This window comes from Perognathus longimembris, chromosome 17 (genome assembly GCF_023159225.1).
Source record: "Perognathus longimembris pacificus isolate PPM17 chromosome 17, ASM2315922v1, whole genome shotgun sequence".
Classification (NCBI taxonomy): Eukaryota; Metazoa; Chordata; class Mammalia; order Rodentia; family Heteromyidae; genus Perognathus; species Perognathus longimembris.
This window is the reverse complement of record NC_063177.1, coordinates 3998033-4142211: the sequence shown is the minus strand read 5'-3', so window position 1 is coordinate 4142211 and position 144179 is coordinate 3998033. Positions and strand designations below refer to the sequence as shown.

Sequence of the window (144179 nt, the reverse complement as noted above, 5' to 3'; positions counted from 1 at the left end):
ACAATCCAACCTAACAACAAGCTAACCTATAATAGAAAATAGCCTATTTGCAAAAAAAAAAAAAAAAAAAAAACAACTATCCAACCACGATGAAGACTGGCCTCATCCTCTTATTCTGATTTAAACAAAAGAAAAAATGTATAGGATTTTGCTGAAAAGGTTCTGGAATCCCATTATGTTAAAAACAAACAAATGCATCCTTCTTTTACAGGACAACTATGGTAACCTGATGTTTCTATTCATTCTCACCTGGGAGTGGGGAGTCTATATTATATGGTTGGTTTTTTTTTTCTTTCTGGAGAACTCTTTGCAGGGCTGAGATGAACCAGGCTCCATTTTTCAGCCTGTTTCACGAAGTGTCATTATCCTTCTGCCACAGCAAACTAATGGATGGCTGGGAGGAGAGAGACAATTTGGAAGCAATTAATTCTGTTTCAAGTCCCAATTCACCAGTGCTAAAGAGCTCTTGAATCCTGATTCATGTTTAGAGTCAGAACAGCCTGTGGAGGCCAGCCTGGGCATTCTCTCATGGAGCCGTTCCGTAAAGGGCCTGCATTTTGTCCTTTTCCTCTGAACCCCATGCTTGAGGCCAATTGAATAGATGATGAGACTGCCCTTATTTAGCTTTGGGGGCCTCTAGGATGTTTTGTGTCCTGCAAGAAGGAAGCCTCTGTAAGTTGAGGCCTGATACTTGTTTAATTTGTCCCAACTACAGCATGGCTCATGCTCTGCCATCTGTTTGCCAGGCTGAAATAGAAACCCACAAGGAAAGAGCTTGTGTTTGTTTCCCTCCCTGAGGCTGTTGTGTGTATCTTCTTGGCCTGGAAATCAAATGATCAAGCCAAAGAGGTTTCAGGCTTGTTAGATGCAACCCAACCAGGAGGCACAGCACCTAACACCCATGGCGGTTCCTAACTAGGATTACAGAAATACCCTCTTTCATTTAGGATTTACAGATACGAGAGAAAATCATTGTTTGGTGACTGCTAAGAAATCAGTAATGTGTAGCTCTCAGGTTTTACTTTTCTTACTGGATAACATGGCTGTAGGCAGCCCACTGGGCACAGCAGAGCTTTGCTGACTAAGAAACCAAGACAATGGGCTTCGTTCACTTCTCTCAATTACCTTCCATAGAGTCCTTTGCCCCTGTGGTCTCACATCAGTCTTGGCCACTGGTGTGGGCATCTATCTCTGTTTCTTATCAATACACTAGGGTTGTTGAGTGTGAAGTAATGACTTCGGACTGTACCTGGAACAGAATAAATTTTAGTGAATGTGGCCTTGCTATATTTCACTCACCCCACACCGTATGAGAGGGAGAACTCAAGTACACATAGAAACAGAGCCCTGAGCAGGACTTTGTTTCCCAGAGTATGAGATGCATCCATTGCTAGAGACAAGGATGATAGCTCACACCTAGTAGCCCTAAGTTCTAGAAACCACTGCATGTCACTTCTATGTGGAAACTCCTTGCAAATGTCACAACACCTTCTAGGAGCTGTTACTGTTTTTCATTATCACTATTTCCAGAATGAAATATCTGAGACATAGAAATAGGAAGTTACCTCCCTACAGGCATGCTGCTAAGCACCAATGGTGTAATGCTTACATGATAGTTCTGTATGTGCATGGCATAGTTTGGACCTGAAATCCACCCCTGAAGCCATACCTAAAGGCTTGGATTTCAGCTTTGCACTGTCAGGAGATAGTGGTGTTGAAGGAGGTATGAGGACCCAGCCCCTTCCTTCTTCTCTTTTTGTTTCTTAGCTGCCACAACATAGCCAAACTTGTTCCAACTCACACTCCACATAATAACGTGCTGTCTCAACCCCATGCTAAACTGACTGAAACCTCAGAAACAATGACAACCACCCTCCCCCTCCCCCCCGTCAGCCGCAAAATCTTTTTTCATAAGTTGGTTGTCCCAGACACTGTCACAGAGCTGGAAAGCTGATTAGCACAATGTGTTCTCAACCTTGCCAGCATCTGTCCCTTAGAACTATAGAAAGAACTAGTCTGAGGGCCATGCATGGCCTAATTCTCAGCAAGGAACTGAACTCTTCCACACTGCAGAAGAGGAGGCTGAGGGTGAAGTGGCTGAGGGTGCATAAGACGCTATGGAGTTTCTGGACTCAGGAAAATGGCTCCAAGTTTTAATTGAGCCACACCTCCTAACTCACTTAGTTTTTCTGAGAGATACCAAATCCAGTGTGTCACTTGTCAAGAACTGACTTGCCTGTCTATGGTGAGAACCACTTGGACTGAGGCTTGGGCATAGCCAGTGCTTCTAGAGTGGTAGCAATGGTCAGTTTTCTTATTCTTGGATAACTCATGTAGCTGAGGCAGGAGAACCTGAAGGTCTGATGCCCAAATCTAAGTCCAATTCTGTAACTCTTCACACTGCCTGCTGCCTGAAGACTGCATGAACACAGACACAGACACATAGGCACACACACACACACACACACACACACACACACACACACACAGAGGGAGGTCTGGCTGACAATGTCCAATCAGATCCTATTCTGAATGTAGAGTTCTGTTCTCCAACCCAAAGCCTCACAGACATAAAATGGGTAACCCCAGGAGCAAATGAAGAGCCCAGAATACTGTTCACCAGAAGGCAGAGGCCAGCATCCTGCCCCATCCACTGAGATCAGACAGATAGGCAAATAGCTCAGGTGTTTGTGGACCTTCCTTTTCCAGATCCTGGACTAGAAAGCTGAATTAATCTGTTTTTTTTTTCTTATTTTTTAAAAAATTTTATTATCAAACTGATGTACAGAGAGGTTACAGTTTCATACGTCAGGCATTGGATACATTTCTTGTACTGTTTGTTACCTTGTCCCTCATTCCCTCCTCCCCCTTCCCCCCTTCCCTTCTCCCACCATGAGCTGTTCAGTTCATTTACACCAAAACAGTTTTACAAGTATTGCTTTTATAGTTGTCTATCTTTTTTTACCCTGTGTCTCTCGATTTTGTTATTCCCTTTCAATATACTAGTTCTAATACCAGTATACACGGTTTCCAATATACTCAGATAAGATACAGAGATAATGTAGGTACAACCTGTACAGAGAGGTTACAGTTTCATATGTTAGGCCTTAGGTACATTTCTTGTACTGTTTGTTACCTCCTCCCTCATTCCCCCCTCCCCTTTTCCCTCTTCCCCCATGAGTTGTTCAGTTGGTTTACACCAAAAGGTTTTGCAAAAATTGCTTTTGGAGTTGTTTGCCTTTTTATCCTTTGTCTCTCGATTTTGATATTCCCTTTCACTTCCCTAGTTCTAATACCAGTATATACAGTATCCAGGGTACTCTGATGAGATACAGTGATAATGAGAGTACAACCACAGGAAGGGGATACAAGAGGATCATCAACAATAGGAGCTACGGTTTCACATAGCACATTGAAAGTAATTACAACAGTGATATAACAGCCGTTTCCATAACATGGAGTTCATTTCACTTAGCATCATCTATGTGTTCATAAGGTCATAGCTATTAGGCTTTTGTGATCCTCTGCTGTGACTACCCTAAACCTGTGCTAGTTATTCCCTATGATGGAGACCATAGAGTCTATGTTTCTTTGGGTCTGGCTCACTTCAGTTAGTATAAATTTTTCCAAGTACTTCCATTTCCTTACGAATGGAGCAATGTCATTCTTTCTGATAGAGGCATAAAATTCCATTGTGTATGTGTATCACATTTTCCTGATCCATTTGTCTACTGAGGGGCATCTGGGTTGGTTGCATGTTCTAGCTATGACAAATTGTGCTGCAATGAACATTGTTGTGCTGGTGGCTTTAGTGTGATTTTGTTTGTGGTCTTTTGGGTAGAGGCCCAAAAGTGGGGCTGTTGGGTCATAGGGGAGCTCTATGTCTAGCCTTCTGAGAAATCTCCATACTGCTTTACAGAGTGGCTGAACCAGTTTACATTCCCACCAACAATGAAGTAGGGTTCCCTTTTGGCCACATCCCCTCCAACATTATTGTTAGTTTTCTTGATAAAGGACATTCTTACTGGGGTGAGATGGAATCTCAATGCTGTTTTGATTTGCATTTCTTTTATGGCCAGTGATGTATAGCATTTTTTCATATGTCTCTTGGCCATTCTCATTTCCTCATCAGAGAAGTCTCTTTTTAAGTATCTTTTTAAATCTCTTTTTAAGCCCACTTGTTGAGGGGGCTGTTGGTTCTTTGCAGTTTTGTTTTGGAGGAATTTTAGTTCTGCATATATTTTAGATAAGCAATCCAGAAATTCATATGGAACAATAAAAGACCACGAATAGCAAAACCAATCCTAAGCAGAAAGAACAGTGCTGGAGGAATTACAATACCAAACTTCAGGCTGTATTATAAAGCTATAGTAATAAAAACAGCTTAGTATTGGCACCGGAACAGGCCTGAAGACCAATAGAACAGAATTGAAGACCCAGAAATGAACCCATAGAACTATGCCTACTTAATCTTTGATAAAGGAGCTAAAAAAATTAGGATGGAAGAAGGATAGCCTCTTTAACAAATGGTGCTGGCAAAACTGATTCAACACCTGCAACAAACTAAAACTGGATCCTTATATATCACCCTGCACCAAAATCAATTCCAAATGGATCAACGACCTCGAAATAAAAACAGATACCCTGAAAACACTAAAAGAAGGAGTAGGAGAAAAACTTGGGCTCCTTGGCACAGGATGAAACTTCCTTAACAAAGACCCAGAAATGCTACAAATCAAGGAAAGGTTGGACAAATGGGACTGCATCAAACTGCAGAGCTTCTGCAGGGCAAAGGACATAATAGCTCACAAGATAAACAGAAACCTCACAGATTGGGAAAGATTTTTACCAGCCATACACCAGACCAAAGCTGAATTAATCTTGTTCCTCACAAGTTCCAGATGTTTGTGAAACCTCAGTCTGTTTTGAGGTAGATGTCCTCTGCTATACCACATTGCTTCTCAGCCTTTATGGAACACTGACTGTCTACCAGGTACTCTTCAGTGGACACTTCATACCTTATCTTATTGAACCTTCAGAGAATTCTCTGGAAGTAGATATTATTTGTCCCTTCTTTAAGAAAAAGGAGTAGCTTAAGAAGGTTGGCTAACATCATGGAATAAGTGGAAGAGGGGGATGTGAGGCTGACTTTGCCTAGCTTCATGATCTATGTTCTTTTTTTTTTTTTTTTTTGCTGTAGCCTATCACTTTAAGCAGTACCAAATGCAGTCTGGAATTTAGTAATGCATATTTAATACTATTTAAATGTTAAGATATTCCTTATTGTTAATACCGAAGCTTCCCTTTTTTTAAAAAAAAAATCTTAGGAGCAGAAATCCTTCCTATCTAGTTCTGCAGTGGTGCTTAATGGCATTACCTTATGTGACATCGAAGACACTTATGATGGTGATCTTGTAAACTCTTCCCATAAGCACTCCTCTAACCCAGACTGAAATGGACTAAGTTTTCTCTCAAGTTGATCCTAGATCCCATGAGCTCATAGATCCCACATATTTTCCTTCACTAGACAGTCTCAACTTCTGGACACTCTCCAAACAATTTTGACCTTAGGACCTATTTGTATGTAAAGAGCTGTCCCTCAGTATCATGGCGGATGGGTTCTCAGACACCTCCATCCCAAACATACACCAGAATCTACTAGACCTTTTCTGTAAAATAGAAACCACTTATTTATTGAAAAATCCACAGACCTCTTTGTAACTTTTTCCCCCATCTTATTTTGAATCCTCTTATATGTGCATGATTAAGATACCTTCATTCTCTGTAATTTGTCTTGCAACTCTGTCTCTTGGTCTTGCCTGGCCTGACAGAGGTGCAAGAGGAGGGCAAGCATAGTTGGTGGGTGGGTCTGCAGGTGAATTTAGGTATGCACAAATGAATGAGCCTTGATCCTCCATAGAGTGATCCACATGTTTCTCCTTCCCTTCAAGCTTCCTCATTCTTTAACTCCAAGTTCTGCATCCCTGGGTGCCACTCTTACTCCCCATTTTGGATAGTTCAGGACAGTTAGTTACCCCATCCTAATAGGATGGGAATAAAAAAGGGTGTGGACAAGATCTAGATATAAAATCAGCATAAAATACCAACAGGTAGCTGTCCAGAGTTGTTGTGCTTTGGAATGAAGGAGCCTTCTAGATCAGAGTTCCCTGGATGGGGCCTAGGAAACAAAGACTCCACCCAGAGCTCCTAATTCAGTAGGTCAGTACAGCATGGAGACTCTGCATGCTGGTACTGATGCTGATGGCTCGCCAGGGCCTACACTTTAAGGAGGTCTGCTCCACCGCTGATGGACCTCTTTCAGCTGCCCTAAGTGCAAGATTGCTTCCCCTGCGGCAAGCCAGATCCATCTTGCCACTAAGCCTGACCTTGTACATGCCCACTGAGCCATTTTATCCTCGCTAAAGTCTTTATTGTTTGGAGAGAGAGGGTGAGTGATAGACCAGCAACACGATCGCCATTGATTAATGAGCCCCCCTGCTGCCCTTGCGCCTTGGGGACACTCTGGCATGCAGCTTTTGCCCTCCGAGCCCTGAATTTCGAGAAAAGAAATAAGAGGTCTCTTTAGAAAGCCTTGAAGGGCGAAGGCTAGAGGGATTGCGCAAGGATACAGATCACTGGAGAAATACCAACCTGACCCTCTCCAGCCCATAACAAAACCTTTTCTTGAGTGATTAGCCCCAGAGAAAGGTGATTTGTTAAAACCCTGAGTTCATGCTTTTGTGTCCTGGATCTTGGACATCTGGCAGGAGACGGGGGGCTCTCTGATACCGGGCTTGAGCCCTCATTCTGGTCCACTGGACTGTGCATCATTGAAACACTGGCCACTCATTCTCATGCTAATCCGTGAACTCGGAGAGCAGATGTGAAACATTTGGTTCTGTTCTTGCTCAGTTGTAAAGAACTAATGCAACTTCTTTTAAAGGGAAGGGCAGAGTTGGGCTGAGAGAGGGGCGAAGGTGAAGGAGGAGGGAGGCAAGGAAGGGGCATGCGGTGAATTTCAGAAAGAAATAAAAGTTTACTTGAATGACTTTCTCTCTTCATGGGCCCCAGTGGTAAAGTTTATGTGAACTTCAGCCATACCAATAGAAGGCAGGAAATGCAAATTAATATTGTATTAGTGAGTTATGTCCAATTTGTAATACAGCCATTTGTATAATGTGAAGGCAGAAAGATATAGAAAGTTCACTCCAGCAAGGCCTTATGAATTTCTTTTCTGCCCTGTGCAAAAGCTTTATCACTTGCACAAAGATTTACTCGACCAACTTATGAGCTTAGTTATTGTATATTTAGAATGACATTCAAAATTTAGAATATCGGGGCTGGGGAGATAGCCTAGTGGCAAGAGTGCCTGCCTCGGATACACGATGCCCTAGGTTCGATTCCCCAGCACCACATATACAGAAAAACGGCCAGAAGCGGCGCTGTGGCTCAAGTGGCGGAGTGCTAGCCTTGAGCGGGAAGAAGCCAGGGACAGTGCTCAGGCCCTGAGTCCAAGGCCCAGGACTGGCCAAAAAAAAAAAAAAAAAAAAAAAAAAAAATTTAGAATATCTCCACAAGAAGCTGGTAATTATTCAAATGATGTTTCTATATATCTATTTATAATTTCCTTTATTCTTACAGTAGAGAAAGAGATAGATAGATATACAGACAGATGATAGATGAGCAGATAAATTTCTAAAGCTGTCAAATGTTTAAGACTGTTATTCCTATTTGGTTCATTTGACTAAAGTGCCCATGCTATTGATGAAATCTTAAATTTGTTAATGACAACATTGATTCAGAAGAATACTTAGAGTTGTTTCCTACTCTGTCATCAGGAAAATTCTTGGGAGAAAGACTTATGATACATTTGCTGATGGCAGACTGTCCCTCTTGTCCAGGATTTGTGACTGATTTAATACGCACTACAGATACAGGTTGTCATGTGCAGAGCCTGCTAGCTCAGGATTGTTTATAGCTCTCACCCAAATGTCCTCTACATTCTAACACCAGCTAGCATCCCTCACTTTAACAGTCCTGCTCTGTCAATAGTCTGAGTATCCTAAGTGGCCAGACTTCTACCTTCCACCTTCTTCAACTAATGCTGCCTACATGTCCCTAGTGGTAAGAATGATCTGGAAAGCTTATTGAATATACATCTTCCTGGCCAGGCCCCTGGAGAGTCTCTTTTAGTAGTCAGGGCAGGTGGGAGGTCCTAGAATGTCTATTGGCTATCCCAGGAAAGCTGGATCAACAAAGCAATCTGGTTCACATTGTCCAAAAGTGTGTTTTCCTATGGATGATATGATTCTGATACATAAACAAGACCTGTGTCCCCTGCTCTGTTTCTCCTCTTCTCAACAATGCTGTCTGTTTTTGCAGCTCATATGTTTGGGGGCAGGGGGCAGGTGGTGTATTTTTGACCTTTGATACCTTAGGATGCTTGATCTCCTCTGACTTCCATGTCCTGGTATTCCTGGCTATTTCTTTGCAGATTTATCTCGGGCTCTTCTCTCCAGGAAGAGATTGTTTCTTGTCATCAGTCCATGGTTAGGAGAAAGGCAGGAGGACACTGAGAAGATATTCTTTAGATTTGACTAATTATGAGGGGGAGGAAATGCTCCCTAAAATAATGACTTGAGATCCTGGTTAAAATTACTCTTTTTAATGTTGACATAGAGAGACTCAAAGAAGGGTGAGGTAGTTCAATCATGGTCCTGGACCACACCACCCCATGATTGTCACATAAAGATTCTTTCTTTCTTTCTTTCTTTCTTTCTTTCTTTCTTTCTTTCTTTCTTTCTTTCTTTCTTTCTTTCTTTCTTTCTTTTTGTTACACTTTCTCAGTAGTCTCCTTTTTTTCCACATCTGCGAGTGACATTTAACACATCTATCTACAAAACATACACACAGATGACCAAGTGCCTATGCATTTGTGCACACAGACATAGTTTTAAATGTCTAGCTTTGCCTATGGGTAAGGTTCACATTTCTTCTCAGGGAGTGACTAGGCTCATCTGAATATGAGTTTGCAGTGAGCCACCTGTACAGGTGACCCTAAGCTTCCATGTATAAATAAGGAAGCATTTCTATCACCCAAACCCAAAACAACGTCAGCCAACTCCACAGGTTGATTTAGGCAAGTCAGCCATGATGCTTGGCTTATACCATGGGTGTGTGTGTGTGTGTGTGTGTGTGTGTGTGTGTGTGTGTGTGTGTTGGTCCTAGGGCTTGAAGTCAGGGCCTGTGCATTGTCCTTGAGGTTTTTTTGATGTTCAAGGCTAGTCCTCTACCATTTGAACCACAGCTCTATTTATAGCTTTTTTTTTTTAAGGTAGTTAATTGAGGATAGTGTCTCATGGACTTTCTGCCCTGGATAGTTTTAAACCATGATCCTTAGATCTCAGTCTCCTGAGCAGCTAGGATTGTAGGCGTGAGCTACCAGTGTCTAACTTGACTTGAACCTTTTAAAAGTACTATCACTTTTCCCTTGTCCCATTCAAGCTACTTACGCTTTATCCTTTGCCTGGAAGTTCTCTCTCTTTCTTTCTACTTACCACTAACTACTAAAAACAGAACCTCCTTTGCAGCCTCTGACTCTTCTATTTTCAGCTAGATTTTTATTTTATGAATTTCTAGAGTTGTTTACTACCTGCCATCTGACTTTGTACTTTGTTACATATTGTTTGTGTTATTAATCAACATCTGTTTACAAAGTTTCTGTTCCATCTGTGAACCCCATTTTGGAATTCCTTTGGCCAAATTCTGTATCTATGACAGAATAGGTCCTTTCCTCCTTTTATACTTCTTTCTTTAAAAACTTCTTTTCTATATCCCAAAGTAGATTGTAAATTAGTGGATTAGGCACTAAAGTCAAGGTACTGACTGTGTCCCAGGGACTCACAGTTATTCTCACGGTTCTGATAGGCTGCCAGCTTCCTCCAGCTAGAATCCGTGTTTATTTACTCAAAAATGATTGCATATGCTAAAACTTCTCTTACTATTGCTAGGAGACTCTCAAAACAAAATATAAAATACACTGTCTGAAGTTTGGCTATGCACTTTTTCCATAGTCATGTCTGAAGAGTGATAGTTAATGTATTGAAACAAAGACAATGACACAATTTACCTTTGTTGAGCATGTTTTAAGAGCCAGACACTTTATTAAACCCCTCATATAATTTTAACTCATGCATTGATCACAGCTCAGTTGCCATCATCTCATGGAATTCTGACACTGTTACTGTCCCCATGTTACAGATGAGGACACTGGATAGAAGATGGAGAGATAATGTGTAGAGATAAAGCAGAAACAAGAGGGTAGAGCCAGGCTCAAGCTCTTCACCCCTAGGCCCCTGGCTCACCACCTTATGCTGACGTTCCCTGAGGAGCACCTGACGTCTGGAGGAGACTTGTCTGCCATGGGAAGTATAAAACAAACCAATAGTAGCCATCAGTTGTTAATTTTTAGTTTTTTAGTTTTCATTGTCTTATTGCATTGTAGCCAGAAAATATGATTTATCAAATGTATGCTTTTTTCAGAAAAAAGTAAGATTTTTTTATAGCTTAATTTGCTCATTTCTCTAAATGTGTTTTGATTAATAGGGTATAGGACAGAAAGATGATAGATAGTTCGATGATCGGATAGATTCCCTTTGACCACATTTTATGAAGTTATGAGTTTAATAGATGATGTTTCTTTCATCTTAAGATATAACTGGTATATTTGACTTAACTTTTAATTTATGTTCTCTGGTGCTTCTTTTCTTTCTTTCTTTTTTGTTTTTCCTGTGTGACACTGGAGTTTGAACTTAGGTCTTCGCACTAACTTTTCTCAGGCTGATTTCCTACTGCCATTTTCCTGTCTCACCTCCCAAATAGCTAAGAATACAGGATCAGGCATAATTCCTGGCAAAAGTTAATTCAGTCTTTTGTGGCTAGGCATGGCAGTTGTAATCCCAGCTACCCAAAGAATTCTGGTTTGTAGTCAGCCTGGACACAAGTTAGCAAGCCTATCTCACAAACAAGTTGGGTGTGCTAGCACATGTCTGTAATCCTTGCTACTTGAAATGTAGATGCAGGGGGATAGAGGTCCAAAACCAGCCTGCGAAAACAGTGCAATACCGAATCTGAAAAATAACTAAACTGACTTTTCATCATATTTAAACAGACTTTTCTTTCTACCTAATGTTTCCAAGTACTTTCTGCTTACTAATATTGTCTGCTGTCTGTCTACTTCTTGAAATGTGAATATTATTGTGTTAATTTTGTTCTGTTCAACTCCAGAAAATTTTCCTGGATTTTAAATTGCTTCTTGTTTTTCTCAGGAAAACCAAACATTAATTTGCACACTCAATATTTCTTTGTTCTCCATTTCTATCATCATTTTTTTTTACTAATCTTTCTCTTTCCTGTCATCTTAGAATAATGAATAACTTCAGTATGCTACTCTTCATTTCTGAACTTTATCTTTTGGATGATAAATGTTGTTCATACCTCTAATTAATTGGAAATACTACTTTTTCACTTGTTTTATCTTCATTCCTTTCATCTCCATTTCCATCCCATTCTTGTATCATTTCAAAGAGCCAATGTGTATTTTGTTATTTTTTTTTTATTGAGAGTTAAGCAAATGCACTCTAAAATAAATGTCGATGGACAATGGCAAAAACAGCCAGGAGCCGTTTCATTTTATTTTTTCATATTGAAAGAGCCTGAACAACCTAACTGCCAATTACTCCTTGAAACAACTCCCCAAGTCCCTGTAAACCCTACGCTTCTAGTTGATTCTCAAAGGGGATAATGTGCTGATTCAACCAAAGTTATGTGGGTACAACCAGTGTAAGTAGAAATGATAGGTTCATCTCTGCATTTGTCTTGCCAAGCTAATTTCACTAGTCATTTTATCTAGAATAGATCACAGTAGTTTTCCTTTTCCTGTGGTTTCCTTTTTCAAGATTTCTAGAAATGAACAATTTGCAAGGGTGTGTGTGTGTGTGTGTGTGTGTGTGTGTGTGTGTGTGTGTGTGTGTGTAGCTGTTCTGACTAAATCTTGTACCATGATGATCCATCACCCCCAGGACACTACACATTCTGTTTTTCAGTGTTTCCATGCAATAAATGATACTCACCCATTAGTCATTTAGTAGCCATCATGGTTATCCAATTGGCCAGTACTTACCTGAATAATAGTCCTGATGCCCTTTCACTGAGAGTGGTAATGTGAGCAAGTATGTATGCCAAAGAGAATCTCCATCTTCTATGGTTACAAGAAAGGCAGATAGTTATGGTACAATGACAAGTTGTTTAAATTCAGCTCCCCAAGCTAAGAATCTCCAACATTAATGACTCTTTCCACTTTGCAGGTTTGTTCACAGCTGCACAGGAAATTCTGTAGTGCTCAGGGCATGAACCTTCCTGTAGTATTAAAATCCTGGTCACTTCCACAGTACTCAATCTCCCTGCACCTCAATTTCTTCATCTTAATATGGGAATCATTACCTTGTAGGGTTGTTCATGAAGTTTCAAAGAGTTGCTATGTATAAAAATACTACATCTGTCTGTAAGTACTAGCTGCTCTTAGTCCTTTAGTTCCTTATTTGTCAAATGATATTAGGTTAGATATAGACAACCTCTCATTTATGATGACTTATATTTTTTTCACTTTGCTATGATAAGAAAGCAATACCGTTCAGTAGTAACCGTACTTCTGTCTTATTTTCAGGTGGTCCAAAATTCTTTAGCAATAATAGGTCTCTTCATGTGTAAGCCTCTCTTTCACATCTGCACTTAGCTGAAAAAATGACATTTTGACAGATTTTTAAAAAATTATTGTCTTTAAATTTATGAATACAATGCATCCTGAACGTCACCCTTTTCAACATTCTTAGCCATCCTTTCCCTACCCACTTCTTTCACCACTCTTCTTGAATTTTATAGGATAAGCATTGAATTCTTGACTGCATTCTCCTCTCGATGGTGACATTTTAAAGTGTACTATGTGGCTGATTTCCATGGTCCAGTCTAGCTTGTGGTATCTGTTTTCACTTGGGATGTTTTTCAGTTTATGATGATTTATTGGAATGTCACCCCATTTTCATAAACTCAGGAGTGTCTGGAACACCCACATTTAGTTCTATAGGGAGTAAATGATCATTTTATTGGATTGGGTGTCTTCTGTTAGTGATTGTTCCATTATGACTCAACCATGGTTCAAGTGTTCAATCAAGAGACAAAGGATAAAAAGACAAACCATTCCAAAAGCAATATTTGCAAAACCATTTGGTGTAAACCAACTGCACAACTCATGGGGGAAGGGGATGAGGGAAAAGGGGGAGGGGGAAATGAGGGAAGAGGTAACAAGTTGAACAAGAAATGTACTCACTGCCTTACATATGAAACTGTAACCCCTCTGTACTTCACTTTGACAATAAAGGGAAAAAATGGGGGGGAAATTGTAATATATTCCCATTGTCCTTCTGTTGGTAATCCTTCATTACGTCAATTTGGTGATGTAAATTAAATGGAGTTAAACCTCAGTGTCTCAGAAGTGTATAAATGATGATATTGTACTTCAATTCTAATTGCTACTTGATCCAAGCATTCTGACCCAACACCTGGCAAGCAATGCCCTGGAAGGTGTGGGTGCCTGGCAAGTGCTTTCTGCCCTGAGAAATCTTGCCTATAGCCCAAATTGAGGAATGTAACTTGCCAAAAATCTTTTTTTATTTGTCTTGTGAGGTAAGGTTTCACTATGAAGCCTAGGTTGGCCTCAAACTTGAGATCCTCCTGCTTCTGCCTCCTAAGAAATGAGATAACAGGAGTGAATCCATAGAGCTGGCTCTGAAGAGTCTTTTTTCTTTATTTTTTTTGACAGTCCTGGAGCTTGAACTGGCACCCTACCACTTGAGTCACAAAGCCACTTCTGGCTTTTTCTGTTTATGTGGTATTGAGGAATCGAAACCAGGGCTTCATGCATGCTTGGCAAGCACTGTACCACTAAGCTACATCCCCAGCCCCAGTATACAAAAAAGAGGTAATATATGTAGTATGATTGGCTCAGTGTATGACATAGTACACACCCAATAGAACATTCTTCGTTGATCACTCTATCATACATGGTTTTCTTCTTTTTCATTTATTGCTTGTTCATATTATTTGTCCATTCTGGTTTATTTTCTTTATTCAAGCACTTATTTAATGTTTGGAAGTATTTATTTCTTGTCTGATTTCATATTTTTCCTATAGATCCTTCTTTAGTAGTGAGAGACAGAATTGTTCCCCATGTCCTTAACCCTATCCTCAATACTTTGCATGTGTAAGACACTGGATTAATATTTGTTAGGATGGACCTAGGTTACATAGCCATCTCAAGTATTTAAAAAATGTTTGTTAAATGAACAAAAAGAATACTAATAATGGTGATTGTTGATATGATATACTACCTTGAATTAAAGGAAACTCTCCAGTTTTTCAAGTATTTTAATCTTCTGTATTAAAGGGATTTTCAAACCTTTTCACAAGGATTGCTGTCCTAAATGTTTCTCATAGGAACCAAGCATTCCCCTGCCCTTTTAGTGTTCAACTATTGCCAGTTATGAAGAGGGCTATAAATAGGTCTTAGTATCACATACTAGCCTTTGGTTTTTCTGGACCTTCTCACTACTTTAATTTCTGAGCATTGATGAGAGCCGGGCCTGAGCAAGTGTAGTTAGTGACAGTCACAGAGAGACTCCAGACCAAACATAAACATCCAGCATTGCTTTCAGGGGATTACTGACCGCACTATCATAGATACCAAAAGAATTAAGCAGAAAGATTCCTAAAAGTCTCTTCACTTCCTCTATCTCCACTGTGCTCACCAAGAGGCAATGAGGGATGGGGAAAGGAAACAGTGAAGCTGGAAAACACACAGAAGAGATTCTTTTTTTTTTTAACTCAATCTGTACTTTATTATTTTTCAAATTTTTATTATCAAACTGTTGTACAGAGAGGTTACAGTTTCATACGTTAGGCATTGGATACATTTCTTGTACTGTTTGTTACCTCCTCCCTCATACCCCCTCCCCCCTCCCTCTTACCCTTTCCCCCCTTGAGGTGTTCAGTTCACTTACACCAAACAGTTTAGTAAGTATTGTTTTTGTAGTTGTTTGTCTTTTTTTACCCTGTGTCTCTCAATTTTGGTATTCCCTTTCAATTTCCTAGTTCCAGTACCAGTATACACGGTTTCCAATATACTCAGCTAAGATTACAGAGATAGTGTAGGTACAACCACAGGAAGGTGATACAAGAACATCATCAATAATAGAAGCTACAGATCATGGGACGTTGAAAGTATTTACAACTGTGATATAACAATTGTCTCCATAACATGGAGTTCATTTCACTTAGCATCATCTTAGGTGTTCATAAGGGTATAGCTATTGGGTCTTGTGATGCTCTGCTATGACTTGCCTAAACCTGTACTAATTATTTCCAATAAGGGAATGTTAATTATTTTCTCTGTTTAAAGTGTTCAATGTAAACTATTTATATGGGCTGCAACCCTCCGAGGTATTAGTGTGGCTGTGTCTGTGTTGGGATGTGGAGGCTGAGAGTCATATTGGTGCTACATAACTGGACTGGTATTCGAACACAGGCGGGCGCACAAGTTCTTGCTGTCACAGAGGGTTCTCAAACAGTGCCCCTTCGGTCAGGGACCCTAATTATCTACTAATAATTTGATTTTTTCTATCTTTTCAAATCAGAGTTCACATGTGGATCAAACTCAGCCCGGCACAAATAAATCACAGAAATTACCATACTAAGAAATGAAGCACTAAAGTATTCATTACAAATGTGCAGAAAGAAAAGTACTAACTCTCTTCCTTACAGGCAGTTATGCTTTTAAAATAGAATTCCTAAGAAAGATACTCAATTTGAAATTGTGTGGATTTAAATTGTAGATTCTGGGCAAATATTTATTTATGGCATTGGAACGTGGCACATTAAGCTAAGCTACCATTTATAGATCCAAATAATCACAGATTCAATTATGAAGACTCTAACAAAGGAACACATAATCTTGGAAGAAAATTTGCTTATGTGTGGACTGCTTCTTCTTTGAATGTTTATTTCTTTTTGAAATAGATAATACTAGCTAAACAAAAACCATCACAAGAAATTGTCAGTAGTTACCAGGAGATATGTAAGCACATATCCATTAAACGTTTTATGACACTGGTGGCTCACACATGTAATCTTAGTTACTCAGGAGGCTGAGATCTGAGGATTGTGGCTCAAAGCCAGGCCAGGCAGGAAACTCCATGAGATTCTTATCTCCAATAAACTACGCAACAAAGCAGGAAGTAGTGCTGTGGCTCAAGCGATGGAGCACTCACCTTGAGCAAAAGAAGCTCAGCAACAGCTCCTAGGTCCACAGTTCAAGCCCTAGGACCAGCAAAAAAAAAAAAGAAAAAAAAGTCTTAAGTGTAAATGCTCATTTATTTCTGTATGCATCTTTGCTAGTACTAGGGCTTGAACTCTGAGCCACACTTCCACTTCCAGCTTTTTGCTAGTCACTCAGAGGTAAGGTTCTTGGATATTTGTCTGCCTTGGCTGGTAACCTTGATCTTCATTCCTCAGCCTCCTAAGTAGATAGAATTACTAAGTCATTGGTGCCCAGACAGTATCTTATTTTTAACAAGTAGAAATAAATAACATATGTCCGTAACATGTGAGTAGATAAAAAACAACAAACTTCAGTATATCTATATAATAAAATATTAGTTAACAGTAAAAGCATTAAACTATTGACACAACAACATAGATGAAAGTCACTCTCAAAGTTATTACATTGAAAGAAGTCAAGACTACAGATAGAAGTCACATAATAGATCACCCTACTGGCAGAAAATTCAGGAAGGTGTGAGATGTTAATATCTTGATTTTAAGTATGACGAGATCTACATTTAAAATCATTTTAGACAATTTTGTAATTTAAATATATGCATGAACTTTGTCTCAATAATGCTCTAAAAGATTTTTCCATTTAAATAATAAAGTGAGAGTATGACTTGGGCTACAGCCTAAATTTAAAAATGATGATCTGCCAGGCACCAGCAGCTCACACCTGTAACTCCACCTACTCAGGAGGTGAGATCTGAGAGTCAAGATCTGAAGCTAGTCCCAGTAGAAAGTCTATGATACTCTTAACTACAACTAACTACCAAAGAACAGGAAGAGCTGTGCCTCTCAAGTGGCAGAGTCACTAGCTTTGAGTAAAAAAAAGCTCAAGGACAGCACTTATACGCTGAGTTCAAGCCCTAGTCCTGGCACAAATAAAAAGACAGTCCACTGTCAGTCCACTGACAGTCAGGTGTTAGCCTCCACATCCATATTGATGATTCATTCCAAACTCTAGTGACCTATTGCTCAAGGTTCTCATTCCCACCATCCTTTCCTTCACCCCATCTCCACTACTTTTACAGTCACAGCCAGCTCCAGTGCTTCCCAAACTATATACCCTGCCATGAATGTGCCATAATTGAATGTGGGCGACACAACCATAACTTTTAATAAAACCAAAGGCACTGGAAAAGACCAGAGTACTTCCAGTATCAACTTGGTACATTTCAATACTAAGTATGGCTCGCAAAAATTTACCAATGATAGATATATATACGAGAAATACATGCATGCATTTGTGTACTGAGCTGCAATATTTTAAACTTTAGGCCAAAGTCAGATACCTATAAACTATTGTCTTAGATCTTCTCATTACCCAGAATCATACCAATTCCAACAGCCTAGAACCTTCTCTTCCTATTTTTTTGTCACTTACATATATTCATAAATATTTCTATTTCTCATTTTCGTTGATATGGATTATATTCCTACCCCATTTAGATTCCATGGGCTTTCATACAATTTCTGTTTTGTATCCATCCTCCTTAAATTCTCTTTTCTTTTTAGTATTTATTGTAAATTCCCCTTTGATGGATCCCACATCTTGATGTATTTCATCATGCACTCAGGCATCTCAGTAGGGCTCAAGAAAATGCAACTGATCTGACTTGTGTTTTGAGTTCATGACCACAGATGCCAAGTGGGCTGTCCGCGCTGCATTTTCCAGAAAATTCACCTTCCTGCCTGTAGGAAATATGATTGCACACCAACTCTCCCCCTCCTCCCCCACCAACTCTCTACTTCTGTCCTGAGAGAACAGAAATGAACAACAACAAAATGGGTAAGTGAAAAGTGCATTGGAAGCTCCACTGGGAGACTAAAATGAGATTACCTGAGTAAACCAGCTGTCAAAACAGGAAAGGGTGGGTGGTCCAATCTGGAAATTTGCTGGGTTTCATCCTCCTACCACTGAAGTGCAGTTCTCCCAGGGAACAGCTAGATCTAGATATTCTGCCTGAACTTCTGCACCTGACTGTTTTCCCCAGCTTGGAGCCAGACTCCCTTATGTCTTACCTACCTAATAATATCTCTTGCTTTTATGTGTTGTTGTTTTTTTGTGGGTTGTGGGGTTGAACTTAGGGCCTGGGTGCTGTCCCTGAGCCTCTTTGTGCTCAAGGCTAGCGCTCTACCCCTTGAGCCACAACACCACTTCCAGTTTTTGAGTGGGTAATTGTGCATAAGAGTCTAACAAGGACTTTTCTGTCCGAAATGGGTTTGAACCACAATCCTCAGATCTCAGCCTCCTGAGTAGCTAGGATTACGGGTGTGAATCATCAGTACCTGGCTTAATTGCTCTTCCTTATACACTCATTCTCATCAATGTAGAATATAACAAATCTCTCCTTTAAAAAATCTTCCCATCTTCCTCTCCAGTTCTGAGTCTATTGCTCTGATCTCCTTTTTGCTAAGCCTCAAAGGTTACCTGTACTTACCTTCTATTCTATCATTTCCTGCAGGAAAGAAATGCACTACATATGAGCAATATATCCCATAAATGTGTGTGTAATATATATATATATGTGCATCTATCTATCTATCTATCCTATATATTTCCATATCTCACTAACTTAACAAGGCAGTTCTTGCTCTGATCTTCCATCTCAAAGCCTGATCCTATTCACTCTTCTATTATACTACATAATACTCTCTCCTCAAGGTAAGGCTAAATGTATTACCAAGGTGTTAAATACATTCCATAACAATGGCTGCTCTATATTTACATCTAAGTCCAATTTCTTCACCCATCTCCAGACTTACATCTATCTAACATCTCCATAACGTCTGCTAAGTATCTCAGACTTAGTATGATCAAACTTCTGGTTTTCATTCCTGTGCTGGGGCTACTCTTCCCCAGGTCATTCATTCATTAGTCACTGCCAGCGTCTTTGTTTCCCTGTGTATTCATGTAAATCGTGCCAGCATTCTCTGAGTTGCTTAGATCAACCATTTAGGAGCCCTCCTTGACAACTCCCTTTGCATTTATTCCTCACGTTACTCATGTTCGATCCAATCCGTCAGCAGATGTGTTGGCTCTTCTTTCAGAATCCATTTTGAGAATCCCTGCCTATCAGAACCCCCATGGTAGCACCCTGTGCAAGAGAGCAAGGGATACTGCTGCAGTCTCTGTATTGCTGTTCAGGCTCTTCCCGCTGCCCCATTGACTTTATTCACCATGCAACCTAGAGAAGCCTTTTGTAAAAGTAAGTCATGTCACATTGCTCTCATTTCATATTCCATTGTAGCTAAGATACCTTTATGTTCCTTTCCCTAACTTTAAGAGAGTCTAAACAATCTAGACTTTCATCTATTTCATGTCTTATGTGTTCAATGAATTTGTGAGAAAATTAATAATTAATAAAGGCCATAGAGCTGAATCTTTGTGAGTAGAAGCTCTGGTAATAAATTGCCTGTGGATATATTTTCAGTACTAATAGTTATGGGATACAGAGGGTTAATGATCTAACAACTGTTTAGATTCTGACAGATGAAAATCACCTCAAATAGCCAAATCCAGAAAGAGAATATTAAACAACCAGGAAATCCAGATGAGCACATGGGGCATTGGTGTTCGGATGGCCTCATTAATTTTTTTCTCATTTCTCCTACAAATTATACCTGTACCCCTGCGTTTGTCTTCAATCTCAGAATAACCCTATCCAAAATGAAGCAAAGAACTTCCTTCTTTTCTTTCACTTTAGAGATAGAGGGAAAGAGGGTTTGTGTGTTTGTTTTCTTCCTGCAGCTTCCAACACATTTTCCTGGAGGACTCTGGTTGACTGCTTTTGGGTCAATTGCCTGGTTGAATTGTGACTGAGGTACATCTACTTTTGGACTATGTGTTTACTTGCCCCTCTAGGTAGGCTGGACCTCATGGGAGTGTTCTGGCTCCTCAAAGAGGAACCTGGGTCCCATCATTTGTAAAACAAGACAAGTGTTCCTACCTCTTAGGCTTGTTGCAATGCCAGAACGGGTTGGTAGACAGTAGATGTTAGATTGCTCACAAGTCACTCATTAGTGTTAGATGGATACAAGCCGCACAAAGAACATTTTTGGAGGTGGACAAAGTTCTACTTTGATTATAAAACAAAACACTTGGCACCCTAAACTCTTCCATCACTGAACAAAAAGAAGAAAGTAAATACATTCTCTCTTCTTGCTCAAGATCTTAGGGCTGCACAACAAAATGCATCTGAAGAAAGATGAATAAAGGAACCAGTACAGTTACAAGCAAAAAAGAATTGGAAAATAGGAAATGGTAACTACACCTCTCAGTTTCTCTTTTGAACAAAATAAATTGGGCATGACATGGGCAAGCTTTAAAATAAGAAGGTTACACTGTGTGAATGCTTAGAATCAGATATAATTTATCATGCCCAAGTATAATTTTTCTTTGTCTTTTACCATCCGGTGTGTTTACTTGTAGATTTATAGGCACATTCTAGTTACCACAAATGAGGGAAAACATGCAACCTATGTTTCTTTAGGCCTGCCTTACTTGGTTTAATATAATTTTTTCCAAGGCTTTCATTTCCTTTCAAATGGTATAATATTCTTTCTGATGAAAGCATAGAAATCCATTGTGTATATATACCACAATTTTTTTTAATCTGTTGGTCCACTGAGGGCCATCGGGGTTGATTCCATATCTTGGTTATGGAAAATACCACAATGAACAGGGTTGTGCTAGTGGCTTTAGTGTGGCCTTATTTGTGGTCTATTGGATAAATGTCCAGAAGTGGAATTGTTGGGTGATAGTCACAATTCAACCAGGCAATTGACCCAAAAGCAGTCAACCAGAGTCCTCCAGGAAAATGTGTTGGAAGCTGCAGGAAGAAAACAAACACACAAACCCTCTTTCCCTCTATCTCTAAAGTGAAAGGAAAGAAGGAAATTCTTTGCTTCATTTTGGATAGGGTTATTCTGAGATTGAAGACAAACGCAGGGGTACAGGTGTGATTTGTAGGAGAAATGAGAAAAAAAATGTTTAGTTGTTTGTTTTTTTTTTAATTCCAAAGCCATTTAATACTAATAAATTAGTCTTAATTCCAGAAAGATTCACTTAAATAGAAAACAAGTGAATGAAAAGTAATTAGAAATGAAATTAAGAGTGTAATGGGTAACCAAAAAATTTAGGAAATGAACACCCCCCCCCAACTTTCTTTCTTCTTTTCTTTTCTCTTCTTTTCCTTTTCCTTTTTCTTTCTTTCTTTCTTTTTTTTTTTTTTTTTTTTGCCAGTCCTGGGGCTTGGACTCAGGGCCTGAGCACTGTCTTTGGTTTCTTTTTGCTCAAGGCTAGCACTCTACCACTTAAGCTACAGCTCCACTTCTGGCTTTTTCTCTTTATGTGGTGCTGAGGAATGTAACCCAGGGTTTCATGCATGCCTGGCAAGAACTCTACCACTAAGCCTATGTTTAGTTTTTTGAGGAACCTCCATACTGTTTTCCAGAGGGGTTGAGCAAGTTTACATCCCCACCAACAGTGTAGTAGTCTTCCATTTTGCCACATTACTGCCAGCATCTGTTATCATTACTTTTCTTGGTTATGGCCATTTTAACTGGGGTGAGTTGGAATCTCAGTGTTGCTTTTATTTGCATTTCTTTTACAGCAAGAGATGTACATTTCTTTATGTGCCTATTGGCCATTCTAACTTCTTCTTCTGAGAAGTCTAAGTCTTTAACACATTTATTAATTGGGTAGTTGTTTTTTTGAGGGTTTATGTTAGGGTGGTTAATTTTTTGAATTTTAAGTATAGTTTAGATATGAGGCCCTTGTCTGATGCATAGTTGGTAAAAATCTTTTCCCATTCTGTAGACTTTCTATTTATCTTGCTAGCTATGTCCTTTGCCATGCAGAAACTCTTCAACTTGATGCCATCCCATTTATCCAGTCCTTCCTTTGTTATAATTCTGGATCTTTACTTAAGAAGTTTCAGCCCGTGCTTAGGAGCCCTTGTGTTTTCCCTATGACTTTCTATACTGTTTTCATGGTATCTCCCTTACATTGAGGTGTTTGATTCATTCAGAATCGATTCTGGTGCAGGGGATTGATGTAAGGCTCTGGCTTTGGTTTTCTGCATGTATATAGCCAATCCTGTCAGCACCATTTGTTGAAGAGTCTCTCTTTCTTCCAATTTATCAAATATTAGGTGGCTTTATGTCTGTGGGTTCACTTCTGGGTCTTCTATTTTGTTCCATTGGTTCTCAGGCCTACTCTCATAGCAGTACAAAGCTGTGTTTATTACTATGGGGTTGTAATAGAGTTTGAAGTTTAGTATTGATATTCCTCCAACACTGTTCTAAGAATTGTTTTGGCTGTTTGATTTTTTTTTTTTTTTTTTTTTTTTGCCATTCCTGGGCTTGGACTCAGGGCCTGAGCACTGTCCCTGGCTTCTTTTTGCTCAAGGCTAGTACTCTGCCACTTGAGCTACAGCGCCACTTCTGGCCGTTTTCTATATATGTGGTGGTGGGGAATCGAACTTAGGGCTTCATGTATGTGAGGCAAGCACTCTTGCCACTAGGCCATATTCCCAGCTCTGTTTAATTTTTTTATTATTACATAAGAATTTTTAAATTGCTATCTCTGTATCATTGAAGAACATTGTTGGGATTTGGATGGGTACTGCATTGAATTTGTAAGTAGCTTTGGGCAGTATTGCCATTTCACAATGTTAATGCTTCCAATCCAGGAGCAGAAGGTTTTTCCATTTTCTTTAATCTGCTTTAATTTCTTTTTTCAGAGTTTTAAAGTTTTCAAATAGAGGTCCTTCGTATCTTTGGTTAAGTTAAGGAGGATACTCTTAGGAGATGATCACAAAGGCTCGACAGCTATGTGCATATGATCATATAAAATGATATTTATTGAAATGAGCTCCAAGAAGTGGAAGCAAGAGGATTGTTATTTTACTTTTTATTTTTTATTTGTTTCTCCTTTATTACCATTTTTGTTTTCTATACCTTCTGTCTTGTTTGTTCATTTATCTGTCTTTGGAAGCCTAAGGAGGGACACAGAAATGGAAGGACAAAGGGTGAACAAATGCAGTAGTGACACTCACTAGACACTATATTGAAAATGAATAATATAGCTTGTGGGCAGGAGGGAAAACCGAGAGAGAGCAAATGAAGGGGTGACATTGTTAAAAGAAATGTACTCTTCATCTGACTTATTCGCCTGTAACCCCTTCATACATCACCTTTGCAATAACAATAAAAATGCACAAACAGAATTGAGATTATTACATAGAGGTCATCTTTTTAGAATTATAGTTAAAGTAGATACACTATTGGATGAGTATAATTATTTTAGCTTGCTTTTAATGTTCATTTAATAATTATCAGACATGTGAAACATAAGAATATTATCATAGAAGAAAAAACCCAATTATGACAAAACAAGTTATGTTCTCTTTTCTATCTTTCTTCCTTTGTACTTGTCAAGAGCTGGGGAATATGCATCAGTGGTAGAATTTTTGCCTACCATACATGAAGGCTGATCATCACCATTGACAAAAAAAAACTTAGGTGTTCATTATGTCCCTTCAATGATGCCTTTACCTGTGCATGTAATTCCATCTCCTCTGTTACACAGGAAAATCTGCATGTAATGTCATTTTTGCCCACCCTGCTTGGGTATGTGCTTTTTCAACTAAACAATTAAGGAGATGATAAACCTAGGAAGTGATATATGGAGTCTTCCATCTAATTTTATGGCCTCAGAATACACCCCAGGGAGGTTAGCTTCCTAACTATTTAATTACTGTATTGATGGACATTTAGGTTGTCACTGATTTCGCTACTGCAAGCAACATGGAAATCAAACACTTCTGCATACACTGTTTGAGGCACGAGCACAAGCATTTTCTTGGCATCAGTTCCTGGAAGGATTTCCATTTCTGTTTTGATGGAAAGTGGCAACTTGCCTCCCTAAAAGTCAATACAATTCTTTGCCCTGATAAGTCTATGACTTTATTTGTTCTGTTTGCTCTTTAATGTTTATGTTCTGCAGTTTGGAAACCCATTGAGAAATTCATTTCTAATATTCACAGCTCCTCGGCCATAAATTCTACAACTCAGTGATCTAAAGACTCAAAACAAACACACTCACTCACTCAATGCATTTTCTTCTCTCTAGACTCAATTAATACAATTTCTCAAAAATTATTCTAGAAGGCTTTTGGTGGCTGAAAGGAGGTGTTTCAGCCTGATCAAGCCTATTCCTCTACTCTGCTCTGGTCAAAGTTGCTTTCTAGACTTTTACCTTTTTATTAAAAGTAGATGGATTTTAGAATAGAGTTGGGTAGATCATTTGATAATTTTTGCTTTTTTTCATTATACTGGCAAAGATGTTTTCTACGAAGAGATTGTAATCATGTGGCTGATGTCTAGTCTTTTTGAAGAATGCTTTATTCCCTTGATTTTCAGTGCTGCTGTCTTCTCTGTTAGCTATTTTATCTTCCAGAGTTCTTCTCTTAATCCAACTATTTCTATTTTCTAATGTTTCTAATTAGGTGGAACCAATTGTCATGGCTGACATTTTGTAACTAACAAAACCCCAGCCATTCCAATATGCTCATCTAATGTTTGGCAAGTCTGGTATGAGTCTCCATTTCCCTGCCACTATTTTTCCATGGAGTTTAGTCACTGTGAAGGGCTGTCATCAGGCTAGCCTCTGTTGACCACGAGTCTGACATGTATGACCATACCATACAAGCAAGCAGTGTGGGCAAAAGAGGCTGGAAGAGAGTTGAGCATCATTTCCTATTTTACCACCCAAAAGAGCTGTCCCTCCTTTTTTTCAACAATTCCTCCTGGTGCTTATGGCCTCAGAAATATTTGCATGTACATAACTCTGCAATGGTTTCCTCTTCCAAACTCAAATCAGAGGTCTCCATTTATTCTTTTTTTTTTTTTTTTTTTTTAGTCAGTTGTGGGTCTTGAACTCGGCCTGAGTGCTGTCCCAGAGCTCTTCAGCTCAAGGCTAGCACTCTACCACTTGAGCCACCACACCACTTGGGGATTTCTGGTGGTTAATTGGAGATAAGATTCTCACAGACTTTCATACCTGGTCTGGCTTTGAACCATGATCCTCAAATCTCAGTCTTCTGAGTAGCTAAGATTACAGGCGGGAGCCACCGGTGCCTGGCTATTCTTCTTTCTTGATGACATTCATCTTGCATCACTTTTGGTTTACCTACTCCTATTGTTTACTTTTCACTGCCTTAAATGGTAGTTCATTTTGAATAGGAAAGAATAGGGATGAGTGTGTTCGCTTTACCATCTTGTTCTGACTCCTCATGAGCAGTTTTAAGAAACAATTACTACTAGCTGGGCATAGGTGTCTCTGGCCTAGAATCCTACTTACTCAGGAGATTGAGACATGGAGAACTGCAGTTTGAATCCAGTCAGGGAAAAAAAGTACACGAGACTCTTTCTCAATTAAATAGCAAAAATCCTGACTAGGGACATGGTTTAAGCAGTAGAGAGCCAGACAAAGAAGCAAGCTTTGTGAGATCTCAGGGACCTGAGTTGAAGTCATTGTAGTGATAAGCATAAAAAAATTAAATTAAATTAAAAATAAATTATTACAAGTCTAACAAATGATAATCAGAATTTAACAATCAAGAAAAGAAATTTTTCATTACCAGAATGTACCCTTTCTCAATATAGCTACAGTATATTTTAGTTACTTTTGGATAATTCTTTAAATATTTTCTCAAGAAATGTATAATCTGTGACTTGCACTCTTTTAGAGGAGAGAAAAACATAAACAACAACCATAAAAAGTAAACAAAATTTTAAAATAAAGCCATTTTTATAATCCTGGCTTACATGTAATAACAAAGTTTATAAAAATAGACTACAACAACAAACTCATGTTTGAATTATGAATTTATACAGATATAAGCCAACCCCCAATCTTATTAAGACTCATACAATAATAACAGAAAATAATAATTTCCAAGTAGATGAATTAAGGGCATATCAACACTAAAACAAATGGATGTAACATAAAATGTTACTATATCACAGTAAACAAAAAAACAGAAGTATCTTAGTATTTGTACAAGGTGGTAAATATAATCTGAAAAAGCCACTAACAACATATTTTTATTATCAGAAGTAAAGTTAGATAATTCATTAATAATTAGAAATAATCCATTAGTAGATGAAAGAGTGGATGTCATACTCAAACACCAACCTATGGCAGGATCTTCAATAGTAATGCTGCTGGAAGAATATCTACTATCTTAGTATTACCATGTTTTGCCATACTCTGGCTATCCTAACCAGTATAAATGTAATAAGAAAAATAATGATTTTGACTTTTATGAGAAATAATTTTAAATTTTAATTGTCTTAGGCTGGTATTCTACCACTGTGCCACCTCAATTTTAACCATTTATAGATTAGGCTATTGTTTACTGAAAAACAATAAAACTAACTGAAGTACATGAAAACCATGACAGATATATACGTATATATACATATATATGGGTATATGTATGTATATATGTTAGCAACTTGCTTCTGTATCAGAAAAAAAGAACATAAAAAATAACATGTTGCCAGGTGCCAGTGGCTCATGCCTGTAATCCCAGCTATTCAGGAGGCTGAGATCTGAGGACTGTGGTTCAAAGCCAGCCTGAGTAGGAAAATCCGTGAAACACTTATCTCTAATTAACCACCAGAAAACTGGAAGTGGTACTATAGCTCAAGTGGTAGGGCACTAGCCTTGAGCTGAAGAGTTTAAAACCCCATGACCAATCAAAAAAATTGTTTTGTGAATACACAAATCTACTATCTAAATCATTCAGAATAGCCATAGTACATGACACCGAAATCTCTCTCCCTCTCTCTCTCTCTCTCTCTCTCTCTCTCTCTCTCTGTCTGTCTTTCTCTCGCTCTCGCTCTCACTCTCTTCCAAGGCTAGCACTCCACCACTTGAGCCACAGGATCACTTTCTACTTTTTCGGAGTCGTTTATTGGTGATAAGAGTCTCATAGCCTTTCCTGCCTGAAGTGATCCTCCTATCTCAACCTCCTGGGTATCTAGGATAACAGGTGTGAACCTCTGGTGCCTAGGCACTTGAATTAAAAACATAAGAATCTCATTTGATGCAGCACGGAGCCTATATTACCACTTTTGGAGGGATGAAAGAAAGTGCAGGTTCATGATTCTGCTGTGTAAAGTAGACAGTTAATACTCATGATCATTTTGTCAACCAATTAAAGGATTATATATTTACAGTATAAAAAAAAAAGAATCTCATTTGAGCAACATGAGGTTGACTGGACCATGCCAAAGAAACCTTCATAAGTTTCCTGGCCTCCAACCTTCTGTTATAGTAACTGAAAACAGACTAAGACATAGGAAATTTCACTCAGAATTTCTTTCTCAGAAATTCTCCCCGGTCTCCCTTTCTTCTTGGGATATAAATTGCTGAAGTTTATGTTTCCCTGCCTGTGAACACAGACCTAATTACACCATACTTAAGGACAGTAGGGTGTTTTCCTTCTAAAGCCACAATATGGCAGAAATTGGAGCTATGCATGGACACACCAAGGGTTGGTCACAGGATATCAGCAGCCATTAGGAGCTCGGAGGAGGCAAGGAAATGTGTTTCTCTTGAGCCTTCAGGGGGACCTTGGCCCTGTCAACTCTGTGCCTGGAACTTTATGCCTCCAGAACTATTAGAAAATAATTTTGTTTTCTTTTTAAGTCACTTTGCATATGATAATTTCTTATTACAGTTCTGGGGGAAAAAGCAATATACGATGCTAAAACTTGCACTTTTAATTATTTATAATATGCTTGAAAATAGCTATGTTATTACATAAGAAGTAGTGATGATAGTTTAGAGGGTACATGTCTTTTACTGGTGTATCATATGTTTTTTCTATTTTTAAAAAAGAATCGAGGGCTGAGAATATGGCCTAGTGGCAAGAGTGCTTGCCTCATAAACAGGAAGCCCTAGGTTCGATTCCTCAGCACCACGTATATAGAAAAGGCCAGAAGTGGTGCTGTGGCTCAAGTTGGCAGAGTGCTAGCCTTGAACAAAAAGAAGCCAGGGACAGTGCTCAGGCCTCGAGTTCAAGCCCCAGGACTGGCAGAAACAAACAAACAAACAAAAAACAAAAAAACAAAAAAAGAATCGAGAAGTTGATGGGATTGCTTTATCTTAAAAGGTCCAGTAATAGATGCAAGGAACTGGCACCTAAGGAAGGAGAATGCATGGGTGCTTGTTATGTAATGTAGAAATCATTTGGGTCTTCATTTCTGATGCATAAAAAACAGTGCCTTGGGGGCTGGGAATACGGCCTAGTGGTAGAGTGCTTGCCACATAAACATGAAGCCCTAGGTTCAATTCCTCAACACCACATATATAGAAAAAGCCAGAAGTGGCACTGTGGCTCAAGTTGGCAGAGTGCTAGCCTAGAGAAAAAAGAAGCCAGGGACAGTGCTCAGGCCCTGAGTTCAAGGCCCAGGACTGGCAAAAACAAAAACAAAAACAAAAAAAACCCCAACAGTGCCTTGGAGGCGCTAGAAAGGTAAGAGGGAGTGTGGGAAATAGGGGAATAACACCATAAGGTCTGAGGCCATATCTAAGCTGGAGTAGAAAGCCAACAGAGGAAAGAAATTACTGCTCTCCTCTTGATAGTTGCTGCCTATTTCACTTGCAGTCACCCAATAGTGCTCCAAATGTGTGTGTGTGTGTGTGTGTGTGTGTGTGTGTGTGTGTGTGATTTTTTTTTTCAGGTAACATGATAGTTTCCATCATCTCCACTTACTATGAATGCTTTATGCCCTAACCCACTGAAGATACACTATAGGTTTTACTAGGAATGTCTCTCAAAGGCCCATGCACTGTAAGGTCCTTCAAAGATGGTTCTAATTCCAGTTAATATTTAAGCTCAGAAACATTATTATTGGAAAGAGGGGTTCTGGGATTTGAACTCAAGGCATTGTGCTTGCTAGGCAGGTGCTTAACCACTTAAGCTATGGCTCTAGCTCTTTTTGTTTTTTGTTTTCTGGTCATTTGTTTGTCTGTTATAGGGCTTGTACTCAAGGCCTGGGTGCTGTTCATGAGCTGTTCTGCTCAAAGCTAGTGCTCTACCAATTTGAGCCACAGCTCCACTTCTAGTTTTCTGGCAGTTAATTGGGAATGAGTCTCACAGACTTTCCTGCCTGGGCTGGTTTTGAACTGTGATTCTCAGATCTCAGCCTCCTGAGTAGCTAGGATTACAGGCATGAGCCACCAGCACTTATGTGCTGTTATTTTTTTAAATAGTTGTTATTTTTAAAAATAGATTTTCTTTTAGTTTTCTAAAACAGTTTCTCTTCTTTCCTGGGTTGATCTGAACGACAACCCTCCTATATTTATGCTCTGGATGTAGCTGAGACAATTGGCATATACTGCAATACCCAGCTTTGAGTAGGGATGCAATCTCACAAACATTTTGACTAGGCTGTCTTCAAAGTTCAATTCTTCCAGTCTCAGCCTCCTGAGTAGCTGGGATTACAGGCATGAGCCATTGGGGCTAGCTCACAGAGTTTTATTCATTTATTTTTTTAAAGTTAATCATTAAAAGGACATACAAAATGCATTCCAACATGATAGTATGTTTAATCTCTTGCAGTAAATATGAAGATTTGTGTTTCTGTATGTTTGTATTCTTGGGATACTAGGTTTGTTTTTCCCATTTTATAAGTAGTCCAGAGAACTATGGAAATTAAATTATTTTGGCCAAAGAAGTAGAAAGACTCTCTTGTATTGGAAGTACCTCAATTATTAAAAGCCTCCAGAACAATTTAATCAAATAAGAACTGTTTAGATCTTTAAGGGATTAAACCATGCAAACTTCAAAACCGTAATTTTTAACCAAGGCAATGTGTATGAAAAAATAAATATTAACTCATCAAGTGTTTAATAATATGACTAAAAATTCTATTCTGTTGAACAAAGAAAAAGAGCACTGCAATTTTAAACCATTTGTGGAAAGAGGAAGGATGACAGATGTTTTCACACATGTGTTAGACATATGTTATCATGAATAAACACATTCAGTAACTGATTTTTAGAGTCTTGCAAACACAAAATCTCAGGCCAGACAGTTAGTTGTGCAAAAAGATAGCTGCCTAACACTCTTTTGGAAACTGAACTAAATTCCCTTTTTGAATGCTATGTTGCTAATAATGCAATCCTTCAAATCTGGGTGAGTTACGAAGCAAACAGGTTATGGCTCATGGTGATGGATCAAGATAAAGGGGATGCATTTGGTGATGGCCTCCTTATTGGTAGGGCCCAAAGATAACAGAGCATTGCATATTGTAATGTAGATGTGAGTGTCTGTGTTCATTTGGATGCATAGGAGAGACAGAGACAGAGACAGAGAGAGCCGTCACATGATGGAAAGGAAACACGGAGAAAGACAAATTTACTTTAGAACAACTAGCTTTCAGAATGACTAATTTGGCTTTCAGAATGGCACTGTACTAATCTCTTTACAATGTACTCACCTCTCTTAAAGATTCCACTATCTCCATACCATGAAGCAGAGGAAATAAGCTTCACTACGCATCTTCAAGCCACATTAAGGGTTTTCTCAGTTTATTTTGGATCATCTTGGCATCCACGCCTCCTTCCACTCTCCTATTATGCCCTTGATCTGGGTGGCCTCAGAGAATTCCATGACATATGAAGAAATAGAGACTTTGGCACTTGTCATCTGGCTATAGGGATGTGAGGCACTCTCCCTGGAAACTGAGGCCCAGCGCCTCCTTTGTTGTCAGATTCTTTCAGCACTAAATAGGATTTCTGTCATTCCAACAACCTCTGCTGTATCTGTGGCTTAGGAGTGGCTCCTACTCATCATCGAGCAACATTTCTCCTACTTCTTCCCCTAGACTCACTTTTCCTCCTAAGTCTCCTGAAGAGGGGAAGGGGGCTGTGCAGGAAACTCACGTGAACCCCCTTGCTTCTCAGATCTGTTAAATATCCCATATATTTCTGAAGACCACGAATATAATTAATTCAATTTGTTAAAAATATTGACTATGTAAAGCCTAGGATGTTTTTGAAAGAAAGTACCAATATTCCAGAAATACAAAGCTGTGAACTGATCATCCCCAACTTTCAGAAAACAGAGAAAAGGCACATAAAACCAAATCATTCTCATTGGACCAACTTTAGCACCATGTGACTTATTTGAATATATCTCTTTTTCCAATCAAGACTTCTTATGTCTTTGATGCTTAATTTTTATGGCATTCAATTTCAAAAACCTATTTGAAAGATCTTTCCAACCTACTGCAATGCTAATTCATTCCTTGATACGGAATCTTTTCAAAGCCTGGATCCATGTCTCGCCTAAAATCACAGAAACCAAAAGAATTGACTTGGAAAAAAAGCAAGACGTAGGAGATCACTATGTAATTATCAATCTTTCAATTATTTTTGGCCAAATGAATAATCCATGAAAAATTACCACTTATCAAGATTTTAGTTAAAGCCCTGTCCCCTGAGGGGAATATGTGTGTGTGGCGGGGGGGGGGGGGGGGTACCCAGGAGAAATAATAGAACAAAGAAAATCTCATATACCTGGTGCAATATTCTCCACCTGGTCTCAAACCAAGCTAAGCCTCACTGTATGCAGCTGAGTCTCCACTATGTTCAGAAAACATTTATTCTTTGAGATTTCTGACTTAGCAATCCCTATAGAGTATAGGGTTGTGTTTCTTCTGGTGCATACATCAAAAGAATACAAGTTACAGGATAAGGGAAATATGAAAGGAAATCTGTGGTCCAAAGGCTCAGAAACATTGGCTAGTACACAAAATTTAAGTGATTCTTCTTCTGAAAGATCATCTAAGAGCTTATGAGCTGCTCATGTCTACCAGGAATATTCAGGAGCGAGGACATCATAGAATAAAAATGCTTTAGTTAGAATGCTTTAATAAAATGCTTTCCATGATCGTGGTTCTATTTGGAGACACTCTGGCCTCTTCCAACTTTGGAAAGAAGGAGCCCTCAGTGATACTCAGCTCAGGCTCATCCCTCAGTGAACACCATCCCTTGTCGTCTTTTCCAGTCCAAACCCAAAAAAATTTTCTCACTAATGATGGTAAGAACACTTTTCACAATTGTCATGTGATATATTCTCTGTTGGTTTCTCAATGTGGTGCAAGCACCTACGCTTCTCCCTCTGCCAAAATCTTACTCCTACCAGGTCTTTCTGATATGGCACTGATCTTCGGGATTTCCTGGTGATCAGGATCTGCTATTTGAGCTCACTCTCTATAATGCATAGTTTAACAACAAATGCATTTTTAATCCTTGTCTGTCAACACTCACACAACAATTTTGACCCCACATCTGAAATAAGTAAGAATTATTGGTGATTTAGTCAGTGGTTGAAATAGTCACGGGGACTTCAGTTCAAGTCTGCTTTGTTCTTTGGGAAGAAAGAACTTGTAGCCATGGGTGCTGGCTCACGTCTGAGAGTGACTTGGCTCAGACATTATTCTTACAAGGCCACTTGTCTCCTGCCCACTCAGTCCACCTGTCCAGTCCTGTTGGCACACTCCCAAATCAATTTAGAGCAGGGAAGCAGCAGGTGAGATCATCAAGACCGATGCCAAAACTAACCAGCCCACATAGGAGACCGACTGTCAAAGGACCAACTTGATGTTTGCTCTCATGTTCCTGCTAAATCTATCCTATTCCAAGATTTTACATGTCTTTCCTTGTAAGGTAGTTTTGAATTTTCTCTATGTGTACTCTCTCTTACTGTTGTTGTGGTGTTGAATTATATGCTTTCATGGCTGTCTTCTGACTGTAGCTTCAACACTGGGTGGTCTATTGGAAGCTTTTCCAAATTATATCTAGCATATGGTTCCCAAGTAAATTTTCTTTAAATGCCCCTTTGTTCTCTAACTCTAGGTCTGAGAACTAAAGAAATCAGACACTTGGAGTTTGAGATCTGCAGATACCTTGGACCCCATTTTCTCTTTGTTTTTGTTTGATTTAACTCTAAATACATCTGAAAGGTGTGTGCGTCTGTTGGCTTTTTTGTTGTTGTTGTTACTGGTGCTGAGGTTTGACTGTCCTTGAGCTTTTGTGCTCCAGACTAGTCCTCTACCACTTGGGCCAAAGTTTCAGCATATTGGTGGCTAGTTGGGAGATAAGAGTCTCAGTGGCTGGGTGCTGGTGCCTCATGCCTGTAATCCTAGCTGCTCAGGAAGTTGAAATCTGAGGATTGTGGTTCAAAGCCAAGGCAGCAAAATCTATGAGACTCCAAAAAAAAAAAAATAGAGGCTCAGGGATTTTTCTTCCTGAGCTGGCAGATCTCAGCCTCCTGAGTAGCTAGGATTACAGATGTTAGCCACTAATACCTGGTACTTCTGAGATTTTAAACCAAGTAGGCTTCTGAATGAAAAATGGCTGAACTTGACTTCTAATACTGCAACACTCTGGTGTCTGTAATGAATTCAAAGAAGCAACTGGTTGGTTTCCATTGGCCAGGGATAAAGCATTTTGCAAACTACTGAAACATATTAACTGAATTCACAGGCTAAGGCTCTCACTGTTTAGCATATAGTATAGTTATGTGTTAAACCCCTCAGAAGGTAAATAAAAGATAGCTTAAAATGTCAGAAGTAGCTACTTTTACTTGTGTTAGGCTTGCTGGAATTAGGCTGAGTGGCTATATAGTTCAATTCAAGTTAGGCTGTGAGCAGAGGAGTGAATTCAGACATCAGGTACGGGAGATCAAACAGTGGGTGAGATCCGGTGCCTGGTGAGATCAGGGTCTCAAGTGGGAGCATGAACCTTATGGTGGGAGTCATTAATAAGATTACTGTCAGGCTGAAAATGAATACAACTGATATGTAAGATAGGAGGGAAAAACTGGGAGATTGGGGGAAAGGGTGACATTGTCCAAAAAGAAACGTACTCTTTACCTGACTCATAAAACTGTAATCCCTCTGTATATCATCTTTGCAATAACAATAAAATATTTGAAAAAATAAAGTCACTGCTGGGAACACCTGTCCAGGGAATTTAGGAAACCTATAAGGTAGAGAGAAAACCAGACTGGATACAATTGTCAGAGACATGATGCTGGAATATTCCAACAAATGCTGAAAACAACAACAGACAGGGACAACAACAACAAAAACAGGGTTTTTGTAAGTTCAATCTGTTGGGTAGAGATTGGCATGCAGAGTCCCAATGTTTGCTGGGATCTCCTCCTGGCCCACCTTTTCTCCTTCCTGCTGCTCATCTCCCCCATCCATCCCTGTGTGGGTTCCATCATAGAGGAAAACAGGGCCCCTAACAACTTAGAGACATATGTCAGTTAGCCTGGCAAGTGGAGGGAAATGAACACACCTTTATCAGTAATTTCAGCCAAGTCCTGGAATTGAACATTGAGCCTTCCTTGATATACTTGCAATTTTCTAAACTAAACCTTTTGGATGCAAAAATGAACTATTTTAACACTTAAAGCTAAGGGGTGAGATTAGCTTTATTAGGAATTTGAGGGCTTGTGGCATAACTATGGTGAGGAGTGTTTGCCTTAAAGAAAGTCCAGGTGCTAGTATCAGAAGAAAGGAAGACAAAATAGAGATATTTGTTGGGATAGGTTCCTATGTCTAATCTGCCTCACAATACACGCAGAGGAGAAAGTACCCCTCTCGGATGGAGAGATCTCACACATGTCAAGAGCAAACCCACCTCAGAGAGTACTGGAATTCAGGTGACTGGATCTGACAGCCTGGGCAAGTTAGATAGAGGTGATATCCTTCAGAACATCCGATGTCAGCTGACTGTCATCCTAGATCACAATATGTAATGCGATGGTTTGAAAATGTTCCTCCTGGAACCCAGCCTCCAATATCTGGTTATTCAAAGTAGAACACTTGGCAGAAGTCTTGAAGACTACTGGGACGAGTTCCTGAGGGGCTGGGTAAGTTATCAAGAGTGGGCCGCTATAAAAGCCACTTTGGTCATCTCTCTTGAGTTCCTGCTCTGTTGGCCTGTCAGGAGCAGCCTCAGGATGCAGCAGAGATTCTTCACTACAAAGAAAGTTCTCACCTGATGGTCATTGTGCATTAGGTCTTCTAGTTTACAGAACTGTAAGAATTAAATTTCTTGTCTTTATCAATTACCCAGGCTCAGATGTACTAATAGCAACAGAAAATGGGCTACACCTAGTAGGATTCTCCTTGAAACAAATGAATTCTAACCTAACTGAACAAGGCTAATCTAAATATAGCCTCATGTTGGCTATTTTCTTGTTTCTTACATCTCAGGTGAACTGGAGAAGAGGTTGACTTGGCTTGTCTCTCCACTAAATTGTCTGACATGTCCCAAAGGCCTTGTCCAGCCCATTGTTGCTTCTCCCTCCTTGTCCTCACTCCTTTGGATATACAGATGGCACTTGCTCCAATGCCACTCATCCAGAACTATTGCATTGTATCCAGACTTTCTGTTTGCTACTCTTTTGAAAAGCACAGCTTTTGGTAAATAAGCTCTATAAATTATCTTAATTGGAATGTGCTGTCTCCTAGTGAGAACTGCCCCCCCCAACATACATCTCTCGCTTGAAAATAATATCACCATCTAGCTGTCCACTGGGGTGGCTGCAGGTCACTTGTTGATATTCAGCATTTGAAATGTGGCTAGACCAAACCCAGTTGCCCTGGAAGCCTGAAGACCTGGAATGAAAAGAATGAAGGCATCTTAGTCTATTTCAGCTGTGATAAAGGGAGAAGCTGTTATCAGAGGCTAGGTAAATTATAAATAACAGAGAGTCATGTGGCATGTGGTATAGGATGCTGACTTGAGAAGCCAGAGGGCAGGCATCTGGATGGCACTTTATCCCATTTAAGAAGGCCAAAGGGCAATTGAGGACTCAGGACAGAGAGGAAGAGAAGCTAAACCTCCGCCTTCGGTGACGAAAACATTTCATTAATGGCCTTAATTCGTTCAAGAAAGCAGAGGCCACATGAGCTAATCACCCCTTAAAGGTACCATTGGGTCTTCATAGCATCACTAGAACATCTAAGGAGTGTGTGTGTGAGTGCGTGTGTGTCTGCAAGTGTGCCTGGGGCTTGAACTCAAGGCCTGGCCACGGTCCCTTAACTTTTTTTCCTTATCACCTGAGTGACACCTCCACTTCAGGGATCTTAGTGTTTAACTGGAAAGAAGAATCTTCCTAACTTTTCTGTTCAGGGTGGCTTCAAACCTCCATCTTCAAATCTCACTCTCCTGAGTAGTTAGAATTACAGGCGTAGCTATGGGGGCTCAGCCCTGAGCAACTTTTAAACTATCCTCATTTTGTTGCCTTCCTTCTGGGACTCACATCAAAATACAACGGAGACAAGTTTTGAGACATAGTCAACTTTAAGTCAGCAATAAACTTCCATGGGTTTGTCAATGTCCCATTTTAACAGTGGGGGAGGGAGCTTGTACGTGCTTGGTGGTCACTCAGCTTTAAAAAGCAACAACAACAAAAAAAAAATCAGAAATTTCCAGCATCAGAACCAAAACAACCCATCACAGGTCGTAAACTGAGTTAGTTGAGTGGGACTGACAGTTTGTAAACATAAACCAACATCAGTAGCTGAAAAGCATCCAGCAGGTTAACACAGACTCTGTCCAACCCAGGGCTGGAACCATCCCCTTTGGAAACTGAAAAGAAAAAGAAAAGATCTCCCTGGCTTCCTTGGCAAGATAGACACAAGGTGAAGACTGCTCAGGGCTTTCTGTGAGCCCCACAGTGAGCCCAGAAAACAGACTCAATGGCAATGGTATGGAGTTGGCCACCACCCACATCGCCCTGCGCCCAGGGGAAGCAAGGAAGTCTAGCAATAAGGAACAAATAGGACTGGAACAAAAACCACCTCCTGCGGGCTCCACGGGCCGCCTCCCTCCATTAACCTGCAAGGCCATTTATATCCCTTCCTGACCTGCTCTCTGGGGAGCACAGGAAGAGGATATAGGGTCAGGGAAGGCCAGAGAAAAAGGAAACCGCTGGCTATGGAAAAGGCATTTAACCCCTGATTGGAGGCATGCATGGGGGCACACACGCGTGCCCTGCACACACGCATACACACACATACCAACACAAACAAGTACACTTCACACATACACACAAACCAACTAAAACAACTGAGCCTGTGCTGATTTAAGAGGGAAAAAACACTATTAATTTTGCCTTTGATTTATTTATTGACTTATTTCCTAAGAAGTTGTTCCTTTCGAGGTCCCGAGGGACCTTCGATCAGTTTCAATAAATCCAAGGAAAAAATCAAAAGAAGCAGGGAAAAAAAAAAACCACCCACAAGCACACACAAAATCAAACCCCCAAAAGAGTTATGCTCCAGAGCGCGCAGTAGGGTTGAGTAGGTAGAAGCAAAGTTGGTGCTGGTAAAAATTCAGTCCTCCCCCCCCCACCCCGCCCAATCCCGATGGGGCCGAGGGGTGAGGGGCAAGGCTGAAAACTATTGGGAAGGAAACTTGCGAAGGTGTGGGACCCCATGGGGGCGTTTCTAGGTCCTGCGGGAGCGGGGGCTGGAAGGAGGGGATGTGGGGGAGATGTGAGGGGGAGGCAGAGCCCTGGGGTGCTGGAAAGGGGGTCACTGCTTGCAAAGGTGCTGGGCCAAGTTGGAGACGTTTGGTAACCTCTAATCTAGCGAGGGGCTCCTGGGGTGAAAATCAGGCTCCCGGGACCGAGCAGGTTTTAAATGTCAGCCAGACAAGCTGGCAGCCACCGCAAACCAACGCTTTGCTCCAAACGCGCACAGCGATCCGGAGGGAGGAGTTGGGGAACAGAGGGGAAGGGGCGTCGCTCCAGCCGCCCCCGCCCTCCCGGTGCCATTGGGCGGCCGCTGTCGGCGCTCGCGCCACCTTCTTTCCATCCCACCCCGCTCGGCCCCCAGCGCCCTGGGTCCGCGCCCGGCGGCGGGCATCCTGAGACTGGTCCGACCCGGGCCGCTGACGTCACCGCCAACTTTGCAGCCCTCTGCGCCCCACGTGCGGGGGCGGCGGCGGGGAGCGCCGACCCGCTGCGTCCAGACAGCCGGGCTCCGCCGCGCCACTCACAGGTGGGGGCCCGAGTGCAGTCTGGGGCCTCCGGGTGTGCACGGAGAGGGGAGGGCGAGTGGAGGTGCAGGCCTTCTGCGTCCCCCTGGGACACAGAGAGGGAGAGAGAGACGAACGGGGAGCTTGTTTTGGGTGAGAAGACCTGAGCCGGGACGGACAGGGCGCGTCCCGGCGAGCAAGGAGACAAGAGCAAGCAGGAGCTGGGAAACACGGTCGCCCGCTCGCCCTTGTCAGGAGCGCACGCAGCGTGGGTGCCCCAGAGCCGCATGTCCCCTCCACTGGGACGGAGCCGGGGATGCGCGATCGCTGAGCAGAGATCCGCACCGTGAGGCTGCGCGAGGTCGGTCCGAGCCGCGCGCCTCCGCCACCGCCGCCGAGATCCCAACTGCAGCGACTCCCAGGGACCCGGGCGCCGAGCCCTGCCCGTAGGCGCAGGATCCGAACCTAAGACGATGGTTTCTTAAGCACTGAGACTCCCGTCCCCCATTCCCGTGCCCCCTTCTCCGGACTCGGTTCCCTGGAGGCGCCCGGCTGCTGCCTCCCGGGGCAGCTGGCACCGCCACAGGAACACACGGGCTGGGCTATGTGGCCTGGGTCCGGCGATCGGGCCCGTCGTGGGGATGCGATGGCACCTGGCAGAGTCCCGGCCTAGTAGCATGGCCCGTGCGCTGTCCGCCGTCGCCTCCGGCTAGGATGGCCCCTCCGGGCCCCGCCGGCGCGCACCCCAACTCGGCCGAACCGCTGTCCCGCCGCATCTTCCGCAAGTTCTTGCTCATGCTCTGCTCCCTGCTTACGTCCCTCTACGTCTTCTACTGTTTGGCCGACCGCGGCCAGACCCTGTCTGGCCCCATCGTGGGCTTGTCGGGTGGCGGTGAGGAGGCGGGGGAACCCGATCGCGGGGTCCTGGCCGGAGGCCCGCGGGACCTGGTGGTGTGGCCCGCGGCGACGCACCTAAAACGCCTCCTGCAACTGCAGCGCCAGCGGAGGCGCCGGCCGCCGGCCCCGCGCGACGACACGGACCAGACGGTCTGGGAAGAGGAGACCCCTGGGCTGGCGCTGAGCCCCGGAGGGTCCGGGGCTGGAAGCAGCGTGGCCGAGGCCCCGCCAGGAACTCTGGCCCTACTTTTGGACGAAGGCAGCAAGCAGCTGCCGCAAGCTATCATCATTGGCGTGAAGAAGGGCGGCACGCGGGCATTGCTGGAGTTCCTGCGCGTGCACCCCGACGTGCGCGCCGTGGGCGCCGAACCCCACTTCTTCGATCGCAGCTACCACAAGGGCCTCGCCTGGTACCGGTGAGAGGGCGCGCGCCGGCCTGAGGCAGAGGGCTGAGGGGAGGCAATGGGGGGGACACTTGGGAGAGGCCTCCAGTATGCCTTCCACCTCACTTCATGCAGAAGACCCAGGATCACTGCAACTATGCCCAAGTTGAGACTGCCCTACTCCTTCGACATGAGAGGAGGGAGGGAGGGAGAGAGGAAGAGAGGGGGTGGGGGAAATTTTTGTCTTTGTGATTTTAATTCTTGAAAGTCCCTTTTCTTCATTCAGTCCTAACCCTTGCTCCTGCTCCGTGAGAAAGTATCCATGTATTTAGCTAAAGAGGGAAATATTACTTTTCAAGTCTTTTGTAATAAAAAAAAAATTCATTTCTTCTTACCAAGTTACCCCTCCTCAGAAACCCTGCTGGGATTTTTTCCCCCCTCTCTTTATCTCTAGGGCAATTCCCTGTGGTTCACATGGGTTTTGCATCACGAATTTATTTGCCTTTACCCTTCTGCAGTTAGTTGTCCTAGGTACAGTGTAATATAGGGACTTAGTAAAAGTGTCAAGCGCCTGAGGACCCAGGTAGTTTGGATAATCTATGTCTCCGCGAGTACCGGCTCCCCTTGGTTCTTCGTGTTTTAAAACAAGGGCTTCTTTAGTAACAGCCTTTATGGGGGGTAAGGAATGAATTTGGTAAATGCGATCTTGCTCGGCATAGGGAGAAATGACTGTCTCTGGGTAGAGAGACTTTTCTAAAGATCTTCATAACTTTACAAATAAAGTGGTACTCTTTTTTTTTTCTTTTTAAGGAAGAAAAGTAGAGAAGAATACACTGTCTAAACTCTTTGGATAAAGTTGAGGCAATGAATCTTATTTAGCTCTTAAATCGTAAAGTTGCCATTTTCCTCAAAATCAGGCCATCTTCAGTTACAGACCAGGCTGGGCTGAACTTACCAGTTCTATTATTGTTTAGATTTTTTTGCCACAACATAGTAAGTTTTATTTTAAATTTCCTCCAAGTTCAAGGAAAAGTCATATGGGTAGAATTTTCCGTGGTAAAAAGGTTAGCTTGTTAATAAAATATTCATTCTCCTTATTTTAACTGAAACAGTATAAGAATGGTTACTCACGATTTAGATACACACTTCAAGAGCCCACTAAATTAACCATTCATCCCCCAAACAGAAAAGGACACGATTTGACAAGTTTATTGACTCCAGAGGTCAAGCACACCCCTCAGATTGATTTCAGGAGCTGAAATTATAGTAATTCAACTCACAAGAAAAGGTTTAGTCCCTTAAAAAAATCCAATTCTAACATTAAACACTTCTAAAACAGTTAACTTTCCATTTGCTGGAAAGAAAAGCAAACAACCTGCCCTTAATACAGATTATATATCATTTAAAATCATCAGCCACTTAAAATATCCCCTTGTGTTTCTGTCATTTATGTTATATCCTCTGGGAAGGTCTTATAAAAATGACCTGTTGAATCTGGAAACAACAGGTCCTTCTTTTTAGCACAAAGACAGCTCTGTTGTTTTTTTTTTTTTTCATCAGCGATACAAGAAAGAAGTGTTTAAACACCCCTAAAACTCTTATCTACAGCAGTCTCTCTCAAATTTGCCTTATACAGGACTAGAAGTGAACAAATATTAAGTGAACTGGACTGACTGAACCAGCCCAGCCCGAACAGGGTCTTGAGGTGCCATGAAATAGGGTGAAATATTTAGTACTAAAACCCTTTGTTTTCGCTTTGTCATATAAACTTTTATTTCCACAAGGGAGAATTGTTTCTTCTTCTCCCAGCAGTGAATATCTGAGACTATAGGGTATCTGCAGACCTGGGTTATGTTTTCTGTAGAACTTTCTAAACTCCTCTAAGGGCAGAAAGGTTTAAAGGTAACTGGAAACACAAGTGGTTTGGGTGGGGGCGGGGGGAGAGGAAAGAAAAGGAGCCATAAACCTTGAGGCCCCTCTGTCCTTTGGAAACTGAATGCATGCTATAAAGTAAATCTCTGCTTAGATTGTTTACTCGGGCAGAGGAGTTCTATAAAGCAATTTATGATGGTTACAAAAATAACTGCACAGTAGACTTCATGGTTTGCTGAATCTAATTTTCCAAGTGTTAGAGAAAATGTCTTTGTTTTACCATTCCCAATGTTTTGGTTTTTTTTTTAATTGAATGCATAAATTTAAGCTGAACTCAATTACAAAGAGAACTCTTATTTTAAAATTCCAACCTAGGGGGTCTGGATTATATGATTATTTAATGAAATTTTCCCACATTTTTCTTTTATCTTGGCTCCGAACTCAGAGTTTGATGTTTGTAAAACAGACAAGATTTAACGATGTGTGTGTATAAATCTCACACAGAATGCTTCTTAACTACTAAGTACATTTGCGCTACTTTTATTTAGTTAATATTCTAGAAGAGAGGATCTATTTAGATCCTCCTGAGTTACCCCAAATTTACAAGGTAAGGTTTCTAACACACACACACACACACACACACACACACACACACACTATTCACACCCCAAATGTGGATTACAAGAGGTAAAAATGTGTATATTTGTAGAAGTGTTGACATGGGAGGAGCCCCAAATGTCTAGTCTGTTTTCTTTCTTTTTCCTTTTTTCTTTTATTCTTGTTCCTACTCTCCCTGGAATCTGTTTCCCACCATGCATAATAGTTTGCTGTGGCAGTGCCCCCTACTGTCCACACCAAGGGAGAAAAGTTGCTGTGAAGTTTGAAGGAAATCTCAGTTACAGAGAAAAGCTTGTGGCTAAGATTAAGATATTTCTATCCCTTTCCTTCACTTAAAAGAGACTGAAATGCCTTATAAACGATGTCTCGAGTTGAGTAATAAGTTCCTGATTGGAGAAAATGTACAATAAAAGATAAAAATGAATTTCTTCTTCAGAAACTCTTTTGGAGAAAGGACGTTGCTCCTCCGGATTTAAAATGTTTTAATATCATCAACAAATTCCCCTTGCAAATTTCTCTAGGTGTGCAGATTTGTTCTAATCATTGAGGCCAGGTCTGTGGCGTTTCCTGGGTATGAATCTTCACCCTGATGGGTTTCAAAAACATTCCTCCTTACTTAATTTAGCAGACAATGATATCAGCACAACAAATGTCTGTGGCTTGCGTGTCCTGGGAAAGCAATCTGCTGTGATGCATAGTCTGTCTTCATTGTGCGTGTGGTGAGTTCATAAAGGAAACGGGGAAGCGACTGTGGTCGCTTCGGAATACTGAGATCTTTACTGGAAGTCAGGACCAAATTGTCTGGCTGGGGTTCGAAAGCAGGTGAGCCCAGAATTTAATGAGACTTCCCTATTTATCATACCTTCATTAGCTATAAAGTAGGCCATGTTTTCACTTCTAAGACAGAATAACGCCAGCTTGTAAAGTATTTAATGTCTTTAAACAGATTACAAATAGCTGTCTAAGAAAGAATATATAACATATAATACATATATATGTACTCAAATCTCACATGTAAAATGGGTGTCATATTTATAATACACTATATATAATCTACATAAATCCTTCTATGCACTTTATATCATATTCAGAATACATTAAATATCTACTACTATGTGCATATTTGTTATACAGAGTCATTTAGGGAATAATAATCAGAGAAGGAAGTCTGTATGTGTTTAATACAGATAGAGATTTTCTAGATCTTTTTGTCCTATAGTTGGCTGATTCCATGAATGCAAATGTTGTGACACAGAGATTCTACTATGATTCTGTCTGTCTGTCTGTCTATCCACATGTACATTCAAGCCTGAAAAGGATTTGGTAGCACTTCCATCTTATTTGGCATAGGGTAGGAAGCCCACATTACTCCCCTGTCTTTCTCTCAGCTTAGCATGCCTTCCTTCCTTTGTTTTACTTCCTTTGCTGTGAGTGAAGTCCAGGAAGTTTCAGTAAAGAGAGCCATCCCAAGCGTGGATTTGTAGCACAAAGTGACATCAAAGGTCATTCAGCTTGGAGTTAGCGTTCTCTTCTTCCATCAGGATTTGAAATGTTAAGTTCTCTAATGATCCAGGCCTTGTCTGTTGGAGGCCATTGGAGAGGCGAATTGAGCAGAGGTACTTTCGGTTCCTGAGAGGAGAGTTTTGTAGCAGCTGGGAGCAGCTGCACAGAACCTTCATGTACAGTTTCCCACCCTCCTGCTCCAAGATCCTCTTCTGCATGAAGCGTTTGACATGAAATTTGAGCCAAGAGAGATGCAAAGTCTAGCCACCCATGTAAGATCTTCAGACTGAAGTTCCATACTCAGTACAGATACAGGCCAAGGTCATGTGGGCTCAAATCCAAGGCTCTGCCCTCAAAGTGCAGGGAGGACATTAGTAGGGGATGAAGGAGGGGCTGGGACAGAGGGAAGAAGTTTCTTTAGACCTGGAGTCTACCGTGGGTGTCTTTGGAGGGAAAGAGTAATTGTCTCTGTGTATCTAGTTCCCAGGAGATCTGAGTGACTGAACTCTCCCCACTGAGTAAAGGTTAAGGAGAGGAGCCAACATGGTGTCGTTTTGTTTGCTCAATGTCTGAACTCTGGGTTTGCCTTTAGTAGAACACATCAACAATGCAAATAAATCAATCCAGTTCTCGTGTGTGTGTGTGTGTGTGTGTGTGTGTGTGTGTTCTCATACAAGTGTATGGGGGAAATGATGGAGTTTATAAGAGTTTATAAGTGGTGGAGGAACATCTGAGCAATTTTGTACATACTAGGCATGAAGCAGGCAGCCATTAAAGAGCAGCATGTTTGGTGAATTCTGGACCTGGAACACCTTGTGTAAGTGAGCAGAACTCCTTCACAGTAGTGGAAGATTGCAATGTGCAGATACACCTTGAGTAAAAATGTATACACATCTATGAGAGGGAGGATTTCACCCAGCATTGTGACTTCCTGTCTACTCCTTAAAAATCAACCCTTCAGACCCAAGCCAGGCAGAAAATTCCATGAGACTCATTTCCAAAATAGCCAGTACAAAGCTGGGATGGAGGCATGGCTCAAGTGGTACAGCAGCAGTCTAGCAAAGGCAAAGGCCTTGAGTTTAAATTCCAGTCACAAGGAAAGAAAGAGAAGAGGGAGGAAGGAAGAATAAAGGAAGAAAAATGAATGAGGGTAGGAAAGGAAAGGAAGGGGGGGGAGAGACAGAGAGACAGAGAGAGAGAGAGAGAGAGAGAGAGAGAGAGAGAGAGAGAGAGAAAGAGACAGAATGAAAAGACGAACACCCTGGCCAAAATATATGTGTTTCATATAAATAAATAATCTGTTGATTGTCCAGGGAAGAGCAGGTGCCAGCTCTGTATTTTGCAGGAGTCATGGGAATAAAATAATGTCTGTGCAATTAATGACAACAGGGGTTAACTTTACATAGGCCAGCTGCTCACATCACCAAGAGAAGTGTGGTTGGTCTTAGAACAAACAAACTTCCTTGATAAGAACAAACAACAAAAAAAATGAGCTTTGTATTCCTATGGGAACAACCATTTGAAAAATGGGAAATTACAGTTAGGATCAGCCAAGTTGTTGGATCCAGTCAGGAACTTGATAATATCGAATGTGTTTCCTTAGAAGAGATCTTTCTCCACTAACTTAGCAGTGACTTTCCTTGCAAGAGACACCCCGCCTTAGTTTATGTTTCAGAGTAATTTTAAGAGTCTAAAGCTTTTAGAAAATTTATTTCTACTTACTCATGACTTACAATAATGAGACTAAGGTTTATTATTAAATATGCCTTTTATAGGTAACCAGAGGAATTTAGCCTAAAAGAATATCTTAACACCTCAGTATTGACTTTGATAATATTATTCTTAAAACACTTGTGAGTACTTTAAAATCTCTACTAGTTGATACAATTTGAAAGTATCTGTGGGGAATATTAATACAGCTAATAAACAAGCCTATGTAAAGCCAGAATTTAGCAGTTAATGCAATGTTGAGTTCAGTAAGTTAAAAAAAATCTCTTCTCATTCTCACTTCCCATGATGCAGCCCTTGCTATTTTTTTTTGAATTTTTCATGACTATTCATGAACCTGAGCATTTACAATTATCTTAAGGTCACTTGGGTACTGCAATCCAGAGTTCACATTTGACTTGTTTTAGAAGTTGTCTGATAGCAATAAATGGGTTGTTTTTGAAAGCTGCAGCTGGTGGGGAGGATATTTATTAAGAATGCAGTTGAAGAACTTGCTGTGAGGAATGCAAGGGAGATGTCTTGCAATGAGCAAAAATCCTGTGCCCTAACGGGTAGTGCAGCTCACTCTGACTGTGATGTGCAGCGCCACCTAGTGGCAGGCACCACAGCAAGGAAACTGCCTCCCTACTTCTGATGGAAGCTTCAAAATCCTGGTCATGATCAATGTATATCTGCAGTCTCCTTTAAAATAAAAACAGAAAGAAAGAAGCAGGGAGAGGAAGAAGGGAGAATGTGGGAATGACAGACTATTTAGGCAGCACTGAAAGCCAATGCTGTCTGACTACCACAGCTGAGTTTCCCTTAGCTTCTCAGAGGTAAGAATACTTTACTTCCTTGGTGCAGGAATCGGTTTTTGTGAAGAGAAACGAGAGAGACTTGACAATAAACCTGAAGAGCTGGCTATAAATGATCAGAGGATTTATATTAGAAATGTGTATGACTGAAAGGAATGCCATATGCCCTGGATTACTTTTGTTAGGGTGTTTTGCCTCTGTGTCTGAAAGCTGGCTTCAGATGAAAATACTTCCAGATGATTTTATTCCAGCACGAGCAATGCAGCCTTGCTCCTATCCCCATGTGGCATGGGCTCTGGAGGAAGGCCCGTGTCCTTAACAAGCACCCCACAGAAGCCTGTTTAACCCTTTGCACACAGGAGCTGTCCTGTGGATTGGCATTCCAGCGTGCAGGATGACACCAGCAAGGTACTCAAAACTTAGCTGGAGGAGCCCTTCTGTGTCTTCATCCCAGGGTCTAGGGGCTCCTGTGTCTTACAGCTCAGGGTCTGGGGTCTCCTGTATCTGTAGCCCAGGGCCTGGGGGCTCCAGTGTCTGCAGCATAGAGCCTGAGGGCTCTTGTGTCCTCCTCCTAGGAAATTGGGGTTCCTGTATCCGCAGCCCAGGGTTCTGGGGGCTCCTATTGCAGCCCAGAGGTGGCAGTCTAGGGAACTGGGTGGTTAAAACAGGTTAAAACCAATGCAAGTGGAAAGAGAGGGACATTCCCCTGGGAAGACCCTGCCCAAAGCGCCTTTACCAAGTGACCAGCACTTAGGTCCCCTGGTTTTTCTGAGCTTTTGTTCCTCTCACTTGTGGCAGTGAAAATGGTCATTTGTGGGGCATTCTGCTTGTTGGACAGTCCAGCAGAGGGAAACATTAGGAGACTGTCTATGGCTGAGAGACATTGTGCAGCACCAGGAGTGGGAAGCTTCAGTCAAGATAACCTGGAGCCCAGCAAGATTGATCAACTCTGCGATGGAGGACAATGGCGACTCATTGGTAACGAGGGAATAAACGCAGGGAATAAATCCAGCCTCCACTGGATCAGAAGAAAAGTCATTGGTGAGAAAACTGGGGAAATGAGAACACTACTGGTCACCTAGTTACCAACACTTTAGGGCCATCTCTTCTTAGCTGAGGCTTGATTTTTCCGAGGTTCCTGTTACTGAGGACAACCACAGTCTGAAAATATTAGAGGGAGAGATTCAGAGGTAAGCACTTTTTAAGTTTTAAATCTCACATCTTTCTGAAGGAGTGTGGTGCTGGTGAAGCCATCACCTTGTGCAGAGCACCCCCTGTCTGCTCCACACACCAGGCACTTAGCAATCACGGTGCTTCTTGGATCCATCACCTCAGTATCTCAGTGAGAATTCTGTTCTTCCATTTTTCTCCTCCATAGCTGGGAAGTGTATACGAGGCAAGCTCTCTTGCCACTAGGCCACATCCCCAGCCCCTGGGAAGTGTAAAATAAACCAGGTGTGAACAACTTCCATCCTGGACTGGGCCCCTCTTTTGATGTCTCCCACATACTTTATTTCAGATACTAGAATCCAGGACACTTAAGGACTGAAAGGACAGAAGTGATGGATCAGAGGACAAAGAGCTTTAAATATCTCCATCTGATGGGTTAACCACCAGCAGGAGGAGTAGGGGTCAGAGGTTGGGAAAGCTAGTCATAGGGTGAAGAAAAGGGTCACAACTATGAATTCTTTCTATGGCTAAGCTGATGTGGTCTGGATTTTTCCAGGCCAGCTTCAATGTTCTATGCCCTTATTGGAGACAGTTCCTAACCTATGGTATAGATGCTGGCTGGTGGGAGTGAAGAAGCTGTGGAGAAGGAAGAGAGAATGCCCGACTCCCAGAGCCTGGGAGAGCCAGGATGGTGCACGCTCTAACACCAAGGGGTTAGGCCTATAATATCTGTTGAGTCCTCACTACCAGTATTAGCAGAGTCAAAGTTCCTGTGTAGACAACGTGTTGGCATTCTTCTATCTGTTTTTAAACACATAGTTGTGTATCTGGACTGCTGGCTTAACAAAGCAATGAAAAACTTCAAAATTTATTTTTCCTTTGAGGGCCGGGAATGTGGCTTAGTGGTAGAGTTCTTGCCTAGCATGCATGAGGCCCTGGATTCGATTCCTTGGTTCCACATAAACAAAAAAATAAAAGAATTTTAAAAAGTAGATTCAAAATTAAAAAACATTCTCCTTTGAGAGGGATAGAGGGGGATAATGCAACCAAGAATTCAACAAATATCCAAGAAAATGAGAAAAAATGAAGGAAAGGGGGTATTGGGAGGGACAGGTGAGAATGTTAAAGTGGGTGACATTGATCAAGACACGTTATATTCATAAACTGCTTTGTAGAATGGCAATTCCTTTGTTACAACTACTTAGAGATAATTAAAAAACTTTGATATTTATAGCAACTATAAAACTAGATTTATCCCTGTTTCACTTTTACTTAAACAAAACAACACTACACCCACGCCATCCTAAGATTCCCTGGAGTGAACTGTATTTCCTTTTATTTGTCAATTTATTTATATTTGTGGGATCTGTGAAAACCCTTCTTCCTGCAAGGCATAGCCTGTGAATGCTTACATAGACAAAACCCAATTTCTGTGATTAAGCGTTCGCCACCTGTTGCTGTCATGTCCATTTTCGTGGCTAAGCACTTTACTCTGTGTCTTTTGAGTCACATTAACATGGCAGACTATTTGAACTATTGAGATGATGGAAGCCATCTTTTTAGATATGAAGGGATAATAACTAACATGTGGAGCCTTTGCTGAAAACTATGATGTTCAATGACCTGGGGCACATGGTGACCTGAATAGTGTCATGCATAGCATAGGCCCTGTTATTTCCTGCATTGTACATATTGGAAAATAGAGGCTTGGGAAGGTGAGAGAACTTGCATAGAACGTGTCATAGAATTAAGCAAATAGTAGCTGAGGTGCATTGTTGGCCCCAGAATCACCAGGTCTAGCACAAGAGTGCTTCCCTTAAAAGTGTCAATGATAACTTCTGAATCGATCGCCCACTCATAGTTCCTAAGATGGTGCCTAGGGAGGTGACTTAGACCTCTTTGGTTCAGGTGTTGGATCTTGAGTGAGAAAAAAGGGACACATTAAAATCCAGTTGAAAAAAATAATTAAAAACATTTAAATAATCATGTTAGTCTATTTTTCTTGGTCTGTGATGGGATAACTAGAGCTAGCTCTCTTTTTTATTTCCCCCACCCTCTCTCACCTCTCCCTCTCCCTCCTCACTCCTCCCTCCTCACTCCCTTCCCCTTTCTTTCTTTCTCCTGCTCATTTTCTCTCTAGAATATGACCAGAGATTTCATCCTCCTGAGCATATCAGAAATCTGAGCCATTCAACTGATTTTTCTCCCCTATTTGTTAAAAAAAAATGACCATTTACAAAAAATTCTTAAGTGGACCAAGTCAATGACTTTTAAATCCCTTTATGGAAAAGCCTAAATCTCATCAGGAATACAAAGGAAAGGAAGTTCTGGTTCAAGCAGTAAGGGCAGGTGCGTTGGTGGCCTGTGGCCGTTGGCTGGGTCCAGTGGTCCTGCAGGCCCCAAGTCATGGACTCTTCAGCCAAGCACTTTGCAGGCACATTCTCAATGAGTGTTCATGATATCTTCTTGTTCTTCTGTACCTCCACCTTTGGATTGGCATTTTAATCTTGTATTCTTCAGTTATGTTAGGACCACCAGTCAAAGCATAGCCTAATTGTAAAGCTAGGCACAGTTTATCTCCCTTACTTTTGCTAATAAGACTCATCAAAAGAACTGACATACAAGACTATATAGAATTTAAGAAAAAGTTTCCTAACAGGAAAAGAAACTATCACCAGCACCAAGAGACTTCTTATGAAATGGGAAAACCACCTTCTCCAGCTGTTCAACAGATAAAAAGAGTAACATCCAGAATATACCAAGAACACGGAAAATTAAACAGCAAGAGATTCAGTAACTCAATTAATTAATGGGCCACTTAACAGACAATTCTCACAAGAAGAAGAAATACAAATGGTTAAGAAACACAAATGGTTAATGGTTAAAGACAGATGAAGAACTCTTCCATGTCTTCAACCACAAAGGAAGTGTAAGGAGGCTCCTCAAAAAACTAGAAGTAGAGTTTTGTTGTGACCCTTTCAGGACCATTATTGGCCATATAGCCAAAGGAGAGAAAATACAGCAGACAGACACCATAGATCCATGTTTATTGTAAGGCCATTCACAAGAGCTAAGTGATGGGTCACTAAGAAGCCCAACAATAGATGAATGAATAAATACAATGTGATGAAAATGTGATACACACACACAATGGAATATTATAAACTTTCTTTTTTTTCACGATGTAATATTACAGAGCCTTAAAGAAAAATGAAGTATCATTGGCAGAAGAATGGATGTAACTGGAGGATATACTAAGCAAGAAAAACCAAGCACAAAAAAACAAAACTTGTGGAATTTAGATGTAAAAGACATACATAAACATGCGTGCCTACATAACCATGTGTACCTATCTATGTGTATCCATAATGTATATGTGAATAAACATATATGTTATGTTATAAACACATCTAAGAAAGGGACTAACTACTTAGAGACAGGGCAGGGGGAAGAGAAAAAGAAAAATAGGTGACAAAAGACATTTCAAAAGACATTTTGGAAGAGAATAGACACAAAGTAGATTGCACTATAAAGATAGAACGGGGAACCTGCTGGGAGTGTTTCGGGAAAGGGAAATGGAGAGTGATGGAAAGGGTGAGACTGATTGGAAGATGCAGCAAATGTGTTGAAATGTAGCAGTGAAATCCCCCTGTGTATGACTAAAATAAGCTAATAAAAAGAAGTAGGAGATGAAGAAAAAAAATAAGGCTTATCTAAGTGATTTTCTGCCAGCTGGTCATTATCAGCATTACACCTTTAGCAGGAGTGCTTAGGCCCTTAAACACATAGCTGTTGATTTGAGCTTTGTTTAAATCCAGTGAGGCAGAAATATGAACAGATGATATTGGAAGGCGTATCTTCCAGATGAATATTGACTTTTGTGTACATCGAAGCAGAGATGCCTTGCCCAAGACTCAAAGCCCAACTTTAAAGACTTCAGCGACTCATCCCTATGATCCTGGCTACTCAGGAGGATGAGATCTGAGGAGCTCAGTTTGAAGCCAGGAAAGTCTATGAGACTCTTCAATTAACCACCCCCAAACCAGAGCTGTGGTTCAAGTGGTAGAGTGCCAGCCTTGAGCAAAGGAGTTAAAGGACAGCACCAAAGCCTTGAGTTCAAGTTCTAATATTGGTGCATGTGTGCATGCATACACTCTCTCTCTCTCTCTCTACTAAGAGACCAACTCCAAAGAATGCAGTGCCCTGAGAGACATGCACTTGATTTTGGAGGATTTACAACACTGACACCAGACTTCCATATATTGGAGTAGTCAGAATGTTATCTTTTTTTCTTCTGAAGCTGGTTCATTGAAACATTAGATCAGTTCAGTTGAATCTGGGGGTCTCTGTTCTCTTTGGCATCTTTGTGCTTCCTCCCAGATGTTTTGGTCAATATTTTGGTGCATGCAGGTTTTGGAATACAGCTAGAACGACTGGCCTTTGGATCTTTGCTAAGTAATTTGTGTTTTATGGTTGTTGCCTGATTGTAAAAGATGAGTGGGGAAAATTCTAGCCCAGCCAGGACAGGAAAAAAAGTTTGCTTTTTCTCTCATGAGTGTACGGAGTAGGAAGTAATCAATCACATGAGTGGAATAAAATTTCCTTCCCTCTCCTTTTAAGAGTTCTTACTTGGATTTAGATCTCTCCTTTCACCAGGAAATATCAAAGTTGCCAGGCTGGATTGAATGGCAAAGTCAAAATGATATGTTTGTTACGGTCATAAATCTCTGCAGATTCTCATTAGGTTCATGTATTTAACAAAGGGACCCAGATTAAACTGAAACCAGTTACATTTCCACAACTCACCACACCCCTCATCACCTTTCTTCACTGAAGTCTGGTTTGCTGGAACTTCACCTTTAGAAGACTTGTGAAAGAGGGAGGGAAATGGAGCTGCAGGGCAGTGATCTTATGCCACAAACAAAGCTTTTAAGGAACAAAAGCTTGCATGTTCTTTCTCTCTATTTTCCTTCCCTTCTCCTTCCCCTTTCCCCTTTCCCCTTTCCCCTTTCCCCTTCCCCTTTCCCCTTCCCCTTTCCCCTTTCCCCTTTCCCCTTCCCCTTTCCCCTTTCCCCTTTCCCCTTCCCCTTTCCCCTTTCCCCTTTCCCCTTCCCCTTTCCCCTTCCCCTTTCCCCTTTCCCCTTTCCCCTTCCCCCTTCCCCCTTCCCCCTTCCCTTCCCTTCCTTTCCTTTCTTCTTTCCCTTCCCCTTCACGATCTCCCTCCCTTCCTTCCCTCCCCTCTCTCTCAATTTCCTGGTTGAAGGTAGATTAATTATTCTTGTAGTTTCTTTCATCATATGTTGTGGGTTTCTCTTTTTTCAAAAGAGAAATAAAAGCAATTTATTTTTCTTCCTAATGAGCCTTAAGCATTCTTCTTGGTGTAGGAGACCTTGAAATTCCAACAGTATCAGTTGAAAGGCTTTCTGTGAAGTCAGAGGGTCTGCTAGAATGGCCTGCAGTGGTTTAATGATGGAAAGAAAACAAATTGGATCTGTTTTCTGTTTGTGTGTGAGAAGTCCAAGGGGAGCCAACACTTGTTATCAACTGATGCTTTTGGGATTTTCAGGTACCTTTGCCCTATAGTGAAGGGTAGCTATAGCAAATGTGCAGAAGATACTTCTAAGCTCCAACTGACTGTTGGTTTGTAGAAAAGTAGATTCACTTCTGTATCCTGTGAGTGTCCACGAGAATTTCAGAATAGTGCTCTCTGGTGAAGACCAGAGCTAAGTAATAAGAACCTCCCTCCCTCCCTCCCTCCCTCCCGCTCCCTTCCCTCTTTCCCTCCCTCCCTTCTGTCTTCTCATATGGCTAACATCTAATTCAACATGTAATCAAGGTAAAACACAGTTATTGGGAGAGCTTGTATGCATTGAATACTTGTAGCACATTTCACTTCTTCTTAGCTGCAATTCCAGAGTTGAGTAGTGCCAGAAAGCTGGTGGCTGCCATGTTGGTTACCTGCCACTGTAGAGCCAGGGTTGGGGGAGGGGGAACTGAAGGCTGTCTTTACAAGGAGGAGGGGGACTGACCGAAGAAGGGGACTGTAGTCTAGGAGGACTGAATTGGAGGAGGTTCAACTTTGCAGCCATAGCTCTTCTGTGGAAGCCTGATTCTCACAGGGAGACAAAAGGATGTAGGTCAGGTAGGTAGCTGTTGGGAAATCTAGAACCCTAGAGATGGATATATGTCTAGAACCATTCCATAGGCACAGGGAGAAGAGAATGATCTAAGTGTTTCATTAGCAGAAATTGCAAAACTTTGCAAGGAGAACAGAAGAGAAATAGTATTGGAAGCTGTTTACCCTGGGCATAGTGGAGGAATATCAGGTTCCAACTGGAATGAGCAGTTTTATTTAGACATGGGGAATGGAAAGTGCTCCAGGTACCTTGATGCTCATGAGTAAGATCAAATTTGGAAACCATCCATTGCACATGGCATTAATTAAGATCATGCTAGTCAGGTAAGATGCAGAGATGTGTGGCAGAACCCAGAGACAGAGTCATTCCAATGCTTACCTCAAAAGAAGAAGGCTTCTTTAGTTCAAGGCAGTTACACACATGTTTACTGCTCTGATGTCTATGATTTACTTTGAAACCTGTTTTTAAAAGTGGGTTTATAGGTGGATGGATTTTTAAAAAATTTTGTTATGAAGGATGATAGCTATATTTCAATATAGGTAAAAAGGTGTGTTTAGAATTGATTTGGTGGATAGATGATTGTTTATAGTGCAGTTGTCTCTAAGTTTTTGCTACATTGACATTTTGCATAAAATGTTTGTGGCTGGAGGAGGGAGAGTTTCGAGTTCCTTAGCTCTAGATGCTTGGGAAAAGTTGAGTAGAAGTTTGTGAGTGTTCTTGTCTTGGGGTAGAGAGCCACTAGTGATCAGGAGACCAGGTAAACTTTGCTGGTGTACAAAAGCTGGACAAGTAAGTTGAGTAGGTAGGAGTTCATCAGAAGAAACAAGGAATGGGATGAACGTCACCTGCCTATGTATCTCACCTCTGAGACATCTCCCCCCTCCTCTGTCCTGTACTTGGGTTTACTGTTAACTTCTGTGGCTAATGCTTCATATAAATGAATCTCCCATGATGCAAGAGGGTATGTAATGTGTAAGTTTATTCAACTTTTTCCAGGTTGCCTACTTAGAGAATGGCAGGTTCAGATTCAGGAAAAGGCCTGATCATATTCAACTAAGTGTAAACACAGGGTTCAAGTCCTGTTTCCACATACCATTTTGATATACATAGACACTCAGAACCCTGCTTTCCAAACCAAAAGGTACCACATATTACTGAATCAAATGTAATACAAGTTTTGCATTATTCTTTAAAAACTAAGTAAGATGTGCTTATTGTTTTTGTGCTGCTTCGTGCTGTTATAGTTCACTTATAAATGATGACATCATCGATGTTTTCTTTATCAGAGGGTTGTAAGTGGGTGCTGTGATCTTTGGATCGATGCATATGGTTTTCAGCATCACTGAACATGCATAGCATCTGAAAGGCCTGCTTAATTTTCTTGAATATTTTGGTAGAAGAATGGAGTCCTTTCCAGAGCAGCAAAGTGCCAGCCCGAGCTAATATCCCATTTTGCATGTGGAAAGAAAACTCAGTGTTCTATAAGAATCTCCCATATACCCTCACTGATTGCCTTTCCAAGTTGGACTGTCATTTTGGTCCCTTAGCACTTGCTCTCACTTCTGAAGAGTAAGCAACACATGGCAGCATCTCAACAGACACTTAAGTGATTGTCTCTATCCAAGAAGCAAGCAGCCAAGTCTCACACACAGGGTGGGCTCCTTACGTGTCACCAAAGTGCAAGTATGAATCTGTGGTACAGTGCTGAGCACTAAGGACATGACCCTGTGTACTTCAAATACAATTTCCAATAAGTTGCTTTGTTAAGGGAAGGAAGAAGGAACAACATGACTTGAATATTATATGGAAGGAGCAAGAATTGCTCTGCCAATGCAAAATGGTGGAATATAATAAAAGGGTTAGAACCCTATTGCATTTTAAATGTACTTCTTTCTCTTTAGCTATTTATCAAATGATATCAATAGATTGATTGTACTTTGACTTTCTGGCAAACATGCTTCTTCTTTATTTTAATAAAGTAAATATTGGACTCTGCCTGTAATCCTAACTACTCCAGAGGCTGGGACCTAGAGGATCAAGAGTCAAAGGCAGCCTGGGCAAAAAGACTGATTTACAATTAACCAGCAAAAAGCCAGTCTGGAGGCATGGCTCAATTTGGTAGAGTGCTGGCTGAGAGAGCAAGTAAGCTAAGCAAGTGGGAAGCCCTAAGTTCAAACCCTTGTACCAAGGGAAAAAAGAGCAAATAAACAATAGTTAATCCAGAGAGCATTATTTATACATTCAGTTAGATATCTTATATAAAATATAGAAAATAAAATATGAAGATACAAAACATACTTATTGCAACAGAATTTTATTGAAGGTTCAGGCAAAATTCATTGCCCTTTGAGGCAGGCAGGAAGTTGTAAAAAACAAATTAACAGTTGGCTATTTAAGCAACTTCAATATATTGATTCAGACATCTGACTTTTATATATGCCTATTATCAGGATTTTATATAACAGGCCAGCTCAGTTTTGAAAGCTCAAGCAAAATCATTTTCCTTGAAAACAGAAAGTTCTTTTTCTTCCTCCCCAAGGGCTCAAAGATATGTGAACTATTGAACTCAGATTTGAGCGATGATGTATGATACTTTGCCAAGCGAGTTGTTTCCCCTTTATAACATCCATCAGGAAAAAAAGGAAGTGTTTAGTTGGACAAACTGTTTCCCAGAGAAGGGCCTTTGAGTATTTGTTTATTTTAAGGCAAGATAATTATTTAAATGGGAAGAAATTTTCACACTGTTCTCAGGTAACATTGAGACCACAGTGAAGCACGGGACTTTGTGCTGTCTGTGTTTCCTGGCACAGTCATGCCGAGATAGAAGTTCAAGGAAATAGGTGTCATAAAGGAGAATGTTGATTTGAAATCCTTTTTCTGATTATTTGAAGATAACAAAATATAATTTTTAAAAAAGAAGTAGGTATCTTCCATACTCCAAAGAGAGTAATTGCACTATTAATTTAGTCTCATTAGAATAGTAGAAATGATTTTTTGAAAACAACCACAATGAATTGTAAAGTATATTTTGAACTTTTTCATGTGACTTAGAACTCAGTAGGCTCAGAAGAATGTGATTGGATTTCCAGTCAATTCCTACTTGAAAATCATACAGTTGATACTAAACCTTGACCCTTTGGGAACTAAGCTCATTTATTCTTATCTAAAAATAAAATTCCTTATTATTAAGAAAAAAGTACACTATCATTAAATCTTACTAATTGCATAGGGAATGACCTTGAGGTCCTTTTGTCCCCTATTTATCTGATGGATCTGAGTTTATTAAAACAGTTCTGCAGCTATACCAGCCATTGATAAAGTTTTTGAGATAAGTTGTCAAAATACTAATATAATTTTTTGGAAAGTAAAATATTTATTTAGTCCTTTGCTATCTTACCTGATTCTTGTCAAGCAGATTTTTTTACTCATGTGACTAGAGATTTTGATAATATAGCACATGTAGGCAACTTTAGAAGTGTTATTTTATTAGCTCATATTAGACTTTATTTATTTATTAGGAGGGGATAGTAAGGCAAGTCTCCTATAATGCTTACTGAGAAATTGTTAATTTTTTCCATTATGATTAGTATGTTAAGGAGCCATTGGAATGTAAAGTGAAGTTTGTGTGTGAATATGTATATATAATGCATGTATGTATATATACATATGCAGTGTGTGTGTATTGTGTGTGCTAGTACTAGGGTTTGAACTCAGGGTCTGGGCACTGTCCCTTCACATCTTTGCTCAGGGTTGGTGCTCTTCCACTTGGGCCATTGGTCCAGTCTGGGTAATTAGAGGTGAGTCTCATAGACTTTCTTAACACATCTGATTATGAATCTGTCTTCGGTCAGATCTCCTAAGCCAATGGCACTGGCTTTAGTTTGCATTTATCTTATGAACATGATTGTTCTCAAGAAAACATGGATGAAAGAATGGCACCCAGATGAACACAGCAATACAAGTCCATAGCCATGGGCCCCAGCCATCTAGCTGCCTACTTTACTGTGTGGAGACCAGACTCACCCTTCCACAATGGGTGAGTGGCTTTTCATGCTTGTCCATCTACCAGTTCATGGTAAACTGACACCCTTTGTCTAATGTCCATTTCCACAAGGAAATCTTAGGGGTCTTTCAAAAGTAATGTGTTATTTGTATTAGAATATTTATAGATTTATTCAACTCTGCTACTACTCTTAGGTTATGTTTTGTTGTGCACTTTTATATGCATTGGTACCATACATAGTACTTTGGGTGTGTGTGTGTGTGTGTGTGTGTGTGTGTGTGTGTGTGTGTGTGTACGTATACCAGGCTTTAAATCAGGGCCTTGAGCTCTTCTAGCTCAGTTCTAGCTCATGACTTTACTCTTAAGCCATGCTTCCAGCTGGGCTTTTTGCTGGTTATTTTGGAGAATGGAATGTCCGCTCCAAGTGGCTGAGACCTAGATTCAAGGACAGCCCATGGTAAAAACTCTGTGAGATTCTTTCATCTCCAACTAACCAGTTAAATGCTGGCCTGGAGGTACTGTTCAAGTGACTGAGCACCAGCTATGAGAAAAAAAAAAAAAGGAGAATGTGTGAAGTCCTGAGTTTAAGCCCCAGGGCATCTTGCCCTCCTCAGGCAGGTCATCAGACATAAAAGATGAGACATATCTGAAACATGACACAAATGGCAGTTGCACTGAGATAAAGATGATAAGGTACTTTCTAGAAAGATCTAGCCTGGCTTTCCCTAACTTGCTGAGATGACTTGATTTTTCTGGGAGGAAGGTTTTTCATCTTCTTATGATTCCTGTTGGTCTTCTCCAAGCATGAAACTGTCGTGTTCTGTGTCACAGGAACACTGTGGCATCGTGGGAGGGGTTCTGAGTTCATCTCTCATTCTTCCTCTTCCCAGGAGCGACAATTAGCTTTGCTGGCTTTCTTTCCAGACCGGAGGCAGTGAGGGAGGCAGCCATCTCTAATGAGGAGAGGAAGGCAGCTTAGGAGGGCTGGGAACTGATCACGCCTTACCCCCATCCTGGCCAGGCAGAATCAGAATTTATGAATGAGGAATATGCTGATCAGTCATCCTACAAAACACCTTCTTCACTGGTAATGCTATATAGGAAGACTCCAATTAATTGCAGCAATTTACTAGGGGTTAAAATCATTTAGATATCTTTGGATTTCTCATGGAGGAGATGTTAATTTACATGGAATGATTTCCATGCAAAGTGTGTGAGATGCTTGGAAACTCATGGCTCTGCTGTGGAGTTTTGATGATGTGCCTATAAATTCTCTGATATTCTTTCTTTCAAGAGGTGGACCTTAAGGGTCCTCCTTTTACATGTGGGCTGGAACTAGTGATACACTTGGAACAAACAGAATGTAGCCGAACTGATGGGGAGTTTACTTTAGCCTGGACTGTGCTTTGAGATTTGGGTATGTTTCCGATGATTGATTTGGCATGATTCTGATGCTTCCAAGATTGAAGTTGGAGGGGGGGAGAGACGAGGAAGTAGTTGCTCTATTTTATGAACAGGTCTGTGGTGGAGAGGGCCACATGTCCCTCAAAGCCATGTGTATGAGCTGGGGTGGAGATCTAGCTTAGCTGGGCTCCGTACGACTCTGTCCCTGCTAACAGCTGGAATCTCAAGAGCTATCCAGAGCCAGAACTACCCACAGCAGCACCTGCAGGATCCCTGACCTTCTAGGTGAGGTGAGAAAATAAATGCTTATTGTTTTCAGTTATGAAGACCTAGAATTCCTTATTGGGCATCAATTGTTAGGACATCATTGCCAGTGCTGGGTACCACTTTTACTGAAGGACTCATTAGAATGGAAGTTTCTGGGTTTTGTGCTGGGAGTTACTCATACAGTAGACTCAAAGGGAGAGCTACATCCCTAACAAAGTCTCAAGTAGGGCTGGGAATGTGGCCTAGTGGTAGAGTGCTCGCCTTGTATACAAAGTCTCAAGTGATGCTGAAGCTGCTAGTTTGGGGACCATCCTGTGAGCAGCAGGAAATTACAAAAGCAAAATATCAGGAATGATGCTGGGTGGCTCATACCTATAATCCTAACTACTAAGGAGGCTGAGATTTGAGAATTCCATCCCATAGGAAAGTCTGTGAGACTCTTACCTCCATTGAGCTGTGGCTCAAAGTGGTAGCCTATTAGCCTTGAGCCAAAGAGGTCAGGGACAGCACCCAGGCCTTGTGTTCACGACTGACAAAAATAACACATATGTTACATATGGTGAATGGTTGTTGTTTTTTTCATAGTACACGAACATGAAATTTATGAAAGAATCAGGAAAGACTCTCAGTATTGGGTAGTGTGTACAGTGCCAGGGAGAATGTAATTATCATGGAATTTTCAAACTGATGGGGAAAATGCTGTAGTATTTGAGGGAATTCCTCCCACAAGAGATAGGGTTGTAAAAAGTTTTATCTTGATCTTGTTCTAATCCATCATCTATGACTATCTATCTCTCTCTATCCATCTACCTGTCTGTCTCTGTCTCTTTGATTTTTGTCTCAGAACTAAAGGAATTTTATGTGAATGCTACACTGCCTAGATCCTATTCATAACATTTTGCCTGCTATACCACATACTTTCCAATCTCCTTATTTTCTGTCTGCTGTGGATCCTCGTGTTGTCTTTGTCCCTTTGGGTATGTGATCTGTAAGAAAGTCAGGGGATGTTGTCAGCCAGCCATTCATCTAAACTGGAGGTAGCAAATTAGTAACCCATACTGTCTTGGATGTTTCCTTCCTGGAATCTTGCAAGGCCAACACTCACTAAAAGAATGTATGGAGCTGGAAGTGGAGCTGTGGATCAAGTGGTAGAGCACCAGCCTTGAGAAAAAGAAAAGCTCAGGGACTTTGCCCAAACCCTAAATTCAAGCCCCAGAACCAGTGTCAAAAAGAAGAAAAAGATTAACTGATCAGTATGGAATACTACGTAAAAAATATGGAGTTGTTTCATTAAAAAGACAACCAAATCAAACTCCTAAAATTTGGAAATGCAAATAAACAGTGTTCATCTGGATATGCAACCTCTAGCAAGGGTTGTAAATTCTCTTCACTATTGCCATTATGAAGTGTTTTAAGGGTGGCATTTTTTTCTGGAATTCTCCCTTGGAACCATATGTAGTGAGAAAATGGACTTACTGTTTCTAGATAAGCTGCACACAGCTGGGCCTCATAATCACTACTTCTCTGAGCCACCCCAGACTCCCTCTTCTGTCTTTAGCTCCATCTGTGGTCTAATTTCAACACCTTGGAGCTTGTGTGGGCTGGAGTAGCAGGTGTGGATTCCCTGGCTTCAGACACATCTAAGAAGGCAGTGTGAGCAACAAGAAGCCTTTTCTATCTCTCTGTGGTGCTGGTGTTGGTGAGTGACTCAGTTTCCTCTTCTGTAAAATATGGCCAAGCATTTTACCTTGCTCCAATTCAAGGGTTTTTTGTTTGTTTGCTTGTTTTTTAAGTGATGCTCTGCCAGGTGCCAGTGTCTCCACTCCCAGGAGAGCCTCTGATCATACTGAGATCCGGTGGAATAAAATTTGAAGCCACCCTGGGGAGAAAAGTCTGGGTGACTCTTATCTCTAAAATAACCAGCTAAGAGCTGTGCTATAGGCATGGCTCAGGTGGTAGAATGTCAATCCAGCAAGGAGAACAGTTCAAACTCCAGTGTCACTGTAAGAGAGAAAAGAAAGAGGCTGGGCACTGTTAGCTCACTTCTGTAATCTCAGGCGCTCAGGAAGCTGAGATCTGAGGATGGCAGTGAGAAGCCAGCCCAAGGAAGAAAGTCCATGGGACTTTTATGTCCAGTGAACTTCTCAGAAAAAGCCAGAAGTGACATTGTGGCTCAAGTGGTAGAGTGCTAGCCTTGAGCCAAAGAGACTCAAGGACAGCATCCAGGTCCTAAGTTCAAGCCCCAGGACTGGCACACACACACACACACACACACACACACACACACACACAGAGATTTATGAAATTAGAACCCCTATAAAATATGGAATATACACGCGCCTTATAATTATAAATTGTGTTTAAAGTTATAAGACAAGAATGGAAATTGAAATAAATATATAAAATTACAGCATAATAGCAGTATAGATGAATGATTCTTTTTGTTTCCAAAGTAATTGGAACAAGGTAATCTTGGTAATGAAAAAATAAATTATCTGGAATCAGAACCAAGCATCTTAGGACACCTTAGCATTCGTACCATCTTGGGACAAAAAGCCCGGGCATAGCCAGCTACTTGGAAGAGAAACTGAACTATCACAAAGAGAAGACGTTGTGTCTTAACGGTAGCCCTGGTGGCTGATTTATTACCTCCACATCCCCACATCCTTCCTTTACTTGGCAATCCAGGCTAACAGCTGGAGTTTCTCAGATGGGGTGAGAACATCTGAACATCAGTGGTTCTTGAAGATCTTATCACGTTTGAGCTGTGAGAGGATTTTGGTTTTGAGGGGAGGGAGGGAGGAAGGATTGAAGATAACAGTTAACCTGTGACTCCAGTCTTCCGCATGGTGACACACTCTTCAAGTGGGATTAATGGTGACTCCCAGAATAGAACTTTACCATTTATACATTTAGGCCACAGCTTCTGGGAGCAGGAAGGTGGGCGGCATGTGGAATGACTGAAGACCCATTTTAGATGGAGATGAATGGGAATGTGGCAGAGGTTACAGCCAGCACTGATGATGACAAGCCAGCTCCAAAGAGGACATAACTTGGGGATTATTCGGCTGTTATTTGTTCCTAAGGCACATATACTACCTTTTACTCCCTCCTTGTCCCCACATGTGTGTGCGCTTGTGCACACACACACAAATACACCAACCTTTCCCAAATGGATTAAATTCACATCAGAATCTGACTTCTGGGCTCTGTCTCTTACATTAAAGTTTCAGAGGTTGATTGTTATGGAAACGGAACATCCTAAGAAGCCTCACTGGTTGTATGGAGAGATGGATATGGATGGGGCTGGCAGGTAGTGAAATCCCCTTATTTGTGCAGAGTTTGTGTCCTACCTGAAAGTTCCACAGCCCTCCCAGATAGCATGCTCTCATGGTGTCTGCCATGTCTTACAACGTTGCCCGAGGGTATTGGGTAGTTACTTTCTCTTCACATGGCACTGTGGCACAAATGGAGCTTCCTAATTAAAAATTATTAGTGTTCTTGGGAACACCTACAGCAAGGAGACAGACCAAGCTCAGGGAAGATGAGATCTGCTTCCACTTTCTCCACCCACGATAAACACATGAGAATGCTGTGTAAAATAAAGCGACTGGCACAACCAGAGCAAACACACCTAGAAAAAATTAAAAGGAGAGGGCCAAGGCCCTAGGTGGAGGCTGCAGGAGCTGAGCTGCTGAATGGTAGAGAGAACCTAGGGGAAGAGGCAGTGTTTGGCAATAGATTGGACTTACCTAAAGAGACAAAATTGGGCCCCTTTTGTGAAGCCAAATGCGTTGATAAACCCCATGTTCCTGGATTTTTGTAGATTAGAGAAGTCCTTTTTCTTGTTTTGGAATACAATGTCAAGAGTGGATGCAATGGATCATACCTGACTTCCCAGCTATGCATGTAACTGAGATTGGATCTTAGATCTGAGTTAGTCTAGGGGAAAAGGTTCATATCTTAACTAAAACAATAACAACTGGGCATGGTGGTATGTGCCTCTCACTTCAGCTATGTGGGAAGCATAAATAGGAGATGATGGTCTAGGCCAGACTGGGCAAGAAAGCAAGATCATATGTGAGAAATAACCAGAGCACTAAAGTTTGCAGGCTTCTCATGTGGTACTGTCTCTTAGCAGTGAGCACAAAGCTCAGAGTTCAAATGCCAGTCCTACCAAAGAAAGAAAGAAAATGACTGCAAGGAAGCTCACCTTTTCTGTGGGCTTTAAAACAGAACAAAATATAAATCCCTGACAAGAAATTCAAACCACAGGGCTGAGCTTTGGGTCTGTATGTGGGGTGCATTCGTGCTTCCTCGCTAGTGTGAAAACCAGGAATGAGCAAGAGATGTAAGAACTGGTCACTGCACCACTGAAGTTCTTGCTGGCTAGCAGAAGGATGACAGGAACTGCAGTAGATGATCATCTCAACTTGGACCTCAGGAGAATTCCTCAGAACCATGCTCCATTTGAGCATGAGTTGCCCAATTAGAAACCATAGTCATGTGAAGAAAGAAGGCAGCTATGGGGGCGGATCAGGACACCTAGCTAAGTCCCAAGACAAGCCCCAGAAACAACTCTTCAAAACGTACTTGGTGCTTGTTTCAGATCATTACAGGAATAAACTACAAACTCATAAGTCGCAGGACAGCATAAGAAGTTTAAGAAAGCACAGGACAGAATGTCAACATAAAAATGGCTATAATAAGAGGCAGGTAAAAATAGAAGAACCTATGGAGAACTGAAAGATAAATGCTGAACTTCTCAAGCAGTAGGAGACATCCATAATGGATAAAACAGAAAAACTTAAAAGAGGTGGTGCTGGGGGCTGGGATTATGACTTAGTGGTAGAGTGCTTGCCTAGCACGCATGAGGCCCTGGGTTCGATTCCTCAGTACCACATAAACAAAAAGTAAACAATAAAAAAAATTTAAAAGAAGAGGTGGGCACTGAAAGCGTGGTTTGGAAACACAGAGTCAGCTGACAGGGGGTGGCAGATGCATTTAATAAGACTTCTAGAGGACAGAATGAGAAGTTGTTTCAGAAAAACAAAGAATTAAATGTGAACAGACCTTTGTCAAAGCAGCCATAAAATTCCCTTTTGGAGTAGGAGAGGGTAATCCAGAAGAAAAGCACCATGAAAAAAATATATATGTTGAGCCAAGCAAGGAGTAAACATACTCAGACATTTCAATGATCAATGACTGACTGTCAAATTAATAAAAGTAGTACATTAGCTGGATTAACACCAGTTTTACTGGTGGTGAAAATCAGGAGAGAAAGGTGAAACAGAGGGCAAGGTTGAAATATTTTAACCTTTACATTAATAGAAGGCTTGCAATGTTAACATTTGACTTGTTCAAATTAATTACTTTGCAAAAGAAATGTCAATGTTAGCACAAATTGAGTGATTTCTAAACTGGAGGAGTCGATAGCTTGAAATGAAAAAAAGAAGTTAACAACCCCAAGAGAAGACAAAAAACAAAAACAGGAAGCAATGATTGAGATGATAGAAAGAATTTCTAAAATTGTAAGTAATCAAAAAATGGATTAAAATAACATATTAAGGTATTCTCTGATATGTTCCTCTGAAAGTAAATAAATCTCTACCCCAAAGATCTTGAACAGTCTGAGAACCTGCTTTCAACTCTCTTCAAGACACTCAAGTTCTGGTATCTTCTATATTAGGGTTATCATTAGGCAGAAGAAAATTTGGTATATTAGCATTAGTTGGCCTTGTGAATTTCATAAGACTCTGTACTACTCATATTCTACTCCGTTCTCTTCCTAGTTTACTGGGTCGTACTGGAGGGAGTAAGCTAAATAGTAACTTCTGATGAAAACGGGAAAGGCCGTTGCTGTTTAAATAACAATGGAATGGGTATAGTTGAGAATGAAGGTGAAAATTGGAGGCAAGGTGGAAAAGATGTAGTGTATATAGAAGGCCTGTTAAACAATGTAAAATTTGGTTGCTTTACTTGTGGAGGCTTAAGCTTGTGAAGGTTAAATGCCATCATTTTTCCATTTGTTTTGCAATTTTGATTCTGGAAGAAAGCTGACTTAGCCAATTTCTTAAGAAAAAACACCCCCCAAAAAACAAACATACAAACAAAAAAAACAACAACCCTGCTGTAAATCCAGTTGTCTAATGGAATCTAGTTGAAGTTAGCTATGTCTATATGCCCTTCTCCCATTAAACATTGTGTAATTAGTTTGCTCGGAGTAGTTAACTCTACCATCTTTGTAGTCTAATGAAATTGTGAGTCACCCATTTATATTTTAATTTCTAATCATGTTCGTTATTGAAGGGATATCACCTTAGCCTGATGATTTCTTCTTCTTTCTAAAGAAAGTAGGTGGAGAAATCAATTTCAACATTGTTTGCAATAAAAGAATTCATTTAAAAAATAAATTAAGAAATACCATTAGCATGCTAGCTGCGGGAGGCTCATACCTGCAATCCTAATTACTCAGGAGGCTGAGATCTAGAGGCTCATGGCACAAAGCCAGCCCTGGCAAAAAAGTCCTCAAGATTCCATCTCTAGTTAATCAGCAAAAAGCCAGGCTGGTGGTATGACTCAACTGGAAGAATGCTAGAAAGCAAGGTCATGGCCCTGAGTTCATGCCCCCCATAAAAGAAAAAAAAGATGTTTTTAATCATTATTAGTAGTCCTACTGATAGAAGTAGCATTGCTGTCTTTGGATTTGGAGTAAAAGTTCCCTAAAAGTGATGTAAAATCTTTAGACTCCTCAAGAGCAATCCATGGGACAAATCTAGATACCTTACTGTGAAATAAAGATTGATCTAATTATTCAACAATAGTTAGTGAAAGAAAACTAAGATGAACAATTTGTCATTGCTAAAATATGGAACCAACTCAGATGCCCCTCAAGTAAACCAGTAGATCAGGAAAATGTGGCACATATACACAATGGAATTCTATGCCTCTATCAGAAAGAATGACATTGCCCCCATTCGTAAGGAAATGGAAGGACTTGGAAAAAATTACACTAAGTGAAGTGAGCCAGACCCAAAGAAACATGGACTCTATGGTTTCCCTCATAGGAAATAATTAGTACATGTTTAGGCTAATCATGGAAGAAGATCGTAATAGCCCAATAGCTATGTATGAACACATAAGATGATGCTAAGTGAAATGAACTCCATGTTATAGAAACAAGTGTTGTATCATTGTTGTAATTATTTTCAACATGCATGTGAAACCATACCTTTTTTTCCCTCTCATACTCCCTTCCTGTGGTTTTACCCCCATGATCACTGTATCTTGTCTTAGTACCCTGGATACTATATATACGTGTATTAGAACTAGGGAAAGGAAAGGGAATACCAAAATCTAGAAACAAAGGATAAAAAGACAAATGATTCCAAAAGCAATACTTACAAAACCACTTGGTGTAAACCAGCTGTAAAACTCATGAAGGGGAGAAGGAAATGGGAAGTGGGGAGGTGGAGGAAAAATGAGGGAGGAGGTAACAAGTTGAACAAGAAATGTACTTACATATGAAACTGTAACCCTTTTGTACTTCACTTTGACAATAAAGGAAAAAAAAAAGAAAGAAAACCAAGCTGAGTGCCAATGGCTCGTGCCTATAATCCTAGTTACTCAGGAGATTGAGGTTTGAGGATTACCCTCCGAAGCCAGCATAGTCAGAGAAGCCCATTAGACTCTTAATCTCCAATTACAGGCAGAAGTAGAGGTGTGGCTCAAGTGATAGATTGATAGCCTCTCGCAAAAATGCAAAGTAACAGTGCTCTATACCTGATTTCATGCCCTAGGACTGGTATACCAGGAAGGCAGGAAGAAAGCTCTACATCTGGTATCAGTGCTCCCAGTGGCAATCTTGTGATTTTTCTTAAAACACCCTCTCACAGTTATGTAACCGTACTGAAAAAGAGCAGAGTGCTGGGTTCAGTGCTTGTGGTTCCACCTACTCAGAGACAGGAGGATTGCTTTAGAGTAGAAGTTTAGTACTAGCCTGGGAAATTTAGTACATAGCAAGACCCTATCTCAAGAAAAAAAAAGGATGTTTCATAAACATATTCAAGAAAGGGAAGAGCTGTAGCCATGTTCTCCTTCAGGGACAAATTCCCAGAGCCGGAAAGGAAAGGAACAACAGCCTTGGGGCCAGCGATGGAGCTCCATGTGCCAGGGGCACACTGTAATGTTCTGTTGCACTTTTCTCTATTTTCAGTGCCCCATCGACTTAGTGATTCCTGGAGTCAAAGAACATTAGAATCCAAAGAATCTGTTGGATTTCCAGCCCATCAAATTGCCATAGAGATGAGACCACTTAAATGTTCCAGACATATCTGGCCAGTGGGGTGGTGTGTGTGTGTGTGTGTGTGTGTGTGTGTGTGTGTGTGTGTGTGTGTGTGTGTGTGTGTGTGTGTGTGTGTGTGTATTTCACAGTAGCTGGATATGGCCCACATTTTAAAAAAACTTTCCTATAGTTCTACTCCTAGATTAACTAAAAAACGTCCTAGTCTTGCCTCTTATCCCAGCCAACCAAAGGTCTGCGTGCATGATGATTTGAATGAACAGAAACTTGGATACCAACCCACTCAGGACCTCTCCTAGTACTTGAAAGACAGAGGCCGTGTCCTTCCCCCCTGACTTTGTGATTGGTAGGCATCTGGCACTCCAACTTTAGTTTTCTTCAAGCTATGAAGGAGATGTGACTCTGCCTTTCCCCAGGGTTCTTCTGGAATGTTTCTGAGACCCAACACTTTCCCTCCTTTATGATGATATTCACAGCCAGGCACTGGTGGCGCTCACACCTGTAATCCTAGCCACTCTAGAGGCGGAGATCAGAGGACAGTGGTGCTAAGCAAGTTTGTGAAGCAAAGTCTGTGAGGTGCTTATCTCCAATTCTCTAGCACAAAGCTGGTTGTGAAGTGGTGGAACAACAACAACCTTGAGCAAAAAAGCTAAGAGACAGCATCCAGGCCTGAGTGTGCATGTGCATGCGTGCGCGCGTGCACACACACACACACACACACACACCGCAAAATAAATCATGGGATCCATTTATCCCACAAGGTACCATGATGGGATGATAAAATACAGGGTTTTCCTCTTTCCTTCTTCCATCTGTGACACAGGACCCAACAGGGACATATTTTCTCACCTTTTCATGAGAGCTTATGGAATCTTGCTTAGCGCCCCTATAGGTCTTACTTAATTTCTTTACTCCCAAATAGTGATCTAACAACAGCTGGCTGACTTAGCATTTCAGGCTCAGTGTCTTCTGCACCTGATACACAATCCTCTTGTTTTTTTTTTTTTTTAAAGAACTAGGAAGGACTTTGCAGGCAAGGGAAGTTAAGCAAAAATGATCTTTTTTTATGAACTCAAACACAGTTCTGTCATAGTAAATACAGGATGGTTTGCAGTCACAGTGCACTTCCACTGGCTTCATAAATGCAGGCTGCTAGAGCTCTGCTGGGTGCCTGGATATCTGACTCTTGGCCTGGTGGAAATGTTTGCCAGTGGTTTCCATCAGTATAGAAAAACAGGACTTACAGCCCATAAATTCACTGCCTAGCCAGGGGTTGGGGGTAGGCTGAGCTGAGGGTGGGGTGGGGAGGGGGGGGAGGGTAGTATCAGAAGACAGAGGGTAAAAGATGTTAAGGGGCTTCCATCAGGATAATGTTTCTTCAGTTTTTGAATCTGTCTTTCTTTCACGCTGGACAGTTTTATAGGGCCATTCAATCCCAGGATGTAGTGGAGATCAGAGCTGGGTGGGAGGGGGCTGCCATGTCAGGAATTGGATAGGGTTACAGCCCCCCTCCACCCACCGGCCTGTCCCTCCTGTGTGCCCTGGCAGCCACAGTGGTGACAGGATGTGAAATGTTGGCCCCTTGGTCTGGGATGTGTGTCCATGCTGATACGTTTGTCACAACCTCTCTTGTCTTCCCCATCTCCTGGCATATGGTATGCATTTCATAAATGCTTGCCGTCTGCCCCAGCAACTTTTGACTAGAGACAGAGCCAAACTGAACATCTAGCATATTCCCCCCAAAAAGATAGAGTAGGAAGAATGGCAGATGGAAAAGAAAGAAGGAGCATAAAGAAATCTATCATCTGTAAGGGTTCAGATGCTGGGTTCTGGTCAGGGAGTTTGCAAGGGACATTTGCAGAGCAACTTCGTTTGCTGGTGTCTGTCCTGCAGCTGAGCTTCCTGGCACAGAACAAGCCTGTCCTGAGTACTTTTCAGGAAGCTGCTGTGTAGTGCCTTTGTGCTGGGACAGTGGTACTGGCAAAACCCCCACACAGCTCTGTCTCTTTGATGCCTCAAATTGTCTGCTGTGGGGGTGGTGGTGGTGGTGGTGACTTTTATTTGTTGTTGGAATTGCCCAAATGTCTCCAGCCTACAGGGAGACCCACTACAATCTAGCAGTGCATTTATGAATGATTCTGTCCTGGCAGCATCTTGCTAGGTGATAAGATGCATGCTTGAGTGACTTCCCAAGACTAAAGCACACAGGGTGGCGCAGGACAAACTACACAGCTGCAATCAAGGTTGGAGTGTCCTTGGCATAAGGGCCAAGGGTCCCAGTTGCTGGCTGCTTACCAGAATCCCCTGAGGAGCTTGTAAATACCACTGTCCCCAATTGGTCCTGAGAGTCTTTGGATTTTATTGGCCTAAGGTGGGCTTCGAGGCATCTGTGCATTATGTAAAAGCTCCTAAGATGATTGTGTGGTGCCTAGAGGACCGGAGACCTCTGCCCACGATGTGTTATAAACAGAACCAGGGGAGAGAGGCTATTGGCTTCTAGTCTTTCTCACTGGATTTTTTTTAATACTCACATTCCCCAGACATTAAGCATTTTAAGGTTTTGTGATTTAGCTGGGCTCTGTGGCTGGAACTGAACTTCCAGGTTCTCCAACCTTTCTTTCCTCAGTGTAGGTGCTTGACAATGGCCACTTTGATTTCATTTCTCACATGCTTTTTTTCCTGGTCCTGGTCCAGGCCTGGGCACTGTCCCTGCGCTTCTTTTGCTCAAGGCTAGCACTTGAACCATCATGCTTTTTCCCGAGTTTTCCTGTGATTAATTGGAGATAAGAATCTCATGGACTTTCCTGCCTAGGCTGGGTTTGAACAGAAATCCTCAGATCTCATCCTCCTAAGTAGCTAGGATTGCAGGCTGACAAACGTTTTTTTTAAGGTTTTTTTTGAAATATTTTTTCAGTTACAAAACTGGATTCTATATTAAGGCCCTCTTACTACATTTGTATTCTGAGTAAAACAGCGTTCTAATGCTGGATGCTGTGGTGATCTGTAGGCAGTATGGTTAGTGATTGAGTGCCATGGCTTTGCCTAGGGAGATGTGAACTCATTTATCATAACCATGAACTAGGAGAGCAGTCAGACAAAGGGAAGTCCTGGACTCCAAACCAAGAATCCAGATACAGGTCGTAAAAAGAATTAAATGATTTTTTCTCATTGTGAAATACCTTGAGTGTGAGAATGGCAGAATGACTACTTAGGAGAGCGTGTTTGTTCTATGGAAATATATATGGAAGTGTCTAGTGTGAAAAATCATGATGCTCTTTCTCCCATTATTATATTCAGCCAGAGGAGGGAGATGTTCATTAAACGCTTCTGGGTGAAGACTTTACTATTACCACTGGGACTCCCCTGCAATTGAAATCTCTCAAGATGAAAATGGGTGAACTCAGAATTGTTCAGAAAAAATCTTCTGGCCTACCTGTAAAAAATAAAAACAACAAGAACAAAACCAGAAAGTTGTAATCTAAATTAACTATTAAAAACAATATTCTTGATTATGCAACATAAAAGTGAAATTAAAAAGAAGAATGTGTACTTGCATGTTGATGTTCAGTGTCTTTAGTTACTTTAAGAAAAATTTGCAAGATTGGGGAAGAAAATGCTAGCAACTGTGAGCTCAGCACTGAAGTGCCTACATCTCTACATTTTTATTTTTTAATTCAGGGCCTGGCACTGTCCCTGAGCTCTTTTGCGCAAGGCTGGCACTCTACCACCTTGTGTCATAGCATCACTTCCATTGTTTCTGGTGGTTAATTGGTGATGAGTCTCATGGGAACTTTTCTGCCTGGGTTGGCTTCATATGATGATCCTCAGATCTTAGCCTCCCGAGTAGCTAGGGTTACAGGTGTGAGTCACAGATACCAAGCTCATTTTTGAATTTTATGAGAGAATACCTTGAAGATATCCAGATAGCCTCTGCTTACAACCTTAATAAAGAATAAATTACATAATACAACTTAAAAGTAGGTATAATATGAAGTTATTTATGTATCTACATATATTCTATATAATACCAACATATTCAATTAAATATATAATACAAACTCTTTATGTATGATTTTTAAAATCTGATCTTGAGTTTTGTGGCCAAGAACAAGTTGGATACTAGATGACCTGAGGAGGCGATATTCTTTAATGGAAAGAATGACATGCTGGGATTTGTCCTGCTGGCCAGGCCCACCCAAGGACTCAGGGACAAAGGATACCGAGGGTCCTGAAAGAAGTATTTCCCTCCCTTCCTTTCTCTCCCTCCATTTCTTTCCTTCCCTCCCTCATTCTCCCCTCCCTCCCTCCCTTTCTCCCTCACTCCCTCCCTCACTCCCTCCCTTCCATCCTTCCTCCCCTCCCTGCCCTTTCTTAAGAGCTTTCTCCAGAACACAGTCTTGATTTTCTGCCTACTTTCTTCTTGCCCTTGTTTCTTGCTAGCTTTTCTCTGTGGGCTGAGAAGAACGTCTTTCAAGTACAGGTACTACCAAAATAATGAATCTTTGTGCTTTTGTATTTCTAGTTGCTTTTCCAGATGTCCTGTTCCCTTCTCATTTCCTAGTCTTACTCTTAGTATTTCCAATTCTGCTCATATATATGTGCTACACATGTTGATTTTGTAAGAGTAGTAGACAAGCATAACTTAAAACTTACTTAGGGCTTTGTTTGTCCTATTTATTCTCCTTGACCCTCTCTTCCTACTTAAGAGGTGATTCCTTTCCTCTAATTTTGTGGCTTCTGATTCTCAACCTGATGTTGTTTGTTACCTGTTGACTCATGCTTGAATAGTCAAGGTTTTAGTCCAGCTTTTAATTTGCTCCAAAAATAGAGTGCATGATTCACTTTGGACAAACAGGAGAACCATCTAATGAAAAATCCATTGTAATTAAGTGTTTAAACAACTTCAGCCAGGATGGGGGTGAGAGGTCCTGTCAGGCCGCCTCCCTCCCTGGCTCCTGCTGGCCAGTCTCCTGGACTGGGTGGGGGCTTTCTGCCAGGTGGGTCTGTTTGTTGGGAGTTTATTACTTTTGTTTCTTTTTATTGGGGGCAAGCTGTGCCCTGTCTTGGTGTATGATCTGATAGAAGGTTCATGCTCTGGCCTGAAATTTCTCTAAGAATGTTTTCTATCCAACCCAAGGGTTTCCTTCCGGCTTCAAGCATTGCTGCCATTTTGTATCCAAGTTTCTAAGTGTTCTATAATTTCTCCTTGCTTTACAACCCTCCCTGGATCTGGGGAGATTTATGTTTTCCTGGGTTAGCTCTCGCTCATGTTTCATCTGATTATGTTCATTGTACTGTTTTTAGCATTGTACTGTTTTAGCCCTGGGCCCGGGGCCATAGGTGTTATCCCTTATCTCCACCTGTACCTGGCAGGTACCTGTGAGGGCTTCCTTTCAACTTGGGTTCAATCTTGAGCAATTATTCGCCGGTTTGCATTCTCCTTCAATTGTTTTGTCTGAGAGAGCGGAAAGGATCTGAGAAAAAGGAAGTTTAACAAAAGCCAAAGGAATCTTCTACTTCAAAATTTGACTCTTGGCCCTTATGTTTGGAAAATGTCTCTCTAGGAATGATTGTGTATTTGTCTCCAATTTGAATGGACACTTAGAGCACCTGAAATTGACTTTTATAGGTTGATATTCCAGCATTTTTTTGCCAAAGGTAAATATCTTTACAGTTTTCATTCTTTCATGGAAAAGCACCACGTTTATTCTGTAGGAAATCATTTCTTCTTTAGTTGTTCAGTGTTAAATTCTATGACTTAGTCCATCTTCTGTAGCAATAAGTACGTGTCTGAGGTTAGATCATTTATAGCAAATAGAAGCTGGGCTGGGCACAGTGGGGTGTACTTGCAATACTAACTAGGTGGGAGGTAGAAGTATAAGGGGATGACAGCCCAAAGTCAGCCCCAAGCAAAAAGCACAAACTCTCACCTGAAAAGTAAACTAAGGAAAAATGGGCTGGAGGCTTGGTTCAAACAGTAGAGTACTTCCCTAGCAAACACAGGCCCTGAATTAAGACACCAGTACTACGTAAAGAAAGAAAGGAAGTTCTAAGATAACAAGGTATAGAAATGACCATTGAAGGGATGGATGGCGGGAAGATAAGTGACTTTTTAAAAAAAAGAAGTTCAGAGGGGCATTTTATCTCATTCCAGCAGGTTGTGAACATCTGGATGAGTTTTTCCTGAATATAAAGCAAAAACAAAGCAAAAAACCCCAAACCTTATCTCTATTTCAGAGGAAGTCTTGGGTTGCTTCTAAGTAGACTGCTCTGGAAGCTTCAGGGACAGTCCTAAGGTACCTCTCCCACACAGGGAAGGCTGAATTGTCTGGACCCCATTCTGTCCTCGGCACTTAACCAAGTCCCTGTGAGCCCGCTGCCCACAGTAGCATCCCAGAGGTCGCAGCACCACACAGGGGCAAGTAGCTGTCAGATGGCAGCTTTGGTAACGACTGGCTCTTGCAAAACTTCACAAAATTTTCCAATTCCCCTTGTGAGTGCTCTTATTTTTTTCTTCAATTTTTTAAATAAGCTTGATATATTATGCATTGCTCATTTGCTAATAAAATTGGGACCAGTAGAGCAATAACCCACAATTACCTCTGCTACTTTTCTGGAACAGGTGGAAATCTCAGAGCTGCCTAAAGTAACCAGACTGGCTATTTAGGCTTTGCCATGGGACTGGTTGAGTTGAGCAGCCTCTGTCATTCTGGGAGCAGTGGTTGACCACTCAGAAGAAAAGAAAAACTGCCAGAAAAAAGAAGAAAAGAAAGAAACAGTCTTGGGCTGGGGATATGGCCTAGTGGCAAAGAGTGCCTGCCTCATATACATGAGGCCCTAGGTTCAATTCCCCAGCACCACATATACAGAAAATGGCCAGAAGTGGCGCTGTGGCTCAAGTGGCAGAGTGCTAGCCTTGAGCAAAAAGAAGCCAGGGACAGTGCTCAGGCCCAGAGTCCAAGCCCCAGGACTGGCCAAAAAAAAAAAAAAGAAAGAAACAGTCTTGCAGTCTAGTGGTCATGCACAATGTGTTGTTTATGAGACAGAAAGTCACCAGGAATGTCCTTTTACCTTTTATATCCGTGACATTGGTTTGAACTTCCTTGAATTCTGGCAAGAGTGATGATCCTGTTTCCTTATCTTATGGTCTGAATTTACTAGAATTTACATAGTAATATTATTACATCATCCATTTTCCTAAAGCTCCTCTCTGTAAGGATTATCAAAAAGCATGGAATTCTTTCTGGATACTATTTGGGGGAAAGTTTGATTAAAAATATATTAAGAGCTCAGCCCTGATCCTACTTACTGTGTGTGTGTGTGTGTGTGTGTGTGTGTGTGTGTGTGTGTGTGTGTGTGTGTGATTGACGGTTGAACTCAGAGCCTCATGCTTGCTAGGCAAACACTGGACCACTTGAAATAGGAGTCCAATCCATTGCTTATTTTTGAGGAAGGGTCTTGCTTCATACTTGATCCAGCCTGGACTGTAATCCTCCTATTTCTGCTTCCCTGTGTGGCTGAGCTATATGGTGTTTATCACCATAGGCCTCAATCGTTGCATGTGATAGAATCTTGTGCCCTTTTTAGCAGAGGCGGCCCTAGAGCCATGATGCCCTGATCTCTGCCTCCCAAGTAGCTAGTATTACAGGGTTATGCCACTGCTCTTATTGTAAGCTACTTACAATTTCTAAAGGAAGTTTCTGAGTGGGAAAAAGAGTGAGGAAATGGGAGTTAAGAACAATTTTTTTAGAAGCAGATATTCTGAGAGATTAGTATTATTTCATGTGTCCAGGAAAAAACTCTTGAGTAGTCAGAAAGGAGTCAGTTCGCTAGCTGAAGGCATATCAGAAGAAAAGCCTTCACATAAAACATAGGATATAAGTATTTGACAGGTAAGAAATCACATTTAAGAAATCACGGGGGACTTGCAGTAACACTTAGAGTTTTAGTGTGTGAGCTTTTATAGTCTAATCTGATAGACACTTTTGTTGAGGTCCCCAGGAGTAGAGAAAATTCTTCGTATTTTTTATTTCTTGGCAGGTGGGTATGAACTCAGTGTGTCCTAGGCAAGTGTTCTACCACCTGAGTCATACCCCCCAGCCCCTTTCTTCTACTTTTGTTTATGTGTTGTTTTGTGTGTGTGTGTGTGTGTGTTTTTTGTTTTTAGTTTAGTTTACAGTCTTGCTCTATTGTCCAGGCCAGCTTTGGCCATACATTCTGGGTTCACCCACATTACCTCTGGCCCCTCACAGCAACCAATTTTCCTACATTTTGGACACCCCCAGTGTCCTACCACTTAATTCTGCTTTGATATTTCCCACCTGAGGTTAGTGTCAGATGCCAGGAGTGAAGGTTCCATCCAAGAGCACCACCCACAACTCCCAGTCTCCCGTACTCGTTACTCACTGGTTACTCCTGCAGAGCAGTGTGCTCACATGTGATGGAGCACCTGTGATGACATCCCCAGGCCCAGCAACATTCCAGAATAGCTCCTGGAACTCAGGAAAGCCTTTTGTTGATGGATATGGCTTTATTTGAAAGGATGTAACTCAAGAACAGCAGATAAATGGAAAAATGGAAGAGATGCTTCCCACAAGATACGGAGGGCGGGGGGATGCTATGCCTTCTTGGGGTACAACTACTCATCTCTGAGACCCTGGCCTAGGGTTTTTCTTTTTCTTATCAGTTGTGGGGCTTGAACTCAGGGCCTGGGCATTGAGGTGCTGTTCCTGAGCTACTGAGGAGGCTGAGATCTGAGGATCATAATTTACAGTCAGCCCTGAGTCTGTAATTCTTTTTTTCTCCAATTAACCACCAGAAAACTGAAAGTAGAGTTGTGACCCAAAGTGGCAGAGCACTGGCCTTGAGCAAAATAGCTCAGAGACAGCACCCCAATGCCCAGGCCCTGAGATTTCATTGTCCAGGCATTGGTGCCTAGCTCAATTGATGTCTAGCTCTCCAGCATTCCTGTTCTTCCACCCAGAGGTGGAAAGGTGGGACTGACTGCTTCAGTCCCCTAATCCTGATTTAGTCTGTCAGTCAAGCCCCGCCCCCCCCCACCCTCTCTGGCCTCTCTATCATTCTGAAGTCATCCAGGAGGTCACAGCCCCCATCATCTCCTGAGTGCAGAAAATATTCTCCTGTTCCTTCAGAAATCTCAAGGGCTTTAGTAGCCATATGCCAGGAGCAAGGGCACAAAGACATATTCCCTCCTTCCCTCCTTCCTCCTTCCTTCCTCCTTCTTTCCTTCTTCCTTTCTTCCTTCTTTGCTTTCTTTCATGGTGATTATACTTAAAAGGGAAGACAATGTTAGATACTAGGGGCCGATATAAAACTGAAGATTCCTTTTCTTTGCCTGAGATGAATAGGAGTGAGGCAGGGTGGATCTCTGTGTAAACAATGTGAATATCGAATTTAATAACTGGGAGGAAATTTGGAAATCATTATGTCTAACGTATGTCCTGTGGACATTCCTAGGCAACCTGCAAAACATACATTCCGTGGTTTAATGAGTCTGGTCACTGTCTCATACCTTATCATCTCGGAGCTTCATAGGGCTTATTATTATTAGCACATGAGAAGATCAGAGTTCCAGAGAAAAGACTAAGCACACTTGTCTCAATGCTCCTTAAAGTTATTTGTCTACACAATCTATTTTATATTTTATATATTTTATTAATTCAACAAATATCTTTGCATGTATGCATGTCTGTGGGTGTGTGCCTGTACATATGTCGGTTTATGTTCCTGTTGGGGTTTGATCTCTGGGACATATGCTTACCTTCCTTGCTTTACCATTTGAGCCATGCCTCCTGACTGATATTTTCTTGGTTCATTGGAGATGGAGTCTCACAGACTTTCTGCCTGGGTTGGCTTTGAACCACAGTTCTCCAAGTCTCAGCCTTCTGAGTAGCAAGGATTCCAGATGTAAGTGTCTGGCTCATTCAACACATATGCATTGAATATTCAATCTTGAGCACACATTCGAAGAAATGTTGGTATTCTAGAGAACACCCTTTAAGAAATGCTGGCCTTTTTCAACTTCTATTCTTCGCAAGTGAGGAGATGAAGCTTACGAATCAATAAGGTTTTAGTAAAAAGCAAAAGTCCAAGAAAGAATTTAGAAAGGAGGAAATGAAGAGCCAGATAGAGCTGGCTGTAATGATATATGGGTTACTTCTTTTAGGGGAGTCATGTAAATATCAAAGTCCAGACAAGATGCATATGCATACACCTCATGGGTGATGAAGAGTCTAACCTTAGTCTATTCTTAATGTGGTGAAGTTGGAGAGATAACATGGGTGGAGATGATGCAGAGAAATGCACATGCATCTCCTGTACTCAAGCAACCCCTGAAGCTAGTGAGATGTTGGAAAGGTCTCTTCACCTGCTAGTCTTGAATTTTAGGTCGGTTACTTTAGCAGATGTAGGCACAAGTAATAGAAGGTCTTCAAGACCTCATTGGAAGAGTTGATGCCATCTAAGCTGCAGCAGCTGCAGTCATTCATTTCCCTAAGCTCAAGGGAGTTACTTCAAGAGGTCACAGGGCCATAAACTAAGGTGGAGTCCAATGGAGACTGGCAAAAGAAAAGATAACTAAACCAAAACCAAACCCTCTTATACTCAGAGTGTAGTGCCAGGGAGAAAGAAGAATCTCGTCTTCCCGAATAGCAAGGGCCACTCAACAGAAGAGGAAACAGAAATCAAAGCTCTACCATGATGAGAAGCAAATCCTGCAGGAGCTGTTTGGGAAGAGGCTCCCTCTGGAGCACACGCTGATGGCCGTGCATTGTGCATATCCTCTCACAAGGCTCATTACTTGCACACTATCTGGTGTCATTAAGATATCAATTTCACTTAAGGATATCTGCATTGCAGTTTAATTATGTCTGGGTAGGGCTTGGTGTTTATTCATGGCAATCTTTGGTAGTTATCAGACACCAGCCTGGAGATGCAAGCACAGCACCCGAGGAATGCTAATGTTCTTCAGCCTGCCACTCCACCCAGCACACATGCCCATTATTCCCAACCTGATTATTTCAATCATTAAGAACACATACATCAGCCTCCTTCACTTGAGACTGCCACATGCATTCGTCTCTCCATAAACAATCATGTGACAAGGACCCTGAGAATTGATGTCCTGGGGGGAATTGCCCAACTCGAGTGGGTCACAGGATGCAGCAAGCGGAACACTTGTGTAAGCATCAGTGTTTCATTAATCAGTCCAGGACAATGACCCATAGAGCGGGCACCATGTTCATAAACAATAACCTATCAGGTGCCTTTGTGTTGTCGGAGGCAATGGCTGCCTGTCTTTCTATAGGATACCGCTTTGCAGCTCCTCTTAGAAAACCTGGGTCTCTGCTTATTCTATCACCCGATCCATTTATAATAATTACTCCTGTGCCAACAAGCAGAGAGTGGCAGAGGCTCAGCATTGGTAGAAGTACCATCTGGTCCTCATTGCTCACCTGAGGCTCAGCCTCCTCTCTGACGTTACTTCTTTGTGAGCCAAATGGAGAACACAGAGATGCTGGGCTGTACCACACACAGGGCCTGGAAAGTGATGCACGAGAGAAATGAGAAACACTGAAAAACAAGCAAACAAACAAACAAAAACCTGTTCTCGGGAAGACAGCCCTCTCTCCAAATAGAGACTCATGGACAAGAAGTTTTACCTAAGCTGTCAAGGGTATCCCGTGACCTTCCAGGTGTAGGACTGGTTTGTGTCCTTTTATACTCAAAGTTTTTCTAACAGCATTTCCCCATCTCAACCCACTTTGGAAAAGAGACTCTTGTGTTCAGCTTCACCTTGGCTTTTTTGTCATCGTGTTTCTGTTGTAATGCAAACTCCACGAGTGCATTTTTTTTTTTTTTACTATTTCTGTATGATGGCCTTTTCAGTGGACACAGATTTTACCTTGGTATTTTTTTTCAAAAATCAAGCATGAGTAAGAAAAGTATTGCTTATATATTCTAATTGTATGAATGGAAAGGATTATACTTTTGAAAATATATTATTCTTTTCCTGAAAGTATTTTCATCTTACAGCACATACAGTGTAATGGTAATGGTAATGGTGATGGTGATGAGGGCAATCATGATGGTGTTGGCAATAACACTACTACTGTTGGTCATGGTAATAATTATACTTTCTATTCATACGCATCACTACTATATTCATTTCTGATGTTCACAAAATGTAAATGAGTTTTTGTAAAATGATTTGAGGTAGTAAAAGACCCTGTGGGAGTTATTCAAGATCAGGAGCTAGTTTGTGGCACCCTTTGAAGAGATGTCTCCCTGTTCTTACTTTTCCCACCTTAAAGCAGCATTAAGCCACAGTAGCCTAACATTCTTTGCGATAACTGAAAGCCTGGAAAAATGGTTGATTCCTTTGGGTATTATAGTTCATTGTTATTCTCCTAGTGAGTGACTTTAACAGTTACAAATTATGATTTTTATCATTGACCTCAAATTGTGACTATTTCCAAGCACCCTCCAAGCTCACTTCAGATAGTTAAAGATAGCCATTGTGTCTCTCCTGAAAGCTAATTTCAGGTGTCTAAGTTAGTTGGCAACAATGGAGGGGAAATCAAACTGATTTTTCTGTCTATTCACACATATACTACTCAACGCAACAGTTTCCATAGTAGGTTCTCTAGCAGACCCCAGTGGAGTGTTTTCTTACCCAACTCAATTCTGGCACTGCCCACTGAAGATGCCTTCAGAGGACACCGGTCAAGGGCTCGCTCCTCCAAACTGCCACCCACTTCAAGTGCCAGTTTCTATAGCAGGTTGTGGCATGTACATAGAGGTTCCCACAGCCCTACCCTCGACTCATTATTACAAACCATATCACAGAGGACAAAGCAAACAGTCAGATGGAAGAGGTGCATAGGCCATGGCCTGTGGGGAGGGGCTTGAAGCTTCTGTCCCTTCTCCATTCACCTCCATGTGCTCAGTTATCTCAAAGTTCCTCAAACCCTGTCTTTCTAGGATTTGATAGAGGCCTCATCATGAATGCGTGATTGGTTACAACACTGGCAAGTGGAGATGAATTCAACACTTCTCCCTTTCTTGGTGGTGGGAGAGTGGTGGTAAGAGGGTGGAAATTCCAGCCCTGGGATCTCATGATTGTCTCCCTTGACTGTCAGTCAGACTCATCGCAGGTTATCTGGAAGCTCCAGCCATCAGTCCTTAAAAAAAGACACATTACTTAATAAATGCCCAGTGTTTTAAGAACTGTGTTTCATGTGCTTCATAGCCATTCTCATTTCCTTTTCAGAGAAGTCTGTCTTTAAGTCTTTAGCCCACTTATTAATGGGGCAGTTGTTTCTTTGAGAATTTGTTTTTGGTGAACTTAATTTTTTGAGCCCTAAGTATATTTTAGATATGAGGCCCTTGTCTGTTGTATAGACAGTGAAGATTTTCTCCCAATCTGTGGGATTTCTACTTATCATGCAAGCTATGTTTTTTTGCATGCAGAAGCTCTGCAGTTTGATGCAATCCCATTTGTCCAACCTTACTTTGATTTGCTGTGTTTCTGGGCCTTTATTAAGAAAGCTTCGACCCATGCTAAGGAGCCCTAGTGTTTCTCCTAATCCTTCCTGCAATATTTTCAAGGTATATAATTTTACCTTGAGGTCTTTTTTTTTTTTGGCCAGTCCTGGGCCTTGGACTCAGGGCCTGAGCACTGTCCCTGGCTTCTTCCCGCTCAAGGCTAGCACTCTGCCACTTGAGCCACAGCGCCGCTTCTGGCCGTTTTCTGTATATGTGGTGCTGGGGAATCGAACCTAGGGCCTCCTGTATCCGAGGCAGGCACTCTTGCCACTAGGCTATATCCCCAGCCCTTGAGGTCTTTTTGATCCATTTGGAATTTATTCTGGTGCAGGGTGATATATGTGTGTGTGTGTGTGTGTGTGTGTGTGTGTGTGTGTGTGTGTGTGTGTATTATTGGTGAAATGGGTGATATATATATATATGTATATACATACACAAACACACATGGATCTAGCTTTAGACTTTTACAGGTATTTAACCAATTTTTGCCAGCACCATTTGTTGATAAGGCAGTCTTTCTTCAATCCTAATTTTTTTAGCTTCCTTATCAAAGATTAGGTGGCCATAGGTCTGCTGGTTCATTTCTGAGTCTTCATTTCTATTCCATTGATCCTCAGGCCTGTACTTTTGCCAATAACAAGCTGTTTTTATTACTTTCATTTTGTAATAGAGTTTGAAGTTTGGTATTGGTATTCCTCCAGCACTGTTCTTCATGCTAAGGATTGTTTTTGATATTCAAGGTCTTTTATTGTTCCCTATGAATTTTTTTATTGCTTCTTCTATTTCATTGAAGAATGGTGTTGGGATATTGGTGGATATTGCACTGAATTTGTATATAGCCTTTTTCAGTATTGCCATTTTCACAATGCTCAACATCCCTGGCCATAAAAGAAGTACAAATCAAAACAACATTGAAATTCCTTCTCACTCCAGTAAGAATGTCCATTATCAAGAAAACTAATAACAATAGATGCTGGCAGGGATGTGGCCAAAAGGGAACCCTACTGCACTGTTGGTGGAAGTGTAAATTTGTTCAACCACTCTGGAAAGCAGTATGGAGGTTCCTCAAAAAGCTAAACATAGAGCTCCCCTATGATTCAGCAACTTCACTTCTGGGAATTTACCCAAAGGATCACAAACAAGACTATACTAAATCTACCAGCACAACCATGTTCAATGAAGCATTATTTACTGTAGCTAAAATATAGAACCAACCCTTGATGCCCCTCAGTAGATGAATGGGTCAAGAAATTGTTGTATATGTATACAATGGAATTCTATGCTTCTATCAGAAAGAATGACATTACCCCATTCATAAGGAAATGGGAAGACTTGGGGGAAAAAATCATACTAAGTGAAGTGAGCCAGACCCAAAGAAACATAGCCTCTATGTTTTCCATCATTGGTAATAACTAGTAGATGTCTAGGATAATCTTAGCAGATGATCACAATAGTTCAATAGCTATGTACAAATGAGCACATAAGATGATGGTAAGTGAAATGAACAAGTTATGGAAGCAGTCGGTTTATCATTGTTGCTATTATTTTTAATGCACTATGTGAAATTATTTTCTTTCTTTTGTTTATCTTCCCTGTGGTCTAGCCCCTGTTGTTACTGTATTTGATTTTGGTACCCTGGGTATTGTATATATGTTTGTCTGGATCAGGGAAGGGAAGAGGAACATCAAAATGGTGAGACAAAGGGTAAAAAGTGAACCAATGCAATTGCAATACTTACAAGAAAGTATACCATAAACTAACTGTACAACTTAGGGAGAGGGGATTGAGGAGGAGGAAAGGTGGTAGAAAAATGAGGGAGGAGGTAACAAGTTTGACAAGAAATATACTCACTACCTTATGTATGTAACTGTAACCCCTCTCTAAGTCACCTTGATAATAAAAGAAAGAAGGAAAAAAAAGAAAGAAGAAAAAAAAGTAAAGAAAAAAGAAAGAACTATATTCTAGGAAGAAGACCCCATAGGTGTTCCGATAATACAGTAACACAGGCTGGATGGCTTAAATAGCAGGAAGTTATGTTGTTACCAGTCTGTATATGGGAGGTTCAAGATGGAGGCCTGGTGTCTCCTGAGTCCCCCTTTGTACATGGTATACAGATGGCCTTCCCCCTATATAGGCATGCTCCTGATATCTCTTCCTCTTCTGTCAGGTTATCAGATTTATTGGATTGAGATCTCACTCTTAGGCTTTCATTTACACACTCAATTCCTTTGAAGCTATTGGGAGTTGGTGCTTAAATGTGTCACATTGTCAGGGATATGATGGAGACCCTGGATTATCTCTATTTCTTTGATATACCTGACAGAATTTCCATACTTACATTTATACAGAAACCAGAGAAAGCCAGGTGCATTCACAGGCAGGGACGATTGGGGAGGGGAAGAAGGGGACTGCATGAGATCCCTGACCTCCATTTTCTTTCTCCAAGTGGCCAATCAGGGATTGTGTGCACAGAATGAATGTTGTATAACAAAATGGCCAGCAGATGATCGATCTTCTGACCAAGAAGTCCAAAGTCTCAAAACCTTGAAAAACATTGAAAGTTGTCAAGATAGACACCAGGGCTAAGATTATATAGAAGAAAGAGTTCTCCAGGGGCAGTGGGCCTCGTGGAACAGACTATGTGGCTGCCTGAGATGTAAGATCTGAGTAACTCCCCTTTCATGTTTCAGAGCAACTGGGCTGGGAGCTTGTTTTCATAGAATATATTGGGAAGATAAAGTGGGTGATTACATAAACTGGCCCTTCTTTTTCCAACATGTGTACTAAGAGTGAGTGAGACAGTGATGAATTAGTGGGGATGAGGTTAGAATAATTTAATCAAAAAGAGGTGGAAATGGGGTCTTTAATTCCTAACCTTTGGAGCTAAGGCTAAAATCCATTAATAGAACACAGATTAAGAAATCCAAAGTAAAATTACTCAGCATTACCTCTAGTGAATCATTCTGGCAATTGGGTCAGAATTAACATCTGAGAAGTCTTTGAACCTTTATGGCTGGGATTTTCCACTCCCCTGGCTTGGCTTTGTAGCATCTTTTAGTGGAGGAGATAGTAAATCTTTGGCAGCCATTCAAAACTCATTGAAGCCACAGGGTAGGTCCTTGCAGCCAGCCTTTGAGGATCTAAGGGGTCAGACGTGAATAGCTTTTACTATAGTTTTCAGTTTAAAAAAGTCTTTAGGGGGACAATTGTATCACAACATACAAATTGATTTAGCAGGATTTCCAAATCCACATGCATTTCCATCAGCAGTTGATTTCAAACATTTGAGGCCTTTCGTTAGAACTATTGTTTTGTCAAGTGCAGTTTTACACCAAGAGAAAATAAGCAAAACTGATTCAGAAAATTTTTTTTCTGTTTAAATATGAATGTGGGGTCCCTTCAATACTTTGAGTAGCTACTGAGGGTGTGAATGCTAGAACCTTCCAAGACCATGCACTGCATACTTTTTCTAGACAATATAATGTCCATCCAGAGTGAGTAACCTGTCTATAAGCCCTAGAAAATATATGAAGGAAAAATGATCACAAAGTAGGAAGACACACTTTCCTTAAGTTTTGAAAATGCTGGGTTGTTTTCAAATGTAAATGCAGAGGTTTCTCTTTTCTTTCTTTCTTTTTTTTTGTTTACGATTTCACATGGCATGTTGAAAGTAATTACAACAGTGATATAACAGTTGTTTCCATAACATGGAGTTCATTTCACGTAGCATCATCTTATGTGTTCATAAGGGTGCTATCGGGCTCTTGTGATCCTCTGCTGTGACTAGCCTAAACCTGAGCTAATTATTCCCTATGAGGGAGACCATAGAATCCATGTTTCTTTGGGTCTGACTCACTTCACTTAGTATAATTTTTTTCCAAGTTCTTCCATTTCCTTATGAATGGGGCAATGTTATTCTTTCTGATAGAGGCATAAAATTCCATTTTGTATATGTACCACATTTTCCTGATCCATTCATCTACTGAGGGGCATCTGGGTCGGTTTCATGTTTTAGCTATGACAAATTGTGCTGCGATGAACATTGTTGTGCTGGTGGCTTTAGTGTGTTCTTGTTTGTAGTCTTTTGGGTAGGTGCCCAAAAGTGGGGCTTCTGGGTCATAGGGGAGCTCTATGTTAGCCTTTGAAGAATCTCCATACCGCTTTCCAGCAGAGTAGTTGAACCAGTTGACTTTCCCACCAACAATGAAGTAGGGTTCCCTTTTGGCCACATCCCCTCCAACATTTGTTATTGTTAGTTTTCTTGATAATGGACATTCTTACATGGGTGAGATGGAATCTCAATGTTGTTTTGATTTGCATTTCTTTTATGCCCAGTGATGTAGAGCACTTCTCCATGTGTCTCTTGGCCATTCTTATTTCCTCATCAGAGAAGTCTCTTTTTAAGTCTTTAGCCCACTTGTTGAGGGGGCTGTTGGTTCTTTTAGGACGGAAGAAAGATAGCCTCTTTAACAAATGGTGTTGGAAGAACTGGTTCAACACCTGCAACAAACTAAAACTAGATCTTTATATATCACCCTGCACCAAAATCAATTCCAAATGGATCAAAGACCTTGAAATAAAAACAGATACCCTGAAAACACTTCAAGAAGGAGTAGAAGGAACACTTGGGCTCCTTGGCACAGGATGAAACTTCCTTAATAAAGGCCCAGAATTGCAACAAATCAAAGAAAGGTTGGACAAATGGGACTGCATCAAACTGCAGAGCTTCTGCATGGCAAAGGACATAGCTTGCAAGATAAACAGAAAGCCCCCAGATTGGGAAGAGATCTTTACTGGCCGTACAACGGACAAAGGCCTCATGTCTAAAATATATGCAGAACTAAAAAAATTAAATTCCTGCAACGCAGAGGTTTTTCTATCAGCAAGAACATTGAAAACTGACTGTGTAAAGGAAGTTGCCCCAAAAGGCATATTTTCTTTTTAAAAAATCAATTAATCCATCAAGCCAGAAAATGTGATAAATAGAAGGAAACTTCTGTCATTAAGGGCAATAATTGCCTCAAAGCACCTCCCAAATTATGAAACATTTTCTTAATTTGCTTCTACTCATCGATCTGGGACCCATCAATAGGACATGAAAAAGGGAAAGCTATCCTGGTCAGTATCCAGCTGTTAGTGACACATATCACATTAGAACATTATAGCATTGTTGCTTGAGGAGATTATGGTCAATCCTAGAAGCTTTGGTAATCACCTGTCAATTAGAAACCAAGGATAAATATATACTTTCCCTTGTTTAACAGCATATTTCAAATATACCTAAGCTTCATCCCATAGAACTACTTCTGATCAGAAAACAAAGAGCGAGTTTTTCAGTCTTGGTCTGCAATTTGAAAACATTTCACACAGAGATAATTTTGGTTTGATTACTAAGGCCATACTGGGAAGCAGAGTATTCTCTATTATTCTACATTGGAAAATTTGGAATATTCTGGAATAGAATCATATCCGACATGGTTGGTAGTGTTTTGTTTGTTGTTGCCTATTCTAGGCCTGAGGCTTGAACTCAGTCCTGGATGCTGTTCTCTAAGCTCTTTTGTTCAAGACTGGTGCCCGACCACTTGAGCCATAGCTGTACTTCTTGCTTTTTTGGGTGGTTAATTGGAGAGAAGAGTCTCATTGGCTTTCCTGCTTGGGCTGGATTTGAACCATGATACTCAGATCTCAGCCTCTTGAGTAGCTAGGATAACAAGTGTGAGCCACCAGTGTCTGGCATGGTCAGCTTTTATAATGAGGGTAGAAGCTAAAGAGTGTATAAAATCAGAATTGGCCCTGAGAAGCCTTTAGATTCCTGGAAGCTCAGTGAAGAATAGTATATATTTTTGTCCATGGAAATTTAGCTGACATCTTCCTTTTCCTGTGATATTAGAAGCCATGGCCTATTTTGAACCCAGGGAAGGTGCATAAATAAAGGAAGGGTTGTTGAGTAGTTGGTTGACTGTGTTGAGGAATTGCATGTCATCAGATATCATGTTCCAGTTTACTGTTTAATCCACCAATGGGACTTGAGACTCAATACATTTGTAATAGGCTGGGATCCGAAATTAGAGGAACAATAGGGGTAGGGTGAATGATTGTTTTCCAAGATCGACCAACAGTTCCTCTCATGCACATTTGCTCATTCCACTTCTCCAATCGAGATTCAGGACCTGCTTACTTTCCCTCAAGCAGATCTGATGATTCTCATTGACCAGCTGCAGGTGGCCCATATGAACCTGTGACTGAGTCTTTCAGAAGCCTGGCAGCTTCTGCTTAGGTTTGCTTGGAGTCCTCGGCCTCTGAATAAGGAGGGAAACAACCCTGCAAGAGAGAGGCCCACCCAGTCCCCAGTTCTTGGCCACTGCGCAGGCCCCTGGCATGTGAATGGAGCCTTCCTCAGCATTCTCAACCATCTCCCATGACAGGAAGTACAAGAACAAGGAGCTAAGTTCTCCCTTGCATTTCAGAACTGGGGCAGAGAAATGCTTTGCATTATTTTGAGCATTTAATTTTAGGCTACTTTGGTATATAGAAATAACTTACGTATAATTGATCATGAAATTCTGATTGATTTTGTTTCATACTCTTCTCTAATTCATTCCCCACCTCCTTCCCTTCCTCCCTCTTTCCCATCCTCCCTTCCTCCCTCCCTCCCTCCCTCCCTCCCTCCATCCCTTCCTTCCCCCCTTTCAGAGAGGCTCTTGTGCTTTGGAATTCCCTGCTATTGTGTAGTATCTTGGCAAGGGAAATAATTAAAAATAAACAGCAGAGTCTTTCTTAGGGGTGGAACCTGTATAGACTTCCCTTCAGCCCAAACAGATGATGGGACTGTAGGATCTAGCCCAGAATCCCTTGATGTGGTTCTTGGCTTTGTATGAGTGGTCACCAATGCAGGGGGTACATTCATAAATTTCACATTTTGATTATTTTACTGGTGCTTGGGTCTTGGGTTCATTATAAAAAAGACAGTGGCAGGTGGCAATTATGTTCAAAAGGCTTCAGAAATTGCAGACAGAATGGGAGTGACAAGGATCTGAAGTGGGAAATAAGGCAATTATAGGTTAATCTGGGAAAAGAAAATACTACCATGAGAAAATAGCAAGATGCAGTGTCTACGTGCATCTATTGCTTAAGCAGATCTGGATGGATGGCATTCTGTCAGTCATTGAGCCATTTCAGCCATTGAATTTAACTAAGCTTTCTACAAATTACAAAATAAATTTCTCTGGAAAAAAATTAAAATAACTATGTAGAAACAGATAGCATCTTATCCATCCAATATCATCATGACATTCATTTCCTGAAATACTGTGGCTGGATTAAGCCATGCCATGACTATTAAGCAGTAAGATCTACTTGTATTATTTATAATACAGTGTAGCACTCATGGACAGAAAACACATGTGTCTCTTCCTTCCTTCCTTCCTTCCTTCCTTCCTTCCTTCCTTCCTTCCTTCCTTCCTTCCTTCTTTCCTTCCTTCCTTCTTTTTTCTGTTTTGTTTTTTTTTTTTGTACCATGTACAGGTGTTTGAACTCAGGGCTTCCCACACTAGCTTAGCTTTTTCCTCTCAAGGATGGTATTCTCCCTCTTGAGTCACATCTCCTCTTCTGGCTTTTTGCTGGTTAATTGGAGGTAAAATTCTCACAGACTTTTTTGACAGGGTTGGCTTCAATCCATGATCCCCAGATTTCATTCTCCTGAGTAGGATTGCGAGTGTAAGCCACCAGTGATAGGCTTAAATAGTTCTTAATAGAAAACACTTTTTTAAAATGTTGGTAATAATTATGGTGTAAGTACAAAACCCACATAAATTCATCTAAGCTTGGATTTTAACTTTACTCCCATGTGATGGCACCAAGTATGGGTGAATGAGGCAAAGGTTTCTGGTACTTTGGCATAGCCTTCTAGCTGTGAATTCTAGGGAAAGACTTTGGCACTGCCCCAGCCTCCCGCTCCCTACCCTACCAGAAGCAGCTTTACCCTCCACTGACAAACACCTTCTAAGAGCTCTCTGGGTGACATCAGTTCTTTCTAATACCTGAAAGAAAATGGAATGGAAGGATTCAATTACTCATGTGAAAAACGAACCTCTGACCCAGCATTTGGCCATCTTTAGGGTGCTTGTTTAAAAACTGAGTTATAGGTGCAATTCATTTGCCAGAGACATAAGCATTAATTTCTCTCAAACCAATCAAGATTTGGAGGACAGAGTAGGAGGGAGCAGAGGGAAAATAAGATAATAAGCGCTTCATGTTGATTTATTTACCTTTGTGTTAAGTATCAGAGACAGCACGGGGACTGCCTCAGGAGCCTGGAAGAGCGATGGGGAGCTACAGAAGGAAGGATTGCGGGTGGCTTGCCAGATGCAGAGTCAGATTGTTGTTCTTAGATGATATAAGATTGCTTTATTTCTCTAGCTGCTTTATAAAAATACATATGCATAAAATATGCCTGGAGATGCAGCTGGAGTTAGTGAAGAGCTCTGTTCTGTTTATCTAGGAGAGGTTTGTATTTCTAACTGGCTTGTCCATTAGCTCATTCCTTACGTCATGATAAACTGAGCCTGCGCATAGTGAAGCTGGAGCAGTGATTTCAATGTGTTTGGTTCTGGTACTGCGTGAGAGATTGGCTCGCGGCCCACCTAGACAGATGGATGAGTCCAGAAGCACAGTGTGTGAGCTATCATAGTTCCAAGGGAGGTCCTGTCTTGCAGACCCAGTGTCAGATTGGTTGTTAGTGTGTGTGGGAAAGGCAGAAGACCAGGAACGTGTGTAGTCTTCTCTCAGACAATAATTAATGAGCTCCTCGCAGGACCAAGGTCATAATTTCTAAGTCCCAGCACTCTATTAACATATGGGATGCTTTAAAACCATGCAGTGGGAAAAGGACATGCTCCTCAACAAATGGTGCTTGGAAAACTGGCTGCGTACATGCTGGTCACTGAAACTAGACTCCTGTCTCTCACCTTATATAAAAATCAACTCCAAATGTACCAAAGATCTTAATGTATGATCTGAAACTACTACAGGGAAACCTGAGGAAAACCCTAGCAGAAAACAGGCGTAGGTAATTATGGCATGAATAAAAGCCCACTTTCTCAGAAAACAAGCACAGGAATTCACAAGTGTGACTGCCACAAATTAAAAAGTTTCACAAGCAAATGAAACAATAACAGAAGCGAGAAACAATCCACAGAATGGGAGAAAAACTTTTACCAGCTCTTGGAAAGGTAAAGAATTAATGTCTAGACTATCTAAAGAACTCAAAAAGTCAAATAATAAAGGAATAAATAACTCAAGGAATGGACAAATGAATTAAACAGTTCTCCAAAGTACAAGTGACAAATAGATACAGGGAGAGATATTTCACTTTCTTAGCCACAAAGGAAATAAACATAAAAAATGACACTAAGATTTCTTCTCATCTCTATTAGGAAGGAATGGCCATCAAAATTACAACCAACAACAAATACTGGTGAAGATGTAGGGGGAAAGGAACCCTCATATACTGTCAGTGGGAATGTAAACTAGTGCAACATAATGGAAGTTGGTATGGAAGATTCTCAAGAAACTAAAAATAGATATACCTTATGACTCTGCAACACCACCATTGCGCATATATTCCAAGGAGAATAAATGGTTGTAGAGGAGAGATACCTGCATGCACTTATTTACTGCAATGATTCTGTCACAATCGCCAGTATATACTCTGCCGAGGTGCCCAACACCCTATGAATGGATAAAGAAAATGTGGCACACCTATATCATAGAATATTCTGTCATAGAGAGAAATGAAATTATGTCATTTGTTAGAACCTGGGTGAAACTAGAGACCATCACATCAAATGGAGATAAGCCAAGGTCAAAATACCACGGGTTTTCACTCATTGGTAAACTAGACTTAAACATGCATGCATACCTGCCTGCATGCATACATAAGTAAATATCATACATACATATATACATACATATGTACATGCTGTTTTTGTACTGGTGGATCTGAGAGAATGAGGAGGTGGGGAAAGAAAAATGGAGGATGAATTACATAAAAATGCAATGTGTCTATTTCTCAAGGTGGCTTAAGGAAATGTATTGAAAGCTGTTGATAAGGAAAGAGTGACGGGAAGAAAGAAAAAAGGAGGGGATTAATTTATATGTGTATGTATATATTATATGTTATATATTACTGTATCTACTACTATTATATATACTATATATGTAATCTACTACTATACCATATGACATGCCTGCATGAAATGCCATAATGAAACACCTTTTTACAGTTAATATATACTTTAAAAATGACAGGAAAGCAAGAGAGACTCTGTTGGGAGAATAATATGGGTGTGAACGGAGAGGATAACAGAGAAGGTGAATGAGGAGAATATGGTTAAAGTATTATATTTGCATATTTGAAAATAGAACAATGAAACCAGTTGAAATTGTTTTAAGCAGGGGGAAGAAGATGACAGAAAGAGATAGAAGGGGTAAGTTTAATCAAGTGTATGAAAGCAATGAAAGCAATGGGAAGGTAGCAATGAAACCTCTTGCACAACTAATATATGCTCATCAAATGGTTTCTTTTTCTTCTACAAAAAGGAAATCCAGAGGTTTTTGTTAAGAAAAAACTGGGAGATCTAACTCTAACATTAAGCCAAGGTTGAGCCCTTCTAAGCATGGGAGCAAGGGCTCCTGACTAGGGCCCGTCTGACAGCACAAGTTTGTCCTATAGCCCATTCTGACTTCATCATTTCATGACAACTTTCCATGTGTTAAGATCAAGCAAAGAGAAGAGATCAGCCTAATATATGGGTATACTTGGTAAAGAATGTTATCTATTGGTACATTTGAACCAGTCATAATTCCAAGGACTATCTGCTCTTCCTGAGAACCACACATGTGTGCATAATGGGCCAAGGACCTTCTTGTGGATCAAGGATGTGAGGAGAAGAAAACTAGTTGGCATTGTTTCATGGAGCAAAAGAAAGTTTATTCTAACAAAGAGTGTATTTGTCCCTACTTCTAAAATGTGCATTTGCAATGGATACTTAGCCAAATGCTGATGGCTAATCAGAGGCTGGGCTCTGGAAGATCACAGTTTGAAATCATCCTGAGCACAAAAAGTCCAAAATAAACGTCATCTTAAAAATAACCAACAAAAATTTGCACTTGAGGAATGACTTCAAGTGGTAGGACAACCAGCTAAACAAGCAAGTCTAGTGGGCTTCGAAGCTCTGAGTACAAAAATCTGAGTACTTACCACACTTCTAAAACAACATATACTTCCTTTTGTCCCCAAGTAGATTTTGTTTAATAGAATAAGCTCATTTGTTTATGACCTAGCATTGCAGACAAAGCTGACAGGTGTATACACTTGAAGAGAGATCTTGAAAGTTAAATGCCTGCATTAATGCTGAACTCTGAAGTTATACTTTTCAGAGAACCAGTGAGAATTCAGTGAGTCTAATTTTCCTTGTAGGAATAATAAATGCATCATGGAATTCTTTCACCTACACATCTTGAGTGCTGAGAAATTTCACTCAATGGATCCCTCACTCACTTCAGGAAAGATCTGGAGTTGCCAGAAACATTGATATTTTGCTTCCTGGACCTTAAAAAAGTATGTACTAACTCAACAAGGATTATTTTATTGTGATATGTCCCTAATGCTTAGAATTTGCTCTAATAAAATTCATCCCTCAGTTATTTTAGTCTAAATGAGAAAATCTGATATAATTCTGTGGATTTGTTCTCCCTTCTCCCCTTTTATGATGTAGTGTCAGGAAAACTCCAAAACCCATCTTTTAACATAGAAAAACCAATCTGGGTGTGCTTTGGACCTTTGCTTTCTTTTTGTTTTAATGGTTTATTTATTGTAAAAGTGATGTACAGAGGGGTTACACTTTCATATGTAAGGCAGTGAGTACATTTCTTTTTTTTTTTTTGGCCAGTCCTGGGCCTTGGACTCAGGGCCTGAGCACTGTACCTGGCTTCTTTTTGCTCAAGGCTAGCACTCTGCCACCTGAGCCACAGCGCCACTTGTGGCCATTTTCTGTATATGTGATGCTGGGGAATTGAACCCAGGGCCTCATATATACGAGGCAAGCTCTCTTGCCACTAGGCCATATCCCCAGCCCCAGTGAGTACATTTCTTATCAAACTTGTTACCTCTTCCCTCATTTATTTCCCCACCTGCCCCTCCCCCATTTCCCTTCTCCTCTCCCGAGTTGTACAGTTGGTTTATAGCATATAGTTTTGTAAGTATTGCTGTTGCATTGGTTTGTCTTTTATCCTTTGTCTCTCCATTTTGATGTTCCCTTTCTCTTCCCTAGTTCCAATAAACGTATGCACAATACCCAGCGTACTAAAATAGTGACACCAGGGGTAAAACCATGGGAAAGAAAGACAAAAGAAAATGGCATAATTTCATAAGGTACATTGGACATAACAACAACAACAATGATAAATCACTTGTTTCCATAACTTGGAATTCATTTTGCTTAGCATCATCTTATGTATTCATATGTATTGAGATATTGTGATCTGCTAGGATTACCCTAGATGTGTACTAATTATTACCAGTGAGGGAAACCATAGAATCCATGTTTTATTTTGGGTCTGGCTCACTTCACTTAGTACAATTCTTCCAAGTCTTTCTGTTTCTTTGCGAATGGGACAATGTCATTCTTTTTGATAGAAGCATAGAATTCCATTGTGCATATGTACCACACTTTCTTGATGCAAGTCAATTAACGTAATTCACCACATCACTACAAGCAAGGTCAAGAATCACATGATTGTTTAGATGGGGGAAAGCATTTGACAAAATCTAGCACCCATTTATAACGATGAAAACTTTAAAAACCTGAAAAAGGAAATTAAAGCAGAACTAAGGAAATGGAAATACCTCTGATGCACCTCAATTGGGAGGATTAACATAATAAAAATGGCAAAACTGTCAAAAGCTATCTACAAATTCAAGGCTTTGCCCATCAATAGTCCAACACCATTCTTTAATGAAATAGACAGAGCAATCCAAAAATTCATATGGAACAATAAAAGATCATGAATAGCAAAAACAATCATTAGCAGGAAAACAGTGCTGGAGGACTATCAATGCCAAACTTCAAACTCTATTACTAAGGGATAATAATAAAAACAGCTTGGTACTGGCACAAGAACAGGCCTGAGGACCAATGGAATAGAACTTTGCTTTCTTTTGAAAGAGGGAGAAAGCTGATTTGGGACCACAGACATTTACCACATGGCATTTGGCTAGTGCTTATGAGGTTCACATTTTACTTTTTTTTAATTCATGCACTTAATATATACAGTTTATTCTTGTTATTCACGTGTTTGCAAATTTGTATAAGCACTAAAGTGTCGTTGCAACTCCAGAATCAATGCAAAGCTGTGCTTTCCAAGCCATATGCAAACGTCCATAAAGCTGTGAAAAACTGGAGATACACAGCTGCGATAGAACAAAGTTGAAAACTCTGCCTTCTCTTCTCGCAGATCTTACACTACAAATTGTCTCCTTATGAGTCCTAGGTAGTTAACTTGCTCTTCACATATCATGGTCCTGAAATGCTGGCTGTTTCTGAGCACTAGAAAGCCTTGAGATGTATTTATGGAGAAAACAGGTATTCAATAAATAGCCTGAAGGCATATATAATAGCTGTAAGTTCCATGGTAGCAAATCAGTGAAGTTACAAACTGAATAGCTAAGCAAAACGTATGACTAGGGCCTGTCAGGGACCTAACCCTGTATTTCTCCCAGGAAGAACTGGTTCAATGTCCAATAAGTAAATATTTGCAATGGCTTTAGAGAGCTTAACTACTTGGAATAAGTAGCCCTGATTGTAAATGTTCAGAGTCCCACTGCTCAAATACCCTGAAGGATACAAAGGAAGATACAATGTCCCCTATTATCAAAGGGTTAGTATCAGTACTTGACTGTTGAATTTATTTTAGGTACTTCACAGAGTCTATTTGCTCTAATTCTCTAGTTCTGTACTTTAGACATTTGGTCCACTAATAGAAACAAAGGCTCACTTCATGCAGCTAGTAAGTGGCATAGTAGAATCTGAACTGGGCCCATTCACTGTTCATATCATAATGTTCTATCTAGGTAGCCTAGAAGGAAATTTATATGCTGCCATTTTATCACAAAATTAGTATTTATGAGTACTGAATTGAAAAAGAAAGTAAAATAGATCATTTTTGATAGTTTTATTTTCTTTATGTGCTGGTCCTGAGGCTTGAACTCAGGGTCTGGGTATTGTCCCTGAGCTTTTGTGCTCAAGGCTAGTGCTCTACCACTTGAGCCACAGCTCCACTTTCCTTTGCAGTTAATTAGAGATAAGGGTCTCATAAACTTTCCTGCCATAATCCTTAGCTCTAGGATTACTGGTAGCTAGGATTACTGGTGTGAGCCACCAGCAGCCAGCCTATTATGTGTGTTTTGACTTATGACAAAAAAGGAAGAAATAAAGCAGGTTATTTTCAGTGATAGAATAGCATGTAGAAATTCTATATTACGTCGTGGATAAGGGTGTGTGTGTGTGTGTGTGTGTGTGTGTGCGCACATGCACACATGTAAAACACTATCCCATTTACTAGTTGCAAATATTTCTTGGAAATATTTAGCAGAGATGACTGAAAAACGTACACTAAACCCAAAATATCAGCGCCTGACTGCTGCGTGCTGCTTAGGGTGGCCACCACTGCTGTCCCGAAGTTCTCGGGTCCAGATTGGCATCTTGCAGGTTGTGATAATCCTTCCTCACTTCTGACATCCTGTCAATAGGTACTAACAGACGGCTTCTTTTCTCCCACACTCCAGGTACTCCTATTCCTTCTCTGTGTGGATTTCTGGTTTGTTTTCTTTCTGACCCCCTCACACCTTGAATTCTCCAGGAAAACTCAGCCTATAGATTCAGTCTCCTTTGTGACTTAAGTCTTCAGCTTGCTGCTGAAGTGTTAAAAGCTTGGTTGCGTAGTTTCTGGAACTTTGATTTCCTCTTTAGAACTAACTTTTCACCTTCTCCAGGCTTCAGACCATACTCTGTCAGTATGAATCAGGAGCTTTTCCTGGGCATCTCTTGGTTCTTCGGTTCTTCCTTGTGTTCCTTTGCTAACCAGAACCACTCAGCATTCTCTCCTGTGAAATGGTGGCCTTCTGGTTACAAATGAGGTCATAAGTGAATAAATGATCTAGGTGTGCAGGAGACCCTAAGTCTGAGTTGAACAGCCCCTTTTGCATCTGTGCTAGTAATTACCTAAGAAGTCACTGGCGAGCCCCAGTCCTCAGCTTTTCTGCCTCAGAGGAGGCTGCTTTTAACTCGTCTTACTGATTATGTTTCTAAAGCAGCTTGATTTTCAACTCTAATTACCAGCCACTAATTCAAGCTTGGCCTCCTGATCATTCATCTTGTAAGTGTTGGGCTGCTGAATTCCATTTGCTACCCTGTCCTCTTTCCCTTTCCCTACCTCCTCCCCTTGATGTGGCCAGCATAGTGAACTTGGACAATTAGTAAATGCTGAATCATTGAGTCTGTGAATGAGACAAAGTCTGTGTGAGGTATACAACTTCCTGAGTGGGTTTAATGGGAAGCCTAAAGAGATTTTTCACAGATTCATGGGTTTTCAAAGGAGAAATTTGCATATTAATAAGAAGCTGTTCAGACTGATTCACTTAATGTGTTTGGAGTAAGTATAATTAAATGTCAAGGGAGATATATCATGAAGTAATGAAGCTGAAGCCAATTTATCAAAAATAAGGTCTGGGGAGAGACATTTCAAATAATAAACAGTTCTCTAACCTTCCTTTTTAAGGTGATTTGCTTAGTCTGGGCCAAGATTTACATGGGGTTTGAGACTTGGTTCAAACAAAGATGCTGGGAACAAGGCAGGGGCTGGGGAAGGGGAGAATGAACATTTTTCCTATTCAACTTTATAACATTCACTGAGGTCTTTCCTGTCTGAGCCACTTTTAAAGGGGACAAAACTTACTTAGTTATCCATTCTTAGATGCTGGGATGTGGTTTGGATCAGTTTCCAACCACCCCCAGCAAATACAGCTGCCATTACAACCTCTATATTGAAGAGAAGGGGGGTAATATAGGCATTCCAGAATAGTATCTGTATAAACATGTATAAACATGGATGAAACCCAGACCCTGTGTTCTTGATACTGAGGAGTGAGTGGTTTATTAATGAGTATGTCTAAGGAGTTGGCCTCTGAAAAAAACCTCAATGTAAGTTTTGCTGTGAATTTATTTGCAAGAGGAGTTTTGTAGCACATTTTTGTAGCCATCATCATTGTATTTTAGTTTCTTGATTTTGGGTTGAATTGATCAAACTTATTAGATGGATTCTCTTGATTCTAGAGGATATTAAGGTGACCCTGATCGTGTGGAAACAGTTAATAGCACCTTGATTTAATTTTGTCAGAATGGGAAGAAAACCATTGCGTTCATTTCTAGAATAATCAGAGCCCTTGATGGACCAGCCCAAGAAAGTCTCAAGGGAAAAGAGGAGAGAATTGAGTCATGGTCCCTAAACCACTGGGTGGAAGAGAGGAAGTACCAGCTTCATTCTTATGTGTCAATCACAGAATGAAAAGCCACATGCAGAAATGGAAATAGTGAGTTGTTTGCACTTTTTCTAATTGATGTTGTGCTGCTTTGTGGTCCCCAAGAGAAAGCAGCAGGGAATGGCTTCATTAAGTCCTCAATACAACTTGAGTTAAATTTTGGGTGCTGAAAGGTTCCCTCAATTTCCAGAGACTGAACTCTGAGAAGCACTGAGACTAATCTATTTTGTACCTAACCCCAAATTTTGTTTGTGAGTAGTTTTTAGAAGTTAGTATGGGGCTGGGAATGTGGCCTGGTGGTAGAGTGCTTGCCTAGCATTCATGAAGCCCTGGGTTTGATTCCTGAGTACCACTTATATAGAAAAAGAAGTTATTATGACCTATTGCCTCTGTAGCAGGGTTGCCTTCGCTACCTACCTATTTTGGGCTCAAGTTCCAAGATTCTTCCTTATCACCTAGTAATTTGGGATGCTATACCTTTTTTTTATCTACAAAGTAGAGATAAAAGTACCTATCTTGTTTGTTTTTTGTGAGAATTAGAGACTACATCATCTGTCTTCTTGTTATTTTCATTAATTTTTGACCACAAGTCCTATCCTGTTTAGATCTATGATTTGTATGCCTTAAAAAAAAAGAAACTGGAGACATTGGGCCATGCTCCTTCTTCTCGATTCCTTCAAAGTTAAAATTAAGAATTAGATGTCAAAAGGGATTTTGTATGCCTAATCTTTAGCGAACTGGTTGTTGTATCTATTCTGAGCAATGGAAAGAAAAGTATTTCTTTCCTGTGATCAAGCCCTTGCTCATATTCTTTTTGCTGATAGCCAATTGATTTCCCTCTATGAATGATTATATAGTGTTTACAGTGAGATAATGATGGATGGATGCATTGTGTGTGGATGGATAGACAATTTTGTAGTAGATGAATGATGGGTTGATAGATGGATGATGGATGAAGAGACAGACAATGGTTATAGTTTCAAATGTTTATACCATTAGAATTCATACTCTTCAAAGGAAAAAGCATAATGCTAACTCTTGGCATATAAACTATGATGACTAAAGATTAGTGGGACCCACCTGTTTAGCCACCTTCTCACCTTGTAAGGAGTCCCTCAACCATTTCTGAAGGAGCTCTAGGCTGTGTTCATCCTAGTTTGAATGCAAACACCATTGTGCTATATTTTCTCTAGCTATATTGAATGGATTTCATCACTGATTTAGTAATATGAATTTTCATCTCATCACTAAAATGTACAAGAAGCATAAGAATGTAATATTATGATCACAAGCAGTAAGACAATTTTCTATTAATATTTCTCCCTTTTGCAAAAGGGAGCTCTTCTTCTGTGTACATTGGTTGGGAATCCAGCCACCTAAAAGCCTTGAAATTCTTACATATATATTCAAAGGTATGTTCCCTTCACAAACATCAAGTTGAATATTTTCAAGCCCCACAGTTGAGAATTTCCACTGAGGGATCAGTTTGGAAGGACCATTCATCTACCTTATCAGGAAGGAGATGCTTTTGAATTCCTCAAAGTCATCCAAAAAATGCATTTCTTGTATTGTTATTCTATAAGAAATATCAGTGGGGAAAGTAGGAGAATGTTGTAGCTGAATATAAATAGGAAATGAATTCATCAACTGTACATGGATGTTCTTTTGCAGCTTTTTCTTTGTGGGCTATGTTTCTAGGGTTCACAGTGAGAAATAGAATGGGATTTATCATATACAGTGTTTTTCACATCACTGAGAGTATCTATCATTAAAACCTCATAGGTCTCTGTGTTCCTTGGCACACAGTTTGGGAAAGGATGCTCTTGTTAATGAAAGCAACTTTTTTGTTGTTAGTCATAGGGTTTGGAGCAAAATATTTAAAAAAATATGAAAGTTCATCTAGGAAAAATGGTCTTTATTGTCACAATTTAGTCTTAAGGAAATTACTTTTAGGACACCAAGAGCAATCTCTCCTTATCATGAATAAGTACTTTGCCAATTTTTCTCTCTTTCTTTTTTTGGAAAATGTAAGCCTGAAGAGCGAATTGCTACGTGATAGATTGATGTTATGATATGATTGATTTTACTGTACCATGGGACAAGCAATTCATTGTCTCCCTAACAAATAGCAGGTGCTGTTCATTCAAGGAAACCACCTACATAGAAGTAAAATATCTGTTTTTAGGGCTGTCAAAAGTAAGATTCAGTGGAATTCTCTGTATTTTATTGCTTTGGGTAGATCATCATTCTCCCAGGATTACCAATTTCCTTTATCAGGCTTGCCAAGCCAATGGGTGTGTGTGTGTGTGTGTGTGTGTGTGTGTGTGTGTGTGTGTGTGTGTGTGTGCGCGCGCGCGCGCGCACATATCAGCCATTTATGATGACTGTTTACTTTGGATCCCATACTACCCAGCTTTCTTCCCTAGCCCACCGCAGCCCTGCTTATGTCCACACTACATTTCCACCCTCTTCCCAGGGCCCATATCCTACCCCATTACTTTATCATATCTTTCTTCACATGTTCACCCACTGACTTGAAATACCTGTGTTCTTTTTACACTCATGTAGACTTCTTTATTCCTTGGCATTTCTCAGTTCCCCAGGGTTTGGATTTATCGTACAGTCTTAGTCACATGTCCTCTCATTTTCATTTCCTTGTATGTCAACATTTCAGTTCTCCAGGAGACTTACAGGGACTTCCAGGAACCAGGACAGCTGGTAACTTCTTGAAGCACCTTAATAAAGGGGAAAGGCTTGCTGGGCAGACCCCTGATGGACCTGACAGTTTCTGCCAATCCAGAGGTTGCTCTAGAGTAAGAGATGGCTCATTCTCAGAGTCCCAGTTCTGGATTAAGACTTCATGTCACCACCTTCCTCTCTCACTTACTCACTTGGAGCAAAGCATAGGCTGTGATAGAAATGAACAGTTCTAATAACAGCTGGATTCTGACAGCCAATGACTGTTCACAGAGCAAGATGGCAGACTCTTTCTTCAGGGGGTATTGTCTTGGTGTCTGTCACATTTCTTTTTAGTGGTTTACCAGAGTTTTTATTTCAAATATTAGATGGAGAAGGACTTGGAGTGTCATAAAGCCCGGGCTCCATATTTTATAGATGAAGAACTCGACATTTATTGAACCTACTGTACAGTCAGTGTGAGGTAGATCCCAAGTCAGAATCTAAGAGGTCATTTTGACCACTCTCTCTGCTGCCCATTGCAGTACCAGGCACCTGCATACAGGTATCTGTTCACCCAGGGACCAACAGCAATAAGTGCTGATAGATTTAGTAAGGAAACAAGAAAACTCTCAGTGGTATTTGTACATGCCATTGTAGTTCAGTTATACATTAAAAAAGAAACACCACCATGGTATTTATTAACACTACATATTAGACTTTTGTAGTTTGAAGTCCCCAAACAATTACAGATAGTGAAAGGAATTGAAACCCAACAAGCCAGATCAGCTGCAGCTTCCTTTTTATAAATGGAAGAAAGTCAATAAACAGAATGGAAGTACATCGCAGCAGAATTTGTGTTTATGTGGGTCAACTGTTCTTCAAAGAGGAACCTTGCCTGCACAGTCATCTTAGATGCCTTTTTAAAGACTTTGGCCATTGTCTCTGGGTGCTGTGTGGTGTGTGGTGGTAGCGGTGGGGTAGGGCTAGGGTGGGCATAGACTCCACTTCCCACCCCCCAGGGGCTCTGACTGTTACTGCCCTAATTACCAAACCCAAAGCAGGTGATGTCTGTCTGCTTGGTCCTAAGGATGCTTGATTACTCCACTCCCTCCCTAAAAGGAAACACTTTCCACATCAATAATTAAACAGAGCAATTAGGGGAATTTAAAAAGTATAATTAGACAGAATCAACGCCGCGTCCCTTGAGCTTTCTATCTCTTTTTCTTCTTTATGCTCCATGCCCTCCCTCCTCTTTCCCTAAAGTATCATTTGGTGGATATAGCAGGCCTCTGTTCTGGTTCTTTAAAGCCTAGGCAGGAAAAAAGTGTGTGTGTGGGGGGGGGGGAAATCAATTTAAGAGGATGACGTGAGGAGTGGAAGGTAAGCACAGACTTGGCCTGTCTGGTTTCCATCCTGGGGCATGTGGTTTCTGACATTCTGATTGTCTCAACTCCTAGGGCTTCAGGAGGAGGTTATTTGAGGCTGTGCCTGCAGTTGGGTGGGAGGTTGCTGGCCTAGGGTGTCAGGCACACAGTTTCCACCCCCAGAATGAATCCAGGCTGCAGTGTTTGTATAGTTCACATCCCAGCAGTGCAAGTGTCCTCTGCAAGATTGTCCCACTTATTTTTTTTTTGTTTGTTTGTTTCCCGTCATCTGTATGGTGCTTTCAGGTGGGGAGGAACCCAGTGTTGTTTTCCTAACTCAAGGAATGAGCTAGAGAAATCAACCATGGGCTATGCTGCATGAGTTTGTGTTGCTATAACAAAATTCCCCAGGCTGGATATGAGCAGAAGATTCTGGCGGCCTGATGGTCCAGACACATGGCAGCCTGGCTCCTAGCATGGCAGGGAAGAAGAAAGATAAATTGCCCTCCACTGAAAGAACCAAGTGTGTGATGTGGCTTTGCTTTATTATAACTCCTCTTAGGACAATTAATTCACTCCTGCAAGAGCTAACCTACTCTGTGAGACCAACCCTGACCCACAAACTAAACTCTTTTTCACTATGCCACACCTGTTCAAAGGTCGACTACCTGGAGGTCCAAGCCTCCCAGCCTGAAACTCTCAGAGCAAACTACCTCCAAACCTATCACAGGCCAACCTGGAAAGAAGAGAAATAAGAAACTTAAAGGTGCATCATAGATCCATCTGATGATATGAACTTTTGTGTATATGGTCAAAGAAATAGTCACAGCAAGCAAAAATGCACTTTAGTTACAGGGTATGAATAATCGGCCTCCACATGCTTAGAAATTGATAGGCTTCTCTGGGATAGGATGCAAGAGAACTGCGGGTCAAGAAGTGAGCACTTAAGCCAGCCATCAGCAAGGGAGAGTCCTGAGGAGAATGGTGAAGGGACCAGCAGAAGCTCAGACACCAGGGCCAGAGATCTCCCTGGAGAGCCAGGAAGAGCCAGGATGCGATTATTCCAGCCTGCAGGGGCAAGGCCAGGGCCTACTGCCTGACCTTGAGCATGCCTATTCCCCCTCCCCACTATCAGAGGTCATGTGAGGGACCCCTGAGAATCAGGACAGGCCCGGCTTGTCTTCACCGGGGCTTAGAGTCCTTCTGTACACCATGGGATATTTATTTGACTTTTGATTTGACAAAGGAAATCATAGTAGGAGGGAAAAAAATAGGTAGCATTTCTCTTTTCTCTTCCCTGACCCTGATAGATTTCCACATGAATTCAGGAAAAATAATGAATTTGTTTCAGTCCTAAATATGGACAGATAGACATTCACCTCTGGTGTTGTGTGTCACAAGTCTGAGTCATTTAAGAGAACACAAAACTATTGAATGAAGGAAAGTGAATGTCCTCCTCCCATCTCCTGTAATACACAGTTTCAGCAAAAACTGGGAGAAAATTTGAGAAAATACATTGTTTCATCAAGATTTCAGCCTGCAGTTTTAAAAGGTTCACTGAGTACCATGCAAAAAATGACACAAATGGCCTAAAGATATCCTTATTTCATATGTGTGTATGTATATATACATATATGTATATATGTATATATATATGTATGTATATATGAATATATATATGGAAACAAAAATATACCCAGAACAAGAAAACCTCCCAAACTTGACAATTAGCTAGATGACCCAAAAGAGGATGAAGTAGAAGAAGAAACTTAGTAGCTCATGCCTATAATCCTAGCAGTTCTTAAAAATCATTCCCTGAATTCATTTGGTTTGTTGCCATAGTACTCTATTTCTTCCCTGCCTTTTCTTTCTAAGTTTTCCTCCTGTGAGGGTCCCCAAAGGTGTGGCCTTTTTCACTTCTATTGTTGTGTCCTTTGCATCTCTTTGTTTTGTTCTGTTTTTTTTTTTTTTTTTTTTTTTTTTTTTTGCCAGTCCTAGGCCGTGAACTCAGGGCCTGAGCACTGTCCCTGGCTTCTTTTTTGCTCAAGGCTAGCACTCTGCCACTTGAGCCACAGTGCCACTTCTGGCCATTTTCTGTATATGTGGTGCTGAGGAATCGAACCCAAGGCCTCATGTATATGACACAAGCACTCTTGCTACTAGGCCATATTCCCAGCCCCCTTTGCATCTCTTAACTGATCCAGTTTCAGAAGAAATAAAACCCTACCCATCACATTTTCTGTCTTCGTTTCCATTTCCCATATGTTCCACACAACAACATGAGAAGGTAGTCCACCTTTACATTGTTTTTAGAAAGGAAATAGGTAACAAGATAATGGACACAACTTTGCCTGATCTTTTCATGGATTTTTGAGCCATGGATGTTGAACTCCTTGAGATCTCGTTTCTTTTCTCTTTCTTTTGTGAATTGTCTGGCTTATATGACTTCTCTCTTCTGATTGTACCCCGTGCTGTTGGGTCTGATCTTAACCCATTTTCATTTTATTTCAAAATATGTAGCATGTCTAAGTCACTGTGGTTGTCTGTTTTAGCTTGAGTATCTGATCTACCACAGCCTACAAAGCTACATTAGGGTACATGATCACCAGCAACCATGCGGTAGCTGTGTAGTCCAAGACTTAGGGCAGTATAGACCCAAAGCAGGAGCCTCCTCTTCTTCTGAACATTTTTTTTAATTGTTGTCCTGGTTTGTTTTTAATGTGTGATCTGAAATAATTTTGGTATTGTTCAACACAGTGGTAAGGTTATTGGGGCAGTGGTGGAACCTTTAGGTGGTGGGCTCAGAGGGAGGAAGTTAGGTTATGGGGAGTGTGGACTTGAATGGGTACTGGGATCCCAGATTTTCCTCTCTTTCTCATTCACTTCCTGGTGAACATGAGGTGGATAACATTGCTGCACCACCATGGTTAGTCTGCCTTGACCTAGGCCCCAAAGTGACGATAGGCTAATGGATGATAGCTTGACACCACCAAGATTGTGAGCTTTTTAAAATAAGTCTTTCTTCCTTTCAATTTTATTATCTAAAGTACTTTGTCACAGTGATAGAAAACTCAGTTGTTTGTAGTTGCTTATTTGAGTTTTGATGCCTTCATGTCACTTGTTCCCGGTTGATTGCAGTTGCCATATCTCTTGTAATTAGACTTGATATTCAACCAGCCATGTGTCATTGGCTGACAAAATAACATTTGAGTACACATTGTCTAATAGATAGTAATGTCTAGATAGATCTTACTCGGCACTACTGTCTACTACTACTGGGATGGCAGGGTTGGGTGACTTCACACATTTCTGTTACTTTTTTTCATCATGTAGTAAACACACACCAGTCTCCTGCATGGCCCACAATGTCTTGTTTTATGATGATGATGATGATAATAATAATTATTATTAATTACTGTAATTATTATTATTAAGGTAGAAATAAACCAGAAACTTTTCTAACTAAGGTTTAATATCCTGATCATATTAAAAGGAAACTATATTAAATTAAAAACTAGGACAAAGAGAAAATTTGAAGTGAAAGATAAAATCTACCTCCTAAACTGGATGCCAGCAGCTCATGCCTGTAATCCTAGATAATCAGGAGGCTGCGATCTGAGGATTGCACTTAAAAACCAGCCCCAGCAGGAAAGACTGTGAGAGTCTTATCTCCAATTAATCACAGAAAAACCTGGAAGTCACCACTTCCAGTGGCTCAAGTGGTAGAGTGTTAGCTTGAGTGAAAGGAGCCCAGGGACAGTGCCCAGGCCCCAAGTTCAAGCCTTAGGATTGACAAAAAAGAAGAAAAGAAAAACAGAAAAATCCACCTCTTAGCAATAGCACAGGGAACTCAAGATACTCTCTTGAGCATTTTGATCTTTTATTTTGCTATGATCCATATTATTTACATAGAAGTATATCCAAATAGATAAGAAATTCACTTAGGAAGGATTGTTTTCTTTTATTGTACAATATGTCTTATACTTTCTATCTTACCATATTTTGTTTTATTCTGTTTTTCTTTTTGTGCCAGTCCCAGGCCTTTAACTTAGAGTCTGACTATCTGTAAACTTTTTCACTCAAGGCTAGCATTTTACCACTTGTGCCATAGCTTCATTTTATGTCAATTAATTTGAGATAGAATCTCAGGAACTTTCCCACCCGGGATGGCTTTGAATCACAATCCTCAGATCTTAACCTCCTGAGTAGCTAGGATTAGAGGTGTGAGCCACTGAGCAACCTAGCAGTTTTATTCTGTTTAATGTTTGTTGCAACCTTTTGAAGTAGTATTTCTCAACCAAAGGCATAATTTCCCCTTCCCCCCAGAAGACATTCAGTCATGACTGGAGTCATTTCTGGTTCTTCTGTTTGCCCTAGAGGAAAAATGGGAGCTGATTGAGGGTATTATTGGCATCTATTGAACAAATCCTGTACCCATGACAACCTCACAACCAAGAATGATCTGTCTTAACAATGCCAGTGGGGTTAAGGTTGAGAAACCCAGATCTAAATGATGTTCTCTCAGTGCTAAAGTTACCAAGAAGGAGGACATTGCCCATAATGGCATGTCTAGGTTCTTCCAAAGTGAATCATTAGGACAGAAATATCTGTCTTTGTGAGGACCTCACCAGGTAAGCCCATTTTCCCTTACTTCAAGGAACTGTTCTACTTTCTTAAAGTTTCTGTCCATGTGAGAGACAGAGGTCCTTGAGGCCATCCAGGGCACTTGGAGGTTAAAACATCAGTGAATGCTTCTTTAAGTGTCCATGAAAGCTGATTTATCACTTGGGTGATTAGCTGTGCCGGGTTAGAGCTAATGAGCTTCCAGTGCCAGTAGTTGGTATTTGAGCTTAGTGGGGCATTGAGACTTGAGAGCACTCAACTTCTCTCTGACCTCGTGGGCCTCTGTGACTTTAAAACCCAGTGGTGAGAAAACTGCTGAAATGGCCATTTATTCCCCATCAGGCTAATTACTTTTTTTCCCAAGATCAAGACTATATTGGGAAGGGCTGAGGCATCTGAACAGAAGAACATCCTGCTTACTGGGGCAGCAAAGTTCAGGCAGTTTTTGTGTCCCTTAAAAGAAATGAGTTGTTAGCAAAAATAAAATCTAAAAGCAGAACACAAAGTGAAGGGATTTCTCATGTAGCCTGTCAACCAACCCAACCAAGAGGCAAGTGATGACTAAAGCCCAGAAGCAGGAGTGTAGGACACGGGCCACCAGAGACAGTTACTGCCGTGCAGGACGGAAGGGTCACAGCGGGTCCAGGAAGCCCAATAGAGAGCCCTCATAAAGGAAGAGGCACTTTGAATGGCGTAGATGAAGTGGTGTGTGGTTGGAAGGTGTGAGGCTGTTATAGAACATGCAAACCAGCCTTGACTGGGTGGGATGCCATTCTAGTTTTCTTATGAGAAGCAGTGTCTATTCTTCAGAATCCAAATGGAAATATCAGTATATTTTTTTTCAGCATTGTCTGACAAAATCACCAGGGATGGCCTGGCTCTGTCATACCATGGTTGGGGAAAACTCTCCTGGAAGGAAGGGTCTTAGCTTTTTGTGTTGTTGTTACTGTTTGATTGGTGTCATCATGGGTAAGTTACTTCAGTTTTCCTGGACAGGGTTGTTTTTATAAGGACATGGTAGGTCTGATGTCATTGCTAAAAATTAGTTTGGCCTTCAACATATTGTAGGTTTAAGAAGACTGGCTGGTCACAGAATTTCCAAATCAAGTGAATCTCATTTTGTATCACCACTTAGGCAAATTTTAGGAAAGAAACACAAGTGAGTTAGGAAGAAGGAAATTATTAGTGGGTCATAACTTTCTGGGTCAAAGAGATATGATGTTCATAGCAATGGAACACCAAATGCCTATTGCCAGATTATTAACTAATTTGAGTATCAAGTTAGGAAGTGCAGGTGGCTGAATTTGATTTCTACAGCAAAAGTACTTTTTTATGTCCATTAAATAACTAAGGAGAGTTAGACAAAAAGAAACTAAGGCACTATGAACCATACAGTTATTGAGATATTTGTTATCCTCAAAACTGGTTACAGGAGTTTTGGTTAGGATCCTCAGTATTTTCATTCTTTGGAGATATTTATAGCAAGGCATACATTATAATAAAAGCAATAACAAAGTTTATTAAGACTGAGTGCTCCAACTTGTATGGAGGAGAGCAGTTCATCTCAGAGAAGTAACCCATCACCCACCACCCAGTCTTTGTGTTTGATTTACTGGGGTGTAAGAGGAAGTTTCGAGAGAGCCTTTCATTGGTTTATCAAGATAGCATTGAGTCTTATCAATTTTATCCTTCTGTGATTCCCTTTTAGCCTTCTTGTTCTGCTCTAACCTGCTTGTTTTTATTTTAGAATAATCCTTTGCTTGTAGACAAAACCTTACTTATATGTAAAAGCCATTTTTATTCCAAAAATGCTCTCTTCACATTTTTAACATTTTTTTTTATCTCCTGTATACTAGTTCCCTTGTTCGCTGCCCTCTGACTACACAACAGTTGCACATATTATGTAAATTTTACCATGGCTTGAATTTTCTAAAAGGTCTTTTTAAACAGTTTTCCCCCACTTTGGTCTTACCTGAGACTAAAGAGTTACAAAATGTTACATTGTGGGGGCTGGATAAGATATCAAATAGCCAAATGGCCTTGAACAACAAAACTATCTTCCTGTAAGGAAGAAAAAGGCAGAAGGCAGAGAAAACAGAACCCTCAGTCCTTACATGTTAACCCTTTAGTTACAATGTAAGATTGAAACGGCAATCTGAGGGAAAACATTTGGTCTTTCTAGACACAGGAGAGTTGAAGAAATAAAAGAAAAAACTTCTAATTCTGTGCACACCTTGCAGTTAGACTGGGGCAAGGGGAGTTTTGGGCTTTAGATGGTCAGACAGGGGCTGATATTTTCTGTAGGCTCCAGGGATTGTGGGCCAGCAAGACCCATTGTGAGGCATAAGCCATTTTGTTCATGTCAGCAGTCCAGAATGTGATTCTTTATCAACACCCAAACTGTGGCTTTCAGCCATCAGTTTTTTTTTCTAACTCTCTACCTAATCCATGTAGATCAACCAAAGCTACTTCCATGCCATTTTCCAATCCCCCTCCCTCTGTCCTCTCTCTGTCCCCTCTTCTGTCATGGATGTTATGATTCACACAGGAGATGATTCTCTGATATTTTAACATCTACCATTATTTTCAGTGCCTTTTAGGTAGCTAACAGTATTTGTTGAATTTTAATGTAGGATGAACAACCCAATCAAATCAATAATGTTTTTTTGTTTTTTTTTTTTTTTGGCCAGTCCTGGGCCTTGGACTCAGGGCCTGAGCACTGTCCCTGGCTTCTTCCCGCTCAAGGCTAGCACTCTGCCACTTGAGCCACAGCGCCGCTTCTGGCCGTTTTCTGTATATGTGGTGCTGGGGAATCGAACCTAGGGCCTCGTGTATCCGAGGCAGGCACTCTTGCCACTAGGCTATATCCCCAGCCCTCAATAATGTTTTGTAACTATTCTTTTTGTCTTCTTGGCTTGGTAAAGTTTAGGCAGTATTTATTCCACCTCTGATACCGTTGGCATGAATGGATAAAATAACTGTATACATTGGTATCTAGTTTTTGGTAGAATAGCCCAAGTATCTGCACCATTTAAAGGCCAAATTTGATCAACTTTGAGGCATTTAACAGATTCTTGGGGCTGTCTGCTATGAGTATGGAGTCATCGTCTCCATCATCGCCATCCCCACTATCCACATCACAATCCCTATCCTAAGTACTTTCAGTGTATATACAATTGGACAGCATTTCAGGTTCTTTCAACTGTTTCTCCCCATGACTTTTCCTATTCATGGTCACTATTATCATGAATTCAGTGACTCCTACCCCCAGTAAGAACCACTTTCCTCTTTACAAAGGAAAAATGGGCTAAAAGAGAACTTATGGGGCTCATTCACTGCTATCCATGTTGTAAACAGAAACAAAAGCTGATTATTCTAAAACAGTAGACAATGTCAGAACTCTGTTCATTCAAACAATCTTAAAGCCCTACGGAGCTACCAAGATTATTATGATTTTCTTATTTTATCAATTGTTCTGGCATTTTAAAAACAAGTCAAGGATGGAAAGTGAACCAAGTCAGAAGGAATGGTTTACTTTCTTGGAGTACATCAGTACTTTCGTTGTGCATGTTATTCCCTATGGTAACCATTATTAATAGCCTGGTATGCATTTGTCTACATTTTGGTAAGCTTCTATCATATGGATATCAGTTATTTATGGCTAAAAGAATGCTTCATAACATTATCAGAAAACCTCAGAGATGTTCAACAATGACTTGTCTTGTAAGTCTGCAGGGTTGAACTCAGATAGGCAGGCAGCTCTGAGTAATGTATGCAGTTGTGGGTCAACCAGTTGTCTCTGCTGATATTGGCTGGATAATTTGGTTTTGTCTAGGGAATCTGCTACTGCAAGCAGGTCTATGGAGGCTTTTGCTGAGATACCAACAATGAGATACTTTTGCTTCATGTATCTTTTACCCTCCAAAAGGTTTGTCCAGACATGCTCCCACAGTCTGACCATGAAGGAACAGGAGGATTTCCAATCCTCTTATATTACAACAGCCAGTATTTTGTTTTGTTTTGTTTTGTTCTTTTTTCAGTAATTAGCCAGGTGCTAATGGCCCATGTCTATAATACTAGCTACTTAAGATACTGAGTTCTGGAGGATCTGAGTTCAAAGCCAGCCTGGACAGGAAAGACTATAAAACTCCATTGCTAATTAACCAGAAAAAATCTGGGCTAGAAGCATGTTTCTAGTGGCAGAGCACCAGCTAATAGAAAGCCTGAGTTTAGTCCCCAGTACAGCAAAATAAATGGATGGATGGATGGATGGATGGATGGATGGATGGATGGATAGATAGACTGACACATCAATAGGCAAACAGGCAGATCCATAGACAGACAGACAGGCAGGCAGACAGGCAGGCAGGCAGGCAGACATATAGCCCGTCTAGCAAGCAGCTATATTCTCCGTGATCTCCCCTGGAACCTAGAATGCTTTATTTCCTTGTATTGAAGGAAAGATCTTGTTCAGTCATACAGATGTGAGAGAGCAGTAGCATCTCCACCACGGTGGAAATACCTAGTACATGGGAATTGCTTCTCTGGAAGTTTCAGACCCTCACAGCCCCCCCCCCCCCCAGCTCCCTTTGAATCAAGAGTCCTGTCTGTCTGCCTCACTTTTCTTTATAATGATGTTGATGTTGCTGAATTCTGGTGCACTTTTTCAGGCACACCCTTAGTATTTTCAAGTCCCTGGACAAGAATACAAATGAGGGCTTACATACCATATGTCTAAACATTTAAAAAGTTATAAATCAAGCTAATAAATGATTAAGTGAAATATGTTCTAGTCTCCTCTTCTGACATACGCTCTTTTGTAACCACAAAACAGAAAAAAAGGTTTAAGTCTATTGTTTTAATATGTCTGGAAGTTGGCAAATTTCCAAAGATGACTCAATTTAATTATTATTGGTCATTTGGGTAATCTTGTGATGGGCCAGGGATGTTTGGATGAGTCATAAAGATGTACACAAATCATCATCTATTATATACTTACACAATGCAATTTATTTTTCATTCCTTAGTTTCAACAAAATAACCTATTATGTGACAGTCAAGATGTTCACGTTAATTTTAAGCTTGACAGTGACAGTGTACATGAGGGGTGGAGAATTCTTTTCTCCATAGATTCAGACAATAAATATTTTAGACTCTGCAGGCCGTATGTTTTCTGTCACAACTCCTCAGTCCTGTTGCTGCTGCTATTGCTGTTCCAAAGCCACATACACAATATCTAAACAAACAAGTATGGCTTTGTTTCAATGAAACTTTATTGATACAAATAGCTGATCAGCATTACCTCATTCCAGAACATTTGTATCTTTTCCAAAGAAAGTACCCGACATGTGCTAAGCAAGCCCCTCCACATTCTCCCCTCTCCTCAGACCCTGGCAAGGACTACCTGCTTACTGTCAGCAGGGGCTTGCTTGTGCCAAATATTTAATATAAGTAGAATATAAAATGAAAGAAAAATAGCCATATTTAACTTGTGGGTCATAGTTCAGTGACACACCTCCCCCCCCCCCTGCCGTGCCCCTAAGGTTCAGGGGTACAAGTTACAGGTGTCAGTGCTTGTGTGACAGATTCTGGCTCATTATCTGTAACCCCAGCTACTTATGGAGGCTGAGATCAGAGAATCCTGGTTCAGAGCCAGCCCAGGTAGGAAAGTATGTGAGACTCTTATTTCCAATTAACTACTATAAAGTCAGAAGTAGAGCTGTGGCTCAAGGGATACAGTGCCAACCTTGAGAAAAAAGCTAATGGACAATTATCAGCCCAGAGTTCAAGCTCAAATACCATTATGTACACACATGTGTGTGCACACAAACACACACACAATTTTTTTTCTAACTAAGACAGTTTCTGTTGCATATTTGTGACTATTGGGGGATGGGCATCTTTCAAAGCCAAAGCCTTTCTTTTTGTGTTTCTTTAGATGACTTGAAACTTTGTGGTTGCTTCTGGGATGGTTCCCCCACTGACTGCTGGTGTGGGACATGCCCTCACTGGTTTTGTAACTCAAGATTGTTCTGTCAGCTTACCTTCTCTGACACCATGATGCCATTATTTTGCAAATATCTTTTATAGCATATGGGTGAGGTGATGCTAGAAGCTCTGTTCTGATTCATTGTGACACAATGTATGTCTTTTTCCATTGTTCAAAACCAAGGAAGCAAGACATCTTTCTGTTCAGGGTGTTGATGACTTATTTCAGAAAGACTCTCAACACTAGAGCCTTGGATGCTTTTCCCATCCTAAACTGAAAAGAGCTATTTATTTACTATCTGCTCTGTATCCAGAACTTAATAATTAGAATCTAATGCAAACAGGAAAAAGAGATGAAGATAATGGCAGAAGAGGAGTGAACAAATCAAAGCACCCCCCCACCTCCACCCCCATTGCCAAAGTACAACAAAAAACGTTTCTGAAATTGCATATTTATCCTCCTGGGGTCCTCAGGGTGCTCTTCTCTCAGCCTTCTAACCTGGATGTCCTTTGATTGTTGATTTCTAAGCCCAGCCATGCAAGTACCCCTCCCCTCTTATCTGCATCCACCCATATGCAAAGACCTGATAATTCCGGGCTGATGAGAGAGTGCTGTTCTGAAGCAGCTGTCCACAGTAACGCAAAAAGCTGATAGCAGGGCTCTCAAACTCATCATTTATAAACTCCTGTCAGGAGCCATGATGAGCCTAGAAGGGGGGTTTGCTGTGGCAGCCACCATGGGAGCAAGCACACCCCTCCCTGTTGGCCTGTGGTCTCTGCACTTCCATTAAGAATTCTACTTTCCTCTTCTAGATGACTGACTATAAGGTAGGTAGTTGAAGGTACCAGATAGGCTGAAGAAAACCCTTCTCCCTTTAATGAAGACCCTTGTGTAATGTAACTACCTGGGTTTAGAAGCATTACATCACACTTGTACACACACACACACACACACACACACACACACTTCCACTGCCACAAACACATAGATTAATTTTCTTTTTCAGAGACTGATGATAATAAGGTTCTGGGCACATTATATTTCTTCAATTAACTTCAATTAAGACAGAATGAAGCACCATAGAAAAACATGTGGACCAAGGGCCAGGAAGCACAGAATCTAAGCCCAGCACCCTGTCTGTTTGGCTGCAAGAGATTTTGGGAATGCAGGCCTGGGCTGGAGGAGTCTGGGGCTAAGGTTCCTTTCTAGTTATAACTGCTTGCAGTTTGCAAGCTAGTCTCTTTTTAGTCCTGTTCTGGGCTTTGCTCTACCTCCCATCCGCGTGGAGGTCTTGGGCCTCTCTGCCTCTTCCTGTGTGGTCCTCTCTTGCTCTCATGCATCCCCTGGCCAGTAGGGATTGACTGCGGGAGCAAAGACCACGTGTAGCCTCGGGTAGCCTCGGGATGCCCCATACCTGCCAAGGAAGACACTGTGCGTAGGGTCCCGGAGAACTCTCAAGGGATGTTCTGAGTTTAATAAGGGAGAGAATAACAGTCTTTATACCAGCAGAGATGTGGGAAGGAGAGGGACTGGCCAGGAGCCAATGATAGGCTATGAGTGTGTCCATCACAGTGATATCACCGCAGAGGCAGGACCTCTTGCCTCTGCCTCCTGGGCCAGCAGTGGCCATTCCTGACACACGTGCTCACCGCTGAGGGGCGGGGGCTGGCATGACTTCTCTTCAGGTTGAAGCCAGAAGGAGGGGGGACTGGCTAACTGGGCCATCCCCTCTTAAAGGCACAGCCATCCCCCACAGTCCTGCCTCTTGATGTTCATCTCTGTTCTGTCTGCCTGTGATTGCTAAGTTCCTCTGTCTCTATCCACCTCATTCCATTTCTCTCCCTCCCTTTTTTTGCCAGTTCTGGGGCTTAGACTCAGGGCCTGAGCACTGTCCCTGGCTTCTTTTTGCTCAAGGATAGCACTCTACCTCTTGAGCCACAGTGCCACTTCTGGCCATTTTCTGTATATGTGGTGCTGAGGAATTGAACCCAGGGCTTTGTGCATGCTAGGTAAGCACTCTATCACTAAGCCACATTCCCAGCCACCTCTCCCTTTCTTTCTTTCTTACCTTCTCACTCTCCCTCTCCCAGCCCTCCCCATATACACTTCTAAGAGCTTATCAGTGTCAGCCCTTGGATTCTAGATCACAGTTAGATTTTTATTTCTGTTGTTGGTTGTTATTTCCTAGCTATACTAAGAATGTTTTTTTAAGGCTTACTTCTACACACTGGTTTTAGATGGCCCCTCCCTCTTTTTGCATTTAAATACACAGATTTCCTTCATCATGGCTTTTTGCACTTTTTACTCCCCTGTTCATCAGCTAAAAATGGACACACAAGTACGTTTGTTCATTTCTGAAGTTTACACAGGTGTTATTTCTTCTTTTAACTGTTGCATATCTGAAAATGTCATTCTGATATTACTTCACATCAAATCCAACTTTGCTGCATATAAAGGCTCCCTTCCCCCTCACACACACACATTTAGATTTTTGCTACCTTTGGCTCTCATAATGAAGTCTAGAACCACATGTCTCTCCTTCCTAACTTCTCTGTAAACTGGTTACATTATTTTGTTTCCCTTTTTCTATGCATGCCCTTGAAATTCTTTATTCTCAAATGTTGAAACATTTACCCCACTTTTACAGTGTGGATCAATGCCAGGGATCTGAATAAGTGGGTGAAGATTGTACTTAAGAAAAAAGGTATAAGAAGTTCTCAGAATAGGGCAAGGGGTCAAAAGCAAAAGCCCTGTTACTATTTGTTTGGGACACTCAATCCAGAGACCTTCTGCTGTGGGAGAGCTTGAGGAGGTGTTGCTATCCATCTAGTGATTTCTTAAGCTCTGAATGCCTTAAATTTGTGAATACCAGAGTTCCCCAATGAAGTAAACTTAGATGGGAAGAAGAAGGTGACATTCTGAGCCTTGGAAAATACTCATCTCTCTGTAATTACTATACCTCGGAGTCAGTAAATAAGATAATGAGGTGTGAGGTATTGCTTGGGAGCGTCAAGATCCCACACATGCGCGCGCCTACACACACACACACACACACACACACACACACACACACAATCATACCTTGCATCTGTGATTCAAGAAAAATCTCAGTCCTTCCCTTTTAGAATGGCTCTTCCATCTGACCTAACCACAAATATATCTTCTGTCCTTTTGGTAAAGTTTCCCCACACTAACAATGAAGAGTCCTTGGCTTTTCTGCCTCCCCTGAAGTTCATGGAATGGTGTTTGGCTTCCTTGAAATAAATTTTGGTGCATATTGCATCATAAATCCTGGGGAACGTCAGAATGGTTGGTGCTCTCTTCTGTGACTTCATCATTCTGAGATTTGGAGGGAGGGGTCTGCAATTCACAAAGACCAGAACGTATCCCAGCCTCGAAGTCTGATATTTTCTATGTCTTGCTGAGGGTTTGATTGCTCAGAATTACATATCCAGATTGGGTCAGTGGGGGAGGCAGAGCGGAAACGTTGGTCTTGCTCTCACTCGGAAGCCAACTCAAACATTATCTAAAGGGAGTCTCCTTTCCAGGCCTACAAGTCACGTTTGGAGTGGGGTTTCTTGCAACAGCAGCAGGGAAAGAATGATGAATATGAGTCAGGCTTGGCCTAAGAGACAGCCCGCTGACAGCCCCGAGTTTACAGCACTTTTCTGTGCTCCCAGGCACACGCCAGAGGGGCCTGGAGGAAATACCCTCACACTGTGGCCATGAAAATGACATGTTCTTTCTAGGATTTTCTGCTGCTGGAGGTTTGCATAAACAGATTCTATTTTATTATACAAACCAAAACAAACAAAAAACAAAAGGAAAAAAACCCACACAACTCTGTGGGTATGGGCCAGATTTATTTATTCCTCGAGGTAAATTGCCTTTTCTCGACAACTTGAGACTTCCCGTTGCTGAATATCCTAGAAGATAGCTTTGAAATAACATGTCTTATATATTGCCTATTTGCAAGATTCAGCATATCTGAACTCTCCTTAGATAAGGTTTGAGTTGCACTCCAAGATGAATAGGAAGGGAATGTACTTGTACTCACATATATTTTTCAGGATGTCAGAGACAGATCTGGTGTTTGGGAAACTTGAAAGAACACATACTTCAAAACTAGAGAGAGGCTGGAATCTCATTCGGTCCATTTTCTTCATAGCCATTTGTCTTTAGACAAGCCACATTATCTCTGAGACTATGTTCTCATCTGTGAAATTAGGATAATAATTCTAGCTTTTCCTTGTTGCAGAATTGGGGAACAAAGCATCAGAACTTGGACTATGGTAAATCTCTCCTGAGTGTTCATTTTCTTCCATCTTATTCTTGCTAAGGTATCTCAACTTGAGAGCCTGGCTGCCCCCGATCTATTATTTTAATGTAGTTCAGTCCTTGAACTTCTGTTATTTTCTAGTTGAGATATTTTATTGTCCGGTTTCAGACACAAAGGAAGAAAGGGACAGATATGGGTTGTCTTTGTCACAGTCCTTTCCAATGCAATAAGACCACTTGGCTTACGAACTCTCAGGTCTCTCTGCTGCCCCAAAGCACCAGAGGAACACAAGCTTAGCTTTCCTGAGAATCAACCTCAGCACCTTCTCTGAGCATCAGTTACTTGAATTTTATTCTTTGAGGCTTCATTGATTTTTGAAATCAGTTCTGTTGATGCATACTTGCTCTGACTGATTAATTATACATAGCTCTGGATTCAGGTGGCCTAGTCACACTTCAGAACGGGATTGTAAATGAAGTTGGGCAGAGCTTTATATTAAGACAAGTTGATAATGAATTATAGTCCCCAAGCTGTGCATGCAATCTCTGAAGGAAAAGGTCCTATAGACACTGAAAACTCTAGCTTTGTTTTGCTTGTGGAGAAACTGAGGCCCAGGGAATGGGAGTGATGGCCTTGAAATCTTACAGCTTATCCACAGCAGGGAAACGACTGAAATCACCTTCCTTTCCCTAGTTCTGAGTTCTCCATAAAACCACACTGCCCTCAAGGGGTTGTGTGATTCATCTGAGCCTTTTTTAGAAAAAGACTAAGAATATTCTGTCTCTGTTAGGGTTCTAAGGCTTAAGTACTAACTTAAAAAGTAGTTGGTTTCAGCTTCAATGAAGTGAAATATACTTCTCACTAGTGATGGAGAAAGACTTTTTTTTTTCATTTTTGGTTCTGGAGTTTGGATTTTAGACCTCATTCATACTTGGCTGGTCCTCTACCACCTGAACCACACATCTAGCACTGCTGATTGGAGCCTACTTCACCTTTACAACTCAGATCTTTGAAAAGTTTACAGAGAGCTGTCTGGTAGCCTCAGTTCTCAAATAGGTCTCTCTCCTAAATATGTTACCCCACCCTCCCAGCTTCAGTTTTCCATTTTCAGCACCTAATTGAGGGCTTTATCTTCTCTAATTTGGGTTATATTGGAAGAGCGTTTGAGAGTGTGCAGCCATTTGCACTGTTTTCCTGCACATTGGCTTCAGTTTTCTAGATCCATGACATTAATCATACTGTGATATTTCTGTCTGATTGGACCCAGCTCCCGATTTCAGCAGACCAATTCCTTTGTCTGAACTGTATTCCATTCAGAATCCTGTCTCCAGGGTCTCCCAAGAACCTTCTAGATAGCTCCAGGTCCTCATATTTAATATCGGTTGAACATGTCCACCCAAGGTGGGGTTGATATATTCTTTTTCTAATCTGAGTGTGTGTGTGTGTGTGTGTGTGTGTGTGTGTGTGTGTGTGTGTGTGTGTGTGTGTGTGGTCCTGAGGTTTGGACTTAGGGCTTGAGCATTGTCCCAGACCGTTTTTTGATCAAGTCTAGTGCTCTACCCCTTGAGCCATATCTCTACTTTCTTCTTTTTGGTAGTTCAATGGAGATAATAGTCTTAGGGGTTTTCTGGGCTTTGAACCTCAGATCTCAGCCTCCTGAGCAGCTAGAATTAGAGGCATAAGCCTATAGTGTTTCTTATTGGATGCAATGCAGGGAACTGTGCACCAGGAATTGGTGATAAAGGGGTTAATAGAAAAGCTGTTGGTCAGGGAACTTCAGCTCTCAGTTGGCAGGATAAATTGGTAAACCAAAACCTTCCTGAGAATCACATGAGGGCAGGAGGGTCACAAAAGACTGAGGAAGTTAAAAGGATAAAGGAATGAGGACCAAACATTTGGACATCACAACCTTACAGGAAACAGAAAAGAGATCCATCCACCATAAAGCCATTTAATTCTCTCCATTGAACTGAAGGCCTATCTCTGTAAGAAGGAAGATGACCCAAGATGGGAGAGAGAAGCTGAGATACTACTGTTTCTGTGGTTTATGCCATATCCTCTTTTTCCCATGTTATATTTCTCCTCTAATGATCTCTCCTATTGTCTTTTATGTTCACGTCTTGCTTAAATTCTTCTCCTGCTAGATGAAAGGATGGAGGTTATGTAACTGTTCTGAACTTTCTGGTACTATTTGTTGCCTGGGAAGTTAGGGATTAAGTATGGCTTTTTCTTTTGTTTTGTTTTGTTTTTGCCAGTCCTGGGGCTTGGACTCAAGGCCTGAGCACTGACCCTGGCTTCTTTTTGCTCAAGGCTAGCACTCTGCCACTTGAGCCGCAGCACCACTTTTGGCCGTTTTCTATATATGTGGTGCTAAGGAATCTAACCTAGGGCTTCATGTATACAAGGCAAGCACTCTTGCCACTAGGCCATATTCCCAGCCCAAGTATTGCTTTTTCTGACTTGGACTCATAAAATGGATGCATTGGAAGGACCACCTCGCTTCCTTCCTGTTTTAAAAACTGAAGTATGCTGCTTGGGTCTCTTTGAATGGCAGTGGCTTCATTAGGAAAGAAATTGGGGCAATCATATTAACTACGTTATTTCTCTTACAACTGTATAAAAGCTTAAATGAGAAAGTAATTGCTGAAATGTTTTGCAAACAGGGCCAGTTTGTCAGATCACTTATCTGTGCCACAGTTGGAGATCCCCTCCTCTGTGATATAATGGTGCATGCTGGGTGGGGAGGGTAGGTGGCCAGATGTCTCAGCAGCTCCTGATCTGGTAATTTGCCTGGGGAGGCACAGGACCCCCAAATCCTATGTGTGGGGGTCAGCTCCAAGCCTCTTCCTTTGTGATTACTTTTCCACAGACTAGAGATAAAATTGGTTTAGCAAATGCCTTTGGGGGTTGTCATTATTTTGTTTGGATTTTACAAAATTCACATTTTCTTAGGAAAAAGTGGGCTATGTATTTTTATAAGCATCGTAAAATATTTATTCATGTATAACTTTACAAAAATAAAGGACACATATCCCAGATTACAGCCCAGTGAGCTTTCACAAAGAGCATGTACTTATGTAGCAAGCAGCATCTGTCTGATCACCCACTTCCAGAGCCCTGCTGCCCGTCCCCAGTTACTGACTCTTCTTAAGGGCAGGCACTATTGGTCGTTGAATGCAATAGGCAACAGGTGAGTTTATCTGTCTTTGGCCTTCTCATAAATGAATGCATGCCTATTCTTCTCACTAGCTACATTTGTTAACATCACAAGATTAAGCCACACCATCAGGCACCAATGTCAGCAATCTTCTATTTTGGTGGCTAAATGGTATTATGTACGTGTGTGTGTGTGTGTGTGTGTGTGTGTGTGTGTATACACTATACACTTCTGTTTGATATGACAGTTGGGTACCTTGAATTTGAGACTGTGAAGATTCTCTGTGAACTGCAGTGATCATGCCTTTTGGAACAGGTCTGGCATGTCTACTGAGTGCAGAGGGGCAGAGTGTGTGTGCATGCTCTGCTTTAGTAGAGTGCCAAGCAGCTTCCTAGATTCATCGTGCTAGCTTCCTTCCCAGTACCAAAGTTCCAGAGAGCCCTTATCCTCACTTACACCCAGAATTCTCAGTGATCTTTATTCTAGCTGGTTTATAAACTCATAAAACATTATTAGAAATGGTTAGTCAGTCATCAGAAGCAAGCGTATGTGTCACAGCCTGATAATGATGTTTTCTTTATTTTTATTTCCCTCCCTTCCTCCATCCTTCCTTTCTTTCTCTCTGTATCTGTCTCTTTCCTTCCTTTCTTATTTCTTCTGTCTTTCTTCCTTTATTTTTTTTCTAGTGCCAGGGTTTAAACTCACAGCCTGTCACTTGCTCACTTTGCTTTCTCAGTTGGCACGCTACCATTTGAACTAAACCTACACACTGACTTGATGGAGTCTTATAGACTCCTGTGACTAAGCTGACTTTAAATCTCAGTCCTCCAGTTCTCAACCTCCTGAGTTGCTAGAATTACCAGAGTGAGCTACCAATGCTTGGCTGATATTGGGTTTAAATTATTGTTTCTCTGATAACAAAAGAATTCTGATGACTTTCATAAATCTATTAAATACCTGAAACTATCTTATGTATATCGTCGTTATCTAAGCTTTTTGCTCTTTTGTTTTAGGCTGGTAGTTTTTCTTAAATATATTGACTCATAATGGCTCTTTATATGACAGATAAGACTATTTTTTGTCAGAGGCATGTATTTCAAATATTCTCTCCCATTCCAATGTTTGCCTTTTTATTCACTTAATTGTCTCATTTGATAAAAAATATTTTTGTTAGTGTAGTTTAATTCAGTCTTATCATTATTCCTTTAATATAGCTTCAAAATCTTGTCCTCCTTCAAAATATCTAAGATGCTCTCCTAAGTTTCCTTTAAAATGCTTGTTTTACCTTTCCTGTATATGTCTGCAAGCAACCTGTAATTGGTTTTAGGTAGAGTCAGAGGCAAGAGGCAAGATTAACTTTTCCTTGTGAATAACTAACCAAAACTATTCAAAACATCCCGGGGCAGGTGTATTTACAGATTTATTAGGAGAAGCTACTTCCAGTAGTAACACTAAAGGAAAGCAAGACTACCAACAGAGACTATGAGGCAATGGGAATTGAGAGGAAATGGCCCAAGACTGAGAAGAAAGGTAAAGCCCAGAGGAGCTCCTTCATTTTCCCATTTCTTGCACATATTACATGCGCACGGAGTGTCATGGCAGACTCTCCCTCAATGGAGTTGTGATCACAGTAGTCTCAGAGAACAGTCTGTTTTCTCAAAGGGATGTCCTGTTTCTCTGATTATCCCTGAGGCCCCACCACAGAGGCAGATCTGACCCATAGCCGGTGTGACAGTGGGAAAACAGTCTATTTTTGGGGTCCCTGGTAGGCCCTACATGACCCACAGCCATCCATGAACAGCTTCTCAATCAACTGCTGGAGGCTAGCCTAGGAAAGAAGTGTAAGACCCTATCTAAAAATTAGCAAAAGCAAACAACTGAAGTTGTAGCTCAAGTAACAGAGCACGGGCCTGGCGAGAGCAAACCACTGAGTTCAACCACAGTACTGCTAATAAAACAAGCAATGACCACCACAAACAGAGCTTGGCAGGTTCTCAATAACAATGGCCATGCTGACACGACCATTGTGGTCCAGATTTCCTGAATGTTGGGACTGAGTTTCATGGTGAGATGAAGAAACTGAGCTTAGTGAAATTAAACGACTGACTTGAAGTCACCCAGCCAGCAGTGAGAAGAGATCATGTTCCTGCTTTCAGATCAGCTCCATGGAATATCATGAATTATTTCATTCCTCTTCGGTCCAGCAAGAGGAAAACAAAACCACAGCCCTTTCAATACTTGGCTTCAATACTTAATTAATTGCAAAGCCAATTGACTCCTTTGTCTAACTAAATGCTCTCCTAACCATGCATGCCTTTGCTGTCTCCTGCATGCCTCTGTAGAAAAGAATTGTTGTAACCAAGTTTATGTCCCTACGTGTCTATGGGTTTAGTATAGTGTTAGTTAGGCATTGCTATGCGATCAGTATCTAAAACTCTTAATCTTGGAAAACCGTAACTTCATGAATCACTCTCCCCATTCCTTTCCCAAACAAGCCCTAGAAACCAGTTGGCTTTTTGTATCTATGGTATGACTCTAGAGATAACCTCACTGAAGTGGGACCAGGCAGCTAGTTGTCTTTTGGGATTGGGTTGTATCACCTAGTATAATGTCATATTGTATCACATGACAGAATTTCCTTCCCTGTTGCAGCCCCATAATAGTTCCTTGTATGGATATCCTACATCTCATTCATTGGTGAACAGTTGTATTGCTGCCATTTTTTAGTTATTGTGAATTCTGAGTCCTTTAGAAGAACTAAATGCATAAATCACACCTGGTAATAATAATTGGCCAGTGAAATCCTTTCTCACTTTTATATCCTTTAGGATGCTTTAATTTCTCCTTATCATTTGGTCTCTACCCCATTCTCCACACCTACTAGAAAAGCTTCCAAATTTTATTCACAGTGTAGAGATGAAATTGGAACAATACACTCATGTAGCTTGGAAGTAAAGTTCTCTAGGACCTTTCCCTTCTATCATCCAATTGATGGTTTCCATCGGCTCCATCTTTAGGGAAATTCCCTGGACTTCCCAGAACCTGGCTGGGATTTCTTCACACCTTTCATGATGTTGGGGCTTTCACTGTCTATACAAGGTCTATGTGCTTACATAGAGTACAGTCTCAGCACATGTCTTACAGGGGTAAGGAAGGGTAATTCCCAGGTCTTCATGATCCCTGGAAATTCAATATTTTACCTTACAGGTACGTTTCATTTCAAAGGAAGATCGGCACCATTTTTTTTTTCATTTTAACATTTTATTGTAAAGGTGATGTACAGCGGGGTTACAGTTACATAATACAGGTAATGAGGACATTTCTTTTTGAACAGTGTTACCCCCTCCCTTATTCTCCCAGCTTTTCCCTCCTGCTCCCCCTCCCTGCAAGTTATGTAGATCATTTCCAACATAGTGTCCAGTGGGTTTCACTGATGAATTGTTCATACTTTGTCCCACCATTTCTATCAGCACCATTTTGAACATTCAAGTCTAGCCTGCAATAGGGAAAATGACTTGAAAAATGTAAAAGAATATTGCAAGTTAGTGTCTTAGGTGAGTCCTTTTACAAAATATCTGTTCTTTACAATCCAAAGTTAGAATTTATTTAGACTACCACTTTTTTGGTTTGGGTTGGGTTTTTTTTTTCCTGCAAAAAAGCAAGCATGGGGAAAGCTTATAGTCAAGCCTGATGCCCTTCCTTCATGCCACCCAGTCAGTTTTCATCCTGCCGACAACGGTCTGTAATTAATGTGCTTTTTTTTCTGAAATCCTATTTCAGCAGTTTCCTTTTTAAGCTCCTACTTTGGATAGTTATTTTCCCCCATTCTATTCAAGTAATTTAAAACTCAGTTTCTTCTTCAGTTGTCTTAAAACTGTTTTCACAGTCTACAGCTTTCAGTCTCAGAGAAGGGCTCTTGGGTGTCTCCCCCTGTCCCCCTGCAAGCCAAACTGGGAGCTCCCCAACTGAAGTCTGATACCTGTGTGTGAGATGCAGGCCCAAACTTAAAGTAGTTAAAAGCCACAGATAATAGGAAAGGAGGCAGGAATGTTGACCTTTTGTATTTAAATCAACAAATACTTTTTCTTATCACTGTGGTGCATTTGGTGTTTGCTTTTACAGACTGAAACATTCCCACACATTTGATCAAATTTCTTTCACTGAGAAATTTGAACCATCTCTGGGCAGATCTCCCAGCTTATCTCGTACATGGGTAGCTAAACTGAGCTCCCAGAGCTTGTTGGCCTGGTCACCTCTCAGTTCTCTGAAGGAGTCGCGCTGTGAAATTGACACTGTGAAGTTGGATGGGGGATAATGTGGAACACCATGCGTCTCCTTGCGATATCACTGAACCCTCCTCTTTGCTCGGTTGCTTATACCTGGCACTGAAGTAGATGTAAAGGCTCAGTTTTAGTAAGGTAGATTAGAAATTCTTTTAAAAAACAAATTATAAATTTCTTTTAAAATTAAAATCCATCAACAGAAATCGTGTATCATTTTTATTCTTCCTTCCAAAAATTATAGAAGTGAAGCGAACCTGGTTGAAATTATCACAGAAAACAAAACTAGGGTAAAACCTCCAGCATTAAATTGCAGTACATCAGCACCACAAAAATACCTCACCAGGTGAGGAATTTGTGTCTAATACTTAACCTGCAAACTAACAGACAGGATGCCTGTGATTAACTTTAAATTAAGTCATTTGGCACGGTGGGAGTGCAGACCAGGTGATTTATGAATGAAATTGTTTATCAGTTACGGATTTTGTACTGGTAAAAGGCTTGAACTCAGGACCTCACACTCTCACTTAGCTTTCTTGCTCAAGACTGTCACCTCCACTTCCAGCTTTTTGTGGCTCATCAGAGATAAGAATCTTATGGATTTTCCTGCCCAGGCTGGCTTTGAATCATGATCCTCAGATCACGACCTCTTGAATAGTGAGAATTACAAGTGTTAGGTACCAGTGCCTGGCCAGCTGTGAGTTCTTGAAGGTGGAAGTGGGAACATAAGGTTCATTTTTGCAATCTTCTTTACATTCATGTTTGACATTAAATACATAATATAAGCAAATAGAATAAATGACAAAACTTGAAATATATTAAGAGTGGCAATCTCATGCAATGAAATATGTCTTTTATTACAAATGCAAAAGAAAAACTAGCTGCAGAATTTATTGAAACAAATCATCAGAATTAGAAATAGTATATTGCAGTATGATAATAACTTATAAGAAGGTCAATGGAGAAAGGAACTATAATATTTAGAATATGATAATGGGGCCATCTCAAATAATCAAATAAAAGGTAGATTATTTAATGTTCTGTTTATCACACACGAAAAAACTTCCCTCAGGAATTATGAAGACAAGTCACTAACAGGCAAATAGTGTATTCAGTGTAGATTCACTGGAGGGAATGTACTAAGAGATGGATTGTGTATACAGTATGAATACATTGGATGAAAAATGATTGACACTGGGAAGGATAATTGACCTGTGTCAGAATTCATCTACTCAAAATGGCATATAATTTTAGACTTACAAATGACTTACTTCTAGAATATTCCATTAAATATTTTGGACGATGGCTGAAGGTAGGTAACTAAAACCAGGCAAAGTCAAACCAGAGATGAAGGAGGACAGCTGTGCATTATGATATTGTGTTAAATATAATCTCCAAGCTGGCGGTGGCTCATGCCTGTCATTCTAGCTCTCAGGAGGTTGGGACTGAAAAGATGATGGTTCCAGGCCAGCCTAGACAGAAAAGTCTGTGAGATTCCATTTCCAAAATAACTAGCAACAAAGCTGGGCTGGAGCTATGGCTCGAATGGTGGAGCACCAGCTGAACAAGGGAGCCAGGCAAGGAGATCCCGAGTTCAAACCTCAGTCCCACAAAAAAGTGTATATTATTTCTTTATTAGAAAACTCTTTGAGAGAAATGATTCTTGTTAGGAAAAAGATAGATGGCCACAATAGAAATAGTACAAGCATGTGTACAGGAAGGACTGTAGACAGTTAAATACGATCTCTTAGCTACATCATTGTGTTTAGGATTCATCTAAAAAATGGACCAAGTTGAATAGAACAGGTGTCATTGGTCAAGATGCACTGTACTCAGAAACTGATGTGATGATTGAAGCCCCTTTGTACAACTACTGAATTTTTTTAAGAAGAAGAGAATTTGACCAAGTTATTAAAGGAGTCCTGAATGATACAAATAATAATAAAAAAATTGAAATTTACATAACGCATAGGAGCTCTCAGGCCCCTTTCTGAGCTACCGAGTTTATATTAACTAATAACACTGGTCACCTAAAGGCGCGCCCCTGTAAGGCGTGGTCCTGGGGCTTCTGCACAGCAGAACCAGACTGGCCACGCTGGGCATTGCGCACCCCCGCTCCACTGGCCCTGTGCCAGCCTCTCTCTGTCCCTCAGGTCCAGGCCCTCCTCCTTCCTCCCTCCTCCTCCGACTCTCACAAGCCTTGTTTTCTTTCTCCGTTTTTCCCTGTCTCCCCCCCCCCCCCCCCCCAGGGAGCTGATGCCCAGGACCTTGGACGGGCAGATCACCATGGAGAAGACGCCCAGCTACTTTGTGACGCGGGAGGCGCCCGCGCGCATCTCGCCATGTCCAAGGACACGAAGCTGATCGTGGTGGTGCGCGACCCGGTGACCCAGGGCCATCTCCGACTACACGCAGACGCTGTCCAAGCGGCCCGACATCCCCAGCTTCGAGAGCCTGACGTTCCGCAACCGCAGCGCGGGGCTCATCGACACGTCGTGGAGCGCCATCCAGATCGGCATCTACGCAAGCACCTGGAGCACTGGCTGCGCCACTTCCCGCTCGGCCAGATGCTCTTCGTGAGCGGCGAGCGCCTCATCCGTGACCCGGCCGGCGAGCTGGGCCGCGTTGCAGGACTTTCTGGGCCTCAAGCGCATCATCACGGACAAGCATTTCTACTTCAACAAGACCAAGGGCTTCCCCTGCCTCAAGAAGGCCGAGGGCAGCAGCAAGCCGCACTGCCTGGGCAAGACCAAAGGCAGGACCCACCCCGAATCGACCCGGGCGTGGGTGCAGCGGGCTGCGCGAGTTCTACAGGCCCTTCAACCTCAAGTTCTACCAGATGACCGGCCAGACTTTGGCTGGATGGATAACAAATATAATTTAAAAAGAAAAAAAATATCAAATATATAATATATTTTTTTTATCAATCGGTACAGAAAAGGAAGTTTAATATTTGAGCTGAAAATATTTGTTTCAGTATTTTTCTTCCTTCAAAGAATGAATGTTTGCGCCTCAGCTCCATCCTCATGTATAACCAGTACACAACACTTGGGATGAACACAAAAGGAAAACTGCACTCAGTTTAATACTTTCACCTTTCAGTTTGCATTTTTATGTCCCATATGCCCTGTCATAAAGTATAAGTATCATTAAGCATTTTAGAAAGCCCAGGTAGGTGCCATGGCTCACATCTATAGTCCTAGCTACTCAGTAGGCTGAGATCTCAGGATCCAGGTTTGAAGCCATCCTGGCCAGGAAAAGCCATGAAGGTCCTAACTCCACTTAGCCACCAAAAAAGGCAAGACTGGAGGAATGGCTCAAGTGAGAGAGTGCCAGTCTTGAGCAAACATGTGAAGGGAGGACATTCAAGCCCCAAAACAGGCACAAAAATAACCAATAAAACAGAACCTTAAGAGTAAACATTGATCTCTCCTCTTTCTATTTATATATGACATTTTGACAAAATATCTATTCTTACATTCTTACATTTCTCTCCCTTTGGCCCATGTCACCCTGTTAAATGAAACATTTCTCCAGTTACCACTGTACATTTGCACACCTGTGTTCACACTGATTTCTGATCTGGTTTTGATCCTTATGCTAAGACATGCTACCATAGAGCTAAAGATTATTACCTCATTTCACAAATGAGGAATATCAGCCTTGGGGAGGTTCAGTGACATACCATAAAGCCAGATGTGGATCATGGACAAATATTCCCCATCTTCCACTATTTCATTTCATGCTGTTTTGCAAGGAAGGATGGGGAATAAGATGTGGGCTTTTGGAAGCTAGAGTCTTTTAAGAGACAAGGTGATGACTACTGTCTAAGCTCCAATTCTTATACCATAATTGTTTTTAAGAAAACCATTAAGACCAGGACTTGGTATCTTATACGAGCCTATCTTGGCTCTTAGCCAATTAAAGTTCTCTGAGAGAGGGACATTTAACAGGTTGATGGTCGATTTAAGTTTAATAGAAAATTACTGGATTCTTTCACCGAGAGCAAAATAGAGAGGCCACACTCTGAATGCAGCAATATTACCTGTTTGTTGGTGTGACTGTTTTGTGCTTGTGTGTTTCAAGGAGAAACACAGCTGGTGATGGGGCTCATGCCTGTCATCCTAGCTACTCAGGAGGCTGGAGATCTGAGGATTGTGATTAAAAGCCAGCCAGGGTAGAAAAGTCTGTGAAACTCTTGCCTCCAATTAAGCACCAAAAAGCCATAAGTGGAGGTGTGCCTCAAATGGTAGAGCAGCAGACTTGAGTGAAAAAGCCAAGTGAGAGTATAAGGCCTTGAGTTCAAGCCCCAGAATAGGCACAAAAAATAAAAGAGTAAGGAGAATCCCATTCAACTAGTTTACAAGTGTGCATCTTACCTTTCCTTAAACTTTTTTTGCAGAAAGAGTGTCTACATTGATTGTAGTACTGCACTTGTCTTCAGCTAGTACTAAAACCTTATCAGTAGACAACTCACTTGAAATACCTTCATTTTTCATGTGTGGAGGATGGTCACCTTGTCACTTTACTCCTCCCATCCCTCACTCATGCCAACTACTGAATATTCATTAATAGTTGGAAAATATTCTAAGACATACAGTGGTGGTTAAATGGTGGCTTTTCCTCTTCTATCAACTCCCACACCTCCCCACATTAAAACCTCCTAAATAAATCAGTAGTTTATTAAGAGTTTTCCTTTGCTCTCTGAGTGGGTATTAACAAGATTAGCATTAATGGGAATTAAATTGGTTTAGCGAGGAGCCATCTGCACAAAATATATAAAACATTTATAATTAGTCTGTCAGCAACATTTTATTGCAGGTTTAAACCCAAAAGGAAAAAAATGTCTCTTCTTATTCCATGAATCTTTATCTACCAAAACTTAAAGGACCAGACCCTCTACTGCATTGAAATAATATTCTGCTTCTTTTTCAATGCTGTCAATCAAAAGAAACTGAAGTTGGTTTAAAATATGCAATGTCATTGTACATTTATATTGCATGCCACATCAGGGATGTAAATATTTCTGGAGAAGACTAACACAGGATTGAAATGAAGGAGAGTGAGGGAAAACTAGCTTTTGAGTTCCTAGATGTGTTTTTATTGCTCCAAACTTTTGGGTTTCTTGATAGTATTCATTTGTGGGGGTCAATTAGACCCCAAATCTGGCGGCCTTTTCCAGTTGCTCTCCTTTACCTCTGTGTCCTCAATTTTCTAATTCTGTACACTGTCTCCCTTCTACACGATTCATCACCAGCAGCAACAAGATACTCATTTTAACTCTCCTTATCATGGAACTCATTTTGTTTGTGTTTCTGAATCTTTTTGTAAGCACTTGGTTGCTTGGAATTATGCAAAAGTTGCCTGGCATAAAGAAACAATCACACCTAACAATTGCATTCAGTTAACCTTCCTCTTTTTGTGTGGAAGAAATAATAAAAGAACAAAATTGAGTGCAAAGATTTCTGCACACAGCCGTTTTTGTTCTTGTTATTTGAAGAATGACTATAGAATGACCCAGGAAAACCTTCAAACTTTTAACAGTCCCTAACAGCACTTGAAATTATAGATCTCAGCAGTATATAGAAAGATCTGGTTTCACCCAGAACAGGAACATTCCAGTTCTCTCTACAGTGTGCCACTACTCCTGTGTCAGCTCTGTGTCAGCCTCATGTCTACTTTTAATTCAATTAGTTGTACCAAATAATAGGTTTTTTATATTGAACAAAACATCTTAGTCATCCTTCCTCTAAGCTGTTCTCCAAAGTGCCTGCCAAGCATGCTGGCTCTCTGCAGAACGTCTTTGCAAGAGAATATCCAGAAGTGCTTTGCTTCTGAGATAGTGCCTACAACACATGCCTTCTCCAGATAAACACTTGTGAGGCTAATTAACTTGATTTTAATGTTGTGTATTGATGGATATTGATCATTCTAGTAGAATTAAGCCTGCTCTTACTGTCTTCTTTTTGGAGGAACCTTCAAAGTTACAATAAACCACTATGATGGGTGGATTGATTTCCCATTTGGCACTTGAGAAGTTTTAAAAATATACACATTTGTTTTCAACTTCTTAACTTGTGAGTTTTCAGTTGCAAGCAGGATAAATTTCTCCTAAATATCTTCATCGTTGTTCTTCCAGCTGAGACCTGCCAAGTACCATCAAGAGATCCTCAATGTATTGTGGGAATAAATACCTCTGGAATAATAGTAACTTATCATTTCACCTGAATAAAACAGTAGCTCTAGCCAGAGAGGGTGGCTCAAGCCTGTAATCCTAGGTACTTAGAAGTTAGAGATGTGAGCACCGAGGTACAGGCCAGCCTGAAATGTAGGGGGAGTTAAGAGAAGTCCATGGTTGGGTCAGTGGTGCACAGGTATCATCCTATGTTATGGAGGAAGCAACAGGGCTGGGCACAGAGCTGTCCACCTCTCCTAGTAACAAAGAGAAACACAAACAGGAGGCCTAAATGGGCCTAAAGAGAAACACTCTTGGAATAACCAATGCAAAGAAGACCGGGGGCATCAGAGGCATGATGATAGAGACCTGCCTAGCAAACACAAGGCTCTTGAGTTTAAACTCCAGTACTGATCCCACCTCCAAAAAAATCCTACAAACAACAGTAGTTCTCCATTCTCACTGGGAGGCCATACAGATGAGACTAAGGTGTAAGGCTAGGGGTCTTTTTTGTGTACCTGCTGATAGTGAGGCTTGAACTCAGGGCTTTGCGTTCTCCAATTTTTCACTCAAGGTGGTGCTCTACCACTTGAGCCACACCTCCATTTCCAGCTATATATTGGTTAGTTGAAAATAAAAGGCTCTTGGATTTGTCTTCCCTGCTGGCTTGGAATCACTATGCTTTCATTTAAGCCCCTGGAGTAGCAAGGATTACAGGCATGAGTCATCAGCAGTTGGTAAAGACCATGGTTGCTGTTGTTTTAAACAAAATGTGATTTTGTACCCAGGACAGTATTAGGAGGCTTTTTTCTCCAGATTTGGCTCAGGGTTGCCAATGGTGTCCTGTGAGTAGAGGTCAAGAATACTACTTAAATACCGCTTAATGGACACATGAACCCCTCCCGCCCCCCGCCAAAGAATCATCTCAACCAAAGTTGAGATTCCTGGCTAGAAATGAAGTAAATTAGTAAATTAGTCACACAGCATGTGTGTGCAAAGCCAGCTTCACAAAGAGTCTTGGCATACACTCTAATTCTTCCTCTTGGAAAATCATAACAAGAGATCAACATTTAATGTTACACTTTGCCATGAGGGGCATTAAAGGAACTGATTCGAGTGCTGGGCTCATAATGGAGAGAAGGAGAGCAACTTGTAACATGGATAATTGCATTTCTGTAATGTGGGATCAGTCAGCTTCAGGTGGAGAAAATAACATTGCAATAAAACATTCTGAAGGCTCTTTCAAGTTCAAGTCTTGTACTTTCAGTTTGCTGGGATGACAGGGCCATGACAATATATCTTGTCACCTGACAACCCTGAGGTGCTGAGAGAGAAGTAAATATCTCCCTTTCTGTGAAATGACAAAATTCAACAGATGTACCCTGGTTACCAGTGTCCTCTGGACTGCTAAGAAATAGTAAGGGTAAGAAAATTCTTGTGTCCTCGTAGCCTGGAAACCCAGAATTTTGTGCAGAAGTTTTGTTGAATTGGGGAAGACAGGAGGTGGTAGGTTCTTTTTTTTTTGTTTTTTGAAAGCTCTCAAGTGATTTTATTCCTATCCATGATTGCAGACATTTAAAAAACCATAACATCTGAGTTCACCTTAAAACATATATAAAGCAGTGATATACATAGCACAAAATAGTTTCAAAGGAGGGGGACAGGAGCAACTTTCAATAATTAAAATGTAAACATGAAAAAAGGATGGAATAAAAAGTCCCTACCTATTTCTACTTAAGATGTCATGTGATAATATTTTACAATGTCCTGTGGGGTCAATGCATGTTTGCGTATATGTCCATGTAACAGCCACATATATGATACAATCTCCTTCCAACACATATACATACACAGATAATTATTTGCAGTTCAGATTAGGGCAATTCTAATGTGCCACTCTGCACAGTTGTTTAAATCACGTTTGGACCCTCTTTCTTCACAAAATAGGGCAGACAGCAGGAAATGAAAAGGTTGGTTTGGTGTGATTGAGATTCCTTTGTTTAACTGTACACTGTGATGAATAATTTTCTTCCGTAGTAGTTCTGTGAAGGGCTGACTCACTGTGGTTTTCATGAGGAGACGCATAAAGGATCACACACTCATTGTCATGCTAGGGGAGTAACTCTCACTCTGAAAAGGATTTAAGAAATTTCCCCCCATTTTACCATCATCCCTTGGAGTGCCAGGTTGATTACTCAGGCTCATATTATTGGGAGAATTCTTGGAAATACTGTCCATATCTCCTGAGCCTAAAGAGCCATTCATGTGATGTGATTCCATTCCTCTTAAGCCACCTATGGGACCATCAGACCCAGGACCCATTGGAAAATTAGGTCTGTTTGGCCCAGGAGGTACTGCATTCATTCAAGTATACATGTTGTCTCCAGAGTTGGTTGAATCTGGGGGACTAGGCACGATGGGTGTTCCTGGTGGCCCTCCACCTCCTGGAGGACCTACATAATTCCCAGGAGATGCTGAAGCATATGGTATTGAATTGGCATTTGTTGGGTTTGGCCAGGGTCTACCACCACCTGGACCCATGTTCATTCCAGGCATGCCAGGGCCACCTAAAGCATTCAATGGGGGTCTCATTGCACCTCCATAGTTCTGTGTTCCTAAGGGCACCATTTCTCTTGGAGGAGTCATTCTCTTCATTGGCCCATCCATACTTTGATGTCCTTGTTGTCATGTTGGGTCCATGCCACTGGGGAGTAATGGCTGACTTCCTGGAACACCTCCAAGTGCCTGATTAGGTATCCTCAATGGGGGCCTTGGACCACCAGCGTAGTACCAAGGTGACATAAAAGGCTGAAAGAACCCTGGTGACACAGGACCTACTGGCATGCCATCTCCTGGGGGAATGTTTCCTAGCACTGGACTTGGGAGTTACTGCAGCACTGTAATCATGGGAGGCTTTTGCTTGCTTGAGTGTTCACATTTCCTGTTTCTCTGGAGCTGCACAGTAGAGATACCAAAATACACACCACCAAGAATTTAAGAATCCTGGTGGTTCCCCCAATGTGATTTTTCCCCCCATCTTATCTGTGATAAAAAATGTTTGGGCCGATTTCTGAGCTCCTACATGGAGTAGATATTCATATACATAGAGTGCTAACTTCTCTCAGGCCTGGCTGTCAGACGGGACGGTGCTGCTGTTACTCTTGCTTTTGCCTTACATGCTTGTGCCAAGAGCAGCTCCCACTGTCACGCACCTGTCAACCCATCACAGCCTCCCCGGGAACAGTCCTGTCCCCATGATAGTTCTTAAGTATAGAGAAAGTCATTGAAATCCAGCCCAATGCAAAGCCTGATGTAAAATAAAACAGAATCCTGTAGCCCTTGCTGGGGAATGGGGCTTTGAAATCTCACACCTCAAGCCCATCTGGAGGAGAATGAGTGTTCCTGGAGAATTTGTGACCCCTGGTGTCTTCATCAGCTTGCAAAGAGAACAATATTCAGTCTCAGTGTTATGGAAGAAGAACATGAACAGGGACATGATAAGCCTATTTGTTACACAGAGGAAACTTGAAAAGGATGAATTAGGGAAACAGCGAGGCAAGCATAGCATGGTACATAGTCACAAAATGATTTTTTTGTTATGCCAGGAGGAAAGAAAACTGAAAATAGAAATTGCCTTCTAATATCTGGATCCTCTGTGGGATATTAGAAGATGATTGTCTATTTCAAGCTACAACCTGATTTTTAAAAGTTAATTTCCAATGTGGTATTCTGTTTATAGCTATATGCCTCACAGCTTAAACTCTTAGTATTATTGTCACACTAAATGGTGACAATAAATGAAGACACAGTATCTATTTTGAGTCCTTCATCCCCCAATATATAGGTGAGGTATTTTGGACGTATTTCAAGGATCCGATTGGAATGCAATTGGTCCTTCATAAGCCCTGCTGGGTAAAACATGAGGGGACCAGACTTGATTTCTAGCTCAGTGCTAACCTGTAATATCCCCCCCAGCTCACAGGCTGTCAAACTGTGGTCCAAGACACTCTGTCTCTATGAATATCAGTTTATTATAAAACCAGAGTGTTTACCACCCCCTGAGGTCTTGCCCGGATTGCAAATGGAGTGATGTGTCCTTTTGCCTCCCACTTCTCTCTACATATTGTCCCTACTTTCTGGTAGCTTCTGTCACCACTCACTGCTGCTGTGTGCTGACTCACTGCCCTAAGTTCTTCCTTCTTTTCCCATCCACCACTCTTAATGGTGCTTGCTTCCCATGAAAGACTCCCTGGACACAGTGCTCTCAGCTCTAAGACAAGCAGTTGGAATACTGTATTGTTACCTTAGGCTGATGTTGACACACAGATGCCATACATCTAACTTTTCCCCAGGAATGTTTTCCTTTGGGGGAAAAGGCACCGAAGGAAGATATAGGAAACAGACTGTGAAAGATGAGGCATGTTCACAGACAAGACAGGGCTGCTGGGCAGAGACGTACCTGGTTTCCCACATACTGCTTCTCACCCTGACCAGACCAGACAGGGGCGGGACTTGGCATTCTGCTTCTGAAAGGCTGTCTGCCTCCTAGCTGCTATTTCTGACTGATACTTCACTGCCACCTGTTATCTCTTATCTCAGCTCAGATGTCTTTATTTCAAGCCCGTAACAGCTGGTTGAGCAGAGGATAGTAGGATTCAGGAAACCTTAGAGTCCTTTCCATGGGCTGGGTGAGAAGGAACAAGGGTTTTTGATTACCATGAACTGATGCCCTCATAACCTAAACCTAACCTCATTCTCCTTCCAGGCAACTCCATCCCAAATACCTGTTGTTCTTTATGCACCAAGTACATGTGGTATAATACTTCTACCTGACCTTCATAGAGCTGTAAGCCAAAGCACTTTTTCAATTTGTTATTGTTATTATAATGGTGATGTACAGAGGGATTACAGTTATATAAGTCAGGTAAAGAGTATATTTCTTTCTAAACAATATCACCCCTTGCCTCGTTCTCTACCAGTTGTTTCCTCTCCTATCCATCCACATGTTGTATGGTTCATTTTCCACATAGTGTCTAGTGATAGTATCACTACTGCAGTTGTTCACCCTTTGTTCCTCCATTTCTGCACCCTCCTCCTACCCTTCCAAAGATAGATATAAAAAAAAGAACAAATGAAAACAACAATAACAAAGGTACAACCTCTTGTTTCCTTTTCCTGGAGTTCATTTTGATAAATATTGTTATATATGGTCAGATACACATAGGCATTGTGCCTTAGTGTTCCTCTCTTAAGAATATCCTTCTTTGTTCTCACTGCATGTGAATACCTAGAGTCCTGTATAATTTACCATGTCCCAGTGTACTTTAGATCTAGCTTCTACATATGAAAGAAAACATGCATCATTTGTCTCTCTGAGCTTGGCTTACCTCACCTCACATGATTTGTTCTAGGTTTATTCATTTCCCTTCAAATGACATAATATATTTTCTAATGGCTGTGTAAAATTCCATTGTGTATAGGTGAAAGATTTTTTTTGATCCATTCATCTATTGGGGCACCCATGTTGTTTCCATAGCTTAGCTATTGTGAATAGTGCAGTAGTGAACATGGATGTGCAAGTGTCTTTACAGTGTCTTAGCTTGTGTTACTCTGGGTAGATTCCCAGGAGTGAGCCAAAGCATTTTTACGTCGTACTTTAGACCTGAACTTTTCCCCCTTTCTTTCTATATTTTTTAGAAGTTCACATGATCAAATACATCATATTCCTAAAAAATCCCATTAGTGTCCCAACTAAATTATTTATAACAGTCCCCTTAGCATCTTGACAAGAAATGTACTCATTGCCTTATGTATGTAACGGTAACCCCTTTGTACATCACCTTGACAATAAACATTTTGAAAAATGAAGGAAGGAAAACCAAAAGAGTTTTCTAACTTTGGATGCCAGTGGCTCATGGCTACAATCCTACCTACTTAGGAGGCTGAGATATGAGGGTCAATGACAGTCTGGGCAGAAAAAAAACACACCAAAAAAGCTAGAAATAAAAGTGTGGCTCAAGTGTTCGTGCCAGCCCTGAACATAAAAACTTAACAAGAGCATAAAGCCCTGAATTCAAGCCTCGGTGCCACCACATACACACACAAGAACTTATTATCAAGCACGTTTGCTTTGTATTTACCCTTTCTTTTCAGCAAGTGCTTTATTTTCTATTTCTTTCTTTCTTTCTTTCCTTCCTTCCTTCCTTCCTTCCTTCCTTCCTTCCTTCTTTCCTTTCCTTTCTTTCTTTCTTTCCTCTTTCTTTCTTTCTTTCTTTCTTTCTTTCTTTCTTTCTTTCTTTCTTTCTTTCTTTCTTTCTTTCTTTCTTTCTTTTTTTGCCAGGTTTAGGGCTTGAACTCAAGGCCTGGGCACTGTCCCTGGCTTCTTTCTGCTCAAGGCTAGCACTCGACCACTTGAGCCACAGTGCCACATCTGGCTTTTTCTATATATTTGGTGCTGAGCAATTGAACCCAGGGCTTCATGTATACAGGCAAGCACTCTACCACTAGGCCATATTCCCAGCTCTTTATTTTTTCTTTCTTGTAACCATCTTATTCCCAAAATATACCTTATATTTTATTTCAAATTATTTTACCTTTTTTCTGTCACTAAAGAAAAACCTTCTTTACCTTTCTCAAGATGTACCTTTCTTTTGGATACAGCTTTCTTTTCTTTTCTTTTCTTTTCTTTCTTTCTTTCTTTCTTTCTTTCTTTCTTTCTTTCTTTCTTTCTTTCTTTCTTTCTGTCTTTCTTTCTGTCTTTCTTTCTTTCTTTCTTTTTTAGTTCAAGCCAGTACCAGGGCTTGAACTCGAGGCCTCGAACTGTTTTTGGTCTTATTGCTCACAGCTTGTGTTCTACTAATTGAGACATATTTCCAGCCCAACCTTTTGCTTGTTGATTGAAGATGGAGTCTTTTGTAGACTTTTCTTCTCAGCTTTGCACTGTGATTCTTTGACTCTCTGTCTCCTGAGTAACTGGATTACAGGTGTGAGTCACCTGTACCCAGCAGATCTAACTTTGTTATCCCCTCAGCCTTGGTGAGATGCAAAAATACCAAAATATGGCTTGCAGCTGTTCAGATTCCACATTTAATATATCTTGCTCTCCTTTTAGACACGTATAAAACATAAATAATGAGCCCCCCAACTCTTGGGGCTCACTGTTTGATGAGGTCAATAATAGTATGTTTTATATCAACAGGATGATAAATTCTATTGACTCGAGACCTACATACCAAACACAGAAAATCTGGAAGCAGACCTAGCTCAACCAGCTCACCCTCATTTTCACTTAGCTTGCAAATCTCTGATGAGTAACGATTCCTATGTTCTGTTTCCTCCCTGAAATTTCCCCTCAGTGTCTTCCTGCCTAACCCAGCTTATTCATTTCCAGTCATTCCCATGGTGCTTTCATTATTTTACTTGAGTTGAGTGCCTCTCTATAGCCTCTTCTTCCTCAGTTTTATGATCATGTTATTTTTTGTCTTCTTGTCATCTGGAAGCTGTCTTCTAGGCATCTAGAACTGCACTGTATCTGTCTGTCTCTGTCACTCTATCCTCCACGTGAGCAGCTCTCTTTCATTTCTTTCCACTCACTGTTTGAGGGTAGGTAGGGATGTGGACATACTCGTGGATAAGACAATTAAACATCGATTAGACTTATACAGCACTGAATAGGTTTGCCTGCCTTGAAAGAAGAAAGCAAAGCAAGGTGCATTTAATACTCATGGATCCTACCTCCTCCTCTCTTCTCTTCTCTTCTCTTCTCTTCTCTTCTCTTCTCTTCTCTTCTCTTCTCTTCTCTTCTCTTCTCTTCTCTTCCCTTCCCTTCCCTTCCCTTCCCTTCCCTTCCCTTCCCTTCCCTTCCCTTCCTTCCCTTCCCTTCCTCCCCTCCCCTCCCCTCCGTCTCCTCTCTTCTCCTTTCCTCCCTCCCTCCTTCCCTCCCTCCCTCCCTCCCTCCCTCCCTCCCTTCCTCTCTCCTTCCCTCCCTCCCTCTCTCCCCCTCCCTCCCTTCCTTCTTTCTTCCTTTCCTTTACTAGGATTTGAACTCTGGAATTCACACATACAGCTAAGCAGATGCTTCACTGCTGGAGCCATACCTCCATTATTTTTTGCTCTGGATATTTTTGAGATAGAATCTCACTTTTTCCCTGTTTTAGCCTGCACTGTGACCCTCTTCTTTTTGCTTCCCATTGTAGCTGCTATGACAAACATGAGTCACCTCTTCTGGATTGTTTTCTCCTGAGGTATGGCCTTGTGGATGTCTTGATGCCCAAGCTGGCCTCCAACAGCAATCCCCCTATATCTCAGCCTCCCAAGTAGTAAGGATTCCACATGCAGATCAGTGCCATATGCATTTCCTATTTTTAGTGACTTGTGATTCTCTGTGTCCTGATAATAAAGCCCCATGCTTTCTGGACCATCTTGTGAGTAATTCTGATGCTCTGACAAATGATAAAGTCTTACACAAATCACTCAAATACCACCGAACCTCATTTTCTTCCCTTATTAAAAAAAGAGAGTAGTAAAGAGGACAAACATCCCTGTCAGGGTCTTTCTTCCCAAGCAAGAGTGACGCATCCATTAACACCTATGAGCATGGCTGTTCGTCAGTAACTGTTTTCCTTCTGCCTCTTTAAGAGAATGACCATCTAGTTACTAGCTTGAATTCCTATAGGCAGGAGTTTAAGGCTAGGGGCAGGGGTGGGAGGGTACTTAGTGAGATCCTGACACAGACAACAACTGAAATCCAAACAAAACAGCCAAGTGATTGGTGGTAGCTGGCCAGCAGACCTGTTCTTTCTCTACACTGTGATTGCATCTGCCCATGCCAGGAGTGTGTTTTCTGCACCCTCCACCCTAACCCCTGACGTCTTCCTCTTTCCTGAGGCTCTACCTTTTCTTCTTTCTGAAATAGCCATTTGAGAAGGAAAAAAAAATGTTCTTAATAGCAGTTGCTAAATTAGGGTTATCTTAATCCAGTCATTTGTGGCCTTTTAATTTTCAGACGACCCCCTACCTTGAATCGTAAAAATATAACTCTAAAGAACTTGTTCATTCCTGGGTTTCCCGTTCTAACCATTACTTCTGGCCTTCCTTTGATCTGGTCCAGACAGACTATTTGCCGGGACATGTGCTCTCTCCTGGGAGTGTTTGTGCTCTGGTTTCCCTGCCTCCCCCAGTGGACACCCCCTCCCCCGTGTTTGCAAATTACAGAGGTAGAAAGCTTATCTTTTAAATCATTTCCCCTGGAGAGCTCAGCATGCACACACCATCAGAAATGGGGACACTATTTCTTGCCCCTTGGTGAACACACAAATATCATCTTATGGAGATAATTAAAGTAGTTACAGGCCAGAATAGGCAAGGTCTGCTATTCTGTAACTCAGCCTCTTGTGGACCTTACCAAAAACACAGTTGGCTTTGATTTGTAGCAGTTTATTCCCTTTAATCCAAAAAAGAAAATGTTTCATCCAAGTACTGGTGACTCATGTCTGCTATGAAAGCCCCCTCCAGAGGTTGAGACCTGGAGGATTGTGGTTTGAAGGTAGTCTGGACAGTAAAGTCCATGAGACTCAATTTCCAAAAAATAAGCAGCTGCAAGCTGGGCTAGAGGTGTGGTTTAAGTGGTAGAACACCAGATGAACAACTACAGCCCTGAGTTCAAACAACCTGGGTACTAAACATCCCAAAAAGGATTTCTAAATTGTATATATGTATGTATATGTGTGTGTGTGTGTGTGTGTGTTTATATGTATTTACCTCTGTCTAGCTCTAGAATGATTTTATCAACCTAAACAGAAAATCTGGACTTAAAACACTAACTTCCTACTCTGTCCGTCTCCTATACTCACCAGGCCCAGCATTCACAGAGAGACTACATTAAATCTCACTGGCACTGCTGGGTGCTTGTTTGCTCACTGAGACATGCTTTGTTGGCAACTGACCTCTGACTTACTCAGATATGGAATGAATGAATAGGTATTTGACTATAGGCTGTAACCTTGAAAATCCATAAAGACATAATTTCTTTTATGCTACATCCCCTTTCACATAAAAACTACACTGATACAAACTCCAGTAGCACAACAATTATATACAGAGCCCACTGTCAGTTTACTAAGCCATCATTCTCCCTGACTTGCAAAGATCAGCAGCCTTGAACTTGAACCTACTTCGAATCATTGCTGTGCACCAAAATAGATCTAGCTGTGGTTTGTGGCTTTCATTTCATAAAACACTATGTCACCATGAACCAAAAGATCTTCCTAAAGCCTTGCTGCTATTTACCAGGAGCAAATGAGGGCCATGTCAGCACTCAGGAACCAAGCTGACCTCCCAAGGCCTAAATTTCAGTGGGCAGTTGTGCTCTCTGAGGCCCTGCAAGCCTTGACTTTGAGCACACATTCTGAAACTATGCCTAGCCTGGATTATGTATTCTAAGAGCTTCATGACTCCTGTGGATATCCTATGAACACTGCATAATATACTATGATCAATTAGCGGGGCACTGGTGGCTCATGCCTAAAATCCTAGCTACTCAGGAGGAGCTGAGATCTGAGGATCATGGTTAGATGCCAGCCTGGGCAGAAAAGTTCCCTTGAGATTCTTATCTCCAATTAACCACCAGGATACCAGAAGTGGTGCTGTGGCTCAAAGTGGTAGAGCACTAGCCTTGAGTAAAAAGCTCAGGGACTGTGACCAGGCCTTGAGTTCAAGCCCCATGACTGACAAAACAAAGCAAAAAAACAACTAAAAACACCCTGATCAATTATTTCCCACATTTCCTATGAAAATTTCAGGCACCATTAACCGTGAGCCACAGTCTCTGAAAACAAAACTACAGCCAGGGAGGTTAAAGCATTACAGCTCAGCTCATTTTATTACTCTGTAACTGTGCTCTCAGTTGTGCTTTGTCACTGAGTTTTATCTACTATCTGTCAACTTGGGTTGTAGCCTTTCCATTACTTCTCTGATTACTCCAGGATGAGGAGTCATACTCAGCCCCTTCCCTGACATCTATAGCCAAACTTACCTTGCTGCCCTCAAGCCAGAAGCTTGCACTGTCATCTTCTATTTGAATTTTTCCAAGGACCCAAACCCTTTCTGGCTTTTGTTTTGTTTTGTTATTGCCGTGTGTGTGTGTGTGTGTGTGTGTGTGTGTGTGTGTGTTTCAAGGCTGACACTACCACTTGAGCCACAGCTCCACTTTCAGCTTTATGGTGGTTAATTGGAGATAAGAGTTACATGGGGTTTCTGCCCAGGCTGGCTTTAAACAGCAATCCTCAAGTCTTAGCTTCCTGAGTAGCTAGAATTATAAGTATGAGCCATGGCCACTTGGCCTCTCTGTTGATTTTATTGTCTTAATGACCCTTCTCTGGTCTATGTGCAAGACAAAGAAAGCTTAGTTATAAAGAAATTATTCCAATGTTTACAGCCTGATTTTTCATATGTTTTAAAGACTATTTTTTCTTCTAATGTGAACATATTGCTGGTATGGAATTTTGAGGGTGGCTTTGATCCTTCCAACTTAACTTTTGAGTGCTGTTGCTTTGTTCTGGAGGACTTTCTTTCCTTCCTTCCTTCCTTCCTTCCTTCCTTCCTTCCTTCCTTCCTTCTTTCTTTTTCTTTCCTTCCTCCTTTCCTCCCTCCTTCCCTCCCTCCCTCCCTCCCTCCCTCCCTTCCTCCCTCCCTCCCTCCCTCTCTCCTTCCTTCCTTCTTTCAAAGGGAGGGGCAGTGAATGAAGGTCTTGTTATTCTTTTTTCTTTGTTTAAAATTATTTTTGTTGTTATTATAAAGGTGATGTACAAAGGGGTTAAAGTTACATAAACTAGGTACAGAGCACATTTCTTTTTAGACAATGTCACCCCTTCCCTCGCTCTCTCCCAGGTTTGCCTTCCCATCCCCACCCACAAGTTGTATGGTTCATTTTCAACATAATGTCCAGTGAGTACCACTGCTGCATTTGTTCACCCGTTATCCCTCCATCTTGGTGCCCCTCCCCTTAGTCTCCAAAAGACAGATAAACCAAACAAAAAGATTTTTTAAAAAAAGACCAGCACCAAAGGAAAAAAATCCTCATTTCTATCCCTAGAATGGAGGATTTTTTTTGTCTCCTGTCTACATAAAACTGTCTTTCCTCCTCATTTGCTTTTTTATACTGTTTATTTGTTGAGCACAGTCTCAAAATATTAAATGAAGCATTCCAGAAATATACAACTTGCTCAGTTTTAAGTTTAAAGCCATTTTGGTGAACTCTTTCACTGTCTCACTAGTTCCTCCTGTCTCAATTTCTCAGGCTCGCATCCCTTACCGCTGAGCCAGCCCTGGCACAGCTTCCTTCCAGGGCTCTTTTCTTTGGTATTCTTCTGTTGTTTTTGTGCCAATATCAGAGCTTGAACGCATGGCCTTGAATTATCTCTCAGCTTCCTTGTTGATGGCTGGTTCTCTACCACTGGAGCCACCACCTGAAGCCTGGAATTTTATTGGTTAACTGGAGACCCGAGTGTCATAGACTTTAGTGTCTGAGCTGGGTTTGACCTGGGATTCTTCAGATCTCAGCCTCTTGCGAAGATAGGATTACAGAGGGAGCCATGAGCACCTGGCTTTGTAGTCTTCTTAAAGGAACTTCAAAGACTGCATGAAACCTTGGTCCACTTCTGCTTGCTTGACTCTTGGAGAAGATACATTTGCTACCCCAGTAGGAGGTGATCTCTTCCCACTTTGCCCCTTCTTGATGGAGACCTCCCAGCTTCACCTCTCTCATCCTCAACCGGTTCCTCCCTGCATCCTTATCTTTTGCACCTAGCTGGTCACCATTGCCTTACAAAGGGCGGTTCATCTGCCCAGATTTACATAGCATGGCAATGGCTTGCTTTAATTTCATCAGGTAGTGCCAGATAAAAAGTGATCAGCACAGGCTTGTGCCCTGGTGACTAAGGAAATCAGATATGTTAATCAAACTCACAAATCATCTGGCAATCTTCCTAACCCCTCCTCACCCTATATTTATCTGAATTTTTTATTGCTGAGAATTTGTAGGTTATTAGTTAAGAGCTTGAGCTGTTGGGTTGAATCCTGCATGATGTATCTCTAGCTGTGTGATGCGGGCAGTACTGCTGCATCTCTTTGCCTCAGCTCTGAGCCTATAAAAAAGCGATGATAATTGTACTCACAATATAGGGTTGTTATAGGGATTAAGATATTGTGTAATGTGCTCCTATCAGTGTCCTGCACACAGGAAGTAGGATGTGTTTCAGTTATTATGTTAACTGTTGTTTAGGGTCATTATATTGCCTCATGCTATTAGATCTGAAAAATAAGTGCGTGCGTGTGTGTATGTGTGTGTGTGTGTGTGTGTGTGTGTGTATCTTCTTATTCTCCTTTGCTCTTCTAGGAACTTCACAGAGGGGATGAAACTGGGGGTATATGCATTATATTTTCAGGTAATTTTATTTTGAAATTAAAAGATAGCTCACATCTAATGTGAAAAATTCCAAATAGTAAAGCTCTCTAACAAGTTCTAAGGAATTAGAAGAGGAAAAGAATGATTTATGACCAGGAGTGGAAATGCTGGGTCTTAGGGAAGCTCTATGTTTACTTATTTATTTATTTATTTACTTATTTATTTTGCTGGTCCTGGGGCTTGAACTCAGGACCTGGGCTCTGTCCCTGAGCCTCTCTGTGCTCAAGGCTAGTACTCTACCACTTGATCCAGAGTGCTATTTCTGGCTTTTTCTAAGTAATTTATTGGCGATAAGAGTCTTTCAGACTTTCTTGCCTGGGCTGGCTTTGAACCACAATCCTCAGATCTCAGTCTGCTGCGTAGCTAGGATTACAGGTGTGATCTACCTATACTTGGCTATGTT

General features: G+C 41.2%; 1 protein-coding gene, 2 long non-coding RNA genes and 1 pseudogene across 3 annotated transcripts; 3 read left to right on the top strand and 1 right to left on the bottom strand.

Moving 5' to 3' along the window:
* The first annotated feature begins 38427 nt into the window (after nucleotides 1-38427).
* Nucleotides 38428-127336, top strand: Hs3st3a1 (heparan sulfate-glucosamine 3-sulfotransferase 3A1). Its single transcript, XM_048367302.1, is given in 7 exon segments — nucleotides 38428-39840; nucleotides 126389-126474; nucleotides 126477-126529; nucleotides 126531-126660; nucleotides 126663-126766; nucleotides 126768-126935; nucleotides 126937-127336. Coding segments are annotated over 7 exon segments (1227 nt in total). The 5' UTR covers nucleotides 38428-39241; the 3' UTR covers nucleotides 127024-127336.
* Nucleotides 83022-86113, top strand: LOC125366538. The gene is made up of 2 exons (XR_007213861.1): nucleotides 83022-84784; nucleotides 86042-86113. It is a non-coding gene; the product is annotated as an uncharacterized LOC125366538 (long non-coding RNA).
* Nucleotides 127337-130962: 3626 nt separating the features above from the next.
* Nucleotides 130963-133632, top strand: LOC125365953. Its single transcript, XR_007213761.1, has 2 exons — nucleotides 130963-131824; nucleotides 133576-133632. It is a non-coding gene; the product is annotated as an uncharacterized LOC125365953 (long non-coding RNA).
* On the bottom strand, nucleotides 132286-133506 carry LOC125365952 (annotated as a pseudogene).
* Nucleotides 133633-144179: the final 10547 nt, after the last annotated feature.